At 46.3% G+C, this 144,179-nt stretch overlaps 2 protein-coding genes across 2 annotated transcripts; one reads left to right on the forward strand and one right to left on the reverse strand.

Annotated features, from left to right (window-relative positions):
• Positions 1–4,358: 4,358 nt before the first annotated feature.
• EPG5 (ectopic P-granules 5 autophagy tethering factor) lies at positions 4,359–89,739 on the forward strand. Its single transcript, XM_054031997.1, has 44 exons — positions 4,359–4,459; positions 12,584–13,525; positions 15,722–15,965; positions 17,220–17,356; positions 17,959–18,066; positions 18,501–18,574; positions 21,836–21,944; positions 24,174–24,288; positions 24,801–24,951; positions 28,186–28,341; positions 28,826–28,983; positions 30,518–30,672; positions 31,307–31,447; positions 31,786–31,950; positions 32,915–33,037; positions 34,697–34,956; positions 37,181–37,321; positions 39,188–39,332; positions 40,163–40,360; positions 40,983–41,093; positions 42,033–42,152; positions 43,471–43,637; positions 43,858–44,085; positions 47,680–47,803; positions 48,811–48,955; positions 53,636–53,807; positions 57,538–57,700; positions 58,988–59,130; positions 61,661–61,817; positions 63,259–63,453; positions 64,539–64,752; positions 65,653–65,807; positions 65,976–66,183; positions 67,033–67,108; positions 68,254–68,357; positions 71,303–71,478; positions 73,752–73,937; positions 78,580–78,789; positions 78,925–79,069; positions 80,760–81,002; positions 82,078–82,297; positions 83,703–83,918; positions 85,334–85,448; positions 87,317–89,739. The coding sequence occupies exons 1-44, from the start codon at positions 4,397–4,399 to the stop codon at positions 87,497–87,499; spliced, it is 7,761 nt and encodes a 2,586-aa protein (XP_053887972.1). The 5' UTR covers positions 4,359–4,396; the 3' UTR covers positions 87,500–89,739.
• An 11,052-nt stretch (positions 89,740–100,791) lies between these two features.
• SIGLEC15 (sialic acid binding Ig like lectin 15) lies at positions 100,792–112,741 on the reverse strand. Its single transcript, XM_054032478.1, has 5 exons — positions 112,576–112,741; positions 109,293–109,676; positions 105,077–105,436; positions 103,296–103,326; positions 100,792–100,962 (listed from the first exon to the last, which is right to left on the reverse strand). The coding sequence occupies exons 1-5, from the start codon at positions 112,625–112,627 to the stop codon at positions 100,884–100,886; spliced, it is 906 nt and encodes a 301-aa protein (XP_053888453.1). The 5' UTR covers positions 112,628–112,741; the 3' UTR covers positions 100,792–100,883.
• Positions 112,742–144,179: the final 31,438 nt, after the last annotated feature.

Here is a 144,179-nt window from a genome sequence, read left to right on the forward strand (position 1 = left end):
GCACTGCCCAGGAGGAGGAGGGTTTGGCTCTGGGGTTTCACTTCAGCCCAGTCTAGAGAGAGGGGCCCAGCCATGGACTTTGGCTCAAGAAGACCAAGTCTCCAATTTGTTAAGGGCGTTTTGAATTCCAATCCTGTGCTCCAAAGTGCTTGGTGTCATTTGCAAATTGTAGAAGCATGCTCTCCACTCCATTTTCCAAATCCTGAAGGAAAATATTGACTAGTACCGGCCCCCGGACTGATCCCTGCCGGACCCAGTAGGTACACCCTCTCCGTTGGACAGCCAGACATAGAGAAGGGCTCTTGGAGTCTGGGCTTTCAACCAGCTCTGCACTCACATTTCACTGATTACATCTAGACCACATTTCCCTCGTTGGCTTGTGAGAATGTCCCATGGGACTGTGTCAAAAGCCTTAGAAACACCAAGAGAGATCACATCTACTGTTTACCCACCTCCACTAGGCCCAGAACCCTGCCAAAGAAGGAGCTAGGATTGGTTTGGAATGATTTGTTCTTGACAAGTCCATGCTCACTAGTAGGGTTACCATATTTTAATTTTTAAAAAGGAGGACACTGCATGGGGCCCCAGCCACAGCCAGAGCCCCTGGGCCTTTAAATCTTGAAAGGCCCCGCCTCTTCCGGTTGAGGCTACACCCCCGCTCAGGACTCCGGCATAATGGTAAATCCTTTAAGTTCCTTTCACCCCTGAGCAGGGATAGAGCCCAGGAATCAAGATGGTGGGGAAATTTCATTGAAACCGTTTCTGTCAGAAAATCCCATTCAGACTAAACCAGTTTGTTTCTTGAACTCATAACAAGTGGGATGAAAGTTCTTTGCAAAAATATTTGGTTGCAAACCAAAAGCATCTCCTGTTTGTCACAGTGTGCTAAATTGTCTCCTCGCACACCAAGAGGAGACACTTAGATCTCGAAAATTAGATAAGATGCTTCAGTCTGAGCTAAGTAGTTGCTGCTCTTATCAATTTCAAAATAAAAAAATACAAATAAAATAAACTATTTCAGCTATTCTATTATGTCACAATCTGATCTGAGTAAATGTGATAGGACACCTCATATTATGCATGCCTAGTGACACTCTCCAATGGATCTCCATCCTCCACCCACCGTGAGGTAAGTAGGAGCGGATCATTATTATCCCTACTTGAAAGAGGGAGAAGCTAAGGTTGAGAAAGGAGAATTGACTTGTCTTAGGTCACACAGCCAGTCAGTGGCAGAGTTGGGAATAGGACCCAAGAGCCCTGATTTTCAAACTTGAATTTCCTGAATAAAGTGCTCTCAGATGAGTTCCAGACCAACAACAGTGCACAGTAATTATTCAGCAAGTATTTTAGGAGAACTGCAATGGTAGAGAGAATCATGAGCTGCTCAGAGACAATTAATGCAGAGAAGCAGCAAAATTCATCAAACCTAGAACTGCTTATGACTTATTGACTTGGTCTTAAAAGAGAACAAGGACCTGAGTCTCCTCCCTGTCAATAACCCCCTGCTCAGCCAGTCAGGGTAGAGGCTGAGGACGGGAGGCTGAGGGTTCTCACCAGAGAGCCCAAAGGATGGCTCCTCCAGCCGTGCCGTTCCGCCCCCGCGGCCCCCCCTCATGGCTCCTCTGGCCGTGCCGCCCCCCCATGGCTCCTCCGGCCGTGCTGCCCCCCCTTTGCGTGCAGGAGGTCAGGGCAGGCCAAGCTTCAGAGCGGAGCGTGGGCCCCGCCCGCTGGTGCCATGGTAACCCCTGACTAAGGTGCCACTTTTGGAAAATGTGCTGAGGGGAAGTGGCTGCTTCCCCTGCACCGCCCCTAGCTACGCTACTGGTGGGGATCACTGCCGGGGCACTATTTCAGCCCCACATTTTTGGGTGGACCTCCCACCGTGGGAGCTGCAGAGCACTCCCCCGCGACACACAAACACACACAGCCTGGTGTTGGGAGGGGAACAGGGGAAAGGACAAAAGAAGCAAGAGAAGAAAAGAAAGGAGGGAGGGATGGAGGAAAAGGTGAAACAAAAAGGACAAACCCCAATGTCCCCAGTGATTCTAAGGGACAAAATCCCAGGTGCGGAATAAAATTCTGCCTCCTTAAGCTCGTGTTTTCCATGCCTAGAATTCAACTCTCACCCGATGGATCAGACTGAACAGGTTTCAAACCTCGAGGAGGCTCTTACCTTCTACACAGGGACGTCTGCTTTCTAGTACAAATCACAAAAAGGGAAGGAGAAAACTCGACAGAGGTTCCTCCTGCCGCTCACGTACGTGAACCCGAATGTTCTCTCAGTCCTCAAAGAGAGACCTCGAGACAGAGACTTGCTGAAGCAAAGCCACAGGAGTCTCTGAGCTTTCCCGGGCCACTCGCCTCTGTCCTGCCTGGCTGATGTCAGCATCTCTCTGTGAGGTCAGCACCTTTGACCAATAGTCTGAGGTCCTGCAAAAGGCCTTTGTGATGTCACTGCCACGCCCCTCCCTTGCTGTGCTAATGTCCTGCCCCTGGCCAGGCACTTGGGAGCTTTGAGCTACTCCCTGTGGATCACCCCACTCAAGGAGTGTTCATTTTAGGAAGCAAGCCGACTAGACAGTAAAACCTCAGACGCTGCTCCCAATGCTACACTCCGTTTTTCAGAAATTAGTAGACTTGATGGCCAGAAGAGACCATTAGAGCATCTAATCTGACCCCCTGCATGTCACAGGCCTCCTGTATGACACCATAGCTACTTTGCGGGCAAACACATTCCAGAAAGGCATCTAGTCTACATTCAATGACATCAAGAGATGGAGAATCCACCACTTTCCTTGGTAGCTTGTTCCTGTGGTGAATCATTCTTGCTGTTGAATATTTGTGCTTTATTTGTAATATGAATTTGTCTCTTTTCACCTTCCAGCCACTGGGTCTTGTTCTGCCTGTCTCTGCTCGATTAAAGAGCCCTTTAATACCCAATCTTCTCTCTCCATTAAGGCACTTCAACACTTCAATGAAGTCACCTTTCAATCTTCTTTGGATAAGCTAAAAAGTTTGAGCTCTTTCAATCGCTCACTAGAAGGCATTTTTCTCCAGCCCTCAGAACATTTGGTGGCTCTTTGCTGCCCCAGCTCCAATTTCATAACATCTTTTTCAAAGGTGGACACCAAAACTGGATGCAGTATTCCAATATCAGTCTCACTGATGCCGTGTCACCTCCTGTGATGCTATTGACATAATCTGTAACTGTATAGATCACCGTTGTGACCACTGTTATATATTTGCAGCCAATATTGTATAAAGGGGTCTATGGAGAGGTTCTGATTGGCTGATTATAATTATGCTATCTGTATATGTGTATCAGTTTTGTAGTTGATGTTATGAATATTGGCTCTATACTGTCTGTATTTCAAACTTGTGCTATGCTTCCGGGGAACACCCCAGACAAGTTGGTGTTAGTTCTGCCTAGCCTGCTTGCTGGCCCACTGAGGACCATGAGCTATACAATTGATCCATTGAGAGAAGGTAGATACACCTTGTGACTCAGCAAGGCATGCAGGGACCTGCCTATGGACAGAACTCTAAGGTTTTTCTATGCCACATGCTGGATAGAGTGTCCTTGGGACAAAGAAAGCAAAGACCACATGGCAAGAGACTATAAAAGGCTGATGCCTCATCTCCATCTTGTCTTCAATCCTGCTTCATACCTCTGGAGGGACTTTGCTATAAAAGGAAGCTCTATACAAAGGACTGAATGACCCATCCCAGCTGCGGATGTACTCCAGAGACTTGATTTGAACCTGCAGTTTATTCCATCACTGCTACAAGCCTGAACCAAGAACGTTGCCATTATTGAGGCGGGGCACTCGGGTGGCTGAGGTGCTGATGGGGATGACACTGACGGGTGAGGTGGTGGGTAAAAGTGATGGGGTGGATGTCACGCTGGGGAGCTCCAGATCAGGGCCTGGGAATGGGATAGCACTGGGTGGCTGCAGCAGCAGGGGGTGGGGATGGCACGGGCAGGTGTAGGCAGGGCGGGTATCAGTGGTGGGGGGTGGCTGAGATGGATGGGGATGGTAGAGGGGTGGCGGGGCCCTAGAGAGGATGGGGCTGGCGGGTATCATGCTGGGCAGCTGGCTCTGACAGCAGTGGCACTGGGTGCCCAAGGGGGCAGAGGTGGGCCCTGGCAGCGGGTCCTAGCAGCGCCAGCTGCGCTAGGTATCAGCTGTCTGGCTTTGCGCCCTGCCGCTGCCTTGTGCAGCACTAGGGGGCGCCGAGGCCGAGCCGCGTTCCGGCCCGGGGAACGAATATGTCCCTCCTCGCATTCCGTAGCCCCCGCGGCGCTGATTGGCTGGGGGCGGAGAGGCCGGTCGTGTGACTCCGCCCCTGCCCTGGGCTTCCGGTGTGAGCGGCAGGAGCGAGGGGGGCGCCGGGGATGGCGGAGGCCGCGAGACCCCCGCGCAGGGAGCGCCCCAAGCCCGGCCGGGGCAAGGCCAAGGTACGGGAGGGAGGCGCCTGGGCCCGGCCCGGGTGCGGGGCTGGCGGGGAGGGGGGCACCGCGCGGCCGTGTCCCCGCTGCCCCGAGCCCGCCCGCTGCGCGTGTCCCTGCGGGAGCCGCCCTCTGCTCCGTCCCCGCTGCCCCGAGCCCGCCCGCTGCGCGTGTCCCTGCGGGAGCCGCCCTCTGCTCCGTCCCCGCTGCCCCGAGCCCGCCCGCTGCGCGTGTCCCTGCGGGAGCCGCCCTCTGCTCCGTCCCCGCTGCCCCGAGCCCGCCCGCTGCGCGGGGTCCCTGGGCTGCGCGCTCTGGGGCGCGGCGCGGCCTGGCCGGCCTCGGGGGCCGCCGTTACTGGTAGTGTTTTGTTCTAGTTAAATCGGGCTCAGCCCCGCGCTGCTCCCGGGGGCTGGGTGGGGCTGTTGATGTTGTTTTCCGGTGTGAGTCCCTGGGGCGTGTCCCGGGTCCCATAGCCTGTGACGGGCTTCGCTCTCAATACAGTAACTTCTCCCTCAACGTGGTGGTTCTGTTCCTGAACAATGCAACTTTAAGCGAAATGAGGTTAAGCGCATCCAATTTCCCCATAAAAATTAATGTAAACCGGGGGATTAGGTTCCAGGGATTTTTTTTCCCATCAGACCAAAGACTAAATACACATACATACACACACACACACACAGTATAAGTTTTAAACACACCATTTAATACTGTACACAGCAATGATGATTGTAAAGCTTGGTTGAGGTGGTGAAGTCAGAGGGTGGGAGATTTCTCAGGGAATGCCTTACTGCTAAATCAGGGGTGGCCAACCTGTGGCTTTTCATTAAGTTAATATGTGGCTCCTTGTATAGGCACTGACTCCGGGGCTGGAGCTACAGGCACCAACTTTCCAATGTGCCGGGGGGTGCTCACTGCTCAACCCTGGCTCTGCCACAGGCCCTGCTCCCACTCCATCCCTTCCTGCCCCCTCCCCTGAGCCTGCCATGCCTTCCCCGTCCTCCTCCAGAGCCTCCTGCATGCTATGAAACAGCTGATTGGATGGTATGGGGAAGGAGGGGCAGGTGCTGATTGGAGGGGCTGCCAGTGGGTGGTGGGTGCTGGAGCTGATGGGGACAGGACTGCTGATGTATTACTGTGGCTCTTTGGCAATGTACACTGGTAATTCTGGCTCCTTCTCAGGCTCAGGTTGGCTACCCCTATGCTAAATGATGAACTAGCACTCCTCCTGCCCCGTGCAGCACATGGCAGTGGGGGAGGGAGGGAAGGGGGGGGACACAGCTGAAATGCCCAGCAATTGATAAAAAGAACAGGAGTACTTGTGGCACCTTAGAGACTAACAAATTTATTAGAGCATAAGCTTTCGTGGACTACAGCCCACTTCTTCCGGTGCCACAAGTACTCCTGTTCTTTTTGCGGATACAGACTAACACGGCTGCTACTCTGAAACCAGCAATTGATAGACGGCTGGGTGGCTGCTGCACAGGGAACTTAGGGGATTGATGTGGGGCTGCCGGTCGACCCTAGTTCCAAGCCCCCACCAGCTGGCTCCAACGGGCTGCTCTTTTTGTAAGCAGTGGACAAAGCAGGCAGCCCATACTCCAAACTAAAAGGCAAGTCCAATCCTTCATAGGCTTGGCAAACTATTACAGGAGGTTTTGTGGAGGGGTTCAGTGACATTGTATTCCCAATCACAGACTTATGTAAAAAGCATCAACCTAACAAGGCAGTTTGGTTAGAGGCGTGCCAGAAAGGCTTCAACAACTTCAAATGAGCACGTTCTCTAATTGATCAGCAATGTAACAATGAAACAACATTAACCGGGACAACTTTAAATAAGGAGTTACTGTAATTACAATTAACACCACTTGCCTGTGGGCATCACTTGTCACATGTCTTTGCTATAGGATCTTGGCTCTCATTCAGCGTTTGAGCCTCTTTCCTTATCGATTTAAATAGTAGCCTGCTTTAGTCACTGAAAGAACTATCCTGTAATTCCCGCTGAAAGCAATTTGAACTTCTAATATTAATTATTGGGTTGCTGGTGTTTCGATCAAATTATAATGAGGCTTCGATTAATGGGATTGAATTAAAGGAAAGGGATATTTTATTTTTGCCTAGCAAACTGATACACATACTGGAAATACATCCATCAGCTCTGGGGTGGAGCATTGTAACTATTTGTGTATATCAACACATTAAAACTAGGGCTGTCGATTAATCGCAGTTAACTCATGCAATTAACTCAAAAAAATTAATCGCGATTAAAAAAAATTATTTTTGTTATAACCTTAATACATATTCTTCACAACTCTGAGATAGATGAGACCCAAAACAGGGTCTCTTTTACAGCATGCTGCCATTAGAGGTTTTCTCTTCTAGTGAGAGAATGGTATGGTAGATCTCAAATCAATGAAGGCTACACTCAGAAAGACCTCAAGACTTCTGGAATATGCTGCTCAACCAGTTTCACTTTTGTTTCTACTGCTTGTCCCTCCCTTCTCATGTTTATCTCCGGACTTCTTCTCCTTGTCCAGATCTATTCCTCCCCCAACAATCTTCTATTCATTGAACTTTTTGAAACTTTGCACTTTTAGAGAGGGGTAAGGAATTGACTCTGTGTATACAAATTTGCAGAGGGACAATAAGGTTGAGGTCTGTTATTTCTCATCTCTATATATTTATTTATTTATTTAAAAACATTTTTGCTGTTAACAAGCATGTTCTCTCTGGAGACACAAATCCACAGTTTGAGAATTGCAAAACTAATCATCTCGGATGATATCTTCTAGACTTAGCACTGAGTCCCATTGGGTAGATAGAAAGATTAACCTAAATAATCTATACAGATGCCCCATGAACCCCATAAGATTGGGTCCCTAATCCATTTACTCATTTACAAAAGTTTTCTTAAACATTACATGAATATATTGTCTCATACTATAGAATTAAAATTTATAATCCCTATTCCATGATGAGATATCTTTGAGCTATAATATATCTTAGTTAAAACTATCTTTAGATAGGTGGTTTTTTTTCCTCAAAAAGCATTTTATCAAAAAAATCTGATTTTTATTATTATTTTTTTAATCATTGATTTTTATCCCCCTGGGGCTGCTCACCTGCACCCAAGATCTAACTGGAGTGAGCAGAGAAATATTATAGTGGTTCCTGTTTATCCTTTCAAATAGGACTTATAGGAGTTGTGATGAACAGCTACTACTCATCACTGGAGAGGTTGAAAGACCCTGGGCTGCTTTGCCAGCAACTTGCTGATATTTCACAGTTCTGTCTCCTGTTTGCTAGATACTTTTCAAGCCATCACAGATGTATCAGTACCTCTGTGATACATGGGGGAGGAGTGGGGAGTAGCTCCCTTTGATGGACACCCAGCCAGCCAGTTAGCTGTAAAATCCCTCCTGGTCTGTTCTCTGCTTGCTTTGTAATACAAGCCTCGAGTGGCAAGTATTAATTTTTAAAATCCTTGCGGGACCCCACTGCTGCACTCAGAGTGATGGAGGGATTCAGCCTTGACAACCTCTAAAAGGTTAGCACCTGGATGAAAAGCAGCTGTTGTTCTGCCTGAACCCAATCAAGACAGAAGTAATGTTGGCTGGAATGGGGAAATCCTTCGAACAACACACAGCCCTCCCCCTTCATCAAAGGCATCTCCTGTCAATTCATCAAGGAGGTACTGAGTCTTGGGGTGTTTTTGAACTCACTACTAATTTTGGACACCCCACCTAGGAAGCAACAATGACAGGAAATATTTGTTCACCTCTAGTTTGCCAGAAAATTACAAGCTGCTTTCCTTGATGAGACTATAGCTAGTGATCTCCACTGATCTTTTCCTGACTACACTCTTGTGATGCAGTACATCTGAGGTTAAAGGGCGGGGGGGGCAACATGGGAACTCAAGTTTGCCGGAACACATCAACCTTCATCCTGAGCAGAAAAACTGGCTCTGTTTACATCCAGTGTAATTTCAGGGTACAAGTTAGGGCCCAACCACATCAGAACCTGCTTTTCCATTCAGAACCCACTGAACCATATGTGGTCCTCTGGGATAGTGCATCTGACAACATGATGTTCTTGGGAGCAGGAGATGAGGCATCCATCCTTTGCTGAACTTGCTCGGTTGTGTAACCAGGATCTAGAGGGCTGAAAACTGAATCTGAGCTTTTCAAAGAAAGCTTCAAGTGTCATCTTTTTGCAAAAGATACAATAAACAAAGATTAGTACTTACAACATCACTAACAAGAAACAAAACTCAATAAGATGGCAAAGCTACTGAAGCTGTGAGAGGTGAAGAGCAGTTTACCACTGGCACCTGTGTAAATCTTAATTACTGCGTATGACTCAGAACAGATTTAAAATTTTTATTAAAGCTAATGTTAACATTATATAACATACAGGTTGAGAAAAGAGTGTTTGTACATCTGGGTATAGTGCTTAGATTATCTACAAATACAGAGTTTGTTTTTTAGAGTCATAAGACACAGTGCATAATCAGCAATAACCCATATTTAGGTGAATGAATTTAAGACTACAGTTTAGATATTTTGCATTCAAGTATTCGGGTACATTATTCATGAAAAAAGTTATACAGAGAGTTGGTGGAGGAAAGGAAAATGTATCAATGAGTGAAGATTGTCCCTCAGTAATTGAGAATTTAGGATTGGTTGTCCATTTAGAAAAAAACAGTCCATGAGGAAAGTATTTGAGTTACTTTCCTGACTTACTACACTGATGGATGTCCTAGAAGTAAATGACCCATAAGTGTGTAACTATTCCATACAGAATTAGACTTCATGTATTTTAATATTGACTATTTAGTCTTCAAATACACAAAACCCAACCCATACGTAACTTGCTATTGGTATTAATTCTGTTTGACATAAGGTAAATAATCCCCTCCCCCCCCCCCTTTTTTTTTTTTTACGTAAGTTACCTGGTAGGCACAACCAAATGTATTTCAAACGCCAGGTTCAGTCCTGTCACTATAAGTCTTCTTTTAAATAGGAAAAGTGTCTTTTCGGGAACATGTTCAGTGGAATTCAGCTTGTGAGGCAGGAAGTCCCCTGTGGGGTGGAAGGACTTCCTGTTGTCCCCTCACAACTCGAAAGTGAACTCATCTTGGCCCTAAACCGTCTGTCACATTTAACTGCACTCTGTCCCATCACTCAGGCAGCATGGAGTCATTTTTAGATACCTCTGCCCCCTTCCACACCCAGGCTGTGGCCAGATCTTATTGGATTTTCATTTAGTGTCTAAAACCTATGTTTTAATTTCTGCGCACTGAGATTTTTTTACTGTACTTTTGTCGTGTCCGACCTCAATTACTGCATACTCTTAGTCTTTGGCATCCCTGTGTTTCGATTTGTTCCTCTCCAAACTATTTTGTGCTGTGAAAATCATCTTCCTGTCCTGCCACTCTGATTACATCATTCCTTCCTTTAAATCCCTCCTCTGGCTTCTCCTTGTCATCTGCATTAAATTTAGGCTATCTCTGCTCTTTCTTACATCTCTGCTCTTCTCCCTTCCTACACATATTCCTTGTTTTCTCCCCTCAAACCTTTTATGTAGTTGCTCCCTTTGTATCTTCCTGCAACTCTTCCCTTTGAGCGTTCTTCCATACTGCCCCAAATGCTTGGGGCAATCTCCATGATCTTCTGCACCTCAGTTTGAAGAGGGAATTAAAAATATTGCATGTAGTAAGTACATTAACAGTTGCCAGTCTAATACTGAATATAAACCAATAAATCCAGCTATTAAATAATAATAGCCCACAAATATCCCAAAAGAAGAATACTAACCAACTTGCTCTGCTTTTTGTGGAAGTAACCAAACCCTCCTGCCTTGTGTTATGGCTGTCTCCATGGCTGTAATCTATTGTTTAGTGCAGTAGTGCCTAGAGGCCTGTCTGCACTGTGCTAGGAGGCATGGTACAGACACAGTGAAAAGATGATTCCTGCTTGATAAGTTTACACTCAAAGTATAAAAAGAGAAACAACAGGTGTTATGTTCTTATATGATTTTAGAGCCTGATCCTGCAGTCCTTACTCAGATGAAGTTTCTGTTGAGTTTGTAGAATTTTTACCTTGAAAAGGAAGAAATGTCAGACATCATGTAATCTGCTGGGGACTTTGTGATCAATTTTATGGGGCAGGTGCTCAGAGGTGGTGGTGGTGAGCAGCAGTATAAAGTGCTAACGTAAGAGAAGGGTTGGTTTCACCTGAATAAGAACTGCAAGATAGTATCTTTGGATTTTTGAACATCAAGAGCATGGGGAATGTATTGTCTTATTTTCCTGCAAAGTCCAGACTAATGATCCTATAGAAAGAAGCGAACAGGAGAGTATAAAGTAGAGTATCCCTCTTTAAATGGAAAATGAGGCAAACACCCGTATGCGACTGTGGTCACCAGGCACAAACGACAGAGCACATCATATCTGAATGTCCCCTTCGTTCTTTCGCCAGGGGCCTGAAGGACATTCACCAGCTCACTGCAGCGGCAACGTGCTTAGATATAAATTTGTAGTTGTTGCTACCTACCCAAGCCATACGAAAGAAGAACAACAGGCGAGTGGGAGATATGGGATCCAAAAGCAAGCCAAATAAATTGCCATTTTATAAAGAAGCTGTAAGCATCTGTTTGGATTAACAGGTGTTCGGTGGGAGGTTGAAAACAAATATGCTAGATTAGCTGGGGCGTTGATATCCATTGTTGTCTGTTAGCTGCTTTATAAGGCAGAACCGCATAGTCAGCTGCTCTGCTAGGAAATATGTGAAACTGTCAGTAAGTGTTCAGAACTTTACTTTTGTTACTTAGCCTTTTTCCAGTGTTGAGCAGGGACTGAGAGCTCTTCATTAGTTCCCTCTCTCTGACTTGTCAGATGATAATTTTGGCAATCCATTGCATTATATAGGGAAATTAGAGCAGTATAAGCTAATTTTCCCGGTATTTTCTCAATTCAATAGACTAAATGAGAGCAGAACTCTGGATTTTAGCCGTTTGCACAAGAGTGCTTGTATCATATCCTGGTTATATTGTCATATCATGTGATGGTTCCACGTTTGTGCTTTTGGTGAGAAAGTCATAAAAATAGACTTCAGACTAGGCTAGTCCATCCCTGTTCAGTAATAGCTAATGTTAATTAAATAGGGAGTAATCAATTTAAAATTCATACCTCTCATTTTATTCAGCTTTTCTACTTCTCCAAGTGACACAATTCCTAGTGAAACTGCTAATTTCTAGTTTATGGATTGCATCGCAGGGTCAGTCTTTAATTAATTGGACATTGCAAGAGCAACATCAGCTGAAAATTTAGGTTTTGTGAAAATAAACCCTTACAGAATTGAAGACCATTAGACATGCTTCCATGAAATTAAAAACACGGTCCAACGTATTCATATTGTGGTAGAGCTTAGAGGTTTTTCAGTGGAAGAACAGGGCCCCATTGCTTTACTCATTTGTACAGCACATAGCGCAGAGACAGTCTGTGCCCCAGAATGCTGACAGTTTTTCATTAGCAACAAGGTGGGCATCATTCCAAAGAAAGCAGGGAAGTGAAATTGACAGGGCATTGGCTGCTATCTTTTGGGACTGGGGGTGGGGGAAGGTTGGGAAGTTGAAGACCAAGAGTGTGTCAGGCATGGTGGGGACTGAAAGTTACAGCTTGCACAGTTTCTCTCATGCTGTGTATTAACTCACATACTTGGTTCCCAAACAAGCTGTTGAGTAAGAAATAGGGGAATTCAAAAAAGAGGAACTGAATAGAGGAACCCAATCTGCTTAACCATGGATCATGTGCAGTGTTTGGTGCCTTTGGCAAGTCCACATGGCCAGTAGACATCTGATGTATTTAAAATGTGCTCTGTTTAGCAGAATCCCTTAACATTCGTGGATTAAATGAAACAAGGGGCCTAGTGACTGCAACTGGCTCACCAAGTATACTTATTCCACGTCAACATGCGAGTTGAAATATGCATTTATTTCTTACCTTCATAACTCCCGAAATTAGGCTGGTGATGTAAGCTTTAGGTACATTGTAATGCAAGACAAATGCTGACTTTCTTTTGTTGTTCATTTATGAATGTCAAATTCCTGATACGCTGTCTGTTCTTTTGTTTCTAGGAAAAAAAGAAAAAATGCAGTGAAGAGCCGCAGAAGCAGGACTTGGACAAGGTCTTCTTCCCCAACAAAGCTAGAGCTCAAGAGGTGACTTCCCAAGCTAGCGAGGTGCAGGTGGAACATCCTGAAGTGTTTACAGAGATTCGGCTCAGTGATGAAGTAGAGGATGGAAAAAATGTGAATGATATGTATGATATCCCCTTGACTTCTTTAACCTTAGCAGATGAAGGATCCCGATCAGCTACCCTAGAGCCTCTAACACAAGGAGAAGAATTCAGAGCTAGTCTCTTGCATGAGAAATGCCGGGAGAGGTCTGAAGAAGATGGTAGAAATAAATCGGACAAACCCCAGAGCCTTATGGAAGCACTTGCTAATCAATCAGAAAACTCTGGCGTAGCAGAAAGTACCTTTAAATGCGGTGCTGCTTGCACTCAGTCACTAATGGGAATTGTACGGGACAGAGGAACCGAGAAGGTACAAGAGGCTACAAATCCTGCTCTTTCTTTGGAGGCACAACCTGTGCTGTCACAGCTCTCTAATGAAGCCAAAGAGCGTGCTCAACCTTCTAGGTTGAAAACTTTGTATCCCGATTTATCGGCTGAATTGTCCCAAGAGAGACTGACCACACTGGCGGTAAAACCACTGTTACGTAACGAGAGGCTGTATCCAGAGATTCCCTCTGAGCCAGAACTAGTGCCATTTACCAAAGAGCAGTTGAAAATCTTTGAGCCGTGTTCGTGGCTGGAGAATGTTGATTCCTACATGGAGGAGTTTGAGCACATTGCTCATCAGGATAGACATGAGTTTCATGAATTGCTCCTGAACTATTGGCGCTGTAGGAAGCAGCTCTTGCTGGCTGAGGCGGAGCTACAGGCCATGACCTCAGATTGCCAAAGTGCCAAGGACAGGTTGTGGACTTTTAAGGAGGAACAGCAGTCTGTCAAGGTGGTGTAACTGAAGTTACTTTTGATCATGGCTAGTCTATGATCCCAGTCATGTGGTCTGCTGAATGTGGATGTTTGCTGTATTTAAGCTGGCTTGTACAGAGATTTATTTGCTTTGGATGATGTCTTTTTTTTTTTTTTTTTTTTTTCGGTTCAAAGGAAAATAAACCTGTCACTGCTTAAGTCAAGTTCATTACATAGAATACTCATTCCATGGAATCCTTGATTTTAAACTTGTAGCTAATATAGTGGAGTGCCGTCTCCCTGACAGTGAGCTCTGATATACTAAAATTCCTGTATGTAGTGAATTGGAATGAGAGTTCCAATGCATTGCAGTATGAAAACTGGAATTCAGCTTAGAATGACCATCTGCGGTTAGCAAAATACTTCATTATGGTGCCAGTCCTGTCCATCCTCCTTCCTGGGTGTGGATGACCCCATGTCCAATAGTCTTGGGACAGTGGTTCCGGAAGGATTTGAGGATACAGCTCGGCAGCCTGGTTATCTGGAGCAAGGGGACTGAGGAGAGAGCTCCACTTCCACTGGTTGTTGCTTCCCTTATGTAGCACAGAGATTCTTATTGTGGCTGCCACTGCAGCCCTGAAGTATCTTTGGGCTTGTCTATGCTGCATCGTAGTGTGGACTACCGGGATGTGAACTGCAGAGTGCAACAAAGTGTTGCACTGAGCTACCCCGTTGAAAAGAAGGTACTGGCTTCATATTAACATAGTCCTTTTGCAAACAGGACTATGTTACTGCCAACTAGGTCCCTTCTGGTTTGCACCAGCAGCTTCAATGTGGGGTAGTTACAGCGCCACACTTTGGTGCGCTCTGCAGTTCACACCCCTGTAGTCCACACTGCAGTGCACTGTAGACATGGCCTTTGTAACTCTGCAGTTGCCTAATGGGGAAGGATTGTTTTGCTCATGTCTCCAGGACAACCCCATTACACAGCTTGATGTTCCAGCTGTGTGCTGATTTGCAGGATTTGGTCTTATAGGGCCCTGTCTTGAACTAGGAAAAATTGGAGATATTCAGCAGTGGTGGAAGTTGTAGTCAGTGTTGATGTTCTTACCACTCACTGTCCGATCCTTCCTAGAGCAAGTTTAGATAGTAAGAATGCCTAAACTATCTATTCGAGAACTTCCTCTATTGCTCCCATGAGTTGAGCTGTATGGCTGGTGAATTCCCTGTCCATTTTTTTCCTACGCTAGATGAGACTTGAGGGCTCCATTGTAGAAATATTACTCTTTTTTTAGAGGAAGGTGGTGTAAATGAACATTATAACGTTTAATTATGATTGAATTTTATCAGTCTCTTAAATTTTGTATTTATCCATTTTTATGTGCAATACTCTGCATCTATACTCTATCCACAGACTCTTACATTAATATAACTGATTTCCTAGTGTAAAGTCCTGCATGTGGTGCGAACAAGTTTCAAACCAAATTTTCTGAGTGTGTGTTTTGAAGCTTAGTTGCATGGCTGTATGAAGCAATGACATGGGTAGAATGGAACGATGGCTTCATTGTATTAAAGAACATCGGATGAGTTGGGGAAAGACTCCACTCAATGATTTGATTTGCAGTTGGAGGAAAGTCATTTCACTGCTTGGCAAGTCTGGATAATTTTAAAATATGTTGCGGCAAATAGATGTTAAGTGGGCTGGAGTCTAGAAAAACACTCCTCTTGCATACATATTGTGACTTTAAAATAAGATCAGGGTCTGCCTGGAAATTCTTTGTATGTTTTTTACATATACATTTTAAGAGTAGATGGGACCAAGGCTGTGAGGCAGGTGTGCTCTATTGGATTGGGTGGGAGTCGAGAGACCTGATTTTATTCTCACTTCTGCCACTGACTCACCACATGGTCTTGGGCAAGTCACTTAAATCCAAATTTTCAAAAGTCGTTTCTGAATTTGGGTACTTTACTTTGTAGGGCCTGATTTTTCAGAGGTGCTACGCAGTCATCAGCTCCAGTGCTCAGTGCCTCTGAAAATCAAGTTGGACATCTAAAATCAGAATCTGCTTTCAAAAATCTTAGCCTCTGTTTCCCCATCTGCTCAGATAATAGAACATTGCTGACCTGCCTTTGCAAAGAGCTTTGAAATCTGTGCTAAAAAGCTCTATGTAAGTGCAGATTTTTTTAACACACTTTAAAAAGAAAGTGCATAAAATAATTGTTCTCTTTGCAGGGTATCTGTGCAGATCAGTGCCAAGTGTCTGACTACCATCGCTACCAGACAGTAGAGATGAATGAAAGTGTGTTGGGGGAACTAAAGAGGTTGTTTGAAGCCAAAACGGAGCACGTGCATCAGACTTTGGTGCTGCACTCGTACACTTCAATATTGTCCCGCTTGCAGGTGGAGTCTTATATCTATGGATTGCTTAATAGCTCATCCCTGCTGAGATCTGTGGCTGTTCAACAACAAGAGCAAGGTGTGTCCCCAATCTGAGTTTCTGCCTCTGGTGTCCCTAGCATGCAGAATACTACACCTGAACTTTCAATCTGCAGTTCTAGGTGTGGATATTCATTGTAGAGGAACCCTCTTTCAACACCAAAAACTAGGGGGAGCTTATTCGGTGGCCCATGAAACCCCAGTCCATCAAAAGCACCCTGACTTTCTCACTTCAGTCTCATGGAGCATAGACACGGTTGCAGAAGTCAAGTGCTTAAGCTTATTTTGGCAGCAAATTGCAGGAGTGCCCCCTGCTGTCTGATCTATGTAGTGCCACTGGCTTTGCCTATGTCAGAAAAATATTTTCGTTCTGCGTGCTGGAAGTGGGCGGAAGGGAGGCTTTAACTTAAAGCAGGGGTCGGCAACCTTTCAGAAGTGGTGTGCCGACTCTTCATTTATTCACTCTAATTTAAGGTTTCACGTGCCAGTAATACATTTTAACGTTTTTAGAAGGTCTCTTTCTATAAGTCTATAATATATAACTAAACTATTGTTGTATGTAAAGTAAATAAGGTTTTTAAAATGTTTAAGAAGCTTCATTTAAAATTAAATTAAAATGCAGAGCCCCCTGGACTGGTGGCCAGGACCCACAGGTTGCCTACCCCTGATTTAAAGTAACAAAGATATTTTTATATCAAAGTTGCTATTTAGTGATTACAAGATGTTTTAAAAAAAAAACTAGTGTCTTAGTTTTAGAGCGTAGTAGAGTATTTGTTTGGATTTAATAATATACAGTAGAACCTCAGAGTTATGAACATCAGAGTTACAAATTGACTGGTCAACCACATACCTCATTTGAAACTGGAAGTATGCAATCAGGCAGCAGCAGAGACCAAAAAAAAACCACAGTATAGTGCTGTGTTAAACATAAACTACTAAAAAATAAAGAGAAATATATATATAAAAAAAAAATTTGACAAGGTCGGGAAACTCTGCTTGTTTCATTTATAGTAAGAGTGTTAAAAGCAGCATTTTTCTTCTGCATAGTAAAGTTTCAAAGCTGTATTAAGTCAATGTTCAGTTGTAAACTTTTAAAAGAACCATCACAATGTTTTGTTCAGAGTCATGAACAACATTCCCGAGGTGTTTGTAACTCTTGAGGTTCTACTGTACATATAAAGGACAAAGGAGAAATTTTCTATAGAACCCCTAAAACCGTGAGGGTATTAGTCAGCCTAGCAGGGCTCTTAAGAGTCACCAATGTCGGAGCTCTAATTCTGTTTCTAATTCACAGCTTCTAAGCAGTCAGAAAACCTTTCCTCGGACTTGGGTCACCTGAAAGAATGTGTCAGCATTCTTTTCGGTTTCACACGCAGAGTTATTGAAGATCCTCAGTTCCAGAGTGACCTCCTCCTTTGGCTGCAAAGGCTGGTAAGGGAGGAGTGTATGGAGTAACTGCTGTTTATTAAAATGAACTGAATCAGTCCCAGAGGCCATCCCTGGAAACCTCACTACTGCTCTTGCTGTTTGGTGTCTTGGGTGAAAAGAATTTGGTGGCTTCATTCCAGTTCTTAGCAGACAATGGCCACATCCCTGAAACCGCTAACATAATTGGCTTCTTTGTTGATAGAATCAACTGAGAGCCCAGGTGTTGAGAGGACTGGAGCCTGTGAACCCAAAGATGGTTGGTATGGATTAGGACAGAGCACATTAATAAGGCAGCATGGGGAAAACTCATGTTGGAGATGGAGGTCTTCATCACTGTCAATCTGGTGATCTTTCTTCATCACTCAGTTTCACATAAATCAGTTCTTTTAAAAAATGCTTTGTATTGTTGCTCTTAAATCAAGCAGCAGCCCCTGCTTGTCAAAGAGCACTGTTGTCCCCGTCAGCCTTTTGGTGATCTAGCATTCTCTGTACAAACCCATTGGGGGTTGGAAAGTGCAAGGGGAATAATAGAAAAGCCAGGTTTTAACAAGTCTGTGAAGGAACCAACCTTGAAATTCCCTTACAAGATGCTCTTTATTGTTTAGGTGTCAGTCTTGCAAAGAGTTGGCTGTCCAGGGGACCACCTCTTCCTCTTAAACCACATCCTCCGTTGCCCAGCAGGTGTCAGTGGATGGGCTGCTTCGTTCATACAGGTGTGAATGTTTAATCCTGTGTGCTTTGCTTTTTTTGGCTGAGATTTTGGAGTGGGTGGGAGAAAAGAAGAGTCTCTCCTGCTTGAAACCATAAGACTATTACTAGACTAACTGGCAGATTCCAGAAATATGGAATCTGGGGCCTAGGAAGGAGAGGAGCCAAAATCTTTCTGTGGGGCTTTGATGGGCTGGATTTTCAGCCCTCCCAATCTTGTGCCGTAGTGAGATCTGCAGCTAAGGGCAAAAGCCGTGTCTTCTTTGCAGACCTATTTCTCGCTTAGATCAGCAAGTGGGCTTTGTCAAGATTTTCCTTTAATATTAGAAAGTTAAAGGAAAAGCCAGATCATGGAAATTCAGATTTTTTTTTTAGAAGCTGAAACTAAACTAGCTGTGGCTTCTGGTTTGCTTAGACTGAAATCTTGGTTTCATTTCAGATCAAAGTCTTGGATAACCCATCAGGAGTCTTTCATTTTATGCAGTCTCTTGCCTTGCTTATGTCTCCTGTCAAGTAAGTGGGAAAGGAGAGAATTTGTACACGTGTTCTGAAAATGTTTATCTCTGGATATTCAAACACATGGTGGCACTAGGAATATTCAGATGACATTGAGGAATTGTCAAAATGGGCACAGTGAACTGATAGTTAAATCTAAAGTCTTGTTGTTATTCACTCATCCCCTATTTACAGCCTCAGCACTATTCTCAGATGCTAAATATTTAGCATGATGAATGTGCAATAGCCCTGTTGTTCTTATCAATGTTGAAATAAAGTTCTCGGCTACTGTTTGTGCAATTGTCATGGATGAAAAGGAAATTCTTGAGTCACTAGGTCTGGAACAATTGTTGCATGCAAAGATTCTGCTGTTTAATTTTTTCCCCCTATACTTCTAACTTTACTCAGAAAAAACAATTGCAATACTTGATGAAAACTGTGAAGTCAAGGACCAATGATAACAAATGAAACATATTTCAGAGGAAATAAATGTTCTGATCAAACCCACAATCTTTTCCTGTTTGTCCTCCTCCCCAACCCGCTCTGTTAGATTAGTAAAGGTTAGTGTGACTTTTATGTTTGTGTGTGCTCACTGCATTAGGAGAGTTACAGCCACTGGTTTTCTGAGTGTCAAGATAGTAGCTATTGAGCCTAATTGATCTGAAGCAGTTCTACAGAAATATTTTAAATGGGTAAAGAGAGAGCTGGACTGAGTTATTTTTAGAGTTAATATTAGTCAAGCCTGGATTGTCTGAACTCCAATTAACTGAAACGCCAACCATCTGTTGGAGGTTTGATTTCAGCGCATAAGGATTTGTATACTAAGCTGAACTGACTGAGGCAGTGTGGGAAAGAAATTGGCCTACACATTTTGATGTCTGTGCTCAGAGTTTGCAGGCTAGGTTGAAAACCCTGGAGCAGATCCTTCAGCCCTTGTAAATCTGCAAAGCTTCATTGAACTTCATGAAGCTTTGCTGAAGTACATCAGCTGAGGATCTGGCCCCCGGAGGGCAGACTTCAGTCTGAGCCAGGTTTTGGGTGTCCCCTAAAACCTTGCATAGTCAGAGTTGCACTGTAGCTATTTCAAGTCAGTAACAGTAGCAGTGAATCTAATGTCTTAAAATGAGTATGAATTCACAGCGATCAACTTTTCTTTTTTCTGATTTGGATGCTGAGAGAAGATGTAGTTATCCTGACAGCATGTGTAGTGTTTCACCAACATGTTGCTGGTCCTGACGGGTTGAGAGAAATTAGACCTTCAGATCATGTCATTTTGCTTACTATGTTGCTTTTCCCTCTACTTCATTTTTGATACGGAAGGATCAGCTGACATCACTTGTACAGTTAATGAATCGTGTACACCGTTTGTAAACCAGTATTTCAGGCTATCAGGTGATCTAACGTATGGGATTCTGTCTCTAGAGGCTTTCAAGTTAGCAGCCCCTAAAATAATCTTGAAATGGAAGTATGAAGAAAAACAAGATGGCCAGAATGAGGAGTTTAAGGTCCAGTGCCTCATGAGCTGTCAGAGCTAGATATGAGTGCTTCATACCATGGGAGGAGTCCCAGCTTTCAGTTGGTAAATAAAACATTTGGTTATAGTCCTTTTGATTTATAAACTTATGACTTGTATTCACTTTCAAGGCCCTTCATGGCCTGTCACCACACTTCTGGCCATCTGTCATTCACTATCAAGATATAGACTCCTGTCTTTGATCGGCTGATCGATCAATCCATCTAAGATACTTTAATGGCCCCCATTACAATAGTATGACAGTCCTTAATGAATTTATCCCCACAACATCCCTGTGAGGTTGGGCAGTGCTGTTATTCCCATTTTACATATGTGGAACTGAGGCACAGAGAGGCTAAGTGACGTGCCCCAGGTCACACAGGAAGTCTGGTAGGGCAGGGATTTGACCTCAGTCAGATTAGGATCCTAGGTTAGTGCCTAGATCCCCTGGATGATCCTTCCCCTCATGATGCCAGCCTTCATTGCCCACTTGTTACATTTTCAAACAAGCACCTTTGTGCTGTCTCCCATGCTTCCCCTCACCCTTGGGTGGAATGCCTTGTAAACATTCACTGCCTTGTCATGCTCCAAATCCCTCTTTAAACTCTCTGTTGCTGTGAGGCTTAAAAACACTTGACACTGGTTAGGCAGTGGGTGCTAAACCATTGTCCATCACGCTCACCAACATTCTCATTATTTCTTTGTGCTTTCCTGTCTGCCTGTATCCACCTGTTATCTTACCTTGCACTTGGACTGTAAGATCTTTTGGGCAGGGATCATCTTTTTGTTCAGTATTTGTACAGTGCCTGGCACAGTGGGGTCCTAGTTCATTACTGGAGCTTCAAGGCAGGGCCGGCTCCAGCGTTTTTGCCACCCCCAAGCGGGGGGGGAGAGGGAAGCTGCGATCTGTGGCACTTCGGCAGCAGCTCTACCACCGCCGTTTCATTCGGCGGCAATTCAGCAGCAGGTCCTTCCGTCCGAGAGTGACTGAGGGACCTGCTGCCGAAGAGCCGGACGTGCCGCCCCCTCCGTTGGCTGCCCCAGGCACCTGCTTGCTGTGCTGGTGGCTGGAGCCGGCTGTGCTCCGAGGTGCTACAACAATACAATTAATAACTGTCACTGCTTTTGGACTGACCATAGCAAATACTGGATGCCAGATCAGTGCAACTTTCAGTCCCTGGTTCACCTGCAGATGCTTGGCAATGGTTGGCATAAGCGCTTTTTTTTGTTTTTGTTTATTATGGATTCACAAAGGTACCCAGCAATGTGTTTCTTGTAAATTATAACAGCAGGGTCCCTTAGCATGGGTGTCCTGCAAACTAGGGTTGATAGCAGTTTATATTTTTCAGGGTATTGTGCATAAATCAATTTGTTAAATTGGTAATCAACTTGAGTATGAATTTTTATTGACTGGTAACTTGTTCCACACTAGATGCATTGGGCAACCTTGTTAGTTTCTTGTTCCTGTTTGAGTTTTAAGAGGTTTTTAAAGTAAAAAGAATAGTTGTACACCTCTACCCCGATATAACGCTGTCCTCGGGAGCCAAAAAATCTTACCGCTTTATAGGTGAAACCGCGTTATATCGAACTTGCTTTGATCCGCCGGAGTGCACAGCCACGCCCCCCCGGAACACTGCTTTACCGTGTTATAACCGAATTCGTATTATATTGGGTCACGTTCTATCGGGGTAGAGGTGTACTGCAAATTTCGAATGTTTACTTTGTTTCTCTAATTTACTTAAGCCTGGCTTTCATGTATTCCCCAGAAATCGAGCAGACTTTATGTGCCACATGACACCAAGTGAAAGAAAATCCTCCACCTCCTCTGGGAAAGAATCTGGGAATTGGACATTAGTAGATGAGGGAGGAGAAGAGGTACGTTAAAACTAAACAGCTCTGCTTAACGCTTGTGCTCAAGCCTGTTGTATGTGTGTTATTGAAGGGTTGGAGGAGGGAAAAACTAAATAATCTCCTGTAATGGATTTCCATTTCAAACAATAAATCTTATATTCCCTTCATGGTAGAACAGTGATACTCAGACCTCAGTTGTTCAGAAGGCAAATTAGCAATCAACATCAGAGCTGCGGAAGTTGAGGGAGCTGCCGCACCCCCTGGCTTGAAATTGTTTCCATTACATACAGGGTTTACAGTTTGGTTCAATAGCTGTCAGCATCCCCATTACACAAATTGGTCCAGGCCCCCCGATCAACATCACCCAAAAGAGCCACACGCGTACGCATTCGTGGTTTCATTTACCACAGTACTACTCATGTTTAAACAGTATGATGGGAAATATTTAGTTATAAAACTCTCACAGCAAATAAGTTGATAATTTAGTGCAACTTGATACTTTTATTATGTTATTAACCAATTAAGTTATCCGGAGTGGTTAATAACTTAGGCTGATTAATAATTAAATCACAGTGTTTTAATACCATGTGCTGCAAAGAGCTGCAGGAGACCCATTAAAGAACTACTTGGGGCTTGTAAGCCGCAGTCTGAGTATCACTGTCCTAGAGTATTACATTTCCAGTAATATACATCGGAGATAGAATGCCTCAGGTAATTTAATCGGGAAGGAGGGAAATAGAATAGACTGTTCAAAAATAGTTGTATAAAATTACCCTTGTTATTTAATAGTGCAGAAATAGATACCCATTTGAGAACTTTCCTCCTTTCAGTCATCATGGAAATATTGCTGCGCTGGGGGCTATGATGTTTTTTTCCTCTTACTTTGAAGATGGTATCTACCACTTCTTTATAGTTGATGGCTGCTGTCATATAGGAACACCCAGAAACGGGGAATGAAAGTATATGTTGTGAGTGTGATACTTCCTAGGTGTACCCAGCGTTGTGAGGTAACTCACCACACCGGCCCTTAGCATGAAGCAGTCTTGTCTGTACCTGCTGTGGGTCAGTTCCCTGAAACCACCAGCCTCTAGCAGCACAACACTGCCTTCCAGGCCTCTGCAGGACACAATAGGCACACACCGCTCCCTCACTGCCCTCCTCAGAATGTTCCCTGCAGTGCCCAGCATTTTATCCATTGAACACTCACAGAATTAGCAGGCCTGCTGTTCACAAAGGAACCATACATACCAGTTTACCATACACACCTGCTGTTTACAAAGGAACCATACACACCACTTTGCTTAACACCACAGCACTTAGTTATTCTTGTTTTCACTATAAACATACCTTTTTGTTACCCAAGAACAGAGATTCCATTGACAATGAGTAAGAATATTGGAAACTAATGATTTTATTTTATATGTAAGCCTTTGTCTCTTTCAAGAGACTAAATTCAACTAACAGGTTAACCTCCTGTCTAGAGAAGTTTATCTCGCCCAAGATTCTTTCCAGCATTTTCAGCCAAGCCTTATTGAGACCCTTCCGTAAAGCAGAATCACCGTCCTTTTACTTCCTCAGTGAAGGATGTCATCTTTGCCCCCACAAATATAGTAGAGCGAGCCTTTGATGTGCACCTTCAGACAGGGTTCTTCCCATTGCTCTTTCTCTTCCTGTTAGTTTCTTTCTGAACTCCCCACAGTCCTTCATTTGCATTCAGTTCACACTGATGATAGGCGACTCATTGTAAAGTATATTCTACTTAGTTTACATTTAAACAGCCAACTAGATAAAACATTTCTTGTCTGGCAGGAAACTGGTTTTTCATCTTGGCTGGCAACCTGTCCCTAAACCCAGACCTTACAATTTTCAGTGCATGTACATAACTCCTTACATATTACCTGTACAGACAGTCACAATGTTATTGATGACTAGAGTGATAGACTTTTATTGGAAACCTTACATGACATTCTTTGAACTAGAATACACATATCCGCCTCAAGAGATTCCTGTAGCCCCTATGCACCCCCTCTGTGCCCCATGCCAATTGGCACTGACATTCTGGTGTCACAATGAGGAGTGGGAAGAAGACCAGTATCCCTTTTCTACATTCTTTCTCTGCCATCCCCCCACTTCCCTTCAAAAGAAAACTGGAGGTAGATAGTATACTAGCCAGGTCCATTCATTATCTGCTCCCCTCTCCTCTTGGGGAAGCTAATAAAATCCACTCTGATATGTTTCTTTTTTTTTTTGTAGGATGAAGATCCCGAAACTAGCTGGATTCTCCTTTTGGAAGATGACTTGGTTGTCCTCCTGTCACAGTTTCCATTTCATGAACTGTTTCAGCATTTTCTTGGGTTTAACTCTAAAGGTGAATTCGCTGCTAAATACATAGACTTGTAGGGGATAAGGAATTATTTTAAATGTCAAACATGTCTGGGACTTATATTGTTCCAGTGTACTCTGAAGGATTAGATTTTATCCCTCCTTTCACTCTGATCCGTTAAACAGTTCCTTTTTGGTAACTGGCAGTAGGTCTGCTTTTCAGATCCCATCTCTTTTCCCTGGCCTATGAGTTATAAACGCCTCACTCCTTGTGCTCAATCGCTGTTTCTTAAACTCTTCTCCATCTCTGTTCACCCACATGAAAAGATTACAAGATCTCCTGCAGGCAATTTACATAAATTATTTGTACTTGCACAATTAGATTTTAATCTACTGTGAATCTGTTATAAAATGGTATTCATGCTGTATGAAATAAGTCATATAGATAGCGGAATAGAAATGCATTCCCTCATTGCTTCTAATGTCTTTTGAGTTCTAAATTTCTAGGTAACTTGCTGATTTTTGTGAAGCTTATGGTTCAGTGTTTTGATTTTGTAGGTGTTTATTTCCCTGAAAAAACAACCCCTCAGGAGATGATGAAGATTTTTGCCTTTGCGAACTCCTTAGTGGAGCTGCTAGCCGTGGGGCTGGAAACATTTAATAGAGCACGCTACAGGCAGTTTGTGAAACGAATTGGTCATCTGATCAGGTAAGAGGAACAGCTTTCTTCCTCTGTCGTGTGAATCTGCACAGACAGATCTTGGAGTTTGACAGGGGCAGCAATAGATCTAGCAATCTTAGTGTGTGTGTAGGCATATAACATATGTGAGCATATGAATGTGATTTAGAGTAAGTTCAGTGATGGTATTTCTCAGCATATAGGCTAGGAACCCTTAGGGGGCACTAGACTCATAGGATGGAGGGTACACAGTGGGGCAAAGAGAGGCTGCATGACCATCAGTTCACACGGTCTGCAGGTAGTTATTGAAATATGCCTGCTATCCTTCCTTGTTCCTGTGGGTTCAATAATATTACACAGCTACTCAGCAGAGATCAGTGCACAGCATAATGGAGCAGAGGTATTTTTAATACATAAAATAAATATAATACGCTTAACCACCAGTGCTGCACCCTGTGCAGCATATACCAGTCTGTTGACATGGAGACCACCAAGCCAGAGCCAAAAGGCTTAAAAAGCAGAATGTGAAGAAAAACAATATTTTCATTCTCTGAATAGATGGTTTAAACTCCCTCATAGATTTCCACTACATCTTCAACCACTCCGACCCCTCCATTAAATTCTGGAACATTCCCACACTAGTATCAATTTCCTGGACACCACAATCAGCTTCAGCAATGGAACTGTAGACAACCACATACAAGAAACTCCAAGATCACCACATTTACATTCATATATCCATTAACCACCTCAAACAAACCAAGACATCTGTTGTCTACAGCCAGGCACTCAGTTACCACTGAATTTGCTCCAAGAAGAAAGTCCAGGATATATACATCTTAACACACACAAAACCGCCTTCACCAAATAAGGACACTCCACCAAAGAAGTAGATCACATCATGGAACAGGGCACCCAAATACCCTCAGAGAACCTGCTTCAATATAGAAATAAAGCCTCCTGCGACCGCAAACACTTAGTTGTCGCCTACAGTCCTACTCCAGAACACACATGGAGTATCATCAAACTACTAGAATTCATACTCGATTTTTCCAGAACTCCCTCTTCTAGGCGTCAAACAACCCCCAACCTCACCAAGCTCATAATCAGAAGCAAGCTCCACGCAGATCAGGATGCACCAACTCAAAGTGGCACCAGACCCTGCCAGAACAGATGCAAAACCTGCACACACATGTCCACTGCTATAATGATCAACACTCTCCATGACACCTTTTAAGATCCATGAATCCTACACATGCTATCACAACATGTGGTATACCTGATCCAGTGCACTAAATGCCCCAAAACAATTCTGTGGGTGAAACCAGACAGTCACTACACTCTCAAATGAACTCTCGCAGGAAAATGATAAGAGGAAAACACCCTATCACCTGTGGGTGAACGCTTTTCACAAAAAGGTCCGATAGAGAGTGATTGGTCAGTCCTCCTCCTCCAAGGAAATGTGCACGAAAACTTTTGAAAAGACAAGTCTGGGAGCTTAAATTCATAACTCTGATAGACATTAAAAATCTTGGACTGAACAGACACTGGATTTATTGCTTATTATAACAATCTTTAACCCGCTAACCCCCTCTTTTGGTCCTATGACTGCTTAGGTGTTAATGGGCCACTCTACCTCGAATGGTCCCTTAGAATATGTGCTAACTTCTTATGCTAAACAATCTGTTCCACCTTGCATTTAGCTGTGACACTCTTAGGGCATGTCTACACTACAAAATTAAGTTGACTTAAGTCGTCTATAGAGCCACTGCATTAATTGCAGCGGTGTTTCATGTCCACATTCTGCTCCTTCTATCGGTGGTATGTGTTCTCACCAGGAGTGCTTCTACCCATTTAACTGTGTGGGCATTGTGGGGCACTGACAGCTGGAGTCCCCCTGCCACGGGGCTCATAGCCACAGCCCAGCCCTGCATGGGGCTCACAGCTGGAGGCCTCGTCCCCCTCTTCATGCCCCCCCACCGAGGCTGACAGTTCAGGTTGTCAGCTCCTGGGGCTGGCCAGGGGGGCCCTCCGGCTGTGTACCCCGTGCAGGCTGACAGCCAGCAGCCAATATAACTAACAGACACTGCGTTGCCCTAACAACATTGACCTAAATGCTCTATCTCTTGTGGAGGTGGAGTTAAGTCGATGTAGTGGGCGACTTATATTGATGGGAACTACATTTTAGTGTAGGTGCTTAGAGTTAGGTCAGCGTAAGCAGCCTTACATCAACCTACCTCTGTAGTGTAGACCAGGCCTTAGAGCATTTCCCAGACCTGAAGAAGAGCTCTGTGTGGCTCGAAAGCGTGTCTCTCTCACCAACAGAAGTTGATCCAATGAAAGATATTATCTCACTCACCCACCTTGTGTGTATCTAAGGTTAAAAAAAGAGGGGAAAATGGATAGAGAAAAGGGTGCAGGGTGAAAACTGTGCCAGTGCATGATGTGTGCAGGATCCTGTCTGCCAAACTGTCTCAAAGGTGCACCAAGAGAGGCCGGAAGTCACAGGATGAAGTGCATCTGACGAAGTGGGTATTCACCCACGACAGCTCATGCTCCAATAAGTCTGTTAGTCTATAAGGTGCCACAGGACTCTGTCGCTTTTTACAGGATGAAATGTATTTCATAAAATGTTTCATGCATGCTTTCCCTTTTGGGTTAATGATCCAGTTGGATGTTATGCATGCTTTCTCTATGCTAACCCAGAACCACCGCAGGTGATTTAATTCAATTAATTCCTTGAAGCTCTTTGTTGTTGTAGTGAATGAACATAGCTGCAAACCAAAAGCCACTCTACGTGGTTCCTTCTACAATTCTGCTAGTTCAGTCCATGTGTTTATTACCGTCTAATCTAGATTGTACTCTCTTTAGGACAAAGGTTATGGCTTCCTTCATACTTGTTCATTGCTGAGCAAGTTAATGGTGCTTTCTTAATTATTAGATGTATGGGCTTTTTTGTGTGCACTGCAAATTCCTAAAGAAGGGATGTATTTAACACACAAGCTTATGTGTCCTAATCTATTTGGTCTAGTAAAATGTCAACTTATTTACCTGTAAGACCAAGGAAAGATAACGTAGGAATTATGACTCTAAAGTTCTCAGCAGATGGAAAACTCCGAGGGTATAGGTGCCAGACACTCTGAAACTTGAGGACAGAAGATTGAGTTTTTGTCTCTTGCTTGTGATCAGAGTTACTGTTTCTGGACGCTGATGATGTACTTTCTGATCTTTTTATCCTGCTTTCCCTTAACCCCTGTTGCATAGAATGACAGTTTGCTATGTGAGTGACCATTGGGCCCAGTATGTTAGCTGCAATGAAGAGTATGGATCAATAATGCACCCCTATTCTGTGGAGAAACTGCAAGTGGAATTCGATGAACTGTTTCTTCGGGCTGTTCTACATGTGCTGAAGGCAAAAAGGTAGGAAATCCCAGTGAAGGATGTGAAAACTCCCACCAAAATGCTATTAAAAACAATAGGAGGGTGAAGGTTGTGTCTAGAGGTGGGACCAAATAAAACCCTGCATCAGAAAACCCCAGGCTGCAGAATCCAGAATCTGCATGGACAGCTTTGATCTGATTGTGACTTAATATTTTAATAGTGTTTCAATATTTTCTGTGGATTCAGACTAGACTGTAACATGCAAGATCCTTAAACATGCAGATGGTTACCAAAAAGGGGAGTGGTTAGAACTCAACAGGCTGATGTAACTTATGCTGTTGGGACTTGCCCAGCGCAAAGTGGGATCAAGATCAAGGGAACAGAAAGCCCACTCTTGTACTCCTCTTTCCCAAATGAGGTGTTGGCTCCTCAGCCAGAGCAGAGGGTCTGGACCGGTAATTTCTTTCAGGCACTGAGGCTTATTGTTGTGCAAATTATTTCTCCTTGGCTCAAAATCCAACAGGCTGGGTGTCTGGCAGTTCATGTCTGAGATGCCTTATGGAACGTTATCGAGTGGCATGCTTTGGAAGCTCTTCTTCATCATGCATTGTGCAGAAAATGAGCACCTGGAAAATCTCTGCTCCACCGTGCAGCCTGCCGACTGCAAGCACAAACTCAGAGGTAGAATTCCTTTGCTTGCTATGAATTAAGAAACCTGCGGGGCAGTGTTTTGAATTCTGTTCTGGATCTGTAGCTAAACACAGCCCTTCTTCCAGTGCCTAGGCATGTGAATTCCAAAGAACAAGGATGTTGCCCCTTCTGATTGGTAACTGCAATCACTTAAGTTTCAAACAGGGCGGCACCTGCCTCTCACGGTTGCCCCGTTTCTGATTGAGTGAGAGCCTGCTTTTCTTTCAGTCCTTATAGGGGGTGGTGCCCTTCTGTGTTACTGCGAAGTTAACTGCATTCACCGTTTTCCAAAAACAAAGTTGAAATCTTCAGTTTAAACACTCACCAGTTGTGTGGTGTTCTCTTCAATCCAGTACAAGGCTCAGCCCCTTTTGTTGTTCTATGTCTGGGAGAAGCAGAGCTTCCCCCAGGCTTTGTAACACAGAATTCTTGGACATCACTTCGTCTTGGGGTTCAGTTTTCCGGTGCTCACTTTAGTTTTCAATCAGTGCAGAATGACTTCGCTAGCTTAATTGCTGTCTAAAATCATGGTATATGGCATGAGCAAAATTCCTGAACTTACTTAAAACCTACCTGCTCTGCTTGGCTCTCCCCAGTTCTGATCTTGCCTTGACTGATTATATAAACTATTTAAAACTGATAAAAGGAAAAGGTCTTGTAACGGCATTGGCACTCACCTCTTGCAAGTGCCCCTGCCCGGGCTCAGTATTCAACCAGATCAGCAGGGCCCATCACAGTACTATCACCTAGGTTCTGGGTTCAGTTTCCTGGGCTCAATCCTGCCTGCACTGACCTGTCCATGGTCCTGCTGCTCTTCAAGCCAGCCAGGCACCCGGTTTTCCCTCTTCAAGCTCCAGGCAGTAACTGAGTTCTCTGCCTGTGCAGCTTCCTCTTATATGGCCCTTTTGGCTGCTCCAGCAGCCTCTCTGATTGCCTGCCTGGGGGACTTCTCCTCTGCTTTTTCTGGGGTGGGGTGAGGCAGGGTTGCGAGGCCTCCAGCAGGGAGCCTCCGGACCTACTTCACCCCATCACAGGTCTTTTCACACAGTTTGTAGTTCACTTGTGGAACTCATTGCCACAAGATATCATTGAAGCCAACAGGTTAATAAATTCTAAAAAAAAACCAAACATTTTTATGAATAATGAGCATCCAGAATTAGAGTAATAACAATTAACACCCCCCTGCCCCCACCCCAGGAGTTTTGGAAAGACTATAAATCCTCATGCTTCAGGACATAAACACACCTATAACTATTGGGGTTAGGAAGGAACCTTTCAGGTGGGCAGGGTATTCCATAGCTACCTGCTGCTGGGTTTCTTGCACCTTATCTAAAAGGGCTGGGACTGGCCAGTTTTGGAGGCAGGATACTGTACTATATGGGTCACTGGGTTCGATCCAGCCTGGTAGTTCGTATGTCTCTGTTTCTGTTCCTGGCATTAGACTAAAGATAAAATATACGTTTTGTTATAGGAGGCAATTAACTATTTCACCTATATTGACCTGTTCCCTCCACGTGATTTGCAGACCCAGAACACATAGAAAACTTTGAGAAGAATCTTGCGTCCATGAACTGCTCGGAAGAAATTTGTCTGCTCACCACGTTTGCTCAGATGGCACAAGCCAAGCGGGCTGATGCGGATGAGGACTTCATCAGAGTCATTGTGCTGGAGATATATGAGGTGGGCAATGCCACGGGGCCAATTCTGTGAGGTGCTGAACACGACTGTGGAGCACTGAGCAGTCTTCCATTGTTAAGTTAAATAGAAAGTTCAAGGCATTCAGCACCCATTAGGATTAGGGCTTTAATTTATAACCCTATCAAGCTGTTCTCTTCTCCTGGCTTGATTGTTTAATACTCTAGGACTGAAATAAAGTATCCTGGATGGCTTGTTTGTCATTGTTACATCGGATCATCACTTCTGTAGACCAGGCTGGAATGAACAAAGTCAGGATGTGGGAAATCTTTTCCTTTCCTTGCCTCATTCCCTTTCTCTGTTGGAGCTGGCCTGCAGTGCATCGGAACTGACCTACCTGGAGCTCTGACTTTCCAATTTTATTGCTACCTGTGTGTACCCATTTTAATTTTCTGAGATCCATGGAGCCTAGGCAGTGTGGTCCAATAACTTTTCATGCTGTGTCAGGATAAACAATTGGAAGAACTTGGACTGGAGTTTGCAGTTTGTAAACACCACTGTCCAGGATCAGCAGAAGAAAAACAATATTTTATTGTATTCTCCACTACACTGTCCATGAACCTATTCATAGTGTGTGGGTTTTTTTGTCCCCTCCACCCCTCTGTTCTCACCTTCTCAGGTATCTTATGTCAGCATTTCCACAAGAGAGACATTTTCAAAGGTTGGCAGAGAACTCTTGGGAGCAATCACAGGTGTCCATACTGGGGTCATTTCTGTGCTCCTGGATCGAGTTAGAGACACCATTGAAAAAGTCGGGATGGTAAGAGCCGATCTGTGTCCTTTAAAACAGCCACCATTAAGAGCTTAAAGTGGATGTTATGACCTCGTTTATTAAGGATGAATAACCAGAAATTTGGCACACGGTGCTTTATTAGGTGGTGCAAATAGAAACTGGTTGTGCTGTGACTGTGAGCAGATATGCTCAGCATGTTCAGATGGGAGTAAATAGAATGGGGGAATGAGGGATGCTGGGATCAGTGTTGAGTAACGGTCAGTCCTTTTTCACTGTGTGTTGTACGGTGCTGAGCACATTGTCAGCACTGAAGAAACCAATCTCTTTAACATTGATTTGTAATACGTGTATTTTCCCCCTTACAGGTTTCCTTATACTTGTTTAAAGAGCTACCATTGTACCTTTGGAAGCCCTCTTCCTCGGAGATGGCGCTGATCCGGGACTGGCTATTGAATTCTAATCTGAGCACAGTGGAGAATAAACTAGCCTGCATTATCCTGGAAGGGCTAAACTGGGGATTTGGTGAGCATGTATGTATTAAAAATTGAAAGCTTGACACTCAGTCAGACCTGAGAAAAACTGTTATTCAACTAGCACTGTAACTAATCACGAATGTTGGAGATCAGTTAACAGTACTAACACATTCTACAGGGATGTGATGGGTTGCTTTGTATGCATTTGAAGGTGTGAGAATACAGGTATCCCAATGGTTTTGGAAGATGCTACTGGAGGAACCAATTCTGTTCCCCTGCCATACTGTCACAGTTGTGATCGGCAGAGGCAGAGCTCCCTCATTATAAACCAGAGGAGGCACCCGGCAGTATGTTTTCTGAGGGCCTGTTGACTCTGGAATGTGCTTCTCTCCTGGGCCTGCCAGTACCCAGATTTCCAGGTGCTTGGCATAGATCACCTTTTCCTTTCCTGCATTTAAGGAGGCTGGTGGATTTATAGGAGGTGTGTGTGTGTGTGTGTGTGTCTGAAAACTGGGCTAATTTAAGTGTGAAGTCTTTGTTATGATATGATTGGACTGGAGTCCTTTGGTGCTTGTGGAAAAGTCCTTCAAACTGGAAACTAGTCTTTGGAATTGTGGTTTGAAATATTGTACAGAAACGTTAGCTTTTGAAATGTTTTTTATATGATTTTTTTTTATTATTATTTTTTAAGGATGGGACCAGTAAACTCAAAAACAAATCAATAAACTCTTGGGGTCTCTAGGAAGGTCATTTTCCATAGACAGGTCCTCAACTGTAGAGCTCTGTGTGTCTAGAAGTCTCTGAGCCTGAGTTCATTATCCTTCAGTGTACGGTGCAAGACTCCTCTTGCTGACCAAGCATTTGGCTAATCTAATGCACCAGTTATGTTCTTTCCTTTTTGTGTTTACATTGACATCAGTTCCTTGGTGATATAACCAGAAACCAGGTGAGGGTACATTATAGTGAGAATGATGATACAACTTTATAGGTCTTCTTTAATAAAGAAAACAAACTTTAACAGGATACTACTCTTCACCTCGATCCAGCTGTCCATGCTGAAGTTGCATTAATGGTCCTAGAGGCGTACCAGAAATACCTCCCTCAAAAACCGTATGGTGGACTGCTTTCTGAAAGCATAAAACAGGTACTTCTCCCTCTCTCTGAATTTTTGGTGGTTGTAGATGAAAGAAGTGAAGGATGGGAACCTCAAGCTTAATTTTAAAAAACCCAAACTTTCATGCCGTTGTATTGGGCATTTCATGACTGAAAGGATAGTTATGATGCTCGAGCTAAGGTATTTGTTACACACAAAGACTATGTTAAAAGAACATTATAAAGATTGCAAAGTCAAGCTCTCAACCTTAATTCTGGCATTTCCTAACTTTTATCTGTGAAATTTTGATTCATTCCCCCTTATGCGTATGCATGATGATACAGTGTTTAATTATGTGATCCCATGTAATTTGCACAGGACCACTGCCTATTCAGTGCACTGAGTGGTTGATGCTCAATTAATGAGCAAGCTATTCAGTCTTTTGTTTTCTCCTCCTGGTTCAGTGGTTGGCCCTGATGTCTGTTCAAACTCTGCTGTGAATACAAAATTATTAATTTCCTCATGGGGTTTTCCTTGGTGCTCATCTCTGTAGTATCTGCATACTTCACAAACATTAAATTAATTTCCCAGCACCCCAGTTGGGAGGGTTGTATTAGCCACATTTTACAGATGGGGAACTGAGGTACAGAGAGATTAAAGTCAAAAGTATCTGTCCCCCTGGTTCTGTCCTGTCCCATCTGCTCTGTCTCCTTGCCCAACCAGTCCATCTCCCCACAATCCTATCTCTTAGTCCTACTTCTTTCCCTCACCCCCGCTAGTCCCAGTCATGCTTGTGTCCTCCCTATCCAGGTGCAGTGCCCCAATGTACTTCTCATCGCCTTTGCATTCAAATCAGGCAGCTTCCTCTTCCACTCTGTTTGGGACCAGCAGAGAAGGGCAATGAGAGCACAAAAAAGACAGGCTCTCAGTTCCAGTGCTGAGTCTGGCCTGGTCCATGTCAGCCCACAGCTGCAATTGTGGGTAAAGTCCTGCTGAGTCCTCCATAGCTCTGAGTTGGAGCATGCTCACTGTGGATGGAATCTTCAGAGTTTTTAGCTGCTGTGCTCTAGCTAGTCTCTACTGAGCATGTGCAAACTGATTTTTTCCCCTCTAACGGCTTATAGTTTGCCCAAAATTGGGTGGATTTTCACGGGGCAGCAAAAGGCACATCCCTGATATAGTATTCCTGTGCCAAATTTCAAGTCTCTCCTCTAGAGCATGGGCGTGCAGAGCTTCTCAAAGAAAAGTTTGCCAGCATTTTTTTGACATGGGCAAAATGACATATTTTCCCCTAGCTTTGTTCTTGGAACAGTTGAACTGTTTTGGCTGAAATTTCCCCAAAACGCCTGTCATGGGAAATTTCAGCCTAAGCATGAGCATTTGGGCATTTATAAGCCACTAAAACAGGATCTTTATAATGGATAGTTTGGGGCGAGCTTAATAATAGGTGATGTTACCCGCCTTGCCTATAATAAGGCCTTCATTATATTGTGTCTGAATGACTCACAATTTTCAATGTATTTATCCTCACAACATCCCTGTCGGGTGGGACAGTGCTATTATCCCCGTTTTACAGATAAGGAACTGAGGCCCGATGTCACACAGGGGTTTGTGGTGAATGGGGAATTGAATCAGAGCCTCTAGTCCTAGTCTAATGCCCTAACCCCTGGATCTTCCTTCCTCTCTGGTCATATTACTTCTTTGTTATAGGTCTCCTACTTGGCTAGTGTTGTTCGTTATGGAGAGACACCCGAGACCTCCTTTAATCAGTGGGCGTGGGGCTTGATTTTGAGGTTAAAGCTGCACAGAAATGATCATGGTGTGCAGCAGCGTTGGCCTGCAGTTCCTGCTTTCAGCACTATGCTCGACATGACAGAATCAGTCATGCTTCATCCACTACTGAAGGCTGTCAAATCCGGCATCCCTATTGGCTGTTACCTTGCATTGGCAATGACTACACTGGGTCATAGGTAAGTGTGCCTTTTACTGGTGCTTGTGATGAGTGGGTAACTCCAGTGGGCTGATCATCCTAAATGGTAATGGACCGGGAGGGCTAATAAATTCTTCGTGTTCATCTTCAAATGGTCTCAGTATTTTGCTGAGGGGGATAGAAAACCCTTTTCTCCGGCCGCCTCAGGAGAATGCTTTCCAGTAACATGCTGATTGATTTATTTTCTCAGTTATAACTTAAGCTCTCTTCACATTATGGCTGAAACAGTGTTAAGTGATGACAGTGTTAAAACAATAATTGCTGGTGTAATGTTTCTAGCCCTTGTGGACAGGGATTCTTTCTTAACCCTGCTAACCAAAAAGTACTGTCTGGCATTCCCTCCCATATTCGTCTGCAACAATGTTTTCTAACAGTGTTGCAATAGGATGTTCAGAAACATCCCTGTCCGTGTTGTGTACTAGAAATTGGTAAGACCCTTGTTACTTCAGTCAAAATGTTAGTGAGCATCCTAACCTAGCATTAAACATGTTTCAAAACAGTCCTTTCTAGGATAGTCTCAGCCACTTTGTGGTTAGGCGCTCTGTGAGTTTCTCTTTTGATTAGTTCAAAACTGTAAAGTGATGCTACTTGTGTCCTGCCACAATATTTTCACTCTTTTCCCAACTTTTAGCTATTTTGCTTTCTCCATATAATGTTGATTTAATTTGTGAGGAGAAATTGCCTAGTGCTCTTCTGAAAACATTCACTCAATGTGCACCGGCAGTCAAAAAAGGCTAAGAGAATGTTGGGAATCATTAGGAAAGGGATAGATAATAAGACAGAAAATATTATATTGCCCCTATGTAAATCCATGGTACACCCACATCATGAATACTGCATGCAGATCTGCTTACCCTGTCTCAAAAAGATATATTGGAATTGGAAAAGGTTCAGAAAAGGGCAACAAAAATGATTAGGGGTATGGAACAGCTTCCATGTGAGGGGAGATTAGTAAGACTGGGACTTTTCAGCTTGGAAAAGAGATGACTAAGAGGGGATATGATAGAGGTTTATAAAATTATAACTGGTGTGGAGAAAGTAAATAAGGAAGTGTTATTTATTCCTCATAACATAAGAACTGGGGGTCACCAAATGATATTAATAGGCAGCAGGTTTAAAACAAACAAAAGGAAGTATTTTTTCATACAATGCACGGTCAACCTGTGGAACTCCTTGCCAAAGGATGTTATAAAGGCCAAGACTATAATAGGGTTAAAAAAAGAATTAGATAAATTCATGGAGGTCCATCAATGGCTATTAGCTAGGATGGGCAGGGATGGTGTTCCTAGCCTCTGTTTGCCAGAGGCTGGGAGTGGGCGACAGGGGATGGATCACTTGATGATTACCTGTTCTGTTCATTCCCCCTGAAGCAGCTGGCATTGGCCACTATCGGAAGACAGAATACTGGACTAGATGGACCTTTGGTCTGACCCAGTATGACCGTTCTTATGTTCTTCCTCCCTTGCATGTGCTCCCCAGTAGGGTTAGAGCAGTTTGATTCCATGTTTTTAAAGGGCGGTTCTAGCTTGAGATAGTGGGTGGTGTGATCTGAGCATAGGATGAGAAGCATCCTTTTAATTTGTGTTATGACATTGACTCCTACTGTGGGCTTTGGGAAAATCTTTTGCTCCGTCTCCCCATATGAAAAAATGGGGGCTAATAGTGATCTTATATCACAGGAATGTTGAAGGTTGATTAATGTTTAAGCAAACTGAAAAAGTAAAGATCAATGGAAGTGGAGGTGTTTAATATTAATGTTATGTCTTCCTGGCATAGAAGATCTGGACAGTGAAATGTTATCCTCGCTATCTTTGACATTGCCCCAGGTCTGCGTGTTTGTACTGCTAGCACTTGATACCAGGAACTGCACTGAATGAGATGTAGACTCCCTTTTCCTAGACATCCCTTTTCCCTGCAGTGTCCGAGGCTGCTGCAAGATAAAAGCAGGAATTCCACATAGCATCTCCTGTAGTGAAATGCATTGCTAGGTATCAAATGGCTCCCCATCTCCATCTGCAGCAAATACCTACCGTGGCTAGAGGCCTTAATTCTCTAGGGCTGACAAACCAGGAAGTTTCACCACCCTTAAATTCCTCCTTTTTTGGGAGGGAATGAGGTGGAAAAACTTGAATCTGCTTGGATAAATTCACAAAGATTGACGCTATTTAGTATTTGTTTGTTTGTTTTTGTTTCTCTCCTTGCAGCATTGAAAAGTTCTGTGCTGAAGGGATCCCTCTGCTGGGCATACTGGTGCAGTCTCGGTATCTGAGAACAGTAGTCCATGTACTGGATAAAGTTTTACCCTTGTTCTATCCCTGCCAGTATTACCTTCTGAAGAACGAACAGTAAGCATGATCTTTATTTAACTGTAGTGCCAAGGCAGAGTGATAGTAGTGTGCGGCAACAGTTGACTAGAAACCTAATCAGCATATTTGCCAAGTTGGTGTTTTTTTTTTTTTTTACAACGATTATGATCAGTGGCTCAGCTGTGGTGGAAACACCCACCATATGTGCTATCACCATGTGTGCAGACATCCTGCTGAGACCAGTGCTGTAGCTTGTAGCACAGTTCTCCAGTCTCTGGACAGCCTGACCCGTTCTGTCTGTGGATGGGCTAGGTAGAGGAATAGGCAACACTCTGGGTGTCAAGCTGTTAATGCTGTTACTGCTAAGCATGTTAAAGTTCCAGTCAGAATCCCCATAGGGCGTAGCCCAAAGGCCTATTAACATAACACCCTGTCATGACTAATTGCTATGTTACTAAGCCAGGGTGCATAACTTTCTATCCAAAATCAATCCCCTCTCAAGTCTTCATGGCTGTCATGCTGAAACATGGTCTGTTCCAGGACTGACTGGTCAGTATTTAGAGCCCCATGGGGCAGACAAGAGTAGTTTTCAGTCTCTTTCAAAGAGAGTACTTCAGAGAGTGCTTTCCTGTGCAGGGTAACTTCTGCAGAGAAATCCTGAAATATAAACAGCTCCCTCCACCAGTGTCCCATGTGCCTTTCTCCTGATTACTGGTCTATGTCAGTTCTTGTCAGACATCTCTCCAGATGTTCTTCAAGACTAATGTGCACTGATACCCGAACTGTCTGAGGAGCAAGGTCAGGTTTTCTTTCTCTGCCCCACTGCCTTTGCTGGTTGTGAGGCCATACGGTGCTTTCTTGATTTGAGCTTTTCTCCTGTTCTTCCCGTTTCCTCTTGCACAAGTCTGCAAGTGTCAGGCACTCCTGTGCTTCTATAGCACTGCAGAGTGTATTACAAACTCTGCATATAGAACCTCTCATGTAGAGGGTGACAGTCCACTGGCACACTGTGCAACACCAGGCAATGTGGAGTTTTGGCTAACAATAATTGGGCAAATCTGTCCCTTACAAGTAGTACCATAATCCCTGCAGAGCAGACTGGACCTCAGTTTTTTAAGATCTCGTCTGAGACCTGTATACACAAACTGATGCAAGTCGCCCTCCGAAATACCACTCGCCTAGCTTTGTCCCACACACATCTTCATGCCTTGTTCCATGTTGGTCTCTGTTCCTGGAATTCTTTCTGTCTCTTCCCACACCAGTCAACTTCCCTTTCATAATTCAGCTGTCTCTTGAAAACACACTGTTTCCACCAAATGTTCCGTGTTGACCTAGAGTCGGCAATCCAAACATCTTTGAAAAAGAAATTGCATTGATCTGAGATTATACAATTTGAGGGGATGTCACATCTGAAATGTCTGAATTAGACTGAGGCAGCTCATATGTGACCTCTGTGCATTTCTGATGCAGTGAGGGTGATAAATTGGGTCCCAGGCCATTTACAACACGTTGATGTGTCAGATGAGACAGTAAAGGCCTGTCTGCTCTTTGCTGTTATTTATGAAAAGCACATTGAGATCTTTAGAGTAGGATGGCTTTGGTCAGAATTTTCCTTCCTTACAAGTTCTGTGTAGTGGCTCGTGGCTTTTGCTCCTGGTGCTGCCGTATTTCAGCAGTGGGGAGTTTAGGAGGGGTTGAAACTTAAGATGATAGTTCAGATGTTCTCATGCTGATTTTTAAAAATGCAAACTTCTTTATAATGGTTTGGGTTTAAGTCTAATAATTGTCACCTTCGGTATTATGACACTTAAATCCCTCAGAACAAACCAACCCAGCCCTTTATATATGATGTAGGAGAAATCTTAGAATTGAATGAATTTCATTTGTGATTATTATGGTCTCTAGGTTTTTATCTTACATCCAGCTGTTCCTTCACCTGGATAATGGAGTTCCACAAGGCATGACTCAGCAGGTTACGCACAAAGTGACGCAACACTTGACCGGAGCAAGCTATGGAGAAAATGTGGAGCTTCTCAACAGCATGATCCAGGTCAGAAAACGACGTGTGAATGGACTGTACATCTAATGGCTAGAGGGAGATGGATCTGCAGTGCTCAAGTGCTAAATTTTTTTTTTTTACTTAGTGTTGCAGTTCTTGATTGTTAAAAAGAGAGAGAATGCTCACCAGTGTTTCTTGGAATGTGATATGAAGCATAATTTGCACACTGACATTAGGGTTGGGTAGAGCAGGAATTAAGAGGTGTATCTGGCTACTGTTAGGGTTTGTAAGTTTTCCTTTCTGATCGCTGGTTTGTGATCAGTATTTGGAAAATGGTACTGGTATAAAAAGAATCGGCACTGGTCTGCCAAAGTATCTGTAGCCCTATCAGGTCATGAAGTCTAGACCCCAATGGAGTTAAATGGAAAAAATACCAGGCTTAGAAAAGACGATAAACTGATACCCATGATGACACTGAGAGTTCTGCCTTGCAGGGAGAGCAGAATGAACACGACAGGGTCGGCATTGCCAGGCCGAGAGCCTGCAGGGTTTCAAATGAATGGCCTCAGTGACTGTTTCTTCTCCTGCAGAGTTAGAAGCCTTAGAAATGGTCTCTTCTCCAGCAGCGTTCATAAGCTCCACGGACCCCCTGCTTCAACATCTCTTTATCCTGAGAATTTCTGTGGTCAGGGATAAGAACAAAAATAGCAAATCCTTTACAGTGACGTCATTTGTGTCCTTCTGAAAATAAACAGATATCATTAGAGCCCTTGATGCTGTCACAAAAATCAACCGATGGAAATTAAACAATTGTTCAGTAAAGTTTTGTGCTTTAGTAATTCAGGCTGGGCGCTGTTTAATTCCACCCTGTAACTTGGCAGACCCACATTTTTATGAGCCGTCAGCCTGATGGAGTGTGGCCAGCTGCAGTCCTGGAGTTCTGGGGGCAAGTTCTCACTGCTCAACAGCTGTGGCACAGAGAGAGAGCAACGCTCTACCTTCTGGATCATCTATGCAAAGCAGCTTTTCAGTATAGTCAAGAGGACTGTGTGCAAAAACTGCTCTACCAACAGCATAAGGTAAAACAGAGGAATTAGTGCAGCTGTAGAAAAGTTCTAAAGGCTTAGGTCTGGGATTATCAGTTCCAAATAAATCTCTGTTCTATATATAGTCCGAGCCCATTTATCTGAAAAGTAACAGGGATGTCGGTAACAATTGAGTAAATTGGGGTTTGGCTAATTAGGTGGTACTGTGGTACTGAGTGAATTGGGATGGGGGCATCGCTGGCATTAAGACAAATAGGGAATTTTGAAGTATGGAGTCTTGGGTAAAGGGAGTTTTACTGTATCTTTAAATTATGGTTCCTGACTTACTAATACTGTGTTTATGGTGTTCTCAGTGCTTTACATGAGAACACTATAATATACAGGCCCAGCCCTAAAAGACACAAGACAGGATGCATTGTTCTTGCTTTTGGATTTTCCAAACTAGGATGATTTAATTATATTAATTATTTGGCCTCCTGGAAGAAATGAGATTTTTAGCTGGTGTTTCAGTGATGGCTTTGTGAAGCAGGATTGGGAGTTGGTTGCACACATAAGGGGCAGGCTGGAGAAAGGCACAGAGACCGTTCCATAGCTAAGTAAATTCCCCATCACACTCTCTCATTCATTCTTCATTTTATGCAAACTTCCCCTGCAGAATGCTTTAGGTTATCACTGTGACAAAGGTCTGCTCTCTTCACTGGTCAGCTGGATTGTGGCAGGAAATGTGACCCCTTCCTTCATCGAGGGCAGTGCGAATTCCACGCAGGTAGGCAGTTACGTAACTCGGAAGTGCTCTGTTTTTCCCATGACCCCTGTTTGAGTGTCGTCTTCTACTCTTGTCATTCCTTTCTTTTTCCTTATTGCAAAAGGTCTCTTGGGATGAAATAAAATTCGAATCTAGTCTGAGAGAGCATTGCAGGCTTATCAGACTGGAGACGTCATAGGCCTTTGCACTGACATTTTTTCGCGTGTGGGAGTCAGCAATTTAAATCCTAAATCTGTACCCAAGAACTCGTTTAACATGACTGTCAGTACATACATAATGTGTACCTTCCCCAGATAATCCCTTGTAGGCTTCAGTGTTAGAGACTGGGCTGCTATGTTTGACAAATGTTCTAAATTCTGGTCACCCTCCTCTCTGCTTACAACATGTAACAAACCCCTAAGCAGAGACCTGTTGCATGTGTTGTGTGGAAGAGGAGGTCTGATGATAAAATATGTGGGTTGGTTATTTTATCTGGAGTTCTCTGAATGGATAATGGTAACTATGGATGGGGGGAGGGATAGCTCAATGGTTTGAGCATTGGCCTGCTAAACCCAGGGTTGTGAGTTCAATCCTTGAGGGGGCCACTTAGGGATCTGGGGCAAAATCAGTACTTGATCCTGCTAGTGAAGGCAGGGGGCTGGACTCGATGACTTTTGGGGTCCCTTCCAGTTCTATGAGATAGGTATATCTCTATATATTATATTATATTTCGGATCTTACCCTTTTGTCAGCTAAGTTCCTTCTAGTTCTAATAGGTCAATAGTGAAATGGAAGGTTTGGTTGCATATATATATGGGGAATAGGGTATCTGTTCATAAAACTTCCTGGCTCCATGCGATGATGCTTTCAGAACTTCATAGTAAGGATCTATAAAAAAATATTTAGAAAACAGCAGGATTTCCTCTGTAGTCAAGATTTTCTATACACTGTATCTTACAGGTTTGGTTTTCATGGATGGTTCTGAATATGGAGTCCATATTTGAAGAAGATTCCCAACTTCGCAGAGTTGTGGAGGGTGAATTGGTCATCAACGCTTTAACTCCTGATCAGGCTCTGAAGGCAAGAGAACAGTTACCCCCTTCATACATAGAAAATTGAGTCTTCTTTTGAGCCATTCCTGGCAATTTTGCTTGCACAGACACCAGTGTATCTCTATAAGACCTTATTTGCTTGGTTTACAGGGGGGAGAAAAAGCACTCTAAAGGATTTTCCATCCTCTTTTTTTAGTTTAACATTTTAAAACCAGCATGCCAAAGGCCTGATTTTTAATACATTATTATTTTTAATGGTTTTTTTTAGTAACTCTTCTATCTGTATATGAAATACACACAGAGCATATTTACTATGGCATCTGAGCACCTCTCAATCTTCAGTGTATTTATTTCACAAGGGTGCTGTGAGGATAGGGCAATACTATTATCCTCCTGGTACAAATGGGGAAACTGAGGCATCAAAGCAACCAAATGATTTGCCCAAGCTCACACAGGGAGTCTGGTGAGTCAGGGAATTGAACTCATGTCTCTGGAGTTCCAGGCTAGTGCCCTAACCACTGGACCCTCCTTCCTTCAACTATTGCAGCATAAATGTAGTTTTGTTTACTGAGTGAGCCTTAAACCATTGGTTATAAATATTGAACTGGATAAAAAAAATAGCTTATTGCTAATATGAAACCAATACAGGTCTTATGTTTGTAGAGTTCAGGGCTTGGTGGATGTACCTGTATCATTTTGCTTGGCCTTCATCTCATCTATCTTTGGAAAAGCTGATGCAATTTCTTTTTAGTGAAAAAGGTAGCTTTCCATTCAGTACTGCTCCACTGCACTAGTTGTTCTTACGTTTGCAAAACACTATTGAAAGTGCTCAGCACTTGTTACATTCATTAGTACCCTGCTGGTTTCTTGGGCCTCACAAAATATATATGGTCTGCTGTTGTCTACAGGATGGCATGGGGATGTATGCCCCCATACAGAAATGTCAAACGTGTTCTGTGGAGTAGGTCAACTTAAATTTGAATTAAATTCAATGCCCCTTATGTGCTGCTTTGGTCCACGGCAGTCCTTCTGCTGGTGCCAGCGGTATGTTTGCATGAAGATCGAAGTATAATATGACCCTCTAATAGCAAACCAAGTGGACCGGATTGGGCATATAGCTGAGAGTTGGGCACCTCGGCCTTAACATTACTGCAGAAGCGTGACTGTTTCCTGGGTTACTGCTATCTAATAGCTGTAGTTTATTCACAGTTCCCAAACCATCCGTGCTCTGCTAATCAAAATTAAAGATGTAGGAATAAATTAGAACAAAGTCTGTTGTAGGGAACTGCAATGGAAATGGGCCTCCTAGCACACTTGTTGAAAAGAGTTCTCCACTTCTTTTGCAGAAAGCCCAGGCCCAGCTGAAGCTGCCTATTGTACCTTCTCTCCAGAGATTAATGATCTACCGTTGGGCTCATCAGGCCCTTGTTACCCCTGCAGATCACCCCCTTCTGCCCCTCATCTGGCAAAAATTTTTTCTCCTTTACCTTCACCGACCAGGGCCGCAGTATGGGTGAGTTTGTTATTCGTTAAAGGTTCTAAAATAATTAGTGGCAGGCGTTTGTGTTTCCAGTATAAATGAGATTACTAAGTGCCTTGTACAACCCCTTTTCCATGGTGCCAAGAGCTCTGGTGAGAGGAGTATTTAGTGTCAGCCGTCTCCGTGAAGCAAAAACCAGTTTATGGTGCAGAGATGTTGATTTGACATTAACAACAAGACTTTTGTTTTGAAGGTTACCTGTAGATGGCTGTATTGGAAGAAGATTTTTCCAGAGTCCGGCTCATGTTAACCTACTAAGTGCAATGAAGCAGCGCTTGATAGAGGTGGCAGACTTCCACCACGCAGCTAGTAAAGCGCTTAGAGTAGAGAGTGCTGCAGATGGCAGTGAAGGCTTGTCACAAAAGGGGAGCTGTTCACCAGATTACCTGACTTCACCAGAACTGCATAAAGAACTTGTCAGGTAAAGAAAGCCAGTCCTGTTTCAGTCATGTTTGAAACAGCTAATTTCGCTATGGTATTTACTGAGATCCTACTGTTGTTTAGTATGTACCATACACATTCTTCTTCGAGTGATTGCTCATGTCCATTCAACTTAGGTGTGTGTGTTCGCCACATGCACCGGTGCCGGAAGTTTTTCCCTCAGTAGTATCCGTAGGGGACCGGCTCTGGCGCCCCCTGGAGTGGCGTGCATATGCCGCGGCATATAGGGCACCTCCGGCCCCCTCCACCCTCCGTTCCTTCTTGCCACTAGTGATGGTGCATGGAACGGGTACTGCTTCGGCTAGAGCTGTTGCTTTTCGTTCGTTCAAACTCATTTGCCTCTTGCAAATTTTATTGTATATATTTCCCTCTAGTTTAGTTCAACCGATTTGTTAAGTTAGAGACTTAGTAGGTCCCCAAAGAGACTTTGCCTCGGGATGGGGCATGCCCCGGTCCTCCGGCTTTAAACCCCATGATTGCTGTAAAGAGCCAAGCCCATTAGCAATCCACATAATACAGTAACCCCTCACTTAAAGTCGTCCTGATTAACGTTGTTTTGTTGGTACCTTGCTGATCAATTAGGGATCATGCTCGTTTAAAGTTGTGCAATGCTCCCTTATAATGTTGTCCACTGCTTGCAGGAAGAGCAGCCCATTGGAGCTAGCTGGTGGGAACTTGGAACCAAGGTGGACCAGCAGCCCCCCTATCAGCTCCCTGCTCCCCTAAGTTCCCTGTGCGGCAGCTGCCCAGCAGGCTATCAATTGCCAACAGTTCAGCTGTCCCTCCCACTCACTGCCATGTGGTGCTCCTGCCCTCTGCCTTGGAGCTGCTCCCGGGAGCCTCCTACTTGCTGTGCTGGGGGGGAAGAAGGGTGCTAATGTCATGGTGTCCCTCTCCCCCCTGCTTCTGCCCCCCACTTACCCTGTCTCCACAGAACAGCGGGGAGGACACCACAGGTTCTCAGAATGGAGGGAGCTTGCTGGCAGCAGCTGCTGTCTCAACTTGCTGATCTACTTAAAAGGGCAATGTACTTAGTTTGGTCAGCATACTTAAAGGGGCAATGCACGTCTCTCACACACAGGGTGTATGTCTCTCTCTTGGCCATGCTGTCTCCCCTCCCTCCATTCGTGCTGCCTTGTAGAGTGTGAGGCTACAGTAACAACGTGTTAACCCTTGAGGGCTCAGCTGAGTGCTAGTTCATCATTTAGCAGTAAGGCATTCCCTGGAAAATATCCTACCCTCTTCCATCCTCTAACTTCACCAACTCAACCAAGCTTCACAATCATCATTGCTGTGTACAGTATTAAATTGTTTGTTTAAAACTTATACTGTGTGTGTGTGTGTGTGTGTGTGTATATATATATATATATGTGTGTGTGTGTGTATGTATGTATGTATGTATGTATAATATATATAAAAAATATAGTTGTTTTTTTGTCTTGCGAAAAATTTTTCCCTGGAACCTAACCCCTGCCCATTTACATTAATTCTTATGGGAAATTGGATTCGCTTAACATCGTTTTGCTTAAAGTAGCATTTTCAGGAGCATAACTGCAACGTTAAGCGAGGAGTTACTGTAGTTTACGCTGCTTGAGTGAAGGTCACATTAGTGATAAGTGCAAAATCTGCAAGTCCTTCAAGCCCAGGATGAAGAGGAGCGTGACATTTGTTTGAAGGCGCCCCTGATGGAGTCTGCCCTTACCCCAATTCCGGAGCAGTGCTCCGATTTGGCGCCGAGCATCATGAGCTCGGTGCGCAGCACCCCGCCGGTACCATCTACGAGCCGGCACCTGTCTCCTTGCGTGGCTCCAGCCAAGAAGCCCAGGAAGATGGGGCGAAGAAGGTCTCCAGCTTCCCACAGGGAAAGGACAAGTCGGGGGTGGACCAAGACCCTGTCTTGGGCACTTCTTCAACCCCTTGGGGATCCCAGGCCCCAGCTCATGTTGAGCGGAGTAGCCCCGCCCGCTCCCCGCCGGATACCCCAGATAGCGGCGGAGGTCCTTATTATCTCCAGGTGCTGTCCATGCCAGAGGTCCTGCAAGCAGCGCAAGACATTGTCCCTCCCGGTGCCACCCATTCCGGCCCCGGTGGGGTCCTGGTCCGTGGGTAAACCCGTGTTGGCACCATCATAGTCTCCACCTTTCCGGCAGCGCTCCCCGTAGTGGGGGGCACGTCCCGCCAATGGTTGCCCTCTTGCAGCCGACATGCTTCTGCCCATGGTAGGCAGAAGCTTCATAGCCCCATCCAGTCTCTGGAGCTCGGACAAGGGCAGAGAGGCTTGAGGTGCGGCTCGCCGGTAACCGGGTTCAGACCTCTGGAGGCATGCGCCCCCCGGCAGGAGTTTTGGAGTTGATGCCCGAAATCTCTGCGGCACCGGTACCGCTCCAGGGACAGGTCGAGGGACCGACGATACCATTATCCGGACCGTCGCCAATCCCCCAGGCGGCGTCACCGCGTGCGGCTTCATCTTCATGATGCCAGGCCCGCTCTGGTTCCCGGTCCCACTCCACATCCCTGTACCGCTCGTTAAGTGTGAAGCGTAGATCGCCAGCTTGGGCCATTGCAGATCTGCCCAGCGCCGCCGGTCGCCGAGAGCCCAATCCAGACGCTCATCGAGGTCAGCCAGATCCAACTCCGGGAGGAGTGACTGGTACCAATTGGGACAGAGCCACTGATCAGCCCCGTCCTGCTGATGCATGACCTCCCTTTTGACGGGCATGCCCTGTTCGCAGAACAGACAGACATTAAACTCCATGGCCTGAAAGATTCCTGCACGACCATAAAAACACTGGGCCTGTACATCTCCGGCCCTGCCTGCAAGTGGTTTAAGCAGTCTCAGAGCCAGGGGGAGCCACCCTCGCCAGGAGCCTCCCCACAGAAGATCCAGGGGCTACAAGAGGTGCCCTGGCCACCAACCCACATCTACATCCCAGGCGGGCTCAACCCACAGTAAGCACACGGGCAAGCACCCGTTTTGAGGGTACACACGAGCGTGACCTACTGGACTGTTCCCCGGATCCTTCCTCCCCTCTGTTTGCCAACCGCCTTTCTTCCTTCCTCCCTGTGTGGGTGTCTATAACATTGGACCCAGGGGTCCTTAATACGGTGGCTCAGGGTTACACCCTTCAGTTACTTTCTACCCCGCTTTCCCGTCCCTTTTCAGGGACCCCTCTAATCCTTGAAAATTAACTCTCCAAAGCTCTTTCCTCCTGCTGTCCCATACTTCAATCTAGGCTGACCTACCATGTTCCACACTGGAGTGTAACAGGGCCACTGAGCTGGGCTCTGATGTAACCCACCAGTCGGTGTGTGTTACATGTCCCCCTTTGTGTTAAATGTGTAAAGGATATTAATTGGTTACATCCCCCAGTTACTGAGCCTGGTTCTTTAGCTCAAGTTGAAAAGACTCATTCTTTTTAGCTCCAGAGGTTCCCATTTCAATCATACACACTGTGTGTGTGTGTGTGTGTGTGTGTGTGTGTGTGTGTTCATGTGCCGTTAAGGAAGAAAACACACACTCTGTAGACGTCTAACTTTTTTTCTCACCCTCTCTCCCCTAATTTTTCTCTTTTAGGCTTTTTAATGTGTTTGTTCTGTGGCTGGAAGAAGAGAGCTTTCAGAAAGGAGATGCATACATTCCGTCTTTACCGAAGCAATATGATGTGTACAGACTTGCTAAGATCATGCAAAATCAGCAGGTGAAACAGAGACTTCAGTATCACTGACAGAGCAGGATTGGGTTGACTTTATGATCCAAAATTCAGTTCACTGGTTAAGAGCCACTTAATTAACGTCTTAAATTGTGGTGCACTCTATGCCCTGCTAGTCTGCAGCACGGTCCATTCTGCAAGCTGAGGCTCTCCAGCACCAGTGGACTTTTTCTTGGACTCTTGTGTGCTGACCCAAACAGCCTCCCTCCCTATGTGGGCCAGAGCTCAGACCCAGAGTTCTTGCATGCTACAACAAGAACATAGCTCTTATTCTGCACCTACGTATGCCTTTTCAAATGGCTCTGAGGACAGTCCAGAACTGGATTTTAGACAGCAAATAAAACACTTGAACCTCAGACCTGCTCTCACTGAAATATGTATTATTTCCTGATCAAGCAAAAATGAGCCCGGGGGGTGCTTACATTATTCTGTATACTGTGCATGTGAAACCTTGCATGCCCCTATTAGTTGAGGGCTCTTTGATCAGGCAAACCCTTGAAAGTTGCTCCTTGTGGCTGGAGTTGTGTTTTTCCCCCCACTTATTTTGGGTACGGATAAACTCTGGGAAATACAGCCCTTTTTTACCCGATTTCAATAACTTACACCCTTGATACTTAAGGAACTGCAGCTTCCTCGCCATTTCTTGCAAGCAGTTGTTTCTTTGAGTTCTGCTTGCCCTACTGTCTTGGGGTTCAGTTTGCACTGGGCTTGGAATGGTGCCCTTTAGGCTCAGGGAACTCATTTATAGAAGTTCCTCCCAGAGACTGTTAGATTCCTTCCATGATGGTCATAAGTGACTGTCAGTGCTCTGTGTGCCTAGATGGGTTTATCTCTAGCTGCTGCTTTTCTTCAACTTTTTTCTTTTGGGCCTGGTTTCTGCTCGGTGACTGTACAGTCTCCCTGGTACTGTACGTGGAGATGGGTGCATTGTATATTGTACGTTGTCAGCTGTGCAAAGTGCCCTATAATAATTTGAGCTCTCTCTCATGCCATAGGATTTGTGGATGGAATATGTCAATATTGAACGCATACAGCATGAATTTCAGGAAGCTCTAAATCTTTGGCTCCAAGTCAAACTTGAATCCCATGCAACCCCTAGCACTTCATCAGTGCAGACAGATTTCACTAACCCTTTGTCAGGTAAGCCACAAACACAACATTGTTCAAGCTATTGCAGAAGCAACGAGTGTACGTTTAGGACTGTTGTGAAAAAAGCTCATTTTAGCAGTAGGCAGCTTTGGGAACACAGTGGTGTTTATTATAACTAGTGGGTTAATGCAGTTCATATATTCTTTATTGAAGTACTTTTGGCTTGCAATAGGACGACGTTTTTGTAATGCAGTTAGTGGCCAAGATTTTCAGAAATTAGGGGTCTACTAAATCCTCATTTAGGCACCTAAATAAGTAGCCTGTGTGATGCGTTGGATCACAGAACTCCCCTTGGGGCTGCCACCCAATGTGCCAAGACTACTTCTACCCTTGCCTTCCCTGCCAGCTCAGGGCCCCAGCACCCTGTCTTGCTGAGCCAGTCACTCCTGTCTGCTCCAACACAGACCCAGAGTCTGAATTACTTGCCCCAAAGCTGCAGGTTTACCTGAAAGCAGCTAACAGAAGTGTTCCTGTCTTTAACACTCAGATGCCCAACTCCCAATGGGGTCTAAACCCAAATAAATCCGTTTTACCCTGTATAAAACTTATACAAGGGTGGGAGGGGTGGGGAGCTGGGGTGTGGGCAAAGCTGATGCCTGAAGATGGATTTTTTTTAAAAAACCTAGGAATTACACACACAAAACTATGGTAAAAGAAAATATTAAGGTTGCAAAATCAAACTTAAATGCTAGGAGATATCAGAATTAAGGCTGTCTGTACACCTTAAGTTGGCCAATTGTGTGTATGCATTATGATATAATCCTAATTACATGATCATATGCTGTTTATTACCCACAGGACCCCTGCCTCATTCAGTGCACATGATGGACCTGCTCTGGGAATGAATCAGGGTTGTGTAGTAAAGGCGGCTGTTGTCTCTAGGATCCCCTACCTTTTTTGTTGCAGAAGTTGGAAGGTGTATAGTGAATGAAGCAGGGGATTGGAAGAGGTGGAATGATTTTCACAGTTCCAGGGTTGACTGCACCTCTTCCTCCTCCGTGGTCTGTTCAAGGGCACCACCTTTAGGTCTCAGACCTCTAGCCATCACTTCTCTATTGGTGGCGACTTGCAATCCTCTCCCTCCAGACCTGGGATTTAGGTTTGCAGTCCCCTTGCAATTCACTGGGCTTATCTCAGCAGGTCTGACCTTAGTCCAGTGCCTGCCATCCTGCTCTCTCCTAGGGGCTATGACTGTGTTACCAAGGGCTGGCCAGCTTTCACAAACCACAGTAGGTATAGAACAAAAGCATTATAGAGAAAACATGTCACAAAACAATAAACGGTCTACATACATGCTAGGCTTACCAAGTATCAACCCACCATCTGCATGAAGAGCCTGTTAAGTGCCCTACATTCTTCAGTAGGGTTTTGCCCTCTTGGTTACAGTCTCGTGTCCATTTGAGTATCAAAAGAAGGTCCCTGAGTCAATTCAGGTTGCCCCTTATACCAAAAGTTCTTTCTGCTGGGCCTCTTGAAGCAGTTTATGGAATTCCCCCAGCGGTGAGACTTCTCTGGAGCAGTTGTTTAACTTTTGTAATTGTTACCCACTTCTCCCCCCACTGAACTTTAGTTCCTGGAGAAAGCTCTGTACCTTCCTCCATGGAGCTAGAATACGCTCTCTAGCTCACGCAGATTTGTATCTATAAACGTGATATATAGTCTGAGTATCCCATTTGCCTATGGTGTCTTGCACATAGAATTGTAGGACTGGAAGGGACCTCAAGAGACTATCTAGTCCAGTTCCCTGCATTCGAGGCAAGACTAAGTATTATCTTCTAGACCATCCCTGACAGGTGTTTGTCTAACCTGCTCTTAAAAATCTCCAATAACAGAGATTCCACAACCTCCCTGGGCAATTTATTAACTATCCTGCTAGGAAGCTTTTCCTAATGTCCAACCTAAACCACATTTTCTGTAATTTAAGCCCATTGCTTCTTGTCCTTTCCTCAGAGGTTAAGGAGAACAATATTTCTCCCTCCTCCTTGCCACAACCTTGTATGTACTTGAAAACTGTTATCATGTCCCCTTTCAGTCTTCTCTTCTCCAGACTAAACAAACCCAATTTTTTCAGTCTTCCCTCCTAGGTCATGTTTTCTTGACCTTTAATCATTTTTGTTTCTCTTTTCTGGACTTTCTCCAATTTGTCCACATCTTTCCTGAAATGTGTCACTCAGAACTGGACACAATATTCTAGGTGAGGTCTAATCAGCATGGAGTAGAGCGGAAGAATTACTTCTTGTGTCTTGCTTATAACACTCCTCCTAATACATCCCAGAACGATTTTTTATTTGTTTTTTGCAATAGTGCTACACTGTTGACTCATATTTAGCTTGTGCTCCACTATGACCCCCAGATCCCTTTTTCCAGTACTCCTTCCTAGGCAGTCATTTCCCATTTTGTATGTGTGCAACTGATTGTTCCTTCCTAAGTGGAGTACTTTGCATTTGTCCTTATTGAATTTCATCTTATTTACTTCAGACCATTTCTCCAGTTTGTCCAGATCATTTTGAAGTTTAATTCTATCCTCCAAAGCACTTGCAATCCCTCCCAGCTTAGTATCGTCTGCAGACTTTATAAGCGTACTCTCTATGCCGTTATCTAAATCATTGATTAAGATATTGAACAGAACCAAATGGAGAAATGATCCCTGCAGGATCCCACTCAATAGGCTCTTCTAGCTTGACTGTGAACCACTGACAACTACTCTCTGGGAACGGTTTTCCAACCAGTTATGCACCCACTTTATAGTAGCTCCATCTAGGTTGTATTTCCCTAGTTTGTTTATGAGAAGGTCATGCGAGACAGTATCAAAAGCCTTACTAAAGTCAAGATATACCACATCTACCGCTTCCTCCCATCCACAAGGATTGTTACCCAATCAAAGAAAGCTATTAGGTTGGTTTGACATGATTTTGTTCTTGAAAATCCATTCTGACAGTTACTTATCACCTTATTATCTTCTAGGTGTTCGCAGTTTGCTTAATTATTTGCTTCATTATCTTTCCGGGCACTGAAGTTAAGCTGACTGGTCTGTAATTCCCCAGTGTTCTGTAAATCTATGGTTCTATGTGCCAGACACAATAGTATACTAGTCTTTGAGGTGTCCCTACTCCAAAGTATGTCTTGCATCTATCACAATGGGCTCATGATAAAGGTGGCTGAATACCTTCCCTGGATAGGTGGATTCTATCCCTGCCTCTGCCAAGAGCTCCTGTGTGATGCTAGTCAGGTCACTTAAATCAGACTTCTTGCAGGTGGCCAATAAATGTGTGTCTTAGTTTTCTGGGAGTCTTACTTGAGACCTTGTGGTCTGATTTGCACAACTGCTGAGTAATCTGAGCTGAACCTGAAGCCAAAGGGAGCTGTGCTCTAAAAGTGTCAAGTGCTATATATTACTAAGTTCTCTAAAAAAAATCAGATCACGGGTATCTCAAATTGGCATCCAAAATCAGTGGACACTTTTGATCTTAATCTACCCCAGTTCCCTATTGGTAAAATGGGGATAAAAAATACCCCCTCATCTCAGTGTTGTGATAATAAAGACATTAATGTTTGTGAAGCACTCCTATACTGTAGTGATGAGCACCATAGAAAAGCCCTAATCTGTTTTCAGAGCAGGGTTTGAATAGTGTGCAGTAAAAAAGGACTGAAGCCCCACACTGAGCAATGAGGGGGAAAAGAATATTTAATTGAGCATTATCCATTTTGTGCAATGAATGAGGCAGAGGTCTTGGGGAGAAAATAATATGTGATCATATAATTAAAGACTGTCATAATGCATACACATAATGACACAAGGAGGCTGAGTTATTAGTTAAGAAAAAGAAGTGAGAGTTAGAGAGGTTAAAGCAGGTAAAATACATTAACAGATGAGTCCAAGTTTGTAAGTCCAAAATGATAGGAGAGATGTAGTAATCTGCTAGTTTTGCAAAAGTCTTTTCAGGGTCACCCAAGGTAAATCTCTGTCAACTTGTACAGTATTCCATCCTGCTACAATCCAGAACAGTTCAGAGATTCAGGATCATTCCTCTGGATTCATTCTTATAGCTGTTTTCCCCAGAAAACAATCTGGCTGGTGTCTCCATCACAGCATGGGCTTTTCCTTGTTGCCCAAATACAGACTGGGTCTATGGATTTCCCATTGCTGAACACAATGACCCATACTTTGAAGTTAATTCTTCATTTACGGTTCCAAGGCTCCAATCCTGTTTGGTGGGCAATCCAGTTAGAGATATACACAATGCATTTAGTTACAGCAGTCCAAACAATCTTTCTTTAGTTTTCATGAAATTTACACATCAGCCATCTCCTCATCTTGGCATTAATACATAATTTTGATCTAGGGTTAACTAAGTACAAGGATATACATAATGTAAGACAATAGCAACCAACAGGTAAATTTGGTGTAAATGTAATTACCAGGGTATATGTCATTTAAATGTAATATGATAACTTTCCCCTTAGGCCAATTCACTTGTTAGAATAGAACTATGCCTACAAGCTGACTTAACTTTTTTTTGCTATTCACACACAAGTGAATTGGCCTACAGCTTTGATTTGAGCTGGTCTGTCAGCGTCACAACCAGTAATAATCAAATTATTTGTATGGTCAGATTATATCCTACGTGTTTTTCTTTGAGTGACAAGAATTGCCCCTCCTTTCCTTTCTAGCCAAGGAGAGAATACTGAGTAATTTGAAGAAGTATGATGCACCCAAACCCCCTCTTCCCCTTCAACCAGTGAAACCTCCTGTGCCTGTTATTTCGTCTGTCAGTCTAGTAAGTCAGAAAGAAGCAACACAGCTTGTGCGCGTGGACCTTAACAACTTGCAGCAATATGCCAAGTAAGATCTTTAGCTATGTTTTTTCTGCTCTGCTGGTATGTTCAGATGACTTCTGAAACAGCCTTCTTGTCTGTATTGTTAGCATGATTAGAAATAACAGAATTTGATTCACTATCACTGACCTATTTTGTGTTTTTTCTTGTAGAGTGCGTCGTCATTTAATTGATGATTTAACAAATTTAGGACCAGAACTAACTACTAGGATTTATTCTGTTCCCTGGAAAAGAATGGAACATTCACCTCATTCTAATAAAGACATAACCATCTAGAGTAGGAATAGGTTATAGTCAGTAATTAGTTAACTAATCCTTTTACACAAGTCATCCTACTGTGGCCATTTCTTGCAATAGAGCCGGCAAGAGGAAAATCTGGCCTCAAATGATGGTAACTTCATACATTGTTTTTATACAGACTATTCTGTCACCATTCTCCTAGCAAAATGCAGCTGAAGAACTTAGTTTTTAAAAAAAACTGATAAATGAATAGTTTAAAAAAGTTACCCTTTTTAGCCATTAAGAAACAATCTTGACTTGATCACATTTGGAATGTGCAAGCAGAATAAATAAATATACTTATTGCATTAATAGAGCCAGTTTCACAAAGCTGAAAACAATTGAGCCAAATCATCTGAGAGGAATAATTTAATCAGAAAAATGTGAATGGTAATTGGGAAATCATGTAAGAACACTTTACTAGATGACTGAAAAGCCACAATCTTACAACTGAGGAAGGAGGCCATATTGGGTTAAAAACAAAAACAAAAAACAAACAAAAAAAAACCCCGCCTGGTTTAAAGGGGAAGTGAAGGCAAATATTTAATAATAAGAAAAAAAGAGAGAGAAGAAATGGGAGGTTGATAGTAATGAATATAAAGTTAGTAGTTGTAGAAAATTGATATGGGAAGCAAAAAAATACAAAGAGAGGTATGACAAAGGACCACAAAAAGAATTCTCTGGCTAGCAGAGTTAAGTTTAATAGGAAGGAATTTTTTAAATTTATTAGGAACAAAGAATCCTGGCAATGGAATTGGTCCATTAATAGATGGAAATAGTAGAATTATCAATAATAATGAAGAAAAGGCAAACGTGTTCACTAAATATTTCTGTTCTGTATTTGGGGAAAAAACAGATGCAGTCTGATCATACGGTGATAACACTTGTTCATTCCACTAGTATCGCTGGAGGATGTTAAACAGAAGCTACTGAAGTTAGACATTTTAAAATCAGCAGGTCCAGATAATTTGCATTCAGTAATTTTAAGGGAACTGGCCGGACCTTTATGTTGATTTTCAATAAGTCTTAGAGCAGCAAGGAAGTTCCAGAAGTCCGGAAGAAAGCTGTTGTGACCATTTTTAAAAAAGGATAAACACAATGGCTAGGGTAATTATAGTCCTGTCCGTCTGACATCAATCCCGGGCAGGATAATGGAGCAGCTGATATGGGACTTTATTAATCAAGAACAAAATTGCTAATCAAGAAGGGTTTATGGAAAATAGATCTTGTCTAACTTGATTTTTTTGGGGGGCGGGGGAGAATGAGATTACAAGTTTAGTTGATTAGGACAACAGTGTTGATGTAATATAGTTCGACTTCTCCAAGGCATTTGACTTAGTACTGCACGACATTTTGATTTAAAAAAATTAGAATGATATAAAATTACAAGGCACACATTAAATGGGTTAAAAACTGTCTGATAGGTCTCAAAATGTAATTCTAAATGGGGAATCATCCTCAAGCAGATGTTTCTGGTGGGGTCCCCTGGGGATCGGTTCTTGGCCCTACGCTATTTAACATTTTTATCAATGACCTGGAAGAAGATGTAAAATCATCACTGATAGTTTGCAGAGGGCACAGAAATTGGGGAATTGGTAAATAATGAAGAAAAGTCACTGATACAGAGCTGTCTGGGTCACTTGGTTAAGTGGGCACAGACAAACAATCATAGAACTGGAAGGGACCTCGAGAGGTCCTCTAGTCCAGTCCCCTGCACTCAAGGCAAGACTAAGTATTATCTAGAACATCCCTGACAGCTGTTTGTCTAACCTGCTCTTAAAAATCCCCAATGATAGAGATTCCACAAACTCCTTAGGCAATTTATTCCAGTGCTTAACCACTCTGACAGTTAGGAAGTTTTTCCTAATGTCCAATCTAAGCCGCCCGTGCTGCAATTTAAGCTCATAGCCTCTGAGGATGGGACAAGAAGCAAAGAACAACAATTTTTCTCCCTCCTTCTTTTAAGAACCTTTTATGTACTTGAAAACTGTTATCATGTCCCCTCTCAGTCTTTTCCTTTCCAGACTAAACAAACCCAATTTTTTCAATCTTCCCTCCTAGGTCATGTTTTAATCATTTTTGTTGCTCTTCTCTGGACTTTCTCCAATTTGTCCATATCTTTCCTGGAATGTGGTGCCCAGAACTGGACACAATACTCCAGTTAAGGCCTAATCCATATGTGTTCTAGTATGGCTAAATGTAAATGTGTACATGTGGGAGCAAAGAATGTAGGCCATGTTTGCAGGAAAGTGGGACTCTATCCTGGAAAGCAGTGACTTTGGAAAAAATTTGGGTGTCGTGGTAGATAATTAGCTGAACATGATCTCCAGGTGTGACATTGTGGCCAGTAGAGCTAATGCAATCCTGAGATGCATAAAGAGGGGAATCTCGAATCGGAGTAGAGCGGTTATTTTACCTTTGTTTTTGGCACTGGTGTGATGGTTGACGGAATATGGTGTCCTGTTTTGGAGCCTATAATTCAAGAAGGATGTTGATAAATTGGAGGGGATTCAGAGAAGAGCCATGAGAATGATTAAAGGATTAGAAAACATGCCATAGTGGTAGACTCAAAGAGATCAATCTATTTAACTTACCAAAGAGAAAATTAAAGGTGATTTGATTAGTCTGTAAGTATCTACATAGGGAATAAATGTTTAATAATCTGCTCTTCAATCTAGCAGAAAAAGGTATAATGTTTTCCCAATGGCTGGAAGTTGGAGCTAGACAAATTCAGACTGGAAATTAAATTTTTAAGTGAGAGTAAATAACCATTGGAACAATTTACCAAGGCCGTGGTGGATTCTCCCTCACTGACCATTTTTAAATAGAGATTGGATGTTTTTCAAAAAGATCTGCCCTAGGAATTATTTGGGGGAAGTTCTATGGCCTTGGGTTATGCAGTAAATCCGGCTAGATGATCACCATGGTCCCTTCTGTCATTGGAGTCTCTAAATCCTGTCAAAGAGTTGGCATGATCATTGAGAAGAGATGTATCAAACTGCTTGAGATACAGAACAAATCCTGAATATTATTATTATTTTTTTTTAGCAGTAACTCTCAATGGGCTTTGGTGTGTTTACTGAACCATCCAGCCTTTCTATTTAAAGGCTATTTATATCTAGTTACAATATGTGGTCTAATAAATTTCCGGCTTGATTGTCCCAGACTCTTTTTTGGTGCTAACTTTGAGTAGTTTCTGATCCTCCTGGTGAAGTTACTTCCCCATTGTTATGAATTGCTGCTTGTGAAATGTACATCTGTTTTATTAATTCTGTTTTTCATTTAGTAAACTTCTATACTGCCTGAAGTTTGGATTATTTACTATCTAGAACTATAGTTAACAACCTGTTTCCTTGTAAAACCTGTAATCCTGCAGTCATGGTAATTCTTGCTATTAAAGTTTCCAATGCCCAGCTCTGTGCTAAAGGTTTTGCTAACTTCTTGTCTATATTTCGCAGAACTGCAGCTCGCCGAGAGACCCAGCAGGTTGCTCTTGACAGTGAAATATTGGACACCATGCCCAAACTCTATATCAACAGGGAAGAACAGATTACCCTTGAGCTGAAGTGTCCGGGTACTTCAAATAAAAGCTGTCAGGGAGCAGCTCTTGTGACAGTCCAGGTTAGAAATCTAATTTCACATCCTCTAGGTCAGCGGTCCCCAAACCTTTGAGGGTTGCGCCCCCCGGAGCCAGTGGGGCCGCAGCTTGGGGCAGAGGGACGAAGACAGGGGCAAGGGGGCTGAGGCTGAGGCTGGGGGTGGGTCTAGGGCCGGGAGTGGGGCCCAGGCTGGGGCAGGGGAGCCACAGCTGGTCTGAGGTGCGACTCCGCTTCCGGCCTTGCCCCCAGCCTTGGCCTTGGGCTGGGAATGGAGCTGCAGCCAGCAGCAAGGCTGGGAGCTGATGTGGGGCCATCAGTAGAGCCGTGCCAAGGCTGGGGATGGGGCCAAGCGCGGAGCCGGGGATGTGGCTGGGGACAGGACCAGTGCAGAGCTGGAGGCGGGGAGGTCCCCGCCATGCCTCTCCGGACGTTCCTCCGCACCCCCTTACTGGGGCACTCCCCACGCTTTGGGGACCTCTGCTCTAGCTCCATGCTTTTGGATCATTGAATTTGTATACTGAAACCACCAAGTTGAGAGTTCTTGTACTTGGGGTAGTGCAGATGTGCACTGTTGTACAGTTGCTACATTTCACTCTAGAGGTGGTTGCATTTCCTCAACTAAAGAAGTGGTCCCTATGTAAAGTTTATATTTAATCTTGTTAAATTATTTTGGTGAAAGACACTAGGCACATATGTTTGTTGATGGGAATAACGGAACCAAAATGGGATGTTTGTAGAAGACCTCACTGGTTGTGTAGATGGAGTTTTTTAGTCTATTCTAATTGTTTAGGTCAGTGGTTCTCAAACTTTTGTACTGGTGACCCCTTTCATACAGCAAGCCTTTGAGTGCGACCCTCCCTTAAATATTAAAAAAGTGTTTTTAATTTGTAACACTATTATAAACGCTGGAGGTGAAGCAGAGTTTGGGGTGGAGGCTGACAGCTCGTGACCCCCCCCAATGTAATAACCTTGTGACCCCCTGAGGGTTCCCGACCCCCAGTTTGAGAACCCCTGGTTTAGGTTTTATCCATTTGGTTATAAATATTTAAAAATACTAAATAGAGGAGCATAAATTTTGTTACTATGCGATCGTTAACTATGAAAATGACCAAGATGTGTGTGCTTATGCAGTACATTCCACAGAATCAAGACATGCTCTAGGCCCCAAATCAGGAAATCATCTCTCTTCAGGACCTTGCTGATGGGTTCCAGTTTCTTTTTATGTTTGTTGTGAGGGGAGGGAGAATTTTAGAAAAACTTGTCTTGTAAAGGTTCTTAAATTGTAGTTAACTGGCTCTATCTCCCTTAGTTTGAAGGGAAGCATAAAAATGAAGCAATAAGCCAGCAGCTTCACGCTCTGCGTAAAGAAGTAAAACTGCTACAAGCAGAAGCCACAAAGCCGCCTTTTCTGACCATTGTGGAAGCAGCTGTACATGTGGAAAACTTTATAACGTAAGTAACACTATATACAGTAGTGTTTTACAATGAGAATTTGACTTTCTATACAGCCAAGTGAAAAGGCAAAATCTATTCTCATGCTTTTGTAATGCCCACTGGTATGAGTCATGGGCAGGATTTGAACCCTCAGACTTACTGATTCATAACACAGATCTCTATCACATGAACAGAAGGTGTAACTCTGTCTTTTGACAACAGTAGTAGGCTCTTCTTATCCGGCCTATCTTATCTCATAGTGTTTTGCATGTTACACTTTCATTTATTATACTCTGCACTAGTTTAACCATTGCTTTCTAACTCATTTGCAAAAGCAAGTGACAACACTTTATTTGTGCAATGACTTGATATACTAAATATCAGGCCACAGCAAAATTTTACAGCATTTAGATCCTCCATGAACTAAAAATAGGTGTCTATCGTGTCAGTGTTTTTGGACTTTCCTCAATGCACTCAAAAGTGCTTTGATAGAGCTATGATTCAGAGCTATCACACCAGCTTTCCAAAATGTTTGTGGGCATAATGTAATGAAAGAGGGCTTTGTAATTTAATCTGCTGATGACTGAATTAACATGAGGTCCACTTCCTCTCGAAGGCCTTGGTGCAACGGATATCCCACACAGTGTAGTTCTATGCTGTAAAGTTTCTGTAAGAATGTGGTTGCAAGTTTGCATCTCACTGATTCCTTATAAAATATACACATGTACATAACACTTTATAAATAAGCTTTGCCTAACTTCCAGCCCTGCACATTTACTTTGGGATCCTTCTTCCAGATTCATTGGTAATGCATTCTGCAGGCAAAATTAATACTTTGGTTTACACCTGTGTAACTCCATTGTCTTGTTAAATTGCCTGCTGTGATACCTATGCAGTCCCACTGACTTGAGAGCGTTTGCCAAGGTGTAACTGATTGGAACTCAGTAAACAATTCCGTTGATGGTGCACAAAAATAGATTCCTAGATTCCCAGGCCAGAAGGGGACCATTGTATTCATCTTGTCTGACCTTCTCTATAACACACGCCGTAGAACTTTCCCAAAATAATTCCTAGAGCAGATCTTTTAGAAAAAGTTCCAGCCTTGATTTAAAAATGGCCAGTGATGGAGAATCCACCATGACCATGGCTAAATTTGTTTCAGGGGTTAATCACTCTTGCTGTTTAAAAATTGACACCTTATTTCCAGTCTGAACTTGTCTAGCTTCAACTTCCAGCTTTTGGCTTGTATTATAAAATCATAGAACTGGAAGGGACCTCGAGAGGTCATTTAGTCCAGTTCCCTGCACTTGTGGCAGGACTAAGAATTATCTAGTCCATTTCTGACAGGTGTTTGTCTAACCTGCTCTTAAAAATCTCCAATGATAGAGATTCCACAACCTCCCTAGGCAATTTATTCCAGTGCTTAACCACCCTGAAAGTTAGGAAGTTTTTCCTAATGTCCAACTGGACCCTCCCTTGCTGCAAATTAAGCCCATTGCTTCTTGTCCTATCCTCAGAGGTTAAGAAAAACAATTTTTCTTTCTCCTCCTTATAACAGCCTTTTACATACTTGAAAACTGTTATCATGTCCCCTCTGTCTTCTCTTTTCCAGACTAAACATACCCAATTTTTTCAATCTTCCTTCATAGGTCATGCTTTCTAGACCTTTAATCATTTTTGTTGCTCTTCTCTGGACTCTCTCCAATTTGTCCACATCCTTCCTGAAATGTGATGCCTAGAGCTGGACGTAATACTCCAGTTGAGACCTAATCAGCGCGGAGTAGAGCGGAAGAATTATTTCTTGTGTCTTGCTTACAACTCTTCTGCTAATACATCCCAGAATGATGTTTGCTTTTTTTGCAACAGCGTTGCACTGTTGACTCATATTTAGCTTGTGGTCTGCTATGACCCCCATATCCCTTTCCGCAGTACTCCTAGGCAGTCATTTCCCATTTTGTATATGTATATTATATTATATATTTGTATTATACTTTTCTCTGCTAGATTGAAGAGCCTATTGTCTAATGTATTCCCCATCTAAGTACTTATAGACTGTGATGAAATCACCTTTACACTTCTCTTTGTTAAGCTAAATAGATTGAGCTCCTTGCATCTATCACTTTAAGGCATATTTTCTAATCCTTTAATCATTCTTGAGGCTCTTCTCTGAACCCTTTTCAATTTACCAACATCCTTCTTGAATTGTGGACACCAGAACTGGATGTGGTATTCCAGCAGTAGCCACAACCGTGTCTAATATAGAGGTACAGTAATATCACCTCTCTATACTTTATGCTGGTTCTTAAAGGCTAACGGGTGAAATGCAGTAAAATCTTTTGAAAATAAAGTGACTTTATCTGATTACAAAGGTCAAGATTTAAGGTGCTACTTTTACGTCTGGGAGCCATTTTTCAAGGCAGAACTACTCTTTAAAAAATCCCACCAAACCAAAAAGTCGTCCTCATAGATAGCAGCCATAGTAATGTGGTTTTTGTTATGGGTGATAATTTGTATGCAGACTAGTAGTTTTATATGCCTTCTTCTGCAGAGCCTTAATAAATATCTACAAGAGGCAGCCGACGTCTAGAATTCAGAAAGTTGGAATTAGCTTGTTCTTTGCAGTAATAGATTTTGTGTGTGATGAAACTCAACGCCATCCACCCACAAGGCAGTTCTTTACCTCCTGCATCGAGATCCTCGGCCAAGTAAGTTTATTTTGTATACGCTCTAATTCTGCATGCTTCACAATTTTTTAATCCCATCTGCCTGCTAATATCTAAGGTCTAAAATAAATCCACAGATGTATGGGAATTCATAGCTAAGTATGCCCCTCATTCTCCTACCACCACATTGTATAATACCTCAGTAGTGTCACACACAAGCAGCATGAAGATTGTTGTTCTGAGATGCCTGTTATAGCTACTGCAGGCTCAATGTGAGAAGAAAACGATTGAGTTTAGTAGTTAAGAAGTCTGGATCTTCAGTTTGCCCTTTGAATCCCAGGTAGCTGCACTGCTTATAAGGGCATTTTAGCATTTTGGTTCATTGATTGACTGTTTTGTTGCTTCCATGGACCTGGCCAATCACTCATACCTTTGTCACCTTCAGATTAAACTATTGCAGTATGCTTGATGTAGAACAGGGATCTCAAACTCAAGCGACCATGAGGACCACATGAGGACTAGTACATTGGCCCAAGAGCTGCATCACTAACACCCCCGCCCTGCTGCCCCAGCCCTGCCCCCTCCACCTGTTCCATAAGGCCCCACCTCTGCCCCGCCTCTTCCCACCCCTTCCCCGCCTCCATTCCAACCCCTTCCCCAAAGTCCCCACCCCAACTCCGCCTCCATTCCAACCCCTTCCCCAAATCCCCGCCTCTGCCCCGCCTCTTCTCTGCCTCCTCCCTGATGTAGAAAACTAGTCAGAAGATACTGCTGGTGCAAAACATAATTCCTATTGCTTGGTAGTGTTAACTATAGGGAGCATGTTACACCAGTGCTCCAGAAAAGCCATTAGTAATTCATGGTGTTTGTTGATTTATTAAACCCCGTATAGTTTGGGTTCTAGGTACCGCTTTCCCTATGCGCCACTGCAGCATTTGAGATCAGCTGAAGAGTTCTTGCTTACTGTCCCTACATTTCGCATGTATAGTGACAGGAGGAAGGGCTCTTGAATCAGGAATTAATTTCCTCTCATTGGCCCATCTGAGCCAGAATTTCTGACTTCTAGGACCGTAGTGTAAGACTTTCCTGGACACTTGGGCTTTTTCTAAAGGCAGTGGTGGAATATATTTATTTTACAAATGGATTTTGGAGGAGGGCGTTTCTGTTACGCTTGTTTATTTGTATTACCGGGAGCCCAGATCATGGACCAGGATCCTACTGGCTAGGTCCTGGAGAAACACGGAATGAAAAAGACGGTCCCAGCCTCAAAGAGCTCAGTTCAGTTTATATTGCGTTTTAAGAGTACTTTTTATGTGCTCCCAGAGACAGACCTGATGGGATGCATTTAAAAAGATACGCATTGGATTATCTGTTTTTGAGAGAGTCTTAATCCAACTGAATTCTCCACCCCCAGAAAAACCTGCTGTAAAGAATGAAACTACATTCTTCAGGAATTGTTTAATGACACTAACTCTCTTTTAAGGTATTTATCAGCGGGACCAAATCTGAATGCAAATTAGTCCTCCAAACCATCCTACAGAATCGAAGACTCTGTAATCTGCTCTCGCCCTACTTCACTCCAATTGCCTCACCTGATGAATTTGTAAATTTGTATGAAAAAGTTATTGGGTTTCTGAGTGATGACAGCAGTGATGTTGTTTTCACGTTGCTGACGAAGGTAACATGCTCTGAATGCTCATAATATAGTGTTATACGGGTTGCATCTCAGGACTGTTTTCCAAAAGAATGTGAATTCAGACTAACAGAGAAATAAATAAAACCTGATTGATTTTTTTTTTTTAAAGCAGCAGTGATGAATTACTCGTTAGGAGTATATTGCTAGTACAGCAAAGCTCTTATTGTGGCTAAGTTGAAGCGGGGCTGGAGGTGAACACTATATAAGGGACTAGAAAGATATCATTTTCCATCATGGGCAGCAGCAGTACACGCTTTCCAGTGCTTCCCTTTCAGCAAACTTTACTTCTGAGCTGGGGTCAAAGGAAGGTTTGGTCTCCTTGGCTCATTCTGTCCTTGGTGCCTCTGAAGAGGCAACCACAAGGGAGCCAATCAATCCCATTGTGACAGCAGCGTTGGGGACAGACACATGTCCACTGGGAACCTGACTGAATGTCCTAACACACTTCACGGAGGCAACCAAGCAACCATTGGGTAATGATTACGTTCAGTCACTATTGACCTAGATTGGATTTGAACAGATAACCTAGAGCAGGGGTCGGCAACCTCTGGCACGCTGCTCGCCAGGGTAAGCACCCTGGCGGGCCGGGACAGTTTATTTACCTGCTGATGCGGCAGGTTCGGCCAATCGCGGCCCCCACTGGCCGCGGTTCGCCGTCCTGGGCCAATGGGGGCGGCGGGAAGCGGCGCTGGCGAGGGATGTGCTGTCCGCAGCTTCCCGCCGCCCCCATTGGCCCGGGATGGCGAACCGCAGCCAGTGGGGGCCGCGATCAGCGGAACCTGCCGCATCAGCAGGTAAATAAACTGGCCCGGCCCGCCAGGGTGCTTACCCTGGCGAGCCGCGTGCCAGAGGATGCCGACCCCTGACCTAGAGGTTAGACAGACGCTGTCCCCATTTTCAAACTTATGAGCCATGCAGCCATCCCCTTCTTTCCTGGCCTATCTTGAAACAAAAATATCCTTTTTCTGTTCCAGCAAGCCCTTTTATTCTTAAAATTCAGCTCTTCAATTAACTCTGTTTTTAACATAGGACTTTCTTGAACAAACACTGCCTCTCCTCTGTTTTAGTTTGACCTCCCACAATGGCTAAACCTTACTAAGCCTCCTTTGTCTGAACGTACCCGGCTTCTGGAGTCCATTCACTTGGCACTCAGCGCCTGTGGCCTTGAACCTGAAGAAGATATCTTGATGCCATTTAATATTTTCTGCAACCACTGGACATATCTCCTTCAGTACCAGTTCCCTGACCATTACAGTGACTTTCTAAGACTGCTCATGCAAAGTGAGTATCTGAGTCAACCAGGGCAAGCCTCCGATTAATTTTAAAATAACTACATTGAACTGTACTAGACTGCTTCAATATTTAAACTCCTAAAATTTGGACTGGGGTATGGAGAGGGATTTCAATACAGTTAAACCACCACGAATACAGTATGATTTCAAAGTTGTCACAGTTTAGTAAATACAGATTTGGGTGTATATTTTCTGCTAATTGTATGTTAGCTGTACTAAAAAGCTACATTTTTCTTCATATCGAGATCCACAGATCTGGGGTGATAGATTTTCAGCCTGCATTGCTGCAGGGAGGCAGAGCACAGCTTTCTCTCACTGGCAAAGCTGGAATGTCTCATATCATTTTGCCATCAGTCATGTTACAACATATTTTTGAGACACTTTTGACTAGCCTTGGCAGTTAAAACATTGGTATTCTGGAACCCTGGGTTTGATTCTCAGCTCTGCCACACATGTCCAGTGTGACTGGGGGAATTCCTTGATCTCGCTATTTCTCAATTCCCCCATCTGTAAAATGGGGTGACAATACTTCTTTTCTTTCACCTGTTGTCTTGTTTGTTAGGTCGTAAACTCTTGGAGGCATTATCTGTCTCATGCTGTGTCTGTATAGTGCCCCTACTGCAGCGGGGCGTGGAACTTAGTTGAGGCCCTGTAAGCTGTAATAAAAATAACACTAAATCTGAACATTAAAATATCCACATCTGGGGAATAGCTTTAATATCCTAAGATTCAAGCCACCATCTCTCATAGTTTTGTCATCGGCTCTACATGTCCATCTAATGGCAGGCTCCTATGGCCAATATTAGGAAAGAGGAATTCAAGTTATCATTATGATTTTAATGTACTTTACCTAAATAAAAAACACAACCCCCATTCTTTTTGTCCTAAGGTTCTTCAGAGCAACTCCTTAGCCCTGACTGTTGGAAGGCATTGCTTAAAACTTTGGGTTGCTGTACCTCAGAAACTGAACAAAGGAGCAAGGATGACTCCACTAAAAGTCCAATACTGCGAAACTCTGCAAAAATCCTTCTGTCTGCAGAACAGGTGGGAAGCTTTCTAGCTGATCTCTGAAGTTTACTGTAATTCTCAGCTGAAATCGGTATCCACCATTGAACAGCCACATAGCTCTGTAGCACTCCTCTCCCCTCTTCCCCCCCTTCCCCCCGAATTTGTATCCTCCTTGGTTGATTCAGAGCTCTCCACTCTCTGCAGGTCACGGAGACAATAGAATGGCTTTGCAAATCTTTCTGCAAGCTACGGTTAGCTTCATTGGATTTCAGGAGCTTTGGCCTGTTTTCCAAGTGGAGTCCCTACATGACTGAAGTGAAGACATTGCTGGAGTACCTCGTGAAACGGCTTATTGATTCTGAGGTGGTCAGTTTAGCACAGGAACCAGTTGGCAGCAGCAGAATTCTAGCAGGTAATATGCATAAAAGCAAATTATTTAAAGAGAGAAGTTGAATATCCACAGTCTAGTGGGTTAAGATCTTCTATTGAAGACCTTTGCGCTTGCAAATACAGTAGGGGGGCCCAACCTTATAAAGATCTCAGCTGTTGCTTATGAGCTGTGAAATCATTTAGCTTAACTCCTAAGGAGTTTAGGATCTCCCCAGAGCTGAGGTTCCCTATGAGCCCAGTTAGCAGGAGCTGCAGTCAGTGAACCCAGGGAACATAATCAACCCGCACTTATCCAGAGTTCAGGAAATTCAGGTTGATCTGTATTTGGCATTTAAAAAAAAAACGGGCAGGATATTGCGGGAACACTTTGTCTTTAGTACTTCAACTTGCAGGCGTGCTGTATAACTTCTCCCCTCTATGGTGATGGGAGGAATCTAGATTTACTGCTGAGAGTTGTGTGTCCTGGTGCCAGATTCTCTTCAGATGCATATGTGCTGCTTCCACTGTTTTCAGAGAAAGAAGTGTGGCATTGTGATTTGAACACAGGAGTGGGAACTAAACTCAGTTCTGACACAGACCCTTTTTGCCTTTAGCAAGTCCCTTCACTCCGGTGATTCAGTTTATAAAAATCGTGTTAATATTTACCTGATAGGGGTTGTGAGATTTAATGAGGTAATGTTTGTGAAGCTATTGGGAAATAAAGTATTAATTTATTTCCAGTCTTCATTTGCCCATGTTTTAGTCTGGTTTACACCTCTTTTGAAGGAAGAGGTTAGGAACTTTTATCCAGGTTTGGTGGCTGTGTGTAATTTGATTGCTACAAGTTATACTTGAGTAACAAAGCCGTGTTGTTGTTTTTTTTTTTTTTTAGTGGTGCAGTCCTTGCATTCAACCATCACTGAGCTCTTTAAACCATGGATTCTGGTTTTAAATAAAGATGATGCCAGGTAAACACTAATGCAATTTAATTTTTCATAGTTACATGAACTGTTGCTATTAAACAAAAGGGTATTTTTTTAAAGTAATGGTTTAATTATAATCCCCTGTTTAACCAGCATACCGGTCTATAATTTAAAGTCATGTCATTGATCAATTGTGGAACTAATCAATGAACTCATTAGAACACTGTTTTTTATCTTAATTTTTTTAAGGAATTGCACTTCACTAAGAAAATTACTTGGTCAGAGTCCTCTCACTCATTCCAGTCAGTGTTGTGTTTGACTTGAGTTTCAGATAAAACCTGAAAAGGCACCTAGCTTATCAGAAGTGTGTGTTTAAAAAAAAAAAAACACACAGTAAGTGAGTTACCTTAATCCCTGTCCTACACTTGCTTCATTCAATCTTGGACCAATGGAGAAGTAGTACTGCCAGGCTGAGGCACCAGGGTCAGTACTGGGAGCTAATAACTTGCTACTATCAGGACAAAAAATATCTTGCCGTAGCAGGACAGTCCTTTCTGGACCTTGTACACTTCACCCAACGCTGGTGTGGAACCATAGACGATAAAAAGAAAAATATGGATGCTGGCAATTAGTACTGGACACAGATTAAAAATGTGGCTTCCAGATTCCTGTCTTCAGCTTCCATGATACTGATGTCTTCCATGTTACTTTTCAGCATGAGTCTGCCCTAGCATTATACCTGCTGTGGGACGTGTGTTTTCAAATACATCTGAGTTTTCACTTGGGGAAACAGTTCTCATGTTAGCAAATTAGGTGCGGTTTCCCTTTAAACCCCCAATCTTCTTTAGCTTGGAATGTATCTCCTGCATATAATTGAAAAGTTGACTATTGCTGGCGTATTCTGTAGCTTGGCACTTGTGAAAGAGATCTGGAAATGTTAGCTCAGGTAACTAGATAATACTGTGGACCTCAAGGGTCGCTTTGCTACAGTCCCATAATGTGTACCTGCTCCAAGCAAGGACAGGTGAATGTAATTGGTTGAGTCTGAATGGAGTGCGCACACCTGTAATATTCCCATCCAGGACAAGGTAGGGTGGCTTGTGCAGATATTTCTGAATTACATAAATATTTATTACCTATAATGGCTTGATAAATGCAGTGACACAACTTCATTGTTTGTGTTTTTGAAGTAAACAGCAATGCTACCCCTGGTTGGAGAGTGACACTCCTGTAGCTTCAAGTATGGTACAGTTGTTCACAGATTGTATATTGGTTTTACACCAAAGCTTTACAGGTGGGTGAAGTCCAGATTTATGCTCTTGTTGTTTCTATCCAGTTGCACTTTCTGCCCTAGCAGCTCAATCAGTGTTTTGGGTGGATGTGTTTGGTGGGTATGAATTTCTAGCCAAGCTTATGTCTGTCTTCCTGTTATAAGCACTGTCCTCTAACTCATTCATGAAATGAAAAGGGTTTTGGTGGCACGGACAGAGAGGAAGGGTAGATTTTTAGAAACGTTAGAGAGAGCAAAGCAAAAAGTTCAGGCAAAGGGCCTGGAGAGGAGAAGAGGAAGAGAGGGAGATTTAAAACCAACCACAAATATTTCTGGTTCCAATGGCAGATGCAGTTTGAAGACCTTCCTGTCTTGGTCCTGAATCATTAGGAGATATTCTCAAACAGATACTTGTGCATTCTTGAACCCCCCAGAAGAGGGCACTCGAGGTGTTGCAGTGCCCAGATCTGTTTTCTGAAATGTTCATTACTCATCTGAGAATTGGGAGGGTTCAGCATTAGTGGGGTGGTTCATAGGCATATGTCATAAAGGTGGTAAAGCAGGAGGATTAACAGGGTAGTGATCTGGGTGTTGTCATTAGTTGAGGGCTGGGAGTGAGAAGGGCTTTGGGCAATGTTTGAGCAATTAATCTTTCATGTTCTAGGATTCCTGGAAAGCCATTGGGGGTGAGAGAGGTCTTGGGCGTGGGCCCTGGCCACTGGGCACATGCATCCGAGTGCTGCTGTGCCTGAATTGTAATGCCGTGGTATTTTACAAGGCTATCTCCATTACACAGCCACAGAAGAGATGGCAACAGCTCTAGGCAAAATAAGGGTTTTGTTTATTTCAAAACTTCGTGTGTAACTACTGCTGATGGAGGGTGCCTGACTGACTGTCCTGAATACTCACCTCCTCCACTTGTCAACCGCGCACATGTACTGCTACTGCCCAGACTGTAACCTTCCTGTCATTAGCCTGCTAATGTGTCTCAACCCTTAACCGGGAGGGACAACCTAATCTCCAGGCTCATCCATTCTTAGATGTGGCTGTTGCGATTGCAAACAATGTTGCCATTTGTCATGGTGGTTTTTATATACATGGAAATGCTTGTCCACCAGCAATGGAACTGTCACCGCTAATTCATATTATATAGGCCACTAAACAGGCACCACACGGTAATAACTTGGGGTGGCTGAGCTGAATTCAGACTGGTGACAGTAGAAATGAAAGAAAAATATGTTGTGATGCCTTTGACAGTTTCCAAATTCTTTAAAAAGAACAGGAGTACTTGTGGCACCTTAGAGACTGACACATTTATTTGAGCATAAGCTTTCGTGGGCTACAGCCCACTTCATCAGATGCATAGAATGGAACATATAGTAAGAAGAGATATATACATACAGAGAACATGAACAGGTGGAAGTAGCCAGACCAACTTTTAGAGGCTAATTAATTAAGATGAGCTATTATCTGTAGGAGGGGTGGAAAAAACTTATAGCGGTAATCAATATGGCTCATTTTTGACAGTTCACAAGAAGGTGTGAGGATACTTAACATGGGGAAATAGATTCGATATGTCATATTGAATCTATTTCCCCATGTTAAGTATCCTCACACCTTCTTGTCAACTGTCTAAAATGGGCCATCTTGATTATCACTATAAAAGTTTTTTTTTTTTTTTCTTCTGCTGATAATTGCTCATCTTAATCAATTAGCCTCTTACAGTTGGTATGGCTACTTCCACCTTTTCATGTTCTCTGTATGTATGTATAACTTCTTACTATAAGTTCACTTCTATGCATCTGATGAAGTGGGCTGTAGCCCACGAAAGTTTATGCTCAAATAAATGCGTTAGTCTCTAAGGTGCCAAAAGTACTCCTGTTCTTTTTGCGGATACAGATTAACACGGCTACCACTCTGAAGCCTGTCAAATTCTTTAACAGTTTTGAAAGGATGCACAAAACCAGTTCACTACTTACAGAAAGAAGTGGATTATAAACAGGGATCCTAGTTTTCCATGATAAAAATTTTTATGTTTTCCGATAAGAAAAACATAAAAATCTGTGTTTTTCTGCGATTAAAATGAATGCTGAACTTTAGTTTCCCTACCCACAATATATATAGGAATCAGTTGAACACAATGTTTTATTGATCTATTTACAGTTGTAAAATGTTGGCATGATCCACTCACGGTGCATTGTTTCTTTACTGTTGTGGATGGCCCTGCTGTTTCAGCCTCTTGTTTTTGTTTTTAATTCAGTTTAGCACTTTCCATGTGTTCTACAACTGTCTGCCTTCGAATGTAATCTACAGCCTGGCTGCATGCAGTGCAGAACAACACATTACCATCAACGTGAAATTCCTCCTTGCCAAACTCAGTAACGTGGTCTTTAGGGGTGATTTTTCTAAAGTTTTGGGCATTTTTTCAAAATTTTAATTACTCACATCTGGAGGCTGAAGTGAATTTGAGATGCATTAAAACACAAGCCCCCACATGCCATTGAGTAACCGCTATACACCTGGAGTATGTTTAGCTATGTAAACGTAAAGCGCATTCAAAAATCAACCACAAGAAGGGGAGGTTGTGCGCATTGAATAAGTGACACTGGTACTTTCAGTAAAATTTAGTTAATTGTTAATATGGTTTTATTTGTTCACAAAATGTAAAAACTAAAGAGTCTCTTTAAAAATGCAAATTCCACGTTTTTCCGTGGCAAACTGATTTCTAGGATCCCTGATTTCAACTCTTATTGTCCAATTAACTTTTTCAGAGTGAGCGATATTCAGTAGAAGAAGCGCTTGAGTTATAGATTGAAACAAACAAAGCTTAGAAAATGTCCTTGTTCTTTGAATGTTCTGTCCATGGAAGAACTTGTAGTGAGTGTTTCCCCCCTTTATAGTCAGATTTGTCCGTGTTTGGCTTGGTTTCCCTGGAGTTGTTTTAAATGGGCTGTTTCCTTTTAATCTAGATAAGTTGTTGCCAGGCCACCGTGGGGCTCTCTGGTTACATCTGATGCATTATTGTGACTCGTGCACAGCCCCCAAAATGCCAGAATTCATTCTCTATACTTTCCATGCTGAATTCAGCAGACTTCCATGGAGAGAGATGCACCCAGATCAGATGCTCATGGAAGAATTCTTTAAAGTAAGCACTTAATGCGTATTGAAATAAGACCATTTATACTTTAGTTAATTCCGTCTTTGAAATTAAATGGATGTCTGTTTCAGTTTATTTAGCCAAAGAGTACATCAATTAGATTTATTGTAGAATCTGAGGGTTGCTATTACAATATATTATTTATAATTATTAGTACTATAATAATTTATCAGTACGATACTACTACTGTGGGATTCAGTTACATTGATGTATGGCCCTCAGTGGTACTATCTGAGCTTATGGTATCTGAGTGGATGTTTTCAGACTGTGATGCTCAATGTGCAGCTGCAGTCAAAAAAGCAAACAGATTGTTGGGAATCATTAAGAAAGGGATAGGTAATAAGACAGAGAAAATATCATATTTCCTCTATATAAATCCATGATGCGCCCACATCTTGAATATTGCATGCAGATGTGGTTGCCCATCTCAAAAGAGATTATTGGAATGGGAAAAGGTTCAGAAAAGGGCAACAAAAATGATTAGTGATATGGAACAGCTGCCATATGAGGAGAGATTAATAAGAGTGGGACTTTTCAGCTTGGAAAAGAGGAGACTAAGGGGGATATGATAGAGGTCTATAAAATCATGACTGATGTGGAGAAGGGAAATAAGGAAGTGTTATTTATTCCTTCTCATAACACAAGAACTAGGTATCACCAAATGAAATGAATAGGCAGCAGGTTTAAAACAAACAAATATTTTTTCACACAATGCACAGTCAACCTGTGGAATTTCTTGCCAGAGGATGTTGTGAAGGCCAAGACTATAACAGGGTTCAAAAAAGAACTATATAAGTTCATGGAGGATAGGTCCATCAATGGCTATTAGCCAGGATGGGCAGGAATGGTGTCCCTAGCTTCTGTTTGCTGGAAGCTGGAAATGGCGACAGGGGATGGATTACCTGTTCTGTTCATTCCCCCTGGAGCACCTGGCATTGGCCACTGTTGGAATACAGGATACTGGGCTAGATGGACCTTTGATCTGAACCAGTATGGCCTTTCTTATGTTCTTATCCTCAACCTCCTTGTGAGGTAGGGCAGTGCGATTATCCCCATTTTACAGATGAGAAACTGGAAAATGTAGTGACTTGCACAAGATGACACAGGATGTGCGTGGTGGATCAGCAATTGAGCCCAGTTCTCCCATGGCCCAGGCTTGTGCTCCAACCACTGAATCACTTCCTTTCCTTTAATATAGGCACTACAACAATGCAAATAAATAATAAGTCCTACTCATGAACCAGGGTCTCATCGTGCTAGGTATTGTACAAACACAGAACAAAAACATGGTCACTGTCCCAAAAAGCTTACATTCTACCTATAAGACCCGAGACAATGGGAAGATACAACAGAAAAATACGGAGCACGTGGGCAGCTGGGCAGCATGATGGGCAGTGGCCACACCATACCAGCTGCCTAGCCATTGTCACCATGCAGTGAGGTATTAAAGTTTCTAAGAATGATTTTGTCAGCTTGGCTTTAGGCTTGCAGGCATTTGCGTCGAGGACAGCTTATAAATGAATTTCTAGACAAGTCGGGAACTTGAGAAAGAATATTAATCAAATTAGTGTTCATTTTGGTAATGTACTGAACGTTTCCCCAAAAGTTGACTCTCGAGCACTTTGGGTTTATAATGCATAATTAACATGACTTTGGAAAATAAGTATCAATATATAGACAATGTGTGAAGTATCAATCAGTGGATTATAAACCAATTTTATGCTAACTAAAATGATCACCATACTTCCATTTTCTAGTTGACTGCTTCTGATTTACACCCTAAAATTGTAGTACAGATAGTGGTGGAACTCCAGAATCTTTCTTCCAAGGCCTTTACTGCCTTCCTGTCAGTGTTACATTGTCCCTGCATGTCTAAAATTGATACAGAATTTTTTGATCTTCCCCAAAGAGAGAAAAGCCAGTTGCAATTTTGCAACGGAAAGTCCACAATAGCCTGAATATTGCCTCTGCATTTGAAATAGTCTGAATTTGGTGGCCTTCTGGAAATACTGCAAAAGACATTTCTTTGACTGGGGTTTTGGGAGGGCTGAGGGTTATACTTCCTTGATGATGAAGGGGGGTAGAAGGGAATTCTTGTAGATGACTGGCTGACTTGAGGTCCTGTTGAATGGTTTATTTAAAGCTGCGGAGAGTGAATTGCTTTATTAATGATGCTAGGGTGCCTAAAGCTACGGACAGTGTCTTTTGAGTTATTTAAATCTAAATAAATAAAATAAAGGTGCCTGTCTGTTTTCTCCTAGGTTGAAAGAGGCAGCCCGAAGAGTTGTTTCATTTTCTTGGGTTCTGTTTTATGTGACGTAAACTGGGTCAGCGTCCTGTCTGATGCCTGGAATCCCAAGCCCCGTCCTGAAACGCACAGTATGATTGTCTGCTTGCTCTGTATGGTGGTTCTGTTGGCAAAGGAGGAGCAGCTTATAAGCAAAGAGGTAATTTTGAAAAGGTTCAGAGATGGATCAGATTGCCTGGGGTTTGTCACAAACTTAGACATCTTAGCATTCTAAGCTTTGTTTATGTGCTACGGGGACCTATGCAGATGACACATGGGGAGATGGCAATTGGAAGCCACCATATTAATGGTTGAGGCCAGACAGTGTGTCTGATAGGCTGATAGAGTGGTCCATCAGGTTTACAGAAATATACCTTGCATCCATTAATCTCTGTTAATTTCCATTACCAGGCAAGCAAGTGTACCATGTCTAAACCCTGCCTAAGCTGCAGCACACTGGTAAAAGAAATTCCATGAACTATGTCCAAACCTGGATCCATTGGGTCTGTCTATCTTAGATATGTATGTCACGTTGTCTGGAGTGGCTCTCAACTGTGAGTGCCCACCTCAGGGCAAACTGTCAAAAAAACAGGACAGACTGCCCAATCTGCTGGTGTTTTCTATAATTAGATTTCACCACAACCCACTGACAAATGGGAACTCCTGGATCACTACACTAGTCTTACCCTGAAGTCACAGACTGTCCCTTCAAACTGTCCAGTCTGTCTTGCCACCCAGACAAACTGAACTTTGTGGTAAAAGGTCGCTCAGGCCAAAAATCACACCACATCAGGTTGCTCCCAGTCCCAAAGGACCAGTCACTTAGCCCAGATCAACTGGTACTCTAGATCTTACACCAAAGACAATGCTGGTAGCCAATTTCTATAGTAAACTAAGTACACTTTTATTGAAAGGTTAAAGCAGGTAAAATATAAGTACAGGTGAGTAATTCCAAGCGATGGCAGTGATGTAATAAACTGCCAGTTTCCCCGAAAATCTTTTCAGGGTACCCAGATGATTTTGGGGGATTTCTACTTTTGCATCTGGTACACTTCCCTGTAAGAGTCCAAACAGTCCAGAGATGAAGACGCTTTCCTTAAATCCAGACTTACCGCTTCTTCTCACAGACAACAACTGACAGTGACACTACCCAATGTGGGCTTTTCCTTTGATGTCCAGCAGTGAGGAATGTATTTTGTGTCTATTTGACCTCAGGTCATTACACACACTGACCATGTGCTTTGAAATTAGCCTTTTTACTGATAAAGCTCTTCATTGGCATTTCACACAGCTTTAGTTACAGGTGTATTTGTTATGTAAATGTTTGCCATAACATTATAACTGGACACAAATGGTTGAAAACTATGCAAGTAATGACCCATTCATTTTCATTATGTTTAAACACCAAATACATTCAGACATTTAACAATCGCTTTGATCTATGCTAATACACAAGTCGAATTGACTGGCTCTGACCTGAGCTGGCATCTCGTCTGGTCACAACATATATATGGTTCCCTTTAGCATATCTAAGCATCTCACCATTGTACTGTATTTAGCCTCTCAACATGCAGGGAAGTGCTATTATCCCCATTTTACAGATGGGCAACTGAGGCACAAAGATCATATAGGAAGTGTTTAGTGGAACAGGGACTTGTAGCCAGGTTACCCAAGTCCCAGCGTAGTGCCCTAAACGCTGGACCATCTTTCTCTTTTGAGGTAGCTTTCTAGTGCCCACAGTGGGACATCTTCATGTGAGGAGGCTGATTTACCCTGGTGGATTAATAAAATTATTGCTTCACCCTGATCCCCACGGCCTTTGTAAATAAGAACATTTCACTAGTTAGGGCCTTTCTGTGAGAATAAGGACTGAAAATACCCTTAGCTATGTTGTTTCAGTTTAATTCAGACTAGACTTTTATACTGTGTTGTGTGAATGTGGCATGATGACCTCTCTGTGAATTGAATTTTACAGTTTTTAATGTACACCTCTACTCCGATATAATGCTGTCCTCAGGAGCCAAAAAATCGTATTGCGTTATAGGTGAAACCGCGTTGTATCGAACTTGCTTTGATCCACTGGAGTGCGCCCCCCCCCCCCCCCCCAGAGCACTGCTTTACCACGTTATATCCGAATTCATGTTATATCGGGTCGCGTTATATCGTGGTAGAGGTGTACATGCGTCCAGAGCTTGAGGGAGACGGGAGACATATTCGATGAATCCAGATAGATATATCTGGTTCCAAGCCTTTCTAATGAGGAGTCAGCCCTCTACAAGGAGGCAGGCTGCTGTATTCTCTCAAGCAGGGAATGATTAACTGAAGTGTGCTACTCTTAAATGTAATAAACAGCTGTACTCCAGGGAGGGCTAAGAGATTTGAGTGTGTAGTAATATTTTGTGTATTGCTTAAGTGGAAGTTGTTCTATCGTAGGAAGTGGTTGTAAGAAGCAGTGATCTAGCTGCAACTGAGCCTCCAGTGACTTTTTAGGGGTTGTAAAAAAACCAAATAAACACGTTTGTCCCCACTACTGAGTCTTTATCTCACTCCTCCAGGTGATTCTTCCCCAACAGCCATGAAGGGTAGAGAGGCTACCCTTCTCCCCCATATAAAAATCTGTAGGAGCTCTTTTCATTTTCCCGTATGATATTTAAGTACAAGTAGCTTGAACTGCTGCTGGTCCTAATGCAGCCCACATCTGCATCTATCCCCAGTTGGCCTAGGGCTGTTCAAAACTGGAAAACAGTAAAACTTGGTGCAGGAACCCTGACATAATTGCCAAGGAGCATAAAACAATCCCCATGGAAACATCCGTTATCCTGTTACACCCAAATACACTCTGATTCTGTACTTTTATAACATGATATAAACAAATTGAATCAGTCATCAGCATTCTTTACATTTCTGGAATATTGTTTATCGCCTCAGCCATATAGCTGCTTCTACAAACATTTATTTCATAACATAAAACTCTCCCTTCCCTTCTGAACGTACACATGGAGACGCTATGTAACTATAGCAGCAGGTCAGGGTGATGTAGCATTCCTAAGGCCTGATTCATCTCTATGCCAGCTTGACATTGGCTGTGACTCCTCATTGGGCAGAGATTGCAGCACAATCTGCATATTTTTATAACCAGCTGCCTTTGGCTGAGTTTATTCCACCTGTTAACCACCCCCCCCCCCCGTGTGGATGGAGATATCCTAGTCTCCGACGGCACCTGAGTTCCACTTTATGGTTGCATTTAAATATTTGTCCGATAGAGAGAATAAATGCATTAAACACAAAGAGAAGCATTTAGCAAAAATGGGTTTTAAAGATTCATTACAAAGGTCAAAGATGGAAATCAGTGAAGTTTACATAAAATTAGCTCTGCGTGACTTCATAGGTCCCCAATTCCCCTGTGGTGGCATGGTGAGTCTCCCAAAAATGCTTTTGTTTGCACAGCCTAGCACAATAGGGTGCTGGTCCATGTCAGGGGCTCCTAAATTATTAACAATAATAATCAGCTTCTGTTTCAGTTCCTTTGATGCATTGTGTTTGAAGGAGGTATGACGTAGTTCTCCATCCTAGCCTCTAATCCGCAATCGCCGTTGTATTTTCCAACTTATTCAAATGATTGAGTTCAGTATCTCAGGCGACACACTCCTTTCCACAAGTACTCCTGTTCTTTTTGCGGATACAGACTAACACAGCTGCTACTCTGAAACCTTCCACTCCTTTCAATGACCTTCTAGATATTTTGTCATTTCAAAGATCTTCCTTAAACTTCTAAAAATACACTTGTGTATAATGTGTGAGCCACCCAAAAAGATTTTCCTCCTACCTCCAGCAGGCTTGGTATAAAACACTTTAGAGCAAGGTTCATTAGCATCTTAATTCTTTTCTTCCCTTAGAACGTTCCTGTGACTTCTTCACCTGAATGACAAGTTCTGATTTGAGTCCTTTTTTCCTGAGTGTCCTAAAATGGACACAGCGTGGCTGAATCGTTATATCTTTATTAAAATTATAATTGTAACATTCTTGTCAATCTGATTTCATTTGGGTTATTTCCAGGTCATTAGGGTACTCTATTTTACCGAGTTAACTGCAATTGAGAAACATAGGAATATTCAATCATTCTGTTGTATAAGTAAATTCACAATGAACTAACTTGGTTAAGGTCCAGTGTATTAGGAGAACCTTTGTGGCTGCAGCTTTCTTGTAGTGGAATAGTTTTGGAACTCCTTAGATGTGAGGAGGGAAAGACGTTGAGAGAGAGAGAGAAGAAAAACAAACAAACAAAATATATATATATATATATATATATATATATATATATATTATATATATATTGGAGGTATCCTAGTGTAGTGGGTAAAGCACTGGACCAAATGATGGGACACCTGGGTTCTGTTCCCCCCTCGGCCACTGACCTATATTACCTGACCAGTGTGACCTTATGGAAGTCAGGTCATGTCTCTGTTTCTCCGTTTGCCCTCTTACGCTTTCCTATGTGTTTAGATTGAAGCTCTGTTTATGGCAAGGACCATCATATTGTGCCAACACATTGATCTGCTAATTTTGGTTGGGGCTGTCAGATGCCACTGTAATACCAATAGTACATACAAATGCAATGAGTATTATTTTAGCACAATGAACTATTAAAGCCACACTGCTAGCAGTCAGCTGTTTGGTAGGTTTTTTTATTATACTCTGTGCATCTCTAATCTAAACATTGTGGATTGATCTCTCCATTAGTTTCCAATATTTAGTATTGTGACTGTTCATAAAAAGAGAATTCGTTTTTTTTTAATCTTCAGGAATCGCCACTGATTAACCTCCTTGGACAGACCAGCTCTCTTCCATGGCAACTTGTGCGCATTGAATCTTATAAAAGCATCATCAGCTACTTTAGAAGCCACTATCCTCCTTCCATCATCCTAGCCAAGGATTCAGCAGCTGAACTGATAATGAAACTCTTAAAAGTTTCTGCAGGCTTTGGTGCTTCTTCCGATAGTCATGTGCATCTTGTAAGTATGATTGGCAGTTCTTCTGGACTGTTCTTGATCATCTTCTAGTTGTCTTGTTAAGGTTGTGATGTGTCGTGTGGTCATATGGGCCATGAGAATAGAGCTAAGTGTGCCAACTTTTTTAAATTTTAATAGGACGCAACACTAAAATGCCAAGCATACATTCACCAGGTGGTTCAGTTTCTCAGCACCCTGGAACAAAATGGAAAAATAACCCTTTCGGTATTGGAACAAGAAATGTCAAAGCTCTTAGACGATATTGTCATCTTTAACCCTCCAGGTTGGTTCTAAGGAAATGCCATGTTTTTTACAGTTGTCAAGACATATTATTTGTAGAGTTAGGCTAGTTACAGATACTTTTTTGAACTATTTCATGCATTTAAAATACATGCGATATTTCTGAGATGGGCTTTGGACCTCTGAGGATTTATTGACTATGTATTGAATGTCCCTTGGAAAGTACCTTGGTTTTGAAGAACACATATGCCCTCTCACACAGCTGAAGGGGAGAGAATTCCCTCTCCAACTCATCAGCCAAAAGAAAGAAGGTTCTTGGGTGTAGGTGATTTGGAATGGGTGGTGGAAGAGCCCGCCTTTTAGCAGCACGTTGTCATGTATCAGATTTATCAAACACTTGCTAGTTAGAAGCTGATGGGGGGGAAAAATGATGCAGCTCCCTTAGCAGCATCTAATGACAGCACATTCCCACTTCACAGCAGCTGGGGTGGGGAGGGCTGGACTTCTCACAAGAGCATTGCCCCAGGTCCTTGCTCAGATGGAATTCTCTTTTCTTGTCATCCTTTGGTTCATTAGGTGTCCGGTAAAAAATTTTTTACAGCCAGGTCTAAGTGGCTGTGGCCTTGGGGAAGTCATTTAACTTCTTAGCCTCAGTTTCACCATTTGAACTATGGTGCCAGTAATACTTCCTTGCAGCGGGCTGTGAGGATTAACGAGTTAGATGTTCAGTTTATAAAAATAGTATTAAAATACTTAATTTCCATTTAGTAATGTAAATTGTTGAATTAAATTGTGAAAAGGATTATAAGAACTAAGCATTATAATGACATGTTTAAATTGCTTTAAAGAAAATTGTTATAAGTGGTTGCTATTTAAAGGGTCCCTATGAAATAAAATAGGCACTATGAAAAGAGATTCAGGGTCTGAATATGAAGCAAGGGGTTCAGATGCTTAGACTGGCAAGGTTATCTGGATAATCTAGTATTTTGGGAAATGCTGTGGGACTGCTAAAGTCTCTAGGACTCCTCTGGTCATATTTGAAGTGATCAAACAGCTATAAATTGTTCATTAACTTTATTTTACAACCAAGTTGTGTTGAGTGGGAGCCCAGTAAATGTCCCCTGTCCCACCCCCCCACTTAAATAATAGTAGCACCTAGATGCCCCAGCTGAGATCAGTATCAGAGGGGTAGCTGTGTTAGTCTGAATCTGTAAAAAGCAACAGAGGGTCCTGTGGCACCTTTGAGACTTAACAGAAGTATTGGGAGCATAAGCTTTCGTGGGTAAGAACCTCACTTCTTCAGATACAAGATGCATCTTGCATCTGAAGAAGTGAGGTTCTTACCCACGAAAGCTTATGCTCCCAATACTTCTGTTAGTCTCAAAGGTGCCACAGGACCCTCTGTTGCTTTTTAGCTGAGATCAGGACTCTGTGTGAGGCACTGTACAAATAATCATTATAGTGCCTTGCCTGAAGTGTCTAATTCTCCAAGACAAAGTGGATTCTTAGGAAGGATTATCCCCTCCTTTTTATAGATGTAGAACTGAGGCACATAGTGAATAAGTGACTTTTTCAAGGTCATACAGGAAGTCTATTGCAGTGACAAGAATTGAACCCAGATCTCCGGAGTCCCAGTCCAGTGCCTTAAACACAGGACCATCCCTCCTCCCTTCTTTAATTTTTATTTTCACACCTGACTTATTCTTACTGGTATTTTTGTCTTTGACTTTCAGACATGGATATGCAAACTCGTCATATGGCTCTCAGTAGTCTCTTTTCAGAAGCACTGATGATGATGAATAATGCTAGCATCACAACAGCAGAGTCGCTACGGGGTAGTTTACAAAACTGGATCAACACCAAAGTGCATGGCCTGCTAGTGATGCCCCTGCTAACAGCAGCATGCCAGAGCCTGGCCTCGGTCAGACATATGGCAGAGACTACAGAAGCTTGTATTACAGCTTACTTTAATGAAGGTAAGAGAGAACCTCTATTCTGAGCTAACATTAATGATCACCCTTGAAATGTCCACTAATTAATTGCTAGGTTGGAGCTCCTTGTAGCCTCAGGCCACTCAGTAATAGCTTTAACTTGGTTTTAATTTCATAATCAGACGGTCTTTCCTGAAGTACGTTGTTATTTACTGTGCTCCGTGTGTGTATCTGCAGTAATATCTATACACAGTCAAGTAGGTTATGGACAGTGTTGTTGCTTATTTTTGAATTTCTTTGGTTGTATGTTTTACAGTCTTAATGTAATGATTTCTTAGAATTGTTTCCATCCACATATCACTTTCTGATACTGTCTGGCTTTGCCTGATGGCTATTCTCTTTCTAGCTAAGGGGACCTAAATGACGCTTCCTATTTATTCTAGTCCATCCTTTTATGGAAAAGCCCTACGGAATTTAATAGAAAAGGATAGTATCAGGGGGTAGCCGTGTTAGTCTGTAGCTACAAAAACAACAAGGAGTCTGGTGGCACCTTAAAGACTAACATGCCCAAATAAATCTGTTAGTCTTTAAGGTGCCACCAGACTCCTTGTTGTTTTTATAGAAAAGGATAGTTTTTTCTATAAAACTTTTTAAAAACAGTCATGTAGAATTTAATACAAATTGTATGTTTGGTAGAATTCTGTGGGATGGTTATAAGAAACCTTGTAGAGAGGATCATGTTCTCTCTCCAATTGTGTAGGTTTTTGGAGTGATGTCCATGGAACTATATATCTATTTCTGCCCCAGTCAATTCTGTAAGATTTTAGCCCACCCAAGGGAAGTGTTTCAAGTCCTGTCACTGGGACTTATAAAATGAATACTGCTGAAATACCTGCAAATGTACTTGCTTACATGGAGATAGCCTAATAGGTCTTTTCCATCTTTAACCTCCATGATTCCCTGACTAGCTGATGATTTGGAAAATAGCTGCCAAAGTATGAATTATTTAATTTAAAGGAACATAATCAAGTAGGTTAGGTCTAAAGCTTTACCCTGTCCTAAAACTGTTTTAACAAACACGTCCTGTCCTTTCTGTATTTTCTTCTCACTTTGTTTTAAGAATTTCCTCTCAACCAGGATTTAGGCTGGGGCCCTATACTCGCCTCCCTTCAAGTTCCTGAACTCACAATGGAAGAATTTCTGCAGGAATGTTTATCCTTGGGAAGCTACCTGACCCTTTATGTCTACATGCTGCAGCGTTTAAACACTGAGCAGACTCTGACCAATGAAATGAAAATGCTGCTAACTCTTGGCAAATGGCTAGAGCAAGTGTATCCAAGGTATTTAAAGTCTGATTCAGTACAGTCGTTCGGTCTGGTATAGGACTATACTCCAGGCTTTCTAATCCCAGCTCTGCCAATGTTTCTTGAGCAAGTCATCTTGGCCTACATTTTCAGGTATCTACTAATTTGGAATATGTTACATTCTCAGTGTTCAATTGGAGATGCTAGGGGCCTGATATTTTTATAAGGTGCTGAAGCTAATGTGGGATGCTCAACTTTGGGGGAAAAAATTCAGGACCGAGTATTTCCAACTGGGCACCCAGTATTGGTGGGCACTTTTTGAAAATGGAGGTCGTCATGTCCCTGCATCCCTGTAAAACACGGGTAAACCAAACGGGAAGGAGCGTGATGAGAATTGAGTGTTGTTAGTAAAGAGCTTTGAAGCTGTAAAGTGCTATGGTACTGTAAGTACTAAGTACTTATTAAAATACAAATAGTGCTGGTGTATAATGCACTAGTAAGTATTACACACTGCTCAACAGTTCTATCCAGAATGTAGCAAATCTGTTGGCTGGTAAATGCCTCTCCATTTCAGTGGCAATAGGGGCAAAATGTTCTTGATTAAAAAGCCTTGCTAGGAGAATGCATGCTCTCCTTTTTGCAGTTCAGATCTCTTGGCCATCTGATGACTGTAGTACCCTCCAACTCTATCCACTTGATTGCCAAAGTGGGGAAAGACAGCAATCTGCAAAAGGCTGTTTTGGTACCTTCTCCAATGCTAAACACATGCTCCAAGATTGCTGCAGGGTTTTTTGGTGGTAGGAGGATTGGACAGAAGTTATTGGAGCACAGTCTGATGCAGATCTCTCGTGCTGTTGCTTTCTGTGGAATATCTGAGTTCATTAACCTTGTGCGTGACCTTCAGGCCGTTTGGTTTTAAAACAATCTTTAAAAATAGCCACAGAGGAACTTGTGCTGTGTGCTTTGCTCAGCAGAAGCCTTCAGTGTTTCCACTGCTATACAATAAAGTGGAAAGTTTTAAAATCATGGTTAAAACAAAATCTACTGCTCCTCAAGAGTATCAAATACCTGTAAACAAAGCCAAGATCAAAGAACAATGGGCCTGACTCACCAGTCTGTTGCACCAGATTTTATACCATTTATTAATAAATGTAAGGGCTGAAGGAGTCATTGGGATAGTCTAGTTTGACCTTCTACATAATACTGGCCTTTGAACCTCCCCCTTTAATTTCTACATCAAGCCCATACTTTCTGGAATTCTACTTCACTGGAGTTATTCCAGCCTAAAAACTAGTATATCTAAATGTCCTTCACAAACGTTTCAACTAAACACCTCACTGGGCTGGTGGGCAAAGGGACACTTCCCCGGGCCACAGGCTTACGAGATGTTGAAGGAGAAGGAAGTTCAGTTTCTAAGCATTGTTCTTTCATCTACCAAAAGCTCAGTGAAGGAAGAGGCAAAGCTGTTTCTTTGGTGGCATAAAGCCCTGCAGTTATCCTTCCTCCAAACGGAGCAGAACGACGCCATCCTGATTGAATCAGTCATCCGGATATTGCTCTCAATACAGGGCAGGCAGAACCAGCTGGCTGAGGAGAGGCTGATGTCCGGAATATTGGGTGTTATTGGTCTAGGCAAGAAATCTCCTTTGTCACCCAGGTAAGAATTTAGGAAGGAGCGCTCTGATTAAGAAAGCACGTATTTTGAAAATACTTGCTCAAATCCTATACGCTTTCTGAATGGATGGAACTAAGCTCTGAAGTTGGGTTAGGAATCCAAAGCTCCTGAAGGTTTGGGGGTGTTCTTGTTTTGGCCTGTTATAGAGAAGCAATGGAGTTTGGACCGCATTAAGATCTGAATGTAAACTTTCCCATAATTTGTGCTGGAGAGAGGGGAAGTTGGGAGTTCTGGTTTGGTGCCATCTCTAGTTATGTTTGCAGAGAGATCCATCAAGGAGAATACTTGCCTGGCTTTCTTTTACCTTGTCTCTGGCAGTCAACTGTCTTGCATGTCTGACATTACCAGCGTGTGTGTAGTCATGTTCCACTCTGCCTTTCCTATATTATCCTGTATGTGTTGGAAAACATGAGTGGTTCAAAGAAACACCGAACTTTGCGTGTTAAGCAGTTTCCTTCCTGAAGAGGTGGATAGGGAGCTTGATAATAAGAGAACTAAAAGAAATCCAACTAAAAAATGAAAGGGAACGTACTCCAAACCAGAAATATTTGTTTGGCCCTGATCCAGCAAAGCACTTAAACATGAGCATAACTTTAAGCATGTGAGTGGTTTCTTTTGGGTGAAATCCTACCCCCATTGAAACCAATGGCTAAGGATACAATTCTGTCACAGAGGCCACGGATTCTGTGACTTTTGGGGACCTCCATGACTACTTCCAGGGCAGGGCTGGAGCAGCTGTCAGCCCTGGGGCCACTGGAGCAGCAGCTGGGATTGGGTCAGCCCCACTGCTACTGGAGCAATGGTGATCAGCCCTGGGGCTGCCCCCCGCGCCACGCTGCCCCCCCTCCTCGCGCAGGACTGGAGCAGCAGTGGGCTGGAGTGGCTGCCGGAGATCAATCCCAGCATCACTCTATTAGTCTTTCCTTAGGGTATTATTTAGTGAAAAGTCAGGGACAGGTCACCGGCTTCCATGAATTTTTGTTTATTGCCTATGCCCTGTCCTTGACCTTTACTAAAAATGCCAGGGACAGACTCTTAACCTTACCAATGGCAAAACTCCCATTAAGTTGAGTGAGGGCAGGAATTGACCCTTTTCCGGCGATAGACGTCTCAAAATACACAAAGGATGTAAGTACAAAGAATTCAAAGAAGTGGTTTGGGGTGATCTGAGGATATAGCTAGGGACCAATGAGATCTCCAGTTTATTTGTGTTAATTTGTATTATACTGCAAGTGGTGCATTGCATTTAAAAAAAAAAAAGGGGGGGGGGGGTTAGAAAGATCCCTCACCTGGTTTAGTGCAAGAAATAATAGGGTGATATTTTTGGCACGTCTAATCCTGATGCTCAGTAATATCTAAATTTTACATCAACTTCTTTCTTCCTCTTGACACTTAAGGTTCCGCGTGGTTGCCCGCAGTATGTCAGCCTTCCTGTCAGTGCAGATTCCTCAGGAGAATCAAATCCGTCTGAAGCCTGGTTCAGAATTGCAGCTCTCACAGAAAGCCCAGCAGGTAGTGTGTCAGCCATTGATTTCACTGAGCATCCTCTGTCTCTGTATTGGCTAATCAAGTTGCAGTGTGAGTGTAATGATTCCCATGAGCAACAGTGTATATTAAGCCTACCTTCTCCTCTGAAATGCCTGATTTCAGTGAGAGCGAAATGCCCATCCTAATTTGGCCCTCAGTGCTTTCCCCCTCTTTATATCTGGGTCTAAATTCCGAATTTCAAAAGCAATTAGTTGATCTTATCCTTGTAACTTGAGGAACATTTGTTGGTATCACAAACTACTGCACTATTTGCTATAACTTGGTAGGACTGCTAGTGTGTGTTTGAGAGAGCAAGACTAAGATACTTGAGGTGATCTAGGCCAGGGAAGTGAGTTGCATAGGCAAAGCTGGTTGCACAGCAACCCATGTTGTTTGACAGGAATATTTTGTGTCATTATAAATCTTAAAACACACGGCTTTCAGTGAAATAGTAAGTTCAATAGACTGAGTGAGAAATAATGGAAACTAGATAACAGAAGGAACTGGAAAATATACTCTTTGACAGTGGGGCGAAGGAGAGGATTGAACACTTTTACCAATGGAACATCAATTTGCAGTACTTTGTGTGTTTCTTAAACTTTGGCTCAAAAATAAACCTTTCCACAATAACTTCAGAATACAAAAGGTGTCCGTAAAAAGCGGACAGGAAAGGGTTAAGTTCTTCTGAGGCCTCGCCTGTATAGACAAGATGCACTGGTTTAATTAAGTGTGATTTTTAAATTGGTGCATACCTCTGTGTGGGCTCTCTCTCATTTCTATTTAAGAGGGGCTTATTTCAGTTTAACGGATTCCTAATTGTCTAAGCTAAATAAGACTGGTTTAAATCCAAATAAGAGTGTCTGTGAAGCCTTTTGTACCAATTTAACTTAACTGGCTTAAAATTGTTCCATTGGGCAAATCAATGCAACGTTGTCATGTCCACGATAGCCGAGTTCAGGAATGTTGGAACCCAGCAACAGCAGGTAGAAGGGATGAAAAAATATCAGCCTTGACGTTAATATATTCCCTGTAAAGGGCTATGTTCAGGCTATGTTTAGCCCAACATTTACGTTTTGTGAATACAAACCTTTAAATGACTAAGACAACAGAAAAACATCCTCTTGCAGAGTGTTTGCAAGCCACACATTGCAGCAGTATGCTAGTGCATGAGAACCTGACAGTGGAATTAATCAGAAATGAAAGCGAAGCTGTCTACTCTCTTTTCCTTCTTTGGTATGAGTGAAAAGTAAATGAGGTTCATTCAGAATTCTTCCAGCTTTAATTAATCACTGGTCTTATCGCTAACTTAAGTTAGGGATTTCTTTTTAACATAGGACTTTTAACTTGACAGTGTTGGGCAGAAACAATATCCATACGTATATGGAAATCATGGGCACTGAGGAGAACATTGTGAAATGAATTGCAAGAGTGCTACGAGCTGCATTTGGTGTGTTTTCCCTTAAGGTTAACTGTTTAGGGCCTGATGTAAATATAAATGATATGCCTATTAAAGAACCACAGTGAAACTTAAGACAGGGTAGTTGTTCCTATCACCCATAGAGAGAGAACAACATTGGTATATGTAGTGTGAATCTAATCTGCTGATACTGTACTGTACAAAATGTGGATGTTGAATGTTACATGATCATGGGAGCTTGTTATACAAATATTTGTATAAAACCATTAGGTAGATGTAGGGTCAGATCCTTGAGTAGTGTAAATCAACATAGATCCATTTAAGTAAATGGAATCACATTTGTTTACACCAGCTAATGATCTGACCCATTAATTATAACTGCAGAAAATAGGGACAGAATATACTTAGCTAACTGAATTTTTCCCTCTATTTGTAGGCACTGAATACCCTTGAATCTATGGCATCAAGCAAACAATATACGGAGTATCAGGAACAGCTCTCCCAAGCATCCCAGTTTATCAAGCACCCAGATCATTGTCTTCAAGATGGAAATAATCTCTTGGCTCTCCTTGTGAACACTCTGTACCCAGAAGTGCATTACTTGGACATTATACGATAGCAGGCACTGAGATCACCAGAAACCTTTTTACAGTCTTGGCTTTCTCCAGTTTATGTTCAAAGTTGTTATTGCACAAGTAATTTTCACTTGGAGAGTTGTACTTTATATCAAAATGAATCGAAGGGGGAGCATGGGTGGGAAATGTCCACAGGCATGTTTTTAACTTTCTTGGGTATTTTAAGTTCTTAACATACTGCTTTAAATGGAGTCACTCAATTTCTGTCTGGTGAAAACACTTGAATGGCTTCCCGTCTATAGCACAGTCTAAAAGGGTAATTGAGACTAGATATGTGAATCCTTTGAGAGAATGTAGCTTGTCCTTGTCTTATATACAGCAGTTGGTTTTTTGCTTTGTGCCTTTTTCTTCTTCTGAGACTTCATTGCTTGGGCCAATCCACACATCAGGATTGTGTGTAAGCAGAGTTTTGGACCACTGTTTAACCATGGCACCTCTAAACGTTATCTACCTACCTATTCTGAAACTTGGAAACTCACTGTATCCATGAATATAGTGTCTCTTTAAAAATTGAACTTCTCTGTGATTGCGCAGACCTCTGCAGTGGAATGTGACCTTTTACATCTTTTCGCACCCCTATAAGCAGTAGCTGAAATTTTAACTAAGCACTTGAGATTTTTCCCAACTTCCAGATGTGACTGAATCTGATTCCGTATCGTTTGCTAGAATGAACCATTCATGTCCATGTTGCTTCTATTATAAAGACAGATAAAGTCAAGAACTGAGTTTCTAGATGTAGAAGGGAAAATAGCCATTGGTATTCATGTTAACTCACCAATTCCTCGGTGCTGCTGAAAGAGACTGGTGGTTTTAGGGCTGAATTGACCGGCAGGGAGACTACTGTGGCTTTCCTTCCTCACTAGTTGGGTATCTTGATATCGGAGATGACACTGTGAGCAGTGACCTACTCTGTGTTTAATTTGGTGATTTCTTCTTAAAATTCTGTTACCAAGGTGTGAACCGTGGGCCTGGAAATTTGTCAGTTTAATTATCATAATCTTTGTTGCCTTCTTTGAGTGCATTAATGAAAGGAACATCTAATAAGAAAGCAGAGAACAGGTCTTCCCAGCTGTGTTTATATGGCTCTGTGGCCATTTTATTTGCCTCCGTAGGATCTGATGTGTTCCAAATGGCCTTAAAGTTCCGTTGCCGTGGTCTGTGAATACCTCAGGATTTTTGCAAAGGAACCATGATATCTTTTTCCCATCCATTACTCAGTGCCTTTATGTTTAGGACACGCTCACATTTTAAAACACTTAGCTCTGGTCACCAATAAAGGAAAAGTGCTACCTACAACCTCTTCCATAACTGATCATCAGCACATTCACCAGTATTGCACTTACATATAGTTTTAGTGTTAGAGAACTAACCAGTTACTGATTGACTCACTTGTTTTGTAATTTCCCTTTCTCTTCTTGCCAAATTATGCAAACCATGTCAGTTGGGACTTCAGACAACACCCATTCTCCAATTGGTCTTGCAGTTTTGTTCTCTGTGTACCAGCCCATATTTGCTATGTCCTTCATTTTGTGCATCAGCCAACCATCACTACCGCATGTTTTTAACAGGCCCTTTTGGGAACTTCGCAACTGGAAAAATAAATTCTACTGCTTTTTTCGTTTAGGTTTAAGGCACTGGTTTTAGCACCTTTATTAGACGTAATGTTATGCCTCAGTTGTGTAAAAAATGTGAAAACACAAGACTTTTATGTATATATTTGACATGCAGGTTTTAAAACAGAAGCCATTGTGTCAGCCTTTGAGTTTTTACAGATTGTGAGTTTATAATGTACTAGGCCTCCAAAGACCATATGAAATAAAAAAAAGAAAATCAAGTAGCTCCTGGTAAAGGTCCCGATAATTCCATTGAGCCACAAGAAGCAGCCATATCATCCCCCAGTGTGTAACTTATTGTTCTTGGGAGATGAAGGTATTGTCTGGGTGTTTGAAGTCTTCAGGTTAGGTTAGTTGCCTTTCCTGACCCTATTCCTTGTGTGCACGTTACACGACCATGTTATGATTGGCAGAGGTCCTAAGAGAGGCCCAGGAGGAGAATGACAAGAATGTTGCTTTTTCTTCGTGGTGATATTTATTACAAGTTTGTAAATAAAAGCTGTTTACAGTTTAATTGGTGCAGTTTTGATCCCTAAAGTATCAATATTTGTGGCTTTTGGAAAACTTGAACTGTACGGTGTCCATTGCAATAAAGTGAATGGTCTGCTGGGCTGCACCCTAATTTCTATTAAGAAAATGAAGGCTGGGAGGGGAAGGTCATTGGTCCCTTCCAGCGCTGGACACTTCGTGATCATCTAGTCTGACCTCCTGTATAGCACAGTCCATAGAACTCTTAGAATTCTTAGAGCAGATTGAGACAGGTTGGACCCCTCTTCCAGGGTACCACTGAGGTCCCACTGAGCCTGCCTGTTCCACCAGCCTGGGCTCCCTCACTGTATCCTGCTGCATGCGCACTCACAGGTAAGGACACACCCAGCTGTAGAATCACACAGCGTCTGCAACCAGCTCTGTGTGGGAAGACTCAGCTCGGGGAATTGCCCAGCTCTCAGGTGCACACGCCCTCTGGAATGTAAGCCTAAAATTATATTGTCTTGCGCTGTATAGAGATCTCTACAGCGTAAACTCATGAAATTCGCTTCCTTCCTCAATGTGGAGGAAGATATGCTCAGCTTCTCTCCTCCCCTTCCCCCCAGTTAAGAATTGCACAAACTGGGTTTTAGAATAAACAAAAAAACCAAGTTTATGAACTACAAGAGGTAGATTTTTAAGTGACTATAAGGAATAGCAAATAGATTAAAGCAGATAACTGAGCAAATTAAACAATCATGCAAACCAGGCTTAATACATTCAAGAAATTGGCTACAAATAGTAATTTCTCACCCTAAATATTGTTTTATGCAGGTATACTTTTCACAGGCTGACCTTTCTTGCCTGGGCTCAGCTTAGGGTGACCAGATTACCAGTATAAAATATCGGGATGGGGGCGGAGCCGAAAAAGGGGAGGAGCAAAAAAAAAGTTTTAAGGGGCCTGGGGCATTAGCAGGCCCTGCGCGCCGCCCCCCCCCCCCCGCAGAGCCGCCCGCCACGGGCATATGCGAGGTGCGGTGGGTCCGGGCAGGGGCAGCACGGAGCGGGCAGGAGCCAGGGGGGGCAGCAGGGGCCGAATCCCCGCTGCTGCCAGGGAGCCCCGCACCTCTCCCTCCCGCTCGCGGCTGTGGCTCCTTTCCAGCGGGACGTGCCCCCCGCTGCCTCGGGCACATGCGGCATGTGTCCCCCGCGCCTAGTCTCCCTCCCGCCGGGAAGGAGCAGCTGGATGCGCACCGCGTGTGCGCGGCAAGCCGTGGGGCGCGTCCTGCCAGGAAGGAGCCGCAGCTGCGAGTGGGAGGGAGAGGCGCGGGGCTCCCCAGCAGCAGTGGGGATTTGGCCCGCGCCACCCACCTGGCCCCTGCCCGCTCTGCGCTGCCCCCACCCGGACCCACCGCGCTGCCCCGCGGGCTGCAGGGCTGGAGCAGCCTTCAGGTTGCACTCCCGGCCCCGGGTGCAGCAGCCCGGGCAGAAGCCCTCTGGCGTGGCGGGGGGGCTCACAGCTGAGCCCCCGTCTTCCTCCCTTGCCCGCCCCCCTTTGCCCGCCCAGTGCCCGGGTGCTGGAGCTGACTCACCAGCTCCAGGATCCAGGCACCGCCGCCGCCACCCCCCTCCCTCCAGGCTTGCACCGCCATGCTGCAAGCATGGGAGGGAGGAGGAATGCTGGGGAAGAGGTGGGGATTTGGGGCGGGAGCCAATGGGGGAAGGAGAGGGCGGAGCCAGGACGAGGGGGCCCTGAGCGCCAGAGCGGAAGGGAAAATTTCTTCTTTGTCCAGTGTCCCGACCAAACATTGGTCGGGACGCAGGACAAAGAAGCAAATATCGGGACAGTCCTGATAAAATCGGGACGTCTGGTCACCCTAGCTCAGCTCCTGCCTTCCCCCCCCCCATCTTCCTTTCTTTGTTTCTTCAGGTGTTTTCAGCAGTCTTCCTTCTTGGGTGGGGAGGCAGTGGAGAAGAGCCAAGATTAACTCGCTCCCTAGCCTTAAATTGAATTTGCATATGGCAGGAATCCTTTGTTTCCCAGTTTGACCCCCCAACCCCTTCCAGTGGAAAAATACCAGAAGTCCAAAACGATGTCCAGTACAAGGTGACATGATCACCTGACCCTGCAGAGTTAAAGAAGCATCCCAGGAAATGTCTCAGGAAGGAGGGAGATTAGCATCTTCAGAGACCTATTGTCCTTCCTAATGGCCCATCCAGGCTGATTGCCTACTGTCTGGTGGGCATTCCCCAGGTGCAAGCACTTTTGTAACTGATATGTAGTCCATATTCCTAACCTCAGATACAGAAATGATACATGCATACAAATTGGATAATCACATTCAGTAAGTCATAACCTTTCCAATGATATCTCACATGACCCACCTTGCATAAAATCTCTTAGTTATGCCATATTCATATCCTAAGCATATTTCTCTGAGAATATAGGGTGTAATGTCACACAGATCTTTTAGAAAAACATCCAATCTTGATTTAAAAATTGCCAGTGATGGAGAATCCACCTTGACCGTTGGTAAATTGTTCCAATGGTTAATTTGCTGTCACTGAAAAATTTATACTTTATTTTTGGTCTGAATTTGCCTAGCTTCAACTTCCAGCCATTTGGATCATGTTCTACCTTTCTCTGCTAGATTGAAGAGCCCCATTATTCAATATTGGTTCCCCATATAGATATTGATAGCCTGTAATCCAAGTCACTCCTTAACCTCTTTGTTAAAATAAATAGGTTGAGCTCTTTGAGTCTATAACTATAAGACATGATTTCCGGTCATTCCCATGGCTCTTCTCTAAACCCTCTTCAGTTTATCAACATCCTTCTTGAACTGTGAGCACCAGAACTGGACACAGAATTCCAGAAGTGCCAAATATAGAGGTAAAATAACCTCTCTTCTCCTACTTGACGTTCCCTCGTGTATGCACCAAAGGAGCGTATTAGTGTTTTTGGCCACAGTATCACACAGGTAGCTCATGTTCAACTGATTGATTATCCACCACAACCCCCAAACCTTTTCCAGAGTCATTGATTCCCAGGATAAAGTCCCCCATCCTATAATATGGCCTACTTTCTTTGTTTCTAGATGTATACTTTTACATTTAGCCTTATTAAAACACGTTTGCATGAACTCCTTTTACCAAGCAATCCAGATAGCTCTGAATCAGCGATGTGTCCTCTTCATTATTTACCACTCCCCCAATTTTTGTGTCATGAAATTTTATCAGTGATGATTTTCTTTTCTTCCAGGTCATTGATAAAAATGTTAAATAGTGTAGGGCCAAGAACCGATCCCTCTGGGGCCCCACTAGAAACACAGCTGCTTGAGGATAATTCCCCATTTACAATTACAGTTTAGACCTATCAGCCAGTTTTTAATCCATTTAATGTATGCCACGTTAATTTTATATTCTAGGTTTTTAATCAAAATGTATGGCAGGTCAAATGCCTTACAGGTTATGTCAACAATATTATCCTTATCAACTAAATGTAATCTCATACAAAGAAATCAAATTAGTTTGATAGGCTCTATTTTCCATAAACCCATATTGATTTGTATTAATTACATTTCCTTCCTTTAATTCTCTATTAATTGAGTCCCATAGAAGCCCGCCATTATATTGTCCAGGATTGATGTCAGGCTGATCAGTCTTATCCTATTTACCCCTTTTTAAAAATAGGCACAACATTAACTTTCTTCCAGTCTTCTGGAGCTTCCCCAGTGCTCCAGGACTTATTGAAAATCAAATATTAACTGTCTAGCCAGCTCCTCAGCCAGCTCATTTAAAATTTTTGGATGCAAATTATCTGGACCTGCTGATTTAAAAATATCTAACATTAGTAACTTCTATTTAATATCCTCCAGATATACTAGTGGAATGGGAGGAGAGTTATCACCATGTGACGAGACAATCATCTGTTTTTCCCCCAAATTCAGAACAGAAATATATATTGAACACTTTTGTCTCTTCTTCCTTATTATTGATAATTCTACCATCTCCATTGAGTAATGGACCAATACAGTACTTTGTCAAGATTCTTTTTATTCTTAGTATATATATTTTTTAAATTCCTTATTGTCCTTAACTTTGCTGGCCATAGATTTCTCCTTGTGTCCCTTTGCTTCCCTTATCAATATTATACAATTCCTAACTTCTGATTTATCTATTTTTAAAATTTTTATAACTGCTTTCACTTCCACTCTAAATCAGGTCAGTTTTTTAACCAGCACAGCCTTGTTCCTTCATTGTAATAATTTTGGGTTTTGTCATCTATTAAGGTGTTCTTAAATAATTGCCAATTATCCTTCACATTTTTCTGATTAAATTCTTCCTCCCAGCTGATTTGGCTCATAATTGTTTTCAGCTTTTTGAAATTGGCCCTATTAAAGCACAAAGTATATATATTACTGATCTGGACTTTATTCTGCTTGCACGTTATAAATGTGATACAGTAACATAAGAGAGGCCATACTGAGTCAGACCAAAGGTCCATCTAGCCCAGTATCCTGTCTTCTTACAATGGACAATGCCAGGTGTCGCAGCGGGAATGAATAGAACAGGTAATCATCAAGTGATCTATCCCCTATTGCCCATTCCCAGCTTCTGGCAAACAGAGTCTAGGGACACCATCCCTGCCTGTCCTGGCTAATAGCCATTGATGGACCTATCCTCCATGAACTTATCTAGTTCTTTTTTCTTTTTCGAACCCTGTTATAGTCTTGGCCTTCACAACATCCTCTGGCAAGGAGTTCCACAGGTTGACTGCCTCGTGTGAAAAAATACTTCCTTTTGTTTGTTTTAAACCTGCTGCCTATTAATTTCATTTGGTGACCCCCAGTTCTTGTGTTATGAAAAGGCATAAATAGCACTTCCTTCTTTACTTACTCCACACCAGGCATGATTTTATAGACCTCTATTTTATCCCCCCCCCAGCCATGACCATTAAGTTTTAGTTCAGTGATCAGCTGCTCTTTATGTTAGGACAAGGTCTAAAAAGGAATTTTCCCATGTTGGCAGCAACACATTTTTTTTTTTTGAGTCAGGAAATTGTCATCAGTAATGTTTAGAAATTCCAAGGATGTTTTAATACTGACAGCATGAGACTTCCAGCATTTGTCCCTCAGATTGAAGTCCCCATGCTCATGCAAGTGTTTTTCCTACGCCCTATAGATAGGTGTATCAGAAGGTGGCCATCTTGTTCTCAGTGTGATTTGGTGGCCTCTAGCAGACACCAACTAATACCCCATCTTGTGTTTTATCTGGTAGGACATTTATTCTTAAGCATTCAGGATCATTTTCTTTTGAGTTATCCATGATTAAATCACAGATAACTGACACTGTTTTTGACACAAAGTACCACTCCCCCTCCCCTTTGTCCCACTTGATCCTTCCTGACTAGGTTATAACCACTGATTTTTAACATTCCAATCATGCGAATCATCCCACGAGGTTTCAGTGATACGACTAGATTGAATTTCTCCTAAATGAGCAATTCCCATTCCTCTTGTTTCTTACTCAGCCTGTATAGGCGTTGGTGTATAGGCAATTAAAGAATTTCTTAGAATATCAGGGTTGGAAGGGACCTCAGGAGGTCATCTAGTCCAACTCCCTGCTCAAAGCAGGACCTAATCCCAACTAAATCATCCCAGCCAGGGCTTTGTCAAGCCAGACCTTAAAAACCTCTAAGGAAGGAGATTCCACCACTTTCCTAGGTAACCCATTCCAGTGCTTCACCACCCTCCTAGTGAAAAAGTTTTTCCTAATATCCAACCTAAACCTCCCCTTCATTTGTGTGACTCAAGGAGGATTTGGCCCTTGGACTCTACCTTAATTAGGTCATTCAGATGGTTTTGATATACCCCCCTGGTTGCCTTTATAATATCTTTGAGATAATAAAAATAACAATGTAGTTGTTAGCTAAAAGTGATCAAATATTACCGTAACTTGCCAAATAAATGAAATCTGGGTCTGCGTGCATCAACTGCTGCACAAGACCATTCAAAACAAACAAACTCTTATGGATTTGCTGATCTTGAGACAAGAAGATTTTTCCTTCACCTCCATACTCTCATCTGAGATCTCTCGGACACTGGATCTATTCCTGTTGGTTGATAGCTTAGTGAATCCAGCATCGAGCCTTTCTTGGTAGATATGGTTGAATGGAGTTGAACGGCATTTCCCAATCTGGTCCAGGACGATGTCACATTCTTCTTTGGTACCTTGATTACTAGTGCTAATTTAAGAGTAGCAGTAACTTGCGATAATGCAGTGAAGTAGAAAAACTGAAGCATAATACTTGCGTACAATGTTTTTATCTGCAGATCTCCATGTACTTTACAAGTCTGCACAGGGAGTCCACGGCAAAGCGAGGAATAGAGCCCCCTGTGACCTGGTCCTGTTCTCACACTGCTCCCGACTCTATACATTTTGCATGTCTTGGGAGAGGATAGATTCATGGACATTTTTTTGACTAGCCAAGCTGAGTGATTTAATGTTCCCATCTCCCCAACAAACAATTGGAGGAAAATGTGTGTGTCTAAGAAAGAGGGAGGCAGTGGGAGTGCATATGTGGTACGTGTTGATTGTTGCAAAAACGGAGTCAGTAGTAAGTACTGTATTATATTTCATAGAAATAATCTGAAAATGTATGTCCCCCTTTTCAATGTACTTTATTTAACATTAACACCAGTGGAGCCCTGTCCCTTTGCAGAACAGCTTGAGGGATCAGTGTGTAAGTGGGAAAGAAACAGTCGTCGTGAAGAAATATTTTTCAAGATCCAGTTTGTCCTGTTAAGGAACAATCCTGTACGGGGATTGGGTTAAAGATAAGGTGACCCAGGTAGCTGATTTCCATCTCAAATTTCTGACATTTTAATAGGAACAAAATGCAGCTTGTATTCTAATTAGAAACATAAAAATAAACAAAACCAAGTACACTATTAACTACCTGTTGCTAAGATACCGACTGCCCATTTTTAGCTCTTAAACTACACCGCCCCTCTGAAATCAGCCGCCAGAGTCTTCCACTGCCGGTTGTGGCAAAGCCCCGGCAATATGTGGATATTGGATGTCATTTAAACTGTGCACCTAGGAGTCGAAGTCGGATCTTATGCTCCAAAAACATAGGCTTCGATTGGAGCCAAAACTACCTGAGCCAAAGGACTGGCTTGCGATGGCATTGTCGCTGGATGGTTACATAATCACCTACCCGAGTAGATCTGGCAAACTGCTTAGAGCAGAGAACTGTATACTCACTAGCTAGTATATTACACAGAAACAAAATACAAGCAGCATCTAGTCTGCCTTGTAGGAGTCCCCAGAACCTCCACTCCAAAGGGGGAGGATTCCCCAGTGAGTGAGGAAAAGCATTTGATTTGCTTCCTCTGTCCGTCTCCCAAAATGTGTGTGCGCTTCTTTCCCCACCTGAGGGACAGGTTTTCTTTCCTGAGTCTTTCTATCCCTTTAGAGAGTCAGGTGAGGAAGGAAATGAGATCCACTAGGTATCTTGGGGTCAGGGGGCAGCTCTCTCACTGCAGGGGCCTTTTGTTGCATCTCCTGCTGTAATGCAGTGATGAGAGAATGAATGCACTGCAGACAGATTGCCTAGAATTTTGTTTGCTGGGAGAGGGTGGTGATGCAGAAGTAAAGGAGATCTAATCTGCTCTCCGGCACAAGAGTCTAGGAAACACGCACTGTACTTTAGATTTAATTGACTGCTTAATAGGGAAACCCAATATAACAACCATTCTAGTCACTGCAGTTACAAACAGTAGGTTTTTACAGTCAATCAAAGGGAATGTTATGGAGGGTAATTACCAAAGAGGAAAGTGCAGTGTGGGGCTTGGAAGTAGTAGACCCCGTTGGGAATTAGGGTTTCAGAGTTACTAAAAGTAAATTCTATGCATCCGAAAACGGAGTTCAAGCACATTAATTAAATCAAAGGTATCTATGTAATTACGTACGTGGCTCTTATCACCATAGTATCTGACCATCTAACAATCATTAATGGATTTTAGCCTCCAAACAGGGAAGAGCTAGTCCCATTTTACAGATGGGGCACCGAGGCACAGGCTAGATTGAAGTGACCTGCTCAGGGTGACACAAGAAGTCTGTGGCAGAGCCTGGTATTGAATTCAGATTTCCTGAGTCCTTATTAATTTGACAATCTTTGCTAATGAATCCACAGCAATTCCAGGGCAACACCGAAAGGTAAAAGACATCAGCTGAAGATGAAGAACGAGTACCTCAAAACAGCTGAGGGCTGAAAAGATTTAAAAAAAAAAAAAAAAAAACTGTGGTGGTGAATCATTTAAAGTGGCAGTAGCCATCGCTCACCAAAAGGAGCTTCTGAACCAGAGGCAGGTATTTCTAAACTGTTTGGGATAGGACTTTATACACAGTCTTATTAGGTTGGATAAGGCCTTTTCCATATAAAGGCCTAGTCCCATTTAGCAATATGGGAACGGTAGGAGGGTGGTCAGGTTGAGAACTCAAGATTGAACTCCTGGCTGCAATTTTTAAGGCCTGTTCCCACTTCCGTGGATGTCGGGGAGTTTTCCCATTGCCTTGAATGGCTGCAGGATTGAGCCCCAAACTGGAATTCAATGTATCCTGCGCGGTGGTCACCATTAAGCCAAAATATCCTCAGTTTCCACACTGCAGCATCAGATCCTGCAGATAGTTCCTGCTATAGAGATAAGGAAACAACTGCAGGAAATCAGGCCTGAAAGAGTAACATATTGCAATGTCGACCCCTTCTCTCCCCCGCCCCCTTCACTCTGCCAACATTCCCAGCCTTTATTCCTCAACCGGCTTCTTCAAACAACTCCCTGCTTTCTTCTATGATGCCCTTTACGTGAAGGGAAAATTCCCCAATTAATATCTGTACAGCCACTACCTCCTCCTCCTCCATAGCCCCCCTTAAAACTCCACTCTGCGGTGGTGCCTACAAAACCCAGCCAACGGTCACGGCTGGCCCCGTGACCAGCTGTGACTATCGCTGTTCCCATTCCTGTCTTTTCTATCTCCCTTACTACTGGTAACTCCCCTGGTGTTTAGGGCATTGGCCTAGCACTTCGGAGATCTGGTTTCAAGTCCCTCCTCTGCCTCCCATTTTCTGTGTGACCTTGGACACATCCCTTATTCTCTCTATGCCTTCATTTCTCATCTGTCAAAAAGGGGATTACAGCCCTGCCCTACCTCACAGGGGTGCGTGAGGGTAAATGCATTTTTTGGCATACTCAGAGGAGAAGCCAGCAAGCCAGTGTCTTTAACCAAGTTCTTTGAATATTAACCTCATCCTGAATAAGTCGTGGGCGACGTTGTGTGTTAATGGTTCATCGTAACTTTGCTTTAAAAAAGAGTGTAAGGTACTCATATACCACGGTAACGGAGGCCATATGGTTAGATACATAGAATCCCGTTGTTACCCCCTCTACTCTCAATTAAAAGCAGCAAAACCCAACAGCAACAAAACTGCCTGTCATCGCCATGTTCATTAGCTTCTTTGCTATTCCCTATCCCCAACCTGTCGTCCGTTTGTGCCTTGAAGAGCGTGTCCTTACTGTAATCCTAGGCTGTGACTGCAGCTTGAGCAGATGTACCCGAGCTACCTTGGGCACCAGGCCGTGAATCTGCAGGCTGGCTGTGCAAGCCCGCCTGGACCCTTACTCATGCAGCTAGCCATGGTGATGCCCATGCGGCTGAGCTAACAAGATTAAAGCTACATTGGGTATACCTACATGCAATGCAATAGCACTTCAGGATTACAAGTGTAGACGTACCCATTGACCGTAAGCCATCCATAAACAGGGACACTCTTTATGCAGGTTAGTACAGCAGCCGTCATGCTGGCATCCTCATCTTCTGCCTTTATGTGCTTCCACGATATCAAAATGTAGTAATAAGTAACAGGCGTGTCAGTGGTAATGGTTGGTGAATGACGACTCTTTAATAGTGACCACCGTAGAGTGGTATATAAAGTGTGGGGTGAGCATGCTGAAGGAACCTTTCTGCAGAACGCACCTACGTCTGAGAGTTGGCTGGGAATTTTTCCTTTTGGAAAAAAAAAATTAGAATATTTTTGGGGTTTTCATAGAAAAATGAATTTTTTTTGACATCATTGAAAAATGTTGGTTTTCAGTGGCTGAAAACTGGAAACAATTCTTTTTCCAGGTGATTGGTTTTTTTTTCTCCCCACAAAAACTGAAACATTTTGGATAAAAACCAAAACAGTTTTTTGCAGAAATTTCTGTTTAGTCAAATAGCCATTTTCCATTGTAAAAACAGCTGGACAGAAAAATTTTAACCAGCTATAATCCATCGTGTGTGTGTGTGTGTGTGTGTGTGTGTGAGAGAGAGAGAGAGAGGTTGATAATATAGCTAACACAAGTTTTACTTTTACTGCAATGTAGTCTGTGAAGCCTCTTATCATAAGGAAACTTTATATAATATAGATACACGTGTGTGTTTATATACGATATCCACTAACAGCAGCTGCTAGAATTAAGGCCGCAATAGAGTTCTCATTCCAATTTCCTGTTTTCCACTCCCACAGTTTTCTGAAAACGTTTCCCTCCTGGGCTGACATGGTTAGTCTCTGCCAGAAGGTAAGTCTTTTTTTGGGAAGGGGAGGGGCCACGTTTTTTTTTTTTTTTTTAAAGATGGAATAACTTTTTTCAGCAGTTTTTATGATGAAAGAGTAAATATTTGTAAGATATAAAAAAATACATATATCCCTCCCACTTAAAAAAAATTCAACAACCTTTTTCCTCACATCTGAAGAAAGGCTGAAGTTTGAAACGGCAACCTCAGTCCTTTTGTTGTTTTTAATAAGCTGCGTGTGTTTTGCTAAGTTCTAGTGGTTTTAAAATGGTTTCAAAATAATGTTCGGAAAATGCAGCAGGAGCCGGCCTTTGACTTTTAACAGTGATTGCTGAGTGGTGCAGGTTGGTTGGAACTGACATCTAAAGTCGCTCGTCTTCTCCTTGGCCCTGGATATTCCTTCCCTTTTCTCCCTCTCTTTACCTACCGCTCCTTTTTCTTTTCTCAGAGCTTACATTTTCGGTAGGTTGCAGCCAGTAGGGGCCAACCTGCTCACGCATGACCAGTCTGACATTCCATGCATCAGAGCCGAGTAGTACATATGCACATTGCTGGAGAAAAGACACACAAACATAACCTGTTTTGTTTTACATGTAATGAATAGTAGATCAACATGTGTAAACACGTGAAAATGATGTGGTCCAGATTCCAAAGGCCAAGTTGCTGTAGGTCATTCTGTCGGCAAACTCCTACTGCCACAGTTGTTTCTGCGATCAAAATTTTCATATGTAGAGTCTTGCGCTTGTTGCCTGCCAACAAAAGAGTCGAGAAAGGGAAAGGCTAGTGTGTCCGTTGGCAGTAAATATAAATGCTGGCTTCCCTCTGCAGGGCTTCGGAAACGATGCTATTTGAGAACTCAGCTGATTTCAGATCACAGTTCCAGGGCGTCAGAATCAACCTGATGATAACCCATTTTATTTGAAGTTGGTCCTACCATCTTTTGGTTTGTTTGTTTTTTAGTTTCATATGTTTGTACGTAGTGTTTTTCATCCTCAAGGATCCAAAAGCATCTCACAAACTATATGCATACAACACTACGGCCCTGCAGCTGCTTCGGAGCCTCAGACCACAGGGACAAACCTCTCCACTCCAGGACCTTGGTTTTTAAGCGGTCATCTAAAGGGAGACAAAAACAACGAGGAGTCCGGTGGCACCTTAAAGACTAACAGATTTATTTGGGCATAAGCTTTCGTGGGTAAAAAAACCAAGAAGTGGGTTTTTTACCCACGAAAGCTTATGCCCAAATAAATCTGTTCGTCTTTAAGCTGCCACCAAAGTCCTCGTTGTTTTTGTGGATACAGACTAACACGGCTGCTCCCCGATACTTGATAAAGTGACATAGGGCATTTCCACCCCACAGAGCTTTTGACAGTATAGCTATGTCAGCAGAGCCCCCTAGTGGAGATGCAGAGTATGCCAACAAAAGCTGTTCTGCGGCATAACGACACCACCTTCCCGAACAACATTAGCAACGTCGACAAAAGCTCTCTTCTTTGGGCACAGTTAAACCTGTGCCGGGGTTTTGTTGACATAACAATGTGGGCTGGGGAGGCAGATGGGGTGTGTGATTTTTTTCCCCCCAGGCTCCTTGCTGGCATAGCTATGCCAGCAAAACTTCATAGTGTAGACCAGAAGTGGGCAAACTACAGCCCGCAGGCCACATCCAGCCCGCGGGACCGTCCTGCCCGAGCTCTTGGCCTGGATGCTAGCCCCAGCCCCTCCCCTGCTGTCCCGCCTCCCCGCAGCCTCAGCTCACTCGCTCCGCCGCCGCGCAATGCTCTGGGCGGAGGGGCTGTGAGCTTCTGGGGCAGCGCAGCTGCAGAGCCCAGCCTGACCGGGTCTCTGTGCAGCGTGGTGGCAGCGGCGGCGTGGCCCGGCTCCAGCTGGGTGGCGTGGCTGTAGCGCCACCAGCCACCGGTGCTCCAGGAAGCGTGGTAAGGGGGCAGGGAACAGGGGGGTTGGATAGAAGGCAGGGGTGTGGATAGGGGTTGGGGGAAACAAGGGGATGATTGGGGGCAGGGGTTCCAGGGGTCAGTCAGGAAGGAGGGAGAGTTGGATGGGGCAGCAGGGGGCAGTCAGGGGCAGGGGTTCCAGGACTAGTCAGGGGACAGGGATAAGGGATGGTTGGATGGGGCAGGGGTCCTTGGGGGGGCATCAGGAATGAGAGAAGGGGTTGGATGGGGCGGCGGGGGTCCGTGGGTGTGTGGATGGGGCAGGGATCCCAGAGGGGCTGTCAGGGAACAGGAGGGGTTGGATGGGGCAGGAGTCCCGGGGGAGGGGCAGATAGGAGTGGGGGCCGGACCACGACCTCCTCCCCAATCGGCCCTCCATACAATTTATGAAACCTGATGCGGCCCTCAGGCCAAAAAGTTTGCCTGCCCCGGGTGTAGACCAAGCCCACAGACACAGTCAAATGCACAGAATCCAATTCATCAACCTTGTCAAGGGATGAGTCACTCCTGGCAGGGTTGGAAGCCGTGTTTCTGGCACAGCGAGATGTTTTCCACATGATATTTACCATGTTGTCAGGCTAGATCTACCCTTGAGTTCAGTAGAAGGCAGCTAACACATTTTTAAAGACTAGTTTACTCCCAAACATTTCCTCCAGGCTACAGATGTTTGTGGTTCATTTTCAAGGCTCAGCCTGGAACAAGTGTTTTGGGAGTGTCCAAATTAGCCTTAAAAATTGCATTACGTACCTGGAGCCAATTGACAATCAATAAGGGTAAAATTTTGTCATGGCTATTTTTAGTAAAAGTCACAGACAGGTCGCAGGCAATAAACAAAAATGATTCACCCCTCTAGTGTGCAGACCAGGGTGCTGATATAAAGGTGCTTATATCAGTATAGCTTATTTTGGTATATTGATACAAGCACCTTTTTACTGGTGTAACAGTCCACAGTAGAGGGCTGCCTTGATTCACGTCTATTTCTAAAGCAATATAGTTTCATTGGAACAAAAACTGTGTATAGACCAGCCGTTAGATTCTAAGGTTGTTACCAAGTCAAGGCTAAGTTGCAGTTCCCTGCTTAAAAAGGAAGGCCAAGCTTGTTAACATGACAGAAGACATGATGTTCTTACCTGGACAGTCTGGATGGGGCTGTGACATGACCTGTGAGGTGAGAATAAAGATGCAAATTAGTTTCCTGCCAATTTCATTTAGGAAGATCTGAGATTCCAGCATTGATGGTGGGTTTCTGAACCACAAGGAATGGGAAAAAAATTCCCTAAGTTCTGTTTATGGTTAGTCTTTCAATATAGTGGGAATGACGTCTAAATACAGGGAGCAAAGCATCTCGCTGCTCCTTTCTAGATGTGATTTGCTTTGTTATCATTTCCTTTGATCTTTCAAGGTGATTAGTGGCTCCCGTACATCTTCAGCACAAGAAAGTGTCATTATAGCCACAACAGTCAGAGTGCAGCATGAGCTACTCTGAGCTCAGACTGGGAGCCTCAGATTAGTCCTGGCTTTGACGTAGCATAATAAGGATGCTGAACTGGCCTGGGACTTGGGAGACTTCCCTGGCACAGACTTTTTGAGTGACCTTGGGAAAGTCACTGACTTCACCTTGTGTCTCAATTCCCCACCTGTAAAATGGGGATAATATTTCCCTACTCCAGCCTCATTGGCAGGGCCGGCTCTAGGATTTTTGCCGCCCCAAGCAAAAATAATTTTGGCCACCCCCCGCCCCCCCATTTTTTTCTTACCCCGGCCTTGCCTCAACTCCGCCCCTTCCCCAAATCCCCAGGCCTGCCTCCTCCCTCTAGGCTCTCAAACCTGGGAGGGAGGGGGAGCAGCGGCACACGAATCAGCTGTTTCGCGCGCCGTGGCCGCTCGGGATCTCCCCAGGTTTGAGAGCCTGGGAGGGAGGGCGAGCAGAGGCACACAAATCAGCTGTTTTGTGTGCCAGCAGCAGCGGAGGTGAGCTAGGGCGGACGGGGCACATTTTTAGGGGGGGGGCAGGGGTGGCATTCTGGCGCCGGCCATGCCGCCCCTAAAAATGTGCCGCCCCAAGCGCCAGCTTGTTTTGCTGGTGCCTAGAGCCGGCCCTGCTCACTGGGGCATTGTGAGGATGAAAATCCATGAATGATTGTGAAGCACTCAGCTAATATGGTGACGAGGGCCACGGGAGTACCCAGATAGACAGTGATTCTCCCTCCGTGGAACATTGATGCAGCAAGTCTCGGAACCGGGCTCGATCTACAGCGCTAAGAACAGCTGTGTGGACATTGCCGCTTGGGCTGGAGTTTGGGCTTTGAAGCCCACCTCCTCACTGGGCTTCAGAGCCTGAACTGCAACACCTGCACAACTAGTTTTAGTGCTGTACCATGAGCCCAAGTCTGTCGACCTGGGCTCTGAAACGCAGTGCTCTGGGCTGGGTTAGACGTACTCTCAGTGGCCTTGAGCAAGTCCCTCAACCTCTCTGCTTCGGTTTTGCCAGCTGTGAAATGAGGCTGATGATACCGTGAGGATTAAACCATTCTGTGAAGTGTACTGAAGGCAAGCTGTGCCGGTGTCTAGACGCAAAGCATTAATAATTCGTCTGTTTTAAAATGGCGCCTCCCAGCCATACATCTTGCTTCCTAGACCCATAGTGTTAGACATATGGAAATGCCTGTTTACTGTGTCTTTTAAAAAAATACAAGGGCCCAATCCAGCAACCCTGTAACTAGCAACTGAGGAGTTTCGCGTTTCTCCTTCTTTGCTTATGTTATTTGCTTGGATTTTCAGTTATAAACATCCCCAGAGGAGGAAAATCCTGGCTGATTGCATCTTTTTCTTTCCGCTGAGTCCCCACACTAGTTAACAGTCTGATTAAACACAGCGAATGGTATGAAAGCAAATAAATGACGGCACATACCTGCCCTCCAAAAAACAGCAATTCCTAATATCGCCAGCAACACCAGTACTTTTATTCCTAGCGTTACAAACATCACGATCACAATCAAGGAGCTGCTCGCCGCTTTGAATTTATAGAAATACACGGCTCCCTCCGCTCGCCCGTGGCTGTTAACGGCCGTGCACGTGTATTTTCCATCGTGAGTCAGGGAGCGCAACTCTTTGGTTATCTGGTGGTTCACGCTTGTGACTGATGTGGCATTGCTGAAGAGAGGGCCGGTCCATGTCAGAGAGGGCAATGGCTCCCCTTCGGCTGTACACCGCGCTCTGAAGGTACGGTCCTGGTTGGAGCCGATGGTGATGTTAACAATCCTGGGAGCAGCTGCGCGGGTCACAAGAAGTGATTAAAATCAAATGAAGATTCAAATCCCTCGCTGGTTTGGGGCTCAAAGCATTTAGTGCCCGTGTTGGCCTGAACTGATTCCTAGACTGCTATGATTTTGTAACTTCGGGATCCAGTCTCTCATCGCTCCTTTAACATTTCCTGTCTCTTGATTTCCTCATCACCCCTGTGCTTCAGAGAGAAGCACGGGGTTTGAGCAAATAGGGCACAGGCCTCGGAGTCAGGGGATCTGAGTTCCTTCCCTGTTTTATTATAACTGTTGCTATTGGGGTGATTAAAAATAGAAAGAATGTCGTCAATCTAATTTCCCCTTCGCTCTCTCTGTGGTTTGGTTTATTTATTGTTAGTGTTTCATGCCGCCTGAGCAGTGAAAATAGACTAGTCAGTTTCAGAGCCAATCGGATGGGGGCCAGGAAGCCATTTGGCCTGGCCTCAAGCTCAAAGGGGGCCTCAAATTTAGACACTTGTAAATTTTTAAGCATTTGATAAGTTTTATGCGCACGAAAGCTAGATTTTTTCCTCAATAATTAGTGCATTTGCACAGAAAAAGGCTAGAAATGCATTTGTTAAATAAAAAAATATTCAAATTATGTCTTACTCTTTTTTTGGTGCCTTATTTTGTTTTCATGTGTCATCATTTTTCATTTTTATTAGGGCTAAGGGCCTCAAATGCTGGAAGCGGCCTGGGCCTCTCTGGACCTCTGAGAGGGCCTGGTCAGTGTCACAGCCTGATTCTTATGCAATAGCCCAAGGCCTGCAATGACTGGACTGCAAATACAGCGTATCCCTATGTGAAGTAGTTGTGTGAATGAATTCATGGGTGTGAAGTGCCTTCCTCAGATGGAAAACGTCACCCAAGTGCAAACAAATACGTTCTTTTCAAGGTATTACTGCTATTTTTTAAAAAGAGCCTCAGGCACTTTGCAGACTGCATGCCACAGGCAGGGCTCACTCATCCATTGCTGAACCCTGGACAGTCTTTGGGGGTGCAATACTGCTGTTAATGCATACCAGTAGTGCTACACCCAGGGCCGGCTCTAGCGATTTTGCCGCCCCAAGCAGGAAAAAAAAAAAAAAAAAAAGCCGCGATTGCAAGTGGCGGTAGCTCTACCGCCGCTTCATTTCACGGCAGCAATTCGGCGGCAGGTCCTTCGCTCCGAGAGGGAGTGACGGCCCCGCCGTCGAACGGCCTGACGTGCCGCCCCCCTCTTCATTGGCCGCCCCAGGCACCCGCTTGCTAGGCTGGTGCCTGGAGCCGGCCCTGGCTACACCCAGCAAGGGAAGTGAGGAAACTTCTCCAGATGGAACGAGACGGGGGTGTTATTCAGCCGGATTATCAGCCAATGGTGGTTTTCAGACGGGGGTGCGCGCACCTCGAGGGGTATGCAAGATCTCGTCAAGGGGTGCTCGACACAAATCCTGTAATGGTGGACAGTGCACTTTGTTTAGTAAGATGTGGCAGGCTGAGCCTAGGTATATTATCACCCTATCTCAGATGGGGTACAGGGTAGATTTTGGAAAGGGGTATGCAGCCTAAAAAGCTTGAAAACCACTGAGCTAACAGAACCGTGGCCCTGATACTGCTGTGAGCTCTGCACAGTTGGACCCTGCATCCGTGAAAGCCTTTATTGATTTCAATGGCTGCAGCATGGTTTAGTGCAGGGGTAGGCAACCTATGGCATGTGTACCGAAGGCGGCACGTGAGCTGATTTTCAGTGGCACTCTCACTGCCCAGGTCCTGGCCACCGGTCTGGGAGGGCTCTGCATTTTTATTTAATTTTAAATGAAGTTTCTTAAACATTTTAAAAACCTTATTTACTTTACATACAACAGTAGTTTAGTTCTATATTATAGACTTATAGAAAGAGACCTTCTAAAAACGTTAACATGTATTACTGGCACCTGAAACCTAAATTAGAGTGAATAAATGAAGACTCGGGACACCACTTCTGAAAGGTTGCCGACCCCTGGTTTAGTGGATAGGGCATGGCACCGGGACTCAGGAGACCTGGGTTCTGCTACTGACACTGAGCTGCTATGTGTCCTTGGGCAAATCGCTTCACCTGTCTGGGTCTCCACTTCCCCTCTTTCCCGTTGTCAGTTTAGATTGTGGACCCGTCAGGGTGGGGACTCTCTCATACTATCTGTCTGTTCAGCGCCTGGTATGATGAGTCCCCCAGCTCAGTTAAGGATCTAGGTCAGGGGTGGGCAAACTACGGCCCGCAGACTGGATCCGGCCCGCTAGCCATTTTAATCCGGCCCTTGAGCTCCCGCTGGGGAGTGGGGTCTGGGGCTTGCCCCACTTTGGCGCTCCAGCCGGGGAGCAGGGTCAGGGGCCGCTCCACACAGCTCCCGGAAGCAGCGGCATGGTCCCCTTTCCGGCTCTTACACATAGGGGCAGCCAGGGGCCTTTGCTTTGCACACTGCCCCCGACCGAAGCCCCTCTCATGCAGCTTCCATTGGCTGGGAACTGCAGCCAATGGGAGCTGCAGGGGCGGTGCCTGCAGATGGGGCAGTGCGCAGAGCTGCCTGGCCGCGCCTCCACGTAGGAGCCGGAGAAGGGACATGCCGCTGATTCCGGGAGCTGCTTGAGGTAACTGCCACCTGGAGCCTGCACCCCTGAGCCTCTCCCCACGCCCCAACCCCCTGCCCCAGCTCTGATTCCCCTCCTGCCCTCCGAACTCCTCGATCCCCACCCAGAGCACCCTCCTACACCCCAAACCCCTCATCCCCACCCCCACCCCAGAGCCTGTACCCCCAGCTGGAGCCTGAACCCCTTCCCACACCCCAACCCCCTGATCCTTCTACCGCCCTCCAAACCCCTCGATCCCAGCCCTCCTACACCCCAAACTCCTCAACCCCACCTCAAAACCTGCATCCCCAACCAGAGCCCTCCCCTCCTCCCCATCCCAAACCCAATCTGGTTCTTACTCCAGGTGGCCAGAAGCCAGCCCTTTTCCCTGCCACAGTTCCCCATAGATTCTATTCTGGTTCTTAAATTGTACATGTCAGCATAGTATCCGAGCGCCTTAGATGCTCAGGAAAATGTCCTGTACTGATTCATAGATTCATAGATTCTAGGACTGGAAGGGACCTCGAGAGGTCATCGAGTCCAGTCCCCTGCCCGCATGGCAGGACCAAATACTGTCTAGACCATCCCTGATAGACAGATCAGATCACTTGATTGTTACCTGTTAGGTTCACTCCCTCTGGGGCACCTGGCATTGGCCACTGTCGGTAGACAGGACTGGGCAACATGGACCTTTGGTCTGACCCAGTACGGCCGTTCTTATGTTATTTGTTTTTCCTAAAGTTAATTAAGAATTTTAGGGGAAACTGTCAAAGCAGCCACCAGCAAGAGTTGGTGGCCTCACTGGGCGACGCTGTAGAGCTCCTCAGGAATGACTAGAGTGGTTCATTGCTGTGGCTATGTCTACACTACCGCTGGATTGACACTCCGGAGATTGATGCACCGGGGGTTGATTTTACGGGTCTAATGAAGACCAGCTAAATCAATGGCAGATCACTGTCTGGTCGACCCTGGTACTCCACCCGGAACAAGAAGAGAAAGGTAAATCGACAGGAGAATGTCTCCCATTGACCCAGTGCAGTGTAGCTACTGCAATAAGTTGACCTAAGCGATGTCGACTCCAGCTACGTCATTCACGTCGCTGGAGTTCCGTAACTTTGGTCGACTTACCCCCGCCCCGTAGTGTGGACAAGGTCTCAGTGTGAAGTTCAGTGGCAACTAGCATGGAGTGGTCCCTCCAGCTTCCACATTCTTCCAGCTCTCTAGCCTCTGTTGGTAGCACCATTAGAGCTGATGTTCTCTTACCTGTCAAATGGAGCCTTATCCCAGTCCTGCTTTCGTACTTGTCATGAAGATCCCCAGAAAACTCCACCCGGCAGAAGTATCTGTTGCTGTCGCTCCAGGTCAGGTTGTCGATCTTGATGGAGAGATTATTGTGCCTGGGGTTCCCAATCAGTTTGTACTTGTTCTTGTAGCTCACTGCAGTTTTACAGAGGTCGCTCAAGCTGTGAGTAACGCATTTGAACACCACCATCCCATCGTAAGGTTCCTTGATCCTCCAAATGGCTGTGAGGGTCCGGTCATATGTTTTGTGGGGGTGTGTGAAAGTACAGGGCAGAACAACCGCCTTTCCAATCTCACCAGTAGCATCTGATGGAACCTGAATGGACCAGCCATTGGACTGCAAACCTGGAACTAAAGGAACTGGCTTCAGAAACCGGAATAGCCCATAAAGGCTGATGTTCCAAACCTGAAGAATGACTTCCCCCCACCCCCATAAATCAGGAGATCCTCGCCTTACCCTGAGTCCTACCTGATCCATCCTTAGTGAGCTTATAGATACTTCATTGGCTCCATGCATTTTATATCCTCTTTTTCTTGTGCTAGGAGCCATCTCCTAGTTCTCTAGGTTATGTTATGCCTTTGTCTTTTGAGGGTGATCAAGCCCTTTCACCCAGTGGGTTGAGCAGCTCCAACAGGAGCACACACATTAATGTGCCGCCTTCTTCATTGCACACTAAGAATGGTAGCATTCTCCGTAGGGAGGTTGTGGCTTCTGACATTTCCAGAAGTCCACCTTCTGTTGACCCGGGGACATGTTATTTGAGAGTCACCACACAGTGATGGGCTCTAAAGGCAGACATAAGAGATGCTGGCGATACTGATCTAACGAACATGGCAAGGCTGGAGTGTGCATGCCAGTTCCCAGCACCTTCCCCCAAGTGTCTTGGAGGAGAGAGACAGTCTTTGACTGTTAGAGGAAAGCAGTCAGTGGTAGAGGCAGAGCACTGGCACCACGGCAGTGGAATGTTATCTTACCCTACAGCTGCCAGTAACTTCCGTAAACCGTCCCTTTCCCCAGAACAACACCATGAATTCCCCACACAGAAGTGTTGCAGGAAACATAAAAAAAAATCTCTCTCTCTCTGGACCAAATCCAGCCCCCCTGATAAAAATCTAGTTGTAGTTAGTGGGAACTGCCATTCCTCCGTGCCAGGGTCAGATTTGATCTTTGCTGTCTGATAATCCTTCTCTTGAAACCTTTTCACAAAACCAGCTTTCACCTGAGTGGAATACACATAAAAGTGTCAGAATCTGATGTCGTTACCTTGCTGGGCAGCTAATAACTGAGCTGCCACAAACAGAGCTTCTGGGAAGGTGTCTCTCAGGTCTACATATTGGTGGAAGCAATAACAGCTGCGGCACCAGGTAACGCTTCCAGGAATATGTGGTGTGGCCCAGTATCTTATAGATCAGGGGTGGGCAAACTTTTTGGCCCGAGGGCCACATCTGGGTATGGAAATTGTATGGTGGGCCATGAATGCTCATGAAATTAGGGGTTGGGGTGTGGGAGGGGGTGAGGGCTTCGACCGGGGGTGCGGGTTCTGGGGTGGGGCTGGGAATGAGGGGGTTGGAGTGCAGGAGGGTGCTCCGGGCTGGGACCGAGGGGTTTGGAGGACAGGAGAGGGATCAGGACAGGGGCAGAGGATTGGAGTGTGGGAGGGGGTCAGGTGTGCAGGCTCCGGGCAGCGCTTACCTCAAGCAGCTCCCGGAAGCAGCGGCACATCCTCCCTCCAGCTCCTATGTGGTAGTGTGGCCAGGCGGCTGCGCACTGCCCCATCCACAGGTGCTGCCCCTGCAGCTTCCATTGGCCGTGATTGCTGGCCAATGAGAGCTGCAGGGGCAGTGTGTGGAGTCCCCTGGCTGCTCCTACGTATAGGAAGCAGAGGGGGAACTTGCCGTTCCTTCCGGGAGCCGAGCGGAGGCCCAGCATGTGTAAGCCCCTGACCCTGCTCCCCGGCTGGAGCTCAAGGGCCAGATTCATATGTCTGAAGGGCCGGATGTGGCCCCCAGCCGTAGTTTGCCCACCTCTGCTATAGATCTTCCCTGACAGCTCACTGCAGATGTAACTTTTCCCTGAGTATCAGAGACCGGGGTAGATGGAAAAACTGAATGGCTGGTGTCCAAAAGGGCAGAGCACTCTCAGCTCCACTTGACTTCACTGGGATTTGTGGATTAGTGAACACGGGGTAACTGCCTAGATAGGTTAGGTAGAGACCACAGGTTGTTTTATTTACACACGTGATGTTCTTCCATGGTACCTGGCAGGTATCTCTGGGGCTGTACAACTAGCATCAGCCAACTGAATGCTTTCTAAGAGGCAAAAGCCAATGTAAGGGCAAGTATATATGCAAATTATTATTTATTTTATTAGGTTTCCAATAGATTGCCCCTCTCTGGCCCACAGTGTTTTATATTTTAGTGGCTGCTGTGTTGTCAGTGGAAAACGTCTTAATTTTGAGGTCACAGACCAAAGCCTATGATGGTGAGCTTGGTTAGCATTCATCTTGGATCCTGAAAAGATCAGGCAAAAGAGATCTCCTTGCACACTGATAACGATCTTATACTCAGATGGGCCTTGATCCAGAAAAGAAGACACTTAAAGAGAGGCTTCACTTTAAGCATGTGCTTAAGTCCCATTAAAATCATATGCTTTAAAGCTTTGCTAAATCTGGGCCATAATGTCATCTATCCATAATTTTATATGGATATGAATCCTAAATTCGATGGGCTGATTTATGAATCACAGGTGTAAGCATTGCATTGCAGCGCCGTGTGTATGTGGGTGGTGGGTACGCGTGCACACACATTAATTGTGTCTACCAGTGAAGGGCAGTCAACTCTAGAGCAAACTATGTTCGTTGTATAATAGCTCCCAGAGACACTACACAACAGTGCGGGGCAGGCAGAGAAAAATGCTGTAACCGTTTGAAAATGCAGGGGGAATTTAGGTAAATATAAAGTCCTGAGTTGGAATTTGGCTGTGATACTGGGATTAACCCCCCTACATGTTCGGCAGAGTCCTGGGCTCTCTCATGGCTGCAAAGAGTCAGAACGTTGGTCTTTTCCATAAGTTATTAGCCATATTTAGTCATTATTGTCACCTGGAATTTCAGGGCACTGTAAAGCAGCATTCTGGATCTACAATTCCTATCGAATGAGTTGCATTGCGCAGTTCCATTGGCGTCTCAGCTGAGCAAGAAGCCCAACAGTGATAACAGAGACAGGGATAGCAGTCAGAACTCACCCTTCTTGAAGATGCAAAGTAGACATGCAAGAAATAGCCCAAACCCTTTCATGTTCGCTGGTGCTCCTCGCTACGGACGGATTTCAGATCAGCAAACCAGCATTGTTCACGCCAAAGCCGAGTGGTCAGACACGCAGTCCCAGGCTGTTTGGCTGGGGAATGGAAGCCTCAGTGGTTTCCCTCTCCCCGGAGGGAATGAGTGAGTTCAGCGGAGCTGGCGATGGGGCTGGTTAAAAATACTTTTGTGGTCAGTCATGTGGAAAACACAAAGGGAGCTCAACATCTGATCATTTTCCACCAGTGGGAGGGGCCAAGAAATCCCTGCTGAACATTTCGGTTTGTAACCTTTATTGTACACGGGTGAGCCAAAGTGACAAAGGCCCTAAGTGCTCCAAACCCATTGACCCATGGGGAAGTTATAAGAGTCTGACAGACTAGGTCAACAAGTGACACCTGGCTCCTGTGGCTTGAAGGGGGCTGTTCTTCCCCCTCCCTCCGCCCCCCCCGGCTGAGACTGGCTAGGCTTCTGCACCAATCCCAGACGGCTCAGCTCCGGGGAGACAGGCAGGGCCTCAGGGGCCTGGAGCCAGAGGTGCACTGGGGGCAGAAAGGAGCAAGGGGTGGGGCCAGGGGGTGTAGAGTGTAGAGGAGTCCTGGCCAGCCGGCTGAGAGGAGCAAGTGGTGGGCGGGGGGTGGGTAGTGAGGTCTTGGGGCACAGTGCAAGTGGAGTAGGCCGGGGCCCCTTCTGAGCATGGGCCTGGCTCCATGGAGCCACTGGCGCCATTGTAAACCTGGCACTGCTCATCAGCACTTTCTAGAGCTATGGGACCATGAGGAAGGATGTGCTGAAAGGAGGCACTTAGGGTAGGAGCCAGGCAGGGCATGTGTGCTGCTGAGCGTGCACACTGAAGATATACAGGGGAAGGAGAAGTGGGACAGAATGGGAGGAGACCAGTGAAGGGGCTGGGGAAGCAGATCTGTTAAAGACCACAGAAGGGCCATGAAAAGTTTTGGAGAGAACACAAAGACAGGTCAAGTGAGAGCTGGAGAATACAACACACGCAAAAGTATTATGGGGAGGGCTGTAAACTGGAATAAAGCTGCTTAGATTGGGGAGATATTTCACTAGCTATTTACAGAGTGGCGTTCTAAGGAAATTAGTTGCCTAAAAAGACAAAACCGGGACACTTTATATCCCATATTAGAAATATTTCTTAACAATAGGGGTCAGGAGGATCTGACAATGAAATAAATGATGGTGTGCAGGAATCAGGTCCCCATGACTGGAGACATTCAGAGAGTGTGCTAGTGGGGTTAGTGAAAGTGGGTTTACTCCGTGTGTGTACCGCACCTAGCACAATGGGCTCCCGTCTCGGTTGGGGTCCCTAGACACTAACTATAATAATAAATAACAGAGACTCAGATCCAATGATCCCAGAGGTCCCTCTCTTAACCCCGAACCATCTGTCTGTCTGATATTGTTGGCTCAAGCCTTTCAGGATGAGTTTTGTGGCCTGAAGCAGCATTTGAGATAATCTCTTTGTACGACTCGCTTTGCCCAGGGAGGAGGGAGGAGATAGTTAAGGGAGCACATAAGGAACACTGATGTGATTCATTGTGCGGCAGAAGGTGAAGGAGCGTAGCTGCATCAAAGACCCTTATTTCCCCTCACAGCTGGCTGTTTCTTTTCAGAATGCACTTTAAAAATATGTCGCTGTTTTTCATTATTTCAATCTTTCTCCTTCACAGGCTGCCTCCCCAGACTGAAATCAGTGATCAGTGCTTTGGGAGCATCAATACCACCCTATACCGGAAACTTACTGACCGCTACACTTACCTACATGCCTCCAGCTTCCATCCAGGACACACCACACGATCCATTGTCTACAGCCAAGCTCTAAGATATAACCGCATTTGCTCCAATCCCTCGGATAGAGACAAGCACCTACAAGATCTCTATCAAGCATTCTTAAAACTACAATACCCACCTGCTGAAGTGAAAAAACAGATTGACAGAGCCAGACGAGTACCCAGAAGTCACCTCCTACAAGACAGGCCCAACAAAGAAAATAACAGAACACCACTAGCTGTCACCTTCAGCCCCAAACTAAAACCTCTCCAGCGCATCATCAGAGATCTACAACCTATCCTGAAAGATGATCCTTTACTCTCACAGATCTTGGGAGACAGACCTGTCCTCGCTTACAGACAACCCCCCAACCTAAAGCAAATACTCACCAGCAACCACACATCACTGAACAAAACCACTAACCCAGGAACCTATCCTTGTAACAAACCCCGATGCCAACTCTGTCCACATATCTATTCAAGTGACATCATCATAGGACCTAATCACATCAGCCATACCATCAGGGGCTCGTTCACCTGCACATCTACCAATGTGATATATGCCATCATGTGCCAGCAATGCCCCTCTGCCATGTACATTGGCCAAACCGGACAGTCTCTACGCAAAAGAATTAATGGACACAAATCTGACATCAGGAATCAAAATACTCAAAAACCAGTGGGAGAGCACTTTAACCTGTCTGGTCATTCAGTGACAGACCTGCGGGTGGCTATATTACAACAGAAAAACTTCAAAAACAGACTCCAAAGAGAGACTGCTGAGCTAGAATTGATATGCAAACTAGACACAATCAACTCCGGTTTGAATAAGGACTGGGAATGGCTGAGCCATTACAAACATTGACTCTATCTCCCCTTGTAAGTATTCTCACACTTATTATCAAACTGTCTGTACTGGGCTAGTTTGATTATCACTTCAAAAGTTTTTTTTTCTCTTAATTAATTGGCCTCTCAGAGTTGGTAAGACAACTCCCACCTGTTTATGCTCTCTGTATGTGTGTATATATATATCTCCTCAATATATGTTCCATTCTATATGCATCCGAAGAAGTGGGCTGTAGTCCACGAAAGCTTATGCTCTAATAAATTTGTTAGTCTCTAAGGTGCCACAAGTACTCCTGTTCTTCTTTTTGCGGATACAGACTAACACGGCTGTTACTCTGAAACTTGGGAGCATGAGACACAGTAGAGCCTAGGAGAATACGGACTATGTCTCCATGGGTTGGATTCTGCTCAGTGTCACAGATCTGCTGAAAGGGGTCTCTGGTTTAGAACGATGCCTTTGCTATGACATCTTGCTGGTCTGTGCATCTTATCAGTGTCTTTGGCTTTTAAATTTACTTACTCCAACTACCAGCCCTACAGACGGTACTTATTGTTGGAAAATCATGGTGGGAAATAACCCTGTTTTTGTCCACTTTGTACATGATCACAGCTTTCTGAAAGAGATGGTCTAGTTCATCCACAAGTTATTAGGCTTGAGGCAGGACTCAGTGGGTGAAATGCTTTGGCCTTGTTATACAAGAGGTTAGAGTGGTCCCTTCTGGTCTTAAAATCTATAAATTGCTGAACCAGTGCTAGAGAATTTTAAATGAGTGTAGCAGTGGCCCCGTTGCTGATGATGGAGGAAGCACAATATCTTCCATAGCTTTCATGGCTCTGTTTTGTTAGGGATAAAATCCTGCTCGATGTCAATTCAAGATGTGATTTGAAACAGACATGGCTAGGGATCAGATGTTTGCAGTACCAAGTATGGAGGGGCAATTTTTGATCATTTTTCTGGTAATCCCACATTATTACATTCTGTTCAGATTCGAACACCACTATGCACATCAACATGGTGTCTGAGTTTGTCTATGACTCAGATGAATCATCGCAGTTTGAGATGGAAAAGAGCTCTTTAAATCATCAAACCCAGTCATTGCTAACCCAGAATTGTTCCCAACATCCAGTGCTCTGTCCTATTTTAAATGACTCAGGAAGAGAGCTGCCACCACTTTCCTTAGAAGAATATTCTACCAATCGCATTTTCCTTTGCTCTATTTCATACCACAACACACTTGGACCACCATAACGAATTCCTTTGCTGTACACAGCCTTTAAACTGAGATATGTACGCGACTCCTCTGAGTTTTAAATACTGTTAGGAACCACATGCACTGGTTTTGTCTGAATTTGAAGAGGTCTTTTTATCATTTTCAATGCTTTTGGTGATGCACATTTAAATCTGAAAGAGCTCTGCTGTCTAGAGAGATATGGCCTGCTTGTGTTCAGTTCATTGCAGACTATCAGAGAGAGAGGAGACACACCCTGTGTTCTCACGGAGATTGTCCTTTTGTCCTTCTTTGCTGTTATTGGTCATCTGAAATAAATCATTTGAGACTGAGCTCCATGCTTGCTCAAAATCCTCACACCAAAGCTCCCACCCTCACCAGTTCCATCTGGGTTTAATTCTTTTCAACTCCTCTGGTTGCAGTGAATATTTCAGACAGCTATGACTGAGGAATTATCCACCAGGTGGTGCTCATAGTTAACGGCAACAGATGTTGCTTAGTAACTGTGTTGCCATTTCAACTCCACCGTATTACACTTGCCACGGCCCACCTCTTTCTGCATAATGGTCTTTTGATGCTGTTATGCACCTTTGTTCTATGTTACAAAAATTATCACGTCGGCATTGGAGGAGCTTTAAATTCTTCTTCGAGTGTGTACAAGAGTTTGCCGGGGCTCGACCCTCTCCGGGGCGGCGGGAAGCCACACCGGCTCACTACACACCGTTGAGCTGGGGGGATTCGTGCAGCTGTGGGGTCTCCCTCGGCAGCTCTTGCTGTAACCGGAAGAAACGCGGTAAGCCCGACGCTGGCTCAGGGCGGGGCAACAATGCTAAGTCAGGGCTCTGGCCCTCAGTCAGGGCTGAGCAACAAATAAGTACAAAGTATTAAGCCCAGGCCCTGGCTCAGGGTGGGGCAACAATGCTAAGTCAGGGCTCTGGCCCTCAGTCAGGGCTGAGCAACAAATAAGTACCAACTATTAAGCCCAGGCCCTAGGTTAGGGCGGGGCAACAAACGCTGAGTCAGGAGCTCAGGCCCTCAGTCCGGGCTGAGCAATACCAATAGGGTCAAATCCAGGCGTAGGTCAGGGCGGGGCAATGCAAAGTCAGAGCTCAGGCCCTCAGGCAGGGCTGAGCAACCACAGTAGGCCCCAAACCTCCAAAAGCCTGGGAGAGGGGGAGACGACCACCCACGGGTTGGGTGACAAGGGGAACACAGACCCTCCCACTTCACTGCGCCCCAGCCCGGGGCCCTAGCAGCGGCAGAAGGCCCGTTGCTTAGTCAGTGGGGATCCTGGCCGCAACACACTGACATGGGCTCTGGCAGTGCTGCAGCCAGACTGGGGTCGGCTGCCCCTGGGTTACTTCCACACTCCCCCTGAGGTAGTACCTGGATCTGGGTGTTGTCCTCCGGGGGGTCCAGTACCATGGGTTCCTCTGGGTAGTGGACAGGCGGCAGGTCCGGCAGCTGCTCCGGGATGAACCGCCGATAGTATCCGACGAGCCCCAGGAACTGTCGGACTTGGCGTTTCGTGGTGGGTGTCGGGCAGGCTGCCAGGGCTTGCACTTTCCCGACGAGGGATTTCACTCGTCCTCCCCCTATAGTGTATCCTAGGTACGTGGTCTCTTGCTATCCGATGCTGCACTTTTTCAGGTTGGCCGTCAGTCCCACCTGTCGCAGGGATCTCAGGACCGCCGCTACCTGTTCCAGGTGGTCTTCCCAGTGGCGGCTATTGATCACGACATCATCCAGATAAGCTGCCGCATAGTATCGATGGGGCCGTAGAAGGCGATCCATTAGTTGCTGGAACGTTGCCGGGGCCCCATGGAGGCCGAACGGCATCCGTGTGAACTGGTAAAGTCCCGTAGGAGTGGCGAACGCCGTCTTTTCCTTAGAGGGGTCATAGAGCAGGATCTGCCAGTACCCCTTACTGAGGTCGAGGGTGGTGATGAACCGGGCCTCCCACAGGCAGCCCAGCAACTCGTCCACACGGGGCATTGGATAGGCATTGAACCATCAGATGGCATTCACCCATCGGAAGTCTATACAAAAGCATCGGGTGCCGCTGGGCTTGGGTACCAAGACCACCGGGCTACGCCACTCACTCTGAGACGGCTCGATGACCTCTAAGGCCAGCATGGCCTGTACTTCTTCCTCCACCTCCTATCGCATGCGGTATGGCAGCGGCCTGGTTGTTTCTCGGATTACCTTCCCTGGCTCGGTCTGGACAGAGTGATAGACCAGGGTTGTGTACCCAGGTAGGGGCTTGAAGGTTCCCTGGAAAGCTTGCAGGAGACATTTGGCCTGTTTGCGCTGCTCCTCCATGAGAGTGTCGCCGAGCAGGGGAGCAGCGGGGTCCTCGGTCCGGTGTGCGTGGGGACCGAACTCAGGCTCTGGTGGGAAGAGTTAATCAGCAGGCCCTCCTGCTCCCGCCACGGTTTCAACAAATTCACATGGTATCGCTGAGTCTTCTTGCACCAGTTGGGCTGGTGGATCTCATAGGTGACAGGCCCAACCTTCTGTGCTACCTCGTAGGGTCCCTGCCAACGGGCCAGTAGCTTCGACTCACTCGAGGGCAGGAGGAGCAGGACCCGATCCCTGGGTTCAAAGTCACGCACCTGCGCCTCCTGGTTATAAATTTGTTCCTGTCTGTCCTGTGTAGCCTTTAAGTTTTCACGAGCCAGGGCCCCAGCCTGAGCAAAGTATTCCTGCAGCTGGAGGACATACTACAGGAGGCCCTGGGTTGGAGAGGGGGATTGCTCCCAAGTTTCCCGCATTAAGTCCAACAGGCCCTGTGGACAGCGCCCATACAACAGTTCAAATGGGGAGAACTTGGTTGATGACTGGGATACCTCCTGGATGGCTAACAGCAGGGGAGGGAGCAACTAGTCCCACCGGCATAGCTCCTCCGGGGGGAACTTCCGCAGCATCTCCCTGAGGGTCCGGTTGAATCGTTCCACCAGCCCGTCTGTCTGCGGGTGGTAGATGGAGGTGCGTAGTTGTTTAACCCCCAGCAGCTTGCAGACCTGCTGTAACAACCGGGAGGTGAAATTGGTGCCTTGATCTGTTAGGATTTCTCGGGGAAGGCCCACCCGAGCAAAGACCTTCACCAGTTCCCCGGCGATAGTCCGGGTGGTGGTGCTCCGCAACAGAATAGCCTCTGGCGTAGTCCACGATGACCAGGACATACTGGAACCTTGAAGCACTTTTTGGGAGTGGGCCCACCAGGTCCATGGCCACTCGTTCAAATGGCATCTCTATTATAGGCATGGGGACAAGGAGTGCCCTGGGCACTCGTGGCAGAGTGGCTAACTGGCACTCTGGGCAGGCGCTACAATAGTTCCTCACCTCCTGGTGAACACCCGGACAGAAGAACTGCGTCAAAATCCGGGCGAGGGTCTTCTCATGGCCCAGATGCCCAGCAGCTGGGATGTCATGTGCCAGCTTCATCACGGCGCGCCGGTAACACCGCGATACCAGCAGCTGTGTTTGGGGTTCCTTCGTGCGGGGGTCACGGTCGATCCGGTAAAGACGGTCCCGGCGTAGTTCGAAGTTGGGCCACTGGGTTGCACGTTGGGGGTCGATGATGATCCCATCGCTAGCTGTTCATAGGCCGGCTAAGGGTAGGGTCAGCTCTCTTGTCACGGCAAAAATCGGTATGGACGAGGGGTTCGACCGCAGGCCCCGGCAGGAGATTGTCGGCTTCTTCGGTTCCTGTTTCGGGTTCCGGGGTCCCGTGCTCCTCTTCCGGTAGGGCCTCCTGGCACTCGCCTTCCAATTCTGGGGTTGACCGGAGGATCTCCTCTACTGTGGGCCAGTCCCGCCCCAGGATCACCGGGTATGCAAGTCGAGGGGCTAAGCCGACAACAATTCATCGGGTGCCGCCAGCCACTGTTAACGGGATCCAGGCACTAGGGTAAGGCCGGACATCACCATGGATGCACTGCAGGCGAATTGTTCCCAGGTGGGGGTCCGCCTGGGGTCCCAAAGCCTGGCAAACCAGTGTCTGGCCACAGCCGGAGTCGATCAAGGCCTGGGTGGGGTGGTCTCCTACAACTTCCGGGACCGTGGTCTTGGGAGCCTGTGGTAGCCTGGCCCTGGTGTCCCCTGCACAGACCTGACCAAAGCTGCAGTCCATTTCCGTGCAGTCCCGCTGCAAGTGTCCCGAGTTCCCACAACGGAAGCAGGGCCCGACTTCAGGGCGACTGCCCCGGGAGGGGGCTCCTCTTGGACTCCTGGGGGAACTCTGGGGGACCCTCATGACACTCGGCACGGGGGGGGTGCCAATCCGGGATGAGGGGAAGGTTCCGGGCGAGCCTCTTGCCTGTGGCCAAGGCTCCGCGGCCCGGTCGGGGCGTCCCCTTTTCTTTCAGTGTTAGGGCGTTCCAGACCGGGGTTTTGAGTTCAGAGGGGCGGGCCCCACTGGCGTTTCGGCCGTGAGGAAGTCTTCCATCAGCGTGACGGTCGCGGCTAACGTCGCCAGCCAGTGGCGGAGCACCCGGGCCCGTCCTTGGGTCGGGAGGATACGCACAAACTGTTCTAGGATGACTTGTTCCGTAACCTCCTCCGCCGTCCTCATCTCTGGCTGTAGCCACCGCCTACACGGCTCCTTTATGGTTTGGGCCACCAGCCGGGGTCTGGTGCCCATGGGGTAGGTCTGGCTTCGGAACCGCTGTCTAAAAGTCTCTGGGGTGACATCTAAGGCATCCAGGATTGCAGCCTTTACCCAGCTATAATTCCTTGCCTCTTCCGTAGCCAGCCCCTGGTATGCCATCTGGGCAGTCCCTGTTAGGTATGGGTCCAGAGGGTGGCCCATTGGTCCTGGGGCCACCCAGCGACCAGCGCCACCCGTTCGAATGTTACCAAGAACGCCTTGGGGTCATCGTTGGGACCCATCTTGGTTAGTCGCACTGGGACGGCGGTGTGGGGTGACCCAGCCCCATCCCCTGGCTGCAGGTCTACGGGGTGCGGTAACGCTGTCACCAGCTGTTGCAGGTGGTCTCCGAGCTGCTGAATGAGCTGCTGCTGCTGCTGGAGTTGAGCGGCAGCCTGCTGTTGTTGATGTTGGAGCTGGGCAGCTGCCTGCTGCTGCTGCTGCTGTATGTCGGTGGCCTGCTGTCGCTCTTGACTCTTGGCCAGCAGCATAAACAGTCGCTCCATCTCCACGGTTCTCTTGGGGAGTCTTTCCCCCTCAGGCCTCTTCTCACAGGGGCCAAGGGATCACTCCCCACTTCTGGTACCATGTGTACAAGAGTCTGCCGGGGCTCGACCCTCTCCGGGGCGGCGGGAAGCCACACCGGCTCACTACACACCGTTGAGCTGGGGGGATTCGTCCGGCCGTGGGATCTCCCTCGGCAGCTCTTGCTGTAACCGGAAGAAACGCGGTAAGCCCAGGCGCTGGCTCAGGGCGGGGCAACAATGCTAAGTCAGGGCTCTGGCCCTCAGTCAGGGCTGAGCAACAAATAAGTACCAACTATTAAGCCCAGGCCCTAGGTTAGGGCGGGGCAACAAACGCTGAGTCAGGAGCTCAGGCCCTCAGTCCGGGCTGAGCAATACCAATAGGGTCAAATCCAGGCGTAGGTCAGGGCGGGGCAATGCAAAGTCAGAGCTCAGGCCCTCAGGCAGGGCTGAGCAACCACAGTAGGCCCCAAACCTCCAAAAGCCTGGGAGAGGGGGAGACGACCACCCACGGGTTGGGTGACAAGGGGAACACAGACCCTCCCACTTCACTGCGCCCCAGCCCGGGGCCCTAGCAGCGGCAGAAGGCCCGTTGCTTAGTCAGTGGGGATCCTGGCCGCAACACACTGACATGGGCTCTGGCAGTGCTGCAGCTAGACTGGGGTCGGCTGCCCCTGGGTTACTTCCACACTCCCCCTGAGGAAGTACCTGGATCTGGGTGTTGTCCTCCGGGGGGTCCAGTACCATGGGTTCCTCTGGGTAGTGGACAGGCGGCAGGTCCGGCAGCTGCTCCGGGATGAACCGCCGATAGTATCCGACGAGCCCCAGGAACTGTCGGACTTGGCGTTTCGTGGTGGGTGTCGGGCAGGCTGCCAGGGCTTGCACTTTCCCGACGAGGGATTTCACTCGTCCTCCCCCTATAGTGTATCCTAGGTACGTGGTCTCTTGCTATCCGATGCTGCACTTTTTCAGGTTGGCCGTCAGTCCCACCTGTCGCAGGGATCTCAGGACCGCCGCTACCTGTTCCAGGTGGTCTTCCCAGTGGCGGCTATTGATCACGACATCATCCAGATAAGCTGCCGCATAGTATCGATGGGGCCGTAGAAGGCGATCCATTAGTTGCTGGAACGTTGCCGGGGCCCCATGGAGGCCGAACGGCATCCGTGTGAACTGGTAAAGTCCCGTAGGAGTGGCGAACGCCGTCTTTTCCTTAGAGGGGTCATAGAGCAGGATCTGCCAGTACCCCTTACTGAGGTCGAGGGTGGTGATGAACCGGGCCTCCCACAGGCAGCCCAGCAACTCGTCCACACGGGGCATTGGATAGGCATTGAACCATCAGATGGCATTCACCCATCGGAAGTCTATACAAAAGCATCGGGTGCCGCTGGGCTTGGGTACCAAGACCACCGGGCTACGCCACTCACTCTGAGACGGCTCGATGACCTCTAAGGCCAGCATGGCCTGTACTTCTTCCTCCACCTCCTATCGCATGCGGTATGGCAGCGGCCTGGTTGTTTCTCGGATTACCTTCCCTGGCTCGGTCTGGACAGAGTGATAGACCAGGGTTGTGTACCCAGGTAGGGGCTTGAAGGTTCCCTGGAAAGCTTGCAGGAGACATTTGGCCTGTTTGCGCTGCTCCTCCATGAGAGTGTCGCCGAGCAGGGGAGCAGCGGGGTCCTCGGTCCGGTGTGCGTGGGGACCGAACTCAGGCTCTGGTGGGAAGAGTTAATCAGCAGGCCCTCCTGCTCCCGCCACGGTTTCAACAAATTCACATGGTATCGCTGAGTCTTCTTGCACCAGTTGGGCTGGTGGATCTCATAGGTGACAGGCCCAACCTTCTGTGCTACCTCGTAGGGTCCCTGCCAACGGGCCAGTAGCTTCGACTCACTCGAGGGCAGGAGGAGCAGGACCCGATCCCTGGGTTCAAAGTCACGCACCTGCGCCTCCTGGTTATAAATTTGTTCCTGTCTGTCCTGTGTAGCCTTTAAGTTTTCACGAGCCAGGGCCCCAGCCTGAGCAAAGTATTCCTGCAGCTGGAGGACATACTACAGGAGGCCCTGGGTTGGAGAGGGGGATTGCTCCCAAGTTTCCCGCATTAAGTCCAACAGGCCCTGTGGACAGCGCCCATACAACAGTTCAAATGGGGAGAACTTGGTTGATGACTGGGATACCTCCTGGATGGCTAACAGCAGGGGAGGGAGCAACTAGTCCCACCGGCATAGCTCCTCCGGGGGGAACTTCCGCAGCATCTCCCTGAGGGTCCGGTTGAATCGTTCCACCAGCCCGTCTGTCTGCGGGTGGTAGATGGAGGTGCGTAGTTGTTTAACCCCCAGCAGCTTGCAGACCTGCTGTAACAACCGGGAGGTGAAATTGGTGCCTTGATCTGTTAGGATTTCTCGGGGAAGGCCCACCCGAGCAAAGACCTTCACCAGTTCCCCGGCGATAGTCCGGGTGGTGGTGCTCCGCAACAGAATAGCCTCTGGCGTAGTCCACGATGACCAGGACATACTGGAACCTTGAAGCACTTTTTGGGAGTGGGCCCACCAGGTCCATGGCCACTCGTTCAAATGGCATCTCTATTATAGGCATGGGGACAAGGAGTGCCCTGGGCACTCGTGGCAGAGTGGCTAACTGGCACTCTGGGCAGGCGCTACAATAGTTCCTCACCTCCTGGTGAACACCCGGACAGAAGAACTGCGTCAAAATCCGGGCGAGGGTCTTCTCATGGCCCAGATGCCCAGCAGCTGGGATGTCATGTGCCAGCTTCATCACGGCGCGCCGGTAACACCGCGATACCAGCAGCTGTGTTTGGGGTTCCTTCGTGCGGGGGTCACGGTCGATCCGGTAAAGACGGTCCCGGCGTAGTTCGAAGTTGGGCCACTGGGTTGCACGTTGGGGGTCGATGATGATCCTATCGCTAGCTGTTCATAGGCCGGCTAAGGGTAGGGTCAGCTCTCTTGTCACGGCAAAAATCGGTATGGACGAGGGGTTCGACCGCAGGCCCCGGCAGGAGATTGTCGGCTTCTTCGGTTCCTGTTTCGGGTTCCGGGGTCCCGTGCTCCTCTTCCGGTAGGGCCTCCTGGCACTCGCCTTCCAATTCTGGGGTTGACCGGAGGATCTCCTCTACTGTGGGCCAGTCCCGCCCCAGGATCACCGGGTATGCAAGTCGAGGGGCTAAGCCGACAACAATTCATCGGGTGCCGCCAGACACTGTTAACGGGATCCAGGCACTAGGGTAAGGCCGGACATCACCATGGATGCACTGCAGGCGAATTGTTCCCAGGTGGGGGTCCGCCTGGGGTCCCAAAGCCTGGCAAACCAGTGTCTGGCCACAGCTGGAGTCGATCAAGGCCTGGGTGGGGTGGTCTCCTACAACTTCCGGGACCGTGGTCTTGGGAGCCTGTGGTAGCCTGGCCCTGGTGTCCCCTGCACAGACCTGACCAAAGCTGCAGTCCATTTCCGTGCAGTCCCGCTGCAAGTGTCCCGAGTTCCCACAACGGAAGCAGGGCCCGACTTCAGGGCGACTGCCCCGGGAGGGGGCTCCTCTTGGACTCCTGGGGGAACTCTGGGGGACCCTCATGACACTCGGCACGGGGGGGTGCCAATCCGGGATGAGGGGAAGGTTCCGGGCGAGCCTCTTGCCTGTGGCCAAGGCTCCGCGGCCCGGTCGGGGCGTCCCCTTTTCTTTCAGTGTTAGGGCGTTCCAGACCGGGGTTTTGAGTTCAGAGGGGCGGGCCCCACTGGCGTTTCGGCCGTGAGGAAGTCTTCCATCAGCGTGACGGTCGCGGCTAACGTCGCCAGCCAGTGGCGGAGCACCCGGGCCCGTCCTTGGGTCGGGAGGATACGCACAAACTGTTCTAGGATGACTTGTTCCGTAACCTCCTCCGCCGTCCTCATCTCTGGCTGTAGCCACCGCCTACACGGCTCCTTTATGGTTTGGGCCACCAGCCGGGGTCTGGTGCCCATGGGGTAGGTCTGGCTTCGGAACCGCTGTCTAAAAGTCTCTGGGGTGACATCTAAGGCATCCAGGATTGCAGCCTTTACCCAGCTATAATTCCTTGCCTCTTCCGTAGCCAGCCCCTGGTATGCCATCTGGGCAGTCCCTGTTAGGTATGGGTCCAGAGGGTGGCCCATTGGTCCTGGGGCCACCCAGCGACCAGCGCCACCCGTTCGAATGTTACCAAGAACGCCTTGGGGTCATCGTTGGGACCCATCTTGGTTAGTCGCACTGGGACGGCGGTGTGGGGTGACCCAGCCCCATCCCCTGGCTGCAGGTCTACGGGGTGCGGTAACGCTGTCACCAGCTGTTGCAGGTGGTCTCCGAGCTGCTGAATGAGCTGCTGCTGCTGCTGGAGTTGAGCGGCAGCCTGCTGTTGTTGATGTTGGAGCTGGGCAGCTGCCTGCTGCTGCTGCTGCTGTATGTCGGTGGCCTGCTGTCGCTCTTGACTCTTGGCCAGCAGCATAAACAGTCGCTCCATCTCCACGGTTCTCTTGGGGAGTCTTTCCACCTCAGGCCTCTTCTCACAGGGGCCAAGGGATCACTCCCCACTTCTGGTACCATGTGTACAAGAGTCTGCCGGGGCTCGACCCTCTCCGGGGCGGCGGGAAGCCACACCGGCTCACTACACACCGTTGAGCTGGGGGGATTCGTCCGGCCGTGGGATCTCCCTCGGCAGCTCTTGCTGTAACCGGAAGAAACGCGGTAAGCCCGACGCTGGCTCAGGGCGGGGCAACAATGCTAAGTCAGAGCTCTGGCCCTCAGTCAGGGCTGAGCAACAAATAAGTACAAAGTATTAAGCCCAGGCCCTGGCTCAGGGTGGGGCAACAATGCTAAGTCAGGGCTCTGGCCCTCAGTCAGGGCTGAGCAACAAATAAGTACCAACTATTAAGCCCAGGCCCTAGGTTAGGGCGGGGCAACAAACGCTGAGTCAGGAGCTCAGGCCCTCAGTCCGGGCTGAGCAATACCAATAGGGTCAAATCCAGGCGTAGGTCAGGGCGGGGCAATGCAAAGTCAGAGCTCAGGCCCTCAGGCAGGGCTGAGCAACCACAGTAGGCCCCAAACCTCCAAAAGCCTGGGAGAGGGGGAGACGACCACCCACGGGTTGGGTGACAAGGGGAACACAGACCCTCCCACTTCACTGCGCCCCAGCCCGGGGCCCTAGCAGCGGCAGAAGGCCCGTTGCTTAGTCAGTGGGGATCCTGGCCGCAACACACTGACATGGGCTCTGGCAGTGCTGCAGCCAGACTGGGGTCGGCTGCCCCTGGGTTACTTCCACACTCCCCCTGAGGTAGTACCTGGATCTGGGTGTTGTCCTCCGGGGGGTCCAGTACCATGGGTTCCTCTGGGTAGTGGACAGGCGGCAGGTCCGGCAGCTGCTCCGGGATGAACCGCCGATAGTATCCGACGAGCCCCAGGAACTGTCGGACTTGGCGTTTCGTGGTGGGTGTCGGGCAGGCTGCCAGGGCTTGCACTTTCCCGACGAGGGATTTCACTCGTCCTCCCCCTATAGTGTATCCTAGGTACGTGGTCTCTTGCTATCCGATGCTGCACTTTTTCAGGTTGGCCGTCAGTCCCACCTGTCGCAGGGATCTCAGGACCGCCGCTACCTGTTCCAGGTGGTCTTCCCAGTGGCGGCTATTGATCACGACATCATCCAGATAAGCTGCCGCATAGTATCGATGGGGCCGTAGAAGGCGATCCATTAGTTGCTGGAACGTTGCCGGGGCCCCATGGAGGCCGAACGGCATCCGTGTGAACTGGTAAAGTCCCGTAGGAGTGGCGAACGCCGTCTTTTCCTTAGAGGGGTCATAGAGCAGGATCTGCCAGTACCCCTTACTGAGGTCGAGGGTGGTGATGAACCGGGCCTCCCACAGGCAGCCCAGCAACTCGTCCACACGGGGCATTGGATAGGCATTGAACCATCAGATGGCATTCACCCATCGGAAGTCTATACAAAAGCATCGGGTGCCGCTGGGCTTGGGTACCAAGACCACCGGGCTACGCCACTCACTCTGAGACGGCTCGATGACCTCTAAGGCCAGCATGGCCTGTACTTCTTCCTCCACCTCCTATCGCATGCGGTATGGCAGCGGCCTGGTTGTTTCTCGGATTACCTTCCCTGGCTCGGTCTGGACAGAGTGATAGACCAGGGTTGTGTACCCAGGTAGGGGCTTGAAGGTTCCCTGGAAAGCTTGCAGGAGACATTTGGCCTGTTTGCGCTGCTCCTCCATGAGAGTGTCGCCGAGCAGGGGAGCAGCGGGGTCCTCGGTCCGGTGTGCGTGGGGACCGAACTCAGGCTCTGGTGGGAAGAGTTAATCAGCAGGCCCTCCTGCTCCCGCCACGGTTTCAACAAATTCACATGGTATCGCTGAGTCTTCTTGCACCAGTTGGGCTGGTGGATCTCATAGGTGACAGGCCCAACCTTCTGTGCTACCTCGTAGGGTCCCTGCCAACGGGCCAGTAGCTTCGACTCACTCGAGGGCAGGAGGAGCAGGACCCGATCCCTGGGTTCAAAGTCACGCACCTGCGCCTCCTGGTTATAAATTTGTTCCTGTCTGTCCTGTGTAGCCTTTAAGTTTTCACGAGCCAGGGCCCCAGCCTGAGCAAAGTATTCCTGCAGCTGGAGGACATACTACAGGAGGCCCTGGGTTGGAGAGGGGGATTGCTCCCAAGTTTCCCGCATTAAGTCCAACAGGCCCTGTGGACAGCGCCCATACAACAGTTCAAATGGGGAGAACTTGGTTGATGACTGGGATACCTCCTGGATGGCTAACAGCAGGGGAGGGAGCAACTAGTCCCACCGGCATAGCTCCTCCGGGGGGAACTTCCGCAGCATCTCCCTGAGGGTCCGGTTGAATCGTTCCACCAGCCCGTCTGTCTGCGGGTGGTAGATGGAGGTGCGTAGTTGTTTAACCCCCAGCAGCTTGCAGACCTGCTGTAACAACCGGGAGGTGAAATTGGTGCCTTGATCTGTTAGGATTTCTCGGGGAAGGCCCACCTGAGCAAAGACCTTCACCAGTTCCCCGGCGATAGTCCGGGTGGTGGTGCTCCGCAACAGAATAGCCTCTGGCGTAGTCCACGATGACCAGGACATACTGGAACCTTGAAGCACTTTTTGGGAGTGGGCCCACCAGGTCCATGGCCACTCGTTCAAATGGCATCTCTATTATAGGCATGGGGACAAGGAGTGCCCTGGGCACTCGTGGCAGAGTGGCTAACTGGCACTCTGGGCAGGCGCTACAATAGTTCCTCACCTCCTGGTGAACACCCGGACAGAAGAACTGCGTCAAAATCCGGGCGAGGGTCTTCTCATGGCCCAGATGCCCAGCAGCTGGGATGTCATGTGCCAGCTTCATCACGGCGCGCCGGTAACACCGCGATACCAGCAGCTGTGTTTGGGGTTCCTTCGTGCGGGGGTCACGGTCGATCCGGTAAAGACGGTCCCGACGTAGTTCGAAGTTGGGCCACTGGGTTGCACGTTGGGGGTCGATGATGATCCCATCGCTAGCTGTTCATAGGCCGGCTAAGGGTAGGGTCAGCTCTCTTGTCACGGCAAAAATCGGTATGGACGAGGGGTTCGACCGCAGGCCCCGGCAGGAGATTGTCGGCTTCTTCGGTTCCTGTTTCGGGTTCCGGGGTCCCGTGCTCCTCTTCCGGTAGGGCCTCCTGGCACTCGCCTTCCAATTCTGGGGTTGACCGGAGGATCTCCTCTACTGTGGGCCAGTCCCGCCCCAGGATCACCGGGTATGCAAGTCGAGGGGCTAAGCCGACAACAATTCATCGGGTGCCGCCAGCCACTGTTAACGGGATCCAGGCACTAGGGTAAGGCCGGACATCACCATGGATGCACTGCAGGCGAATTGTTCCCAAGTGGGGGTCCGCCTGGGGTCCCAAAGCCTGGCAAACCAGTGTCTGGCCACAGCCGGAGTCGATCAAGGCCTGGGTGGGGTGGTCTCCTACAACTTCCGGGACCGTGGTCTTGGGAGCCTGTGGTAGCCTGGCCCTGGTGTCCCCTGCACAGACCTGACCAAAGCTGCAGTCCATTTCCGTGCAGTCCCGCTGCAAGTGTCCCGAGTTCCCACAACGGAAGCAGGGCCCGACTTCAGGGCGACTGCCCCGGGAGGGGGCTCCTCTTGGACTCCTGGGGGAACTCTGGGGGACCCTCATGACACTCGGCACGGGGGGGTGCCAATCCGGGATGAGGGGAAGGTTCCGGGCGAGCCTCTTGCCTGTGGCCAAGGCTCCGCGGCCCGGTCGGGGCGTCCCCTTTTCTTTCAGTGTTAGGGCGTTCCAGACCGGGGTTTTGAGTTCAGAGGGGCAGGCCCCACTGGCGTTTCGGCCGTGAGGAAGTCTTCCATCAGCGTGACGGTCGCGGCTAACGTCGCCAGCCAGTGGCGGAGCACCCGGGCCCGTCCTTGGGTCGGGAGGATACGCACAAACTGTTCTAGGATGACTTGTTCCGTAACCTCCTCCGCCGTCCTCATCTCTGGCTGTAGCCACCGCCTACACGGCTCCTTTATGGTTTGGGCCACCAGCCGGGGTCTGGTGCCCATGGGGTAGGTCTGGCTTCGGAACCGCTGTCTAAAAGTCTCTGGGGTGACATCTAAGGCATCCAGGATTGCAGCCTTTACCCAGCTATAATTCCTTGCCTCTTCCGTAGCCAGCCCCTGGTATGCCATCTGGGCAGTCCCTGTTAGGTATGGGTCCAGAGGGTGGCCCATTGGTCCTGGGGCCACCCAGCGACCAGCGCCACCCGTTCGAATGTTACCAAGAACGCCTTGGGGTCATCGTTGGGACCCATCTTGGTTAGTCGCACTGGGACGGCGGTGTGGGGTGACCCAGCCCCATCCCCTGGCTGCAGGTCTACGGGGTGCGGTAACGCTGTCACCAGCTGTTGCAGGTGGTCTCCGAGCTGCTGAATGAGCTGCTGCTGCTGCTGGAGTTGAGCGGCAGCCTGCTGTTGTTGATGTTGGAGCTGGGCAGCTGCCTGCTGCTGCTGCTGCTGTATGTCGGTGGCCTGCTGTCGCTCTTGACTCTTGGCCAGCAGCATAAACAGTCGCTCCATCTCCACGGTTCTCTTGGGGAGTCTTTCCCCCTCAGGCCTCTTCTCACAGGGGCCAAGGGATCACTCCCCACTTCTGGTACCATGTGTACAAGAGTCTGCCAGGGCTCGACCCTCTCCGGGGCGGCGGGAAGCCACACCAGCTCACTACACACCGTTGAGCTGGGGGGATTCGTCCGGCCGTGGGATCTCCCTCGGCAGCTCTTGCTGTAACCGGAAGAAACGCGGTAAACCCGACGCTGGCTCAGGGCGGGGCAACAATGCTAAGTCAGAGCTCTGGCCCTCAGTCAGGGCTGAGCAACAAGTAAGTACCAAGTATTAAGCCTGGGCCCTAGGTCAGGGCGGGGCAACAAACGCTGAGTCAGGAGCTCAGGCCCTCAGTCCGGGCTGAGCAACAAATAAGTATTAAGCCCAGGCCCTAGGTTAGGGCGGGGCAACAAACGCTGAGTCAGGAGCTCAGGCCCTCAGTCCGGGCTGAGCAATACCAATAGGGTCAAATCCAGGCGTAGGTCAGGGCGGGGCAATGCAAAGTCAGAGCTCAGGCCCTCAGGCAGGGTTGAGCAACCACAGTATAAATAGTAGGATCCCAGGCCCTGGGTCAGGGCTCAGGCCCATAGTCAGGGCTGAGCAACAACAGTAGGCCCCAAACTTCCAAAAGCCTGGGAGAGGGTGAGACGACCACCCATGGGTTGGGTGGCAGGGGGGACGCAGACTCTCCCACTCCACTGCGTCTCAGCCCGGGGCCCTAGCAGCGGCAGAAGACCTGGTGCTGTGTCAGTGGAGATCCTGGCTGCAACACACTGACATGGGCTCTGGCAGTGCTGCGGCCGGACTCGGGGCAGCTGCCCCCGGGCTACTTCCAAACTCCCCCTCGGGTAGTACCTGGATCTGGGTGTTGTCCTCCGGGGGGTCCAGTACCATGGGTTCCTCTGGGTAGTGGGTAGGCGGCAGGTCCGGCAGCTCCTCCGCGTAGCGGGCGCAGGGTAGGCCCCGCAACTCCTCCGTGTAGCGGGCGCAGGGTAGGCCCAGCAACTCCTCCGTGTAGCGGGCGCAGGGTAGGCCCAGCAACTCCTCCGGGTAACGGGTGCAGGGCAGGCCCGGCCAGTCCTGGCGGCTGCCTTGGGCCGCGGGGTCTTCCCAGTCACGAGCTAGGCTGGAGACGTCTGGTCTCTCCAGCAGCTGGGGCCTGACTGCGCTGTGAGGTCAAGCCTTTATACTTCCGGGTCGCGGCCTGACCCTCTGAGGGGCGGGCTCAGAGCTCCCTAGCTCCACCCACTCCGGCCTCCGGATGGGCTTGTTGATGTCACTAGGCATAACCCTAGGTAACTCGGGAGGGTGGAAGGCCACTAAGTGTCAATGAAGCCTTCCTGCACTAGGCCTATATGAATCAAACTTCTTCCATGTTTAAACTCTAATCAACCTCAAAAGCCAGGTGCAATTGGAATATGTAAGCAACCAGTTATCTGTGTGCAATCCCCTGCTCACACCGGTATCAAGCGGTAATAATGAGGCCTGCATGTTTCTGGCTGAAGGGAAAATAACAGTTCAAAGGGAAAAAGGACAAGATAACGGTTTAAAGAAGTTACTAATAAGCTAGGCTTATAGCTGCCAAGAATGTCTTAACTGCTTAAATGTAATCGTTATTTGCTTAGTAACTGTTACCAGGGAAGGGAGGGGTAGAGGGGGAGGAAGGGGGGTGGGTGAGCCTTAATTGCAAAATGTATAAAAGAAGAAAAACTGTTTCTGTTAGTGTGCTTGATTTGAGACGCGCCTGTCTCCTAGCACTGCTTTGGGATCCCAAATAAACTTTGTTTGCTTCTCCACCCCTGGTGTGTCTATTGGCGCGAAGCACACCGGGCAATGAACCCCACTGTTGCTGTCCTTGGGCCTCTGTGCCAGCAACAGGCTCTTCCCCTTCCAGGGCGGCGGGGAGCCACACCGCCTCACTACAGAGTGCTTGCTCATATCAATTCCCATTAAATGAGTGCACATCACGTGCACGGATGTTGGAAACTTTTCCCTAGCAACTACCCATCGGGCCGGCTGTGGAGCCCCCTGGAGTGGCACTGATATGGCACTCTATATACGACCCTGCCAGCCCAACCCCTCTTCAGTTCCTTCTTACCGCCAGTGACGGTTGTTGGAACAGTGGTCTCTTTTTCACAAGTGCTCCACTAATCCCTAGCTCTTCAACTTATCTGGTATATAGTTTAGCAGTTGGAGGAACTTCCCTTTCAACGAGTGCCCGGGCTTTGGGGCATGCCGTCCCAGGGCTTCAAACCCTGTAGCTCCTGTGGTAAGCCTATGGCCATGGGCAACCCCCATGACTCCTGTCTTCTGTGTCTGGGAGAGGCCCATCAGGCGGATAAGTGCAAGATCTACAAGGCCTTCAAGCCTCGCACTAGAAAGGAGAAGGACATTCGTCTGAAACAACTCATGGAGTCTGCTCTCCATCTGCCACAAGACCCAACCCCGAGCGTCTCAGTGTGGAGCACTCCTCTGGCGGTGCTGTCCGCGGCACCGAAAAAGGACTCGGCATGCCCTCCTAGGGGCTGACGGTCTCCCGGGGCACAGAAGCGTTCTCCCTGGCACCGCTCCCACTCGTCGGCTGCCCACAAGAAGCAGACTATGGATAAGCCTCCACAACGGCTCGATGCAGATGCCGCACTCCTGGCAGGGCATGGTGCGGACCATGCGCCTACAGCCGACAGAGCCTCTGGTAGGGCTCAACCTTCCCTGGGAAGCCCCGCGCTCCTGGACTGCAGGTGGAGGAGGTCATGCTACCCTCCACACCGGACACCTTTCAGGCTGCAAGGGGGTTCATCGAAATGACGGCGCCCAAGTCCCTGGTCTCGAGGCCTCCGCTACCTCGTGACCCGGTACCATCAAGAGGCAAACCAGCAATGTTCTGGCTGTCTGCTCCCAGACCAGCATCTCCGCGCCGCTCTGAGTCCCGGTGCCGCGCCGAGTCCCGGCACCGCACCTATGCTCCACACCGGTCTGACTCACGCACTGGTCTTGCAGCCCCGACCCTCGGAGCTGTTCCCGCTCGAGGTGGTCGTTGGCTGATAGGTCATGGTCCCGCTCGAGGTCTAGGTCCCGCTATGGGACCTCGCGGCACCAGTCACATCGACCTTGGACTGCAATCCTCAGTCCTTGTTCGATGGGCCGACAGCACTCTGTACAGCAGCATCGCTTCGCGTCACGGCACTGCTCCCCATTGCGGCACCGATCCCCGCCACGGCACCGATCGTGATCACATTCTCGGCACCGCTCCTCATTGAGGCAAAGCCCGACTTCTCGACGCCAGTCGATCTCCCGGTACCATTCTCCACAACAGCACCGCCAGTCACTGTCCGGATCCCGTCATTCTTTGAGGCACCCTTTCTGCCCGTCAGAGGATGCGGAGGCCTCCCTGGCACAATCACGCACTGCCCCTCCTTGGGCGTCCCACTCCTGGTTATCCTCCCTCAGGTCGGGCAGGGCATCGGGAAAATCAGAAGTACCCCAATCGGGTCCGGAAAGTCTCAGACAGGATGTTGCAGTGCCCCACTGGCAGCCCCAGTGGCAGTTATGGACCCCTTGGGCATACCACCAGGCCCGGGGTGCTCCTCCCAGCATCCCTCCACCATTGCAGTCGGGGCCCGGTCTCCCTGAGGCAACCCTCAGTCCCCCTCCTTCGGACCTGGCACAAACTCAGGACCCAACCCCTCCCCTGGTGGTGGCTACACCTGGTGCTCAAGAGGAACCGGACCCAGCAGATCAGGAGGCTGTTACGGATCTGGCCCTGCTGGTCGCATCCTCCTCGTCATCCCCTGACGAGGTGGTGGTGGGTGCGTCCACATCCGGCCCATCACCCATGGACTACAGGGCCTGGCAGGAACTTCTCCGATGGGTGTCCCTGAACATGAACCTCCAGGTGGAGGAGGCGGTTGAGGAAGAGGACCCTGTGGTGGACATTCTGACACCGGAAGGAACCTGTAGGGTTATCTCTTCATCCATCCCCTCCATGCTCCCTGGTGGTGGAGGCGGTGATACCAGACACCTCTGTGTTCTTGGGGAACACAGTATTCAGCCTGACTCATGAAAGACATGTCCCACCCCCTCCCCCCAAGCCTCTGCTTAAACCAAAACCCATCAGAGGAAAAAAACTTGCAGAGAGCACTGAAGGGCGTTGGGAGACGCACCTAGACCCCTCCTGACAAGGGTGACAAGATTAAGACATCTCCATTAGCATACAGAATGGAGAGCAGAGACAACTCCTCTAGTCTCATCTGCATGAAAGATGGGACAGGAAGACATCTCAATTTACATAGAGAATGGAGAACAGAGAACCACACTGAATTCTGGGACCAGAAAAAGCAGGGAAGCACTGCATCATGGGAATCTCTGCTCCAGATGCTTATAAACCTATGTCTGCACACACCCAGCTCAGCAATTATCAGACCAATTCTAGTAATGAATCCTTAATTGATATCCAAATACTGAAGCAGCCTAGTTGCATTGTGAGCTCCCTGGAAGAAAACACCACCCATAGCCAAGAGTGATCAGCTCCTATTGTCTAGCCTAAAGAAAACCCTTGAATCATCAGCTTACCTATAAACAAATCTAGTGTTTTCCATTGAACCATTGTATTTTCTCTACAAAAATCCCTACTCACCCTCTAGTCAGGGTTCTGATGCTTAGATCCACACTATGCATCAGTTCCACTGGAACTCCATCTCCTGACTGATCGTGCTGGGGGCTCTGCCTGTCTCCAGCACTCAGGACCCTCCACTACCACCATCACCTGGGAACCCCGACCAGTTCAAGCCTCATGGAGTGGGTAAGATCCCCCTGTGACGGGTTGGATCACAGAAACCCCCTTGGGAGCTGCCACCCGATGTGCAAAGACTACCCCTGCTTCTGTTTTCCCTGCCAGCTCAGGACTCCAGCACCCTGTCTTGCTGAGCCAGACACTCCCGTCTGGCTCCAGACACAGATCCAGGGTCTGAATCACTTGTCCCAAAGCTGCAAGTTTACCTGAAAACAGCTCGCAGTAGCGTGCTTGTCTTTAGCACTCAGATGCCCAACTCCCAATGGGGTCTAAACCCAGATAAATCCGTTTTGCCCTGCATAAAGTTTATGCAGGGCAAACTCATAAATTGTTCGCCCTCTATAACACTGATAGAGAGATATGCACAGTTGTTTGCTCCCCCAGGTATTAATACATACTCTGAGTGAATTACTAAATAGAAAGTGATTTTATTAAATACAGACAGTAGGATTTAAGTGGTTCAAAGTAGTAACAGACAGAACAAAGTAAGTCACCAAGCAAAATAAAATAAAATGCGCGAATCTATGCCTAATCAAACTGAATACAGATAATTTCCTCACCAGTTCCAGAGTGCTCCCTTTTACAGGCTAATCTCCTTTTAGCCTGGGTCCAGCAATCACTCACACCCCCTGCAGTTACTGTCCTTTGTTTCAGTCTCCTTCAAGTATCCTGGGGGGGGTGGAGAGGCTCCTTCTTTAGCCAGCTGAAGACAACATGGAGGGGTCTCCCACAGGTTTAAGTAGACTCTCTCTTGAGGGTGGAGACCCCCCTCCTCCCTCCTATGCAAAGCCCAGCTCCAAGATGGAGTTTTGGAGTCACCTGGGCAAGTCACATGCCCCTGCATGACTCAGTCTTTGCAGGCCGATGCCATTGTCCACATGGCATCTTGCATGTCTCCAGGAAGACTTCTCATGTGGATTGGAGCATTCCAAGATGCATTGTTCCCTAAGTGTCTCCTGATCAGGTACTTAACCTGGCGAATTCCTTCCTAAAGAAGCTGACCAAATGCCTCACAAAGCTTACTTAGAAACCAAGCAAGCATACAGCCCATATTCTTAAGCTCGAGTAGAAAATGATATATATGTACAAATAGGATGAATAGATATAGTAGATCATAACCCTTATGGAGATATGTTACATGGCACAGGCAGTACAAAACATATTCCAGTTATGTCATACATACATTTATAAGCACCCCCTCCCTTATAGGGTACACTGTCACACCCCCCTCTTTCTCTCTCTCGGTTTTTGTTTCTACCTTAGGTATTAACCTTTAATAATATATGTTATGTTGGTTTAGCTCTCCTTGTATAGTTATCACTATTATTCAATAAATAACTTTTATGGTTAAATTGGTTGCTTCTCTCTCTCTCGCTGAACTTTACTCTTTTGTGTTTTTAGCTTCCCCCATTCACTCTGCAGTAACGCTTCTTTTACCTAAGCTAAAGACCCCTGCAGCGCCCAAAATACTGTGGGGTTTGCTCATCAAGTAGGTTACTGCCAGTACAATTGTGTTGTGAGAGTGGGGATAAGGACGTGCTGAATCTGGGATGCTTAAGGGTAACAGCTTGAAAGTGCTGCTTGACCCAGTCCATGGAGCCCAGGGGCATATAAGGAGAGTCGGCTTGAAAGTGCTGCTTCGTCCAGCCCAGTGAGTCCAGAGACATATAAGGGGTCAGCCTGACAGTGCTGATTGACCCGGTCTGCTCAGACTTGCTCTGTTAGTGTGTGTGTGTGTTCATCCGGTTTTGGGGCTGAAGAAACCCAGCCCTAGGAAACCCAGGTCCTGCAGAATAGCTCCATTGGGAGGGGACTTGCAGCAGGGAGAAGTAGAGCTCCATATAAAAACACAAGTGACACAAACAATACATTGATAGAATTACAGAATCCCCTTTCCCAGAAGAGTTTCAGAGTAACAGCCGTGTTAGTCTGTATCCGCAAAAAGAAGAACAGGAGTACTTGTGGCACCTTAGAGACTAACAAATTTATTAGAGCATAAGCTTTCGTGGACTACAGCCCACTTCTTCGGATGCATATAGAATGGAACATATAATGAGGAGATATATATATATTGTGTGTATATATATCTCCTCATTATATGTTCCATTCTATATGCATCCGAAGAAGTGGGCTGTAGTCCACGAAAGCTTATGCTCTAATAAATTTGTTAGTCTCTAAGGTGCCACAAGTACTCCTGTTCTTCTTTTTCCCAGAAGAGTAACCCGAATAAATAAGCATACCCCAAAGTAATGGGCAAATCTGGTAACAGTGGTGAATGAGAAAGAGAGGCAGGGACAGCAGGGACCGCTCCCAAATCAAGAGACGCAAAACGCCTGGATCTCTTTGGGAGAAAGGTTTATTTTACAGGTGGCATCTCCCTGAGAATCGCTAAACATCTCGTGATCCTTAGCAGATACTGTTACAACTTGTGGTCTGCAGTTCAGAAGTTCAAAGAGCTTCTTCCATCTGAGTCACAGACGGAGCTGGGAACCATTGCTGAGGAGTGCAGACTAGTGGCCTGAACTCTCCAAGGTTCTCTGGATGCCGCAGACGCAGCAGCGTGTACACTGGCATCCGGTTTCGCCATGCGGTGCAACGCCTGGCTTCAGTCCTCGGGTCTCCCGCTGGAGGGTCAGCAAACGATCCAGGACCTCCCGTTCGATGGTCAGGGCCTCTTCTCTAAACAAACCAACTCCAGACTGCATAGCCTGAAAGACTCACGTAACACCATTAAGTCTCTCAGCATGTATACGGCGGCGACACAAAGAGAGCCATTCAAATGCCAGCCCACCCAACAGCGGTCTTTCCCCACTAGACCCAGGCAGGACTTCTCCCGCAGGAGGAATAGATACACTCGACATAGGCCGTTGTGCCCTCCTCCTGGTCAGGGACAGGGACAGTCCAAGCTCCCTCCAGGCCCTAAGTGCCCCTTTTGAAGATGCGCATGAGGATGGTTTACCAGTCCACAACCCGGCCAGCATCCCTCCCTTTCTGAACCGTCTATCCTGCTTCTACCATACATGGTTCCTTATTACATCGGACCGGTGGGTTCTCCACATGGTAGAGGCAGGCTATTCTATCCACTTCTGCTCCTTCCCGCCCTCCCACCCCCCTTGCCCATCCCTCTTCAGGGACCCCTCTTACGAGCAGCTCCTCATCCAGGAGGTCCAGTCCCTCCTCGTTGTAGGAGCTGTGGAGGAGGTGCCCCAAGAGCTCAGAGGCAAGGGTTTCTACTCATGCTACTTCCTCATCCCCAAGGCAAAAGGGGGCCTACAGCCCATCCTAGACCTCAGGGAACTCAACCAGTTCATCGTCAGCTTGAAGTTCTGCATGGTCTACTTGAGCATGATCATCCCCTCCCTGGATCCGGGAGACTGGTACACCGCCCTCGATATGAAGGACGCATATTTTCACATTTCGATCACTCCGGCTCACAGATGGTTTCTCCACTTCGTGGTGAACAAGATGCATTATCAGTTCACGGCCCTCCCATTCGGCCTGTGCATGGCTCCTCACATCTTCACCAAATGCATGGTGGTAATGGCAGCTTTTCTTCACCGCCATCATGTGCATGTCTACCCATACCTGGACGACTGGCTCATATGAGGTCAATCTCACCAGCAGGTAGAATCACAGGTGCAAATGGTCAGAGACACGTTCGAGTGCTCGGGCATCATTCTCAATGTCAGTAAATCTGTTCTCACCCCATCCCAATCAATAGAGTTTATTGGGGCGGTCCTGGATGCGAACCAAGCGAGAGCTTTCCTCCCAGAGGCCCGACGCTAGCCCTCGCTCAAATAATCAGAGGCCTCCACAGCTTTCCCCACCACCACGGTTAGGCAGTGTCTCAAGTTGTTGGGCCACATGACGTCCTGTACTTACATGGTTCAACATGCCAGGTTGCGACTCAGGCCTCTGCAGGCATGGCTCGCGTCCGTGTACCGCCGGAGCTGTGACAGTCTGGACATGGTGCTGACCATTCTGGGGCATACCCTCGATTCCCTATGTTGGTGGCTAGACCTCCCACATGGTGGGCGCTGGGGTTCCGTTCCACCCTCCCCAGCCCATTCTGACCCTGGTAACGGATGCATCCGCGCTGGGCTGGGGAGCACATCTTGGGGACCTGACAACTCAGGACCTATGGCAAGTAGAGGACCTGGTTCTGCATATCAACATCAAAGAGCTCAGGGCTATTCGCCTCGCGTGCCAGGCGTTCTTGTGCCAGGCCGCTTGCAGGGCCATTGTGTGGCAGTGTTGATGGACAATACCACGACCATGTTCTATATAAACAAGCAAGGCAGAGCCCGATCATCTCTCTGTTGGGAAGCCCTTCTACTGTGGGAATTCTGTCTAGCCCACTCCATCCTTCTCCAAGCTTCATACCTGCCAGGTGTTCAGAACGTACTGGCGGACAGCTTGAGCAGACGGTTCCTTACACACGAATGGTCGATTCGTCTGGACATTATCCACTCCATCTTCTGCAGTTGGGAGTTTCCCCGAATCGATCTGTTCGCCACGCAGGACAACAGGAAGTGCCCAACTTTTTGCTCCTTCTGGGGTCACAGCCCGGGCTCGATTGCAGATGCCTTCCTGATTCCATGGTCTGGTCAACTGTTCTATGCCTTCCCGCCATTTCCACTCATCCACAAAGTGCTTCTCATGGTCTACAGGGACGAGGCGGACACCATACCGGTGGCCCCCCAGCTTGGCCTCGCCAGTGCTGGTACCCCACCCTCTTGGACCTGTCGGTCTGGTTCCCGGTGCGTCTACCTCTCCCTCCTGACCTCATCTCCCAGAATCACGGTCATCTCCTCCGGACCTTCAGTCACTGAACCTCATGGCCTGGAGGATCCATGGTTAAACCAGGCAGAGCTTGCCTGTTCGGACCCGGTGAGATAGGTGCTCCTCGAAAGCCGCAAGCCTTCTACCAGGACCACTTACAAAGCAAAATGGAAAAGGTTTTCTATCTGGTGTGCTCAACTGCAGGTGTTCCCACTCCAGGCTTCAATCCCGTGTATCCTGGACTATCTGGTGTATTTGAAAGACCACTGCCTGGCATTCGGTTCTCTTAAAGTCCACCTCGCGGCTATCTCAGCTTTTCACCCAGGCGTTTCCGGGCACTCGGTGTTTGCAAACCCCATCGTGATACGTTTTCTAAAAGGACTGGAAAAGATCCATCCCCCAGTGAAGTCCCTGTGTCCCGCTTCCATGTCAGCCAGGATATTTTCCTGACGTTTTTTTATCCAAAACCGCACGCTAGTCTTTGTGAACAGCAGCTGCATTCGCTGGATGTTGGAAGGGTGCTCGCTTTCTACATGGACCGAACACAGCCGTTCCGCAAAATAACCTAGTTGTTCGTCACTCTAGTGGAGCAGATGAAAGGTTTGCCGGTCTTTTCCCAGCGGATATCCTCCTGGATCATGGCGTGTATTTGCACTTATGACTTGGTGAAGGTCCCTCCGTCTGTTGTTTCAGCTCATTCCACCAGGGCTCAGGCCTCGTCAACAGCCTTTCTGGCCCACGTACCCCTCCAGGAAATCTGCAGGGCTGCCACGTGGGCTTCAGTGCACACCTTCACGCCGTACTCTGCCATCGTCCACCAGTCACGAGACGATGAGACCTTTGGCAGAGTGATACTTCAGTCTGCGATACCTTGACTCTGACCCCACCTTCGAGGTAAGGCTTGGGAGTCACCTAACTGGAATTAATATGAACAAGCACCCAAAGAAGAAAAAACGGTTACTCACCCTTTTTGTAACTGTTGTTCTTCGAGAGGTGTTGCTCATATCTATTCCATTCCCCCCACCTTCCCCTCTGTCGGAGTTGCCGGCAAGAAGGAACTGAAGGGGGGTTGGGCCAGCAGGGTCGTATATAGAGCGCCATATCGGCACCACTCCAGGGAGCTCCACAGCTGGCCCGCGGGTAGCTGCTAGGGAAAAGTTTCCGACATCCGCGCACACACCTAACTGGAATAGATATGAGCAACACATCTCGAAGAACAACAGTTACAAAAAGGGTGAGGAACCGTTTTTTCTCTTCCAATCTCTTCCTCCCTGTAGCTTCTTCCTCTTATATCCTCTGACCCCTATTTCTCTCTATTGAGAGTGCTACTTGAGGAGCCAAGTATCAGAGGGGTAGCTCTGTATCCACAAAAACAGCGAGGAGTCCGGTGGCACCTTAAAGACTAACAGATTTATTTGGGCATAAGCTTTCGTGGGTTTTTTACCCAGGAAAGCTTATGCCCAAATACGTTTGTTAGTCTTTAAGGTGCCACTGGACTCCTCATTGTTTCTACTTGAGGAGGGATTTGAAGATTTGATGCCTCTGTATTTAGTCTCTCTCTCTCCTTCCAATCCCTTTCTTTTCTTTTTAAAAAGTGGACCCCCACCTTGATCTTCATGGGTTTGTATTTTAAAGGGATGGATTCTCTATTTTTATTGTTATACAATGCCCTGAGCACTTTGCTAGAGGTTCTGATACGATGTGGATAATAACATTATTATTAGTGTGTGTGGTAGATATGGCTAGCTAAATAACCACCAGAGGGCAGTAATATTTCAACAAATTACTATTGGCAATACAACACAGCATAGTAACTATTCTCACATTCATTATTATTATTTATTGGTATTACAATAGCACCTAGTCCTGGACCAGGACCGCATTGTGCAAGATGCTGTACGAACACAGTCCCAAACTCAGATTACAGTAGAACAGATAAAACAAGACTTGCTTCTTCAGTGATATCTGCAAGAAATGAGTCGAGTCATAATTTTAAAAACTCAGCCTGTTCAGATTGAATAATCACATGATCTGAGTCGCAGAGGCAACATGACTAAGGCCTGGTCTATACTGGGGTGGGGGGGGAACAGTGGTGAGCTGGAGCCGGTTCCCACTTTTAGAAGCCCTTTTAGAACCGGTTGTTCCGGGACAACCGGCTCTAAAAGGGCTTTTAAATTTAACAAAGACTGGGGCAGCTGTCAGCCCCAGCCCCAGCCTCACTTCCCCCTCCTCCCCTAAATGCTCTGCCCCCCCTTCTCCTCCCCCTTCCCTGCTTCCTGCGAATCAGATGTTCGCGGGAAGCCTGAAAAAAGCAGCAGGCAGGCAGGTAAGCTGGGGCGGGGGGGCGGCGCGAGGAGGGCTCCAGGGAGGCGCGACATGGCCCAGCCCGGCTCCAGCCGAGCAGCTCCCTCTGGCCCGGCCCCCTGGCCCTGGCCTGGCCCCCACCGAGCGCCGCAGCCCAGTCCCGGCCAAGCGGCTCCAGCCCAGCCCAGCTCAGGCCCCGTGGTGCCGGCCCGGCTGAACGGCCCTGGCTGATCGGACCCAGACCCAGACCTGGCCGAGCGCTCCAGGCAGGGAGCAGGGAGGGGGTGTTGGAAGAAGGCAAGGGAGTTTGGGGGCTTGTGGGGGGGTCGATAGGGGTCGCGGCGGTCAGAGGGCAGGGAACAGGGGGATTGAATAGGGGCAAGAGTCCCGGGGGGGCAGTCAGGAAGGAGCAGGGGTTGGATGGGGCAGTGGGGGGCAGTCAGGGGCAGTCGGGGACAGAGAGAAGGGGTGGTTGGATGGGGCAGGGGTCCCGGGGGGCCATCAGGAATGCAAGGAGGGGTTGGATGGGGCGGCAGGGGGCAGTCAGGGGACAGGGAAAGGGGGTGGATGGGGCAGGGGTCCCGGGGGGCCTCAAAAACATGGGGGGTTGGATGGGTCGGGAGTTCGGGGGAGGGCATGACCCTCTCATGGGGTGAGGAGGAGGGAACCTGTTGTTAATATTTTGGCAGCTCATCACTGGGGGGGGAACCATATAAGTTACGCAACTTCAGCTATGTGAATAACGTAGCTGAAGTCGATGTACTTAGATCTACTTACCGGGGGGGTCTTGACTGTGGTAAGTCGATGGCTGACGCTCTCCCGTCGACTCCGCCTGCACCTCTTGCCCAGGTGAAGTACTGGAGTTGACAGGAGAGCACTCGGCGGTCGATTTATCGTGTCTAGACTAGACGGGATAAATTGACCCCTGCTGGATCGATCGCTGCCCGCCGATCCAGCAGGTAATGTAGACAAGCCCTTAGTGAGCCAGGAGACCTGCGTTCTAGTCTCAGTGATGCCAGTGTTACCTTGGGCAAGTGACTTCACCTATGAGTGTTTGTTTCCCTTCAGACCCTTTGTTTGACATTTCCTATTTAGGACATTTTTGGGGGCAGTGACTTTCTCTTATTACGTATTTGTACAATGAGTCTCAATGGGATTTAAGTATCATGAGGTAGCCATGTTAGTCTGTATCTACAAAAACAAAAAGGAGTCTGGTGGCACCTTAAAGACTAACAGATTTATTTGGGCATAAGCTTTCATGGGTAAAAACCTCACTTCTTCAGATTTAAGCACATACATTTAAACCTCTGTTTAACTGTAAGTATTGCAGAATTAAGGCTGAAGTGACCAATTGAAAGTCCCTGTCATTTCCAGTTTCTTTATTTCTAAGATTTAGCCCAACATCTGAAATTTGGTAGTTGTAAAGGCCTGGTCTACACTTAAAAATTAGATCGACCTAGTTGCATCGCTCAGGAGTGTGAAAAATTCTGCACCCTCAGAGCTGTATTTAGGTCAACTTCATTTCCAGTGTACGCTCAGTTG

This window comes from Malaclemys terrapin, chromosome 6, assembly GCF_027887155.1.
Source record: "Malaclemys terrapin pileata isolate rMalTer1 chromosome 6, rMalTer1.hap1, whole genome shotgun sequence".
Classification (NCBI taxonomy): Eukaryota; Metazoa; Chordata; order Testudines; family Emydidae; genus Malaclemys; species Malaclemys terrapin.

Excerpts from the sequence above, each read along its gene's own strand:
- SIGLEC15 (XM_054032478.1), bottom strand. The coding sequence starts at position 112,627 with ATGAAAGGGTTTGGGCTATTTCTTGCATGTCTACTTTGCATCTTCAAG. Across the intron at positions 109,677-112,575 it reads ACTTTGCATCTTCAAGAAGG|GTTTGCAGTCCAATGGCTGG; the intron begins GTGAGTTCTGAC and ends CTTTAGTTCCAG. Across the intron at positions 105,437-109,292 it reads GATAAGGCTCCATTTGACAG|CTGCTCCCAGGATTGTTAAC; the intron begins GTAAGAGAACAT and ends TGACCCGCGCAG.
- EPG5 (XM_054031997.1), top strand. The coding sequence starts at position 4,397 with ATGGCGGAGGCCGCGAGACCCCCGCGCAGGGAGCGCCCCAAGCCCGGC. Across the intron at positions 57,701-58,987 it reads CAGCTCTTGTGACAGTCCAG|TTTGAAGGGAAGCATAAAAA; the intron begins GTTAGAAATCTA and ends TATCTCCCTTAG. Across the intron at positions 63,454-64,538 it reads TTTTCACGTTGCTGACGAAG|TTTGACCTCCCACAATGGCT; the intron begins GTAACATGCTCT and ends CCTCTGTTTTAG.